General features: G+C 42.8%; 1 protein-coding gene across 4 annotated transcripts; it reads left to right on the top strand.

Annotated features, from left to right (window-relative positions):
* Positions 1–72,534: 72,534 nt before the first annotated feature.
* On the top strand, positions 72,535–120,019 carry Wdr11 (WD repeat domain 11). 4 transcript variants are annotated; one of them, XM_027404447.2, is made up of 29 exons: positions 72,535–72,686; positions 73,500–73,611; positions 76,538–76,691; positions 79,322–79,495; positions 82,923–83,109; positions 84,924–85,089; positions 85,698–85,812; positions 86,802–86,997; positions 87,283–87,386; positions 90,043–90,219; positions 91,265–91,349; positions 96,786–96,892; positions 99,225–99,300; positions 101,940–102,048; positions 103,324–103,448; positions 103,875–104,022; positions 107,907–108,013; positions 108,359–108,473; positions 108,841–109,012; positions 111,946–112,054; positions 113,104–113,166; positions 113,999–114,064; positions 114,671–114,848; positions 115,259–115,354; positions 115,847–116,012; positions 116,482–116,579; positions 116,932–117,077; positions 117,834–117,913; positions 119,084–120,019. In XM_027404447.2, exons 1-29 carry the CDS (start codon positions 72,601–72,603, stop codon positions 119,239–119,241), a joined length of 3,675 nt encoding a protein of 1,224 aa, XP_027260248.1. In that variant the 5' UTR covers positions 72,535–72,600; the 3' UTR covers positions 119,242–120,019. The 4 variants fall into 4 exon arrangements, 3 of the variants coding, with proteins under 3 accessions (XP_027260248.1, XP_027260247.1, XP_027260249.1); XM_027404446.2 differs by having other exon boundaries at positions 86,790–86,997; XM_027404448.2 differs by lacking the exon at positions 113,999–114,064 and having other exon boundaries at positions 86,790–86,997.
* The last annotated feature ends 24,160 nt before the right edge of the window (positions 120,020–144,179 follow it).

The raw sequence follows: 144,179 nt of genomic DNA, 5'->3' as shown, positions 1-144,179 counted from the left end.
GTTCTGGAAATCAAACTCAGATGCTCATGCTTGCTCGAAAACTGCGCCAATTCCCTAGTCCTGGTGCTGGGTTATTTCTTGCTTGTTAGTTCTCATAAGCCCCACACCAAGGCCTTCTAGAAACATCAGTACACACTAGTCATCGCAGTTCCTAGTCTATGGCCTTCAATTTCAATATAACCATTCATGCTAAGATGTAAGTCTTGGTCATGTAGATGGATATCTGTCATGCTACTTCCAAATGCCACCAAACACTGCAAATTAGTGTGTTTGGTCATGGGTTAAGGCTGGTAGGGACTTGGCATTGACTATAAGGGAGAAGAAGCTGCTCCCTCTTCATCAGCTTAGGACACTTCCACATTGCTACTGTGCCTTTTCTCAGTAGCTTCCTCAAAAGGACAAATCAAATTCTTTCCAGAGCATCTTGAGATAAACCACACTGTGTTGGCTTCCTTACATTTGCATAGAAATTAAAGAAAGACAGTATTTTTTGTTACAGAAATAACTTTGCAATAACAGCTTGATATGAACTAATTGCTTCCATGGCTTCGCAGGCACCCACGGGAGTTATTCCATTAGCACTGCACTTTGGCTGCAGGCTGGGTGAACTGGAGAGATGCACACTCCCCACAGTCTTTAGTTTTTCAGGTAGACAAACATGATGCCTCTAAGTAGCTACCCTATAATAAACATTCTTTATGGTCTTCCAGGGGCAGAGGGCAAAGGTTAGTTGAAAAAAAATCAATGTTGGGCTGGGGAGATGGCTCAGCAGGTGAAGCATAGGCTGTGAAAGTGTGAAGACCTGAGTTTGAGTCCCCCGACGTACATAAAACTAGGCATGGAAGCAGGTGTCTAATCCCAGGTTCCTTCAAAGATGGAGACATGGGAAATCCTAGAAGCTCCCGGGGCCATTAGGCTGGCATACAAAAGACATTTTGTCTCAAACAAGATGAAGGTGAGGACCAACCCTGAGACTGTCCTGTCACATCCATAGTGTGCCAAGGCATAACAACACCAGCTCTCGTATACACACTCTCACTCACTAATGGACACACACTCGCACACCGTACACACACATGAGTATCAGTGGCTACGCTGAATGTCCTTTGGTGATCTCTGTGCAGAAACTTCTCTGCTGGCAGGAAGTATTCATGTTTGCACACCTGGCCCACTCATTGTGTGATGTCTCTAGAGTGAACAATGATTGTCTTTAAAGAGAAATTGAGACAGTTTCTCTTTTGGGATGAGAATGATAAAGCCCTTGTGCTTCTGTTGAGCAAAGCAGGGCTTGGTCTGAAGATGCAGGTGAATTTACATGGAATCTTTCCACACACCAAGACAGTTGAAGGGAGGAAGACATGGTTGAACAGAACTTGAGGGAATGTGTGAAGCACACATCTGGACCTGCAAAGGAAGTCTACTGGTTCAAATGATTTGTTTTGTTTTGATTTTGAATGGTAATATCACATTTAGTAAAAAACAAAATGTGTTGTTACAAGTTTAAGAATTTATTGACTGCCCTAAAAGCCAGATTTGGGGTATATTAATTAGGATAGAGGCATGGGACAGGGGCAGAGAAGAACCCTGAAGTCATACCCATCTGCTCCACATCTAGGTGGGAGCAGAGCCTCAGGCTTCCAATTTGCTAGCCCAGAACTGGCTAGAAAAATGAACTGATCCTAGTCCATTAGCAGTCTTAGAGCTAGCTGATAATATGACTAGAGAAATCCATATCTAAGGGTCAAAGGTGGTAGGGTGGATTGGGTAGAATGGAAATGTACTTTAGGCTCAGAGGTTGACAATGTTCCCATAGATACCCCGGGATCCTTAACGTCCAGCTGCATTAGCAAATTTATCATCTGAGTAGCCATGGCTTTGATTAGTGTTTTCATTGTAGCAGTGGTGTGTGGACAGATTCTGGAGCCAGTGTAAAGAAACTGGTATAATGCATCCTTGGATTTAAGAGGCATATGTCTGGTAGAATCATGTGCACCATCTAGTGGACAGAGGAGACATTTTTGTCTCGCTGTGCTTGCTAGACTGTTAGGGGATGTTGTCAACCTGTGGTAGATCAGTTGAAAAGGCACTTGCTGCTTAAGCACAGCAGGAAGGCCTGAATTCAGTCCTCAGCACCCACATAAGAAGATGGGCTTAGTAGTGTGCACTGGTGAGCCTTTGGCCCCATTCTCATCTGTTCCTGTTTTCTTCCATACAGCATGTGCACACACACACACACACACACACACACACACACACACACACACACACACACACACACTCATACGAACACATGAGAGAGACAGAGACACACACACAGAGACACACAGAAATCTGTGGTGGTATATGGAGTGGAGTGATGGAAGCAGAACTCAACTGCAGAAAGAAAAAAAATGGTTTCATGCCAAGAGAAGACAGACACAGGATATCTATCTGTGTGTTGGGTACAATGGTGGCCCATCCTGGATTCATAAATATGGGCCTCCGTCATACACAGTGATGGTGCAGCAAGGAAGTTTTGAACTGTGATCTGTGTCCTAGACCACTGTTGAGAAGTGGATAAGTGACTGCTGAAGGCAATGCCCAAGGATGTCTTGTCACTCCAGGATTCCAGCACCTTCCATTGCAGTAGCCACTTGGATTTGAAGGCAGGTTGGTGGTAACCAGTTCCCTCCGTTACCTGGGTGAGAAGAATACTGACCTACAGGAGGAATAGGGGGAGGGAGGGAGTGCTGTGCAGTCAGAGGGCTTGAAGAGGGAATGGGGTGGATCTGAAAACAGGAGTCCTGCCTGGGCTGAAACCTCTGCATTGTGTGGACGCAGGACAGAGGGAAGAAAGCTTAAGTCTTCAAGAGGCCAGGGAAGGAAAGGCCCACCATGTTCACCACATCAGCCCTGCCCTTTGACACCCCATCACTGCCTGTAGCCTGCTCTTTGCTAGCTCTATGGGTCGGAGCTGGTCCACCTCAGCCAGCTGTGATGCCGTCCTGACTTTCCTAAGCCCCAGTGTCTACATCTGTGATGTGAGTGTTAGAAAAGAATTTTCTCCTACCTACAGGGCTGGGGAGCTAACTCAAGCATGAAAATGCTCACTGTGCCCACATGAGGGCCCAAGTCTGACCTCCAGAACCCAAGTACAAACAGACAGATGTGATGCTGCATGACTGTAATCCCAGTGTCGGGAGGTGAAGACAGGCAGATCTCTGGGGCTAACTGGGCCAGTGAGAGACTCTGCTTTAAAAACAAAAAGCAGGGATTTCTTGAGGAATGACACTCAGTATTGAACTTTGACCTCCAAACACCAAGCCCACATGTACCAAACACACACACACACACACACACACACACACACACACACACACACACACACAGAGAGAGAGAGAGAGAGAGAGAGAGGAGAGAGAGAGAGAGTGAGAGAGAGAGAGAGACTACCGCACATGCACTGTGAACTCCTTTTACACGGTGCTTACAGGCAGTGCTCAACAGAGGACCCAGCACACCCATCACTTGTGCTGACCTGAGAGCAGTCACAGGGATTTTTCAGAGTGGGCTCCTCTCCAAACAGCCCACCCATGGCTTACACAGAGCAAAGAACTTACTGCAGCTCCTCAGAATATAGCATCTCCTCTGATGCCCAGGTTTCTGCAGCTAGGATGAAGCTGAAGAGGAATGGTTCTAGAACTTCCCCCCATTTCTTTGGATCTGGACATTGCCTAGAATGTCCCCATCCTGAAAATTTAGGTGTACTTTGTTTCATCTTACCCACTTTTATTCAGTAGCCCCAATATGTTTGCCTTGGGTCATTCTAAAACCATCCAAAGTTAAACCCCACCGTGGCTAATTTTGCAGTTAATTAACAAACTTCCTTAGGCTCTCCATAAGGAAAAGAACAATTGCTTCTCCCTTCTTGCTTCAAGTACCTAAAGGAGTAAGAGGGAATTACTGTAATTAATGCTAGGTTTAAAAACACCAACCCTGGGGAACAGAGATGAGCTGGAGCCCGAGAAATGATAAAGTACTTAGATAAACGCGATTTATTACGTGAGCAGAGAGAAAACATTAGGAAAGGCAAGAAATAGGTCATTGGCACTGCTCACCAGCATGAAAATTGGAAGCCATACTTCTGAGTACTCTATTGGGTAGAGCAGGTTTGTAACTTTGAATGAAATATATTATAATCACTGTTATATCTATAAATATACATTTGTGTATACACACACACACACACACACACACACACACATCACTTCCAACAAAGGGCAGGGGTCTATGCCAGCCACAATATTTTGGATAATCAGTTTGGTTTCTACTGCTCTGCCCCTCAATGCTTTCCCTACAATCCTTACTTTGAAAAGCTCAGTGCTTTCCAGCAGCCACTGTTGGTTTGTGTGGCATCCTGGAACACTGAGCTGAAAAATCTAAACCTCACAGAGCTCTGGGGACCTCTCTCCCAAACAGAGGAATAAATCTTTGTTTCAGGTTGTTTTTATGGCCAGTTTTAAGAACAATCAAAACAAGGTTTGGGGGAGGAGGAAAGCTGGAGAACTAAAGAAGGTGAGTGGAGGGTCTGGGGGAGACCCAGAAAGCTGCAATCCATCAGGAGTAGAGGAAGTGCTTTTCTTACAGGCTCATGGGTCACTGGTTCATGCCATAAGAAGCAGAGAGACCTGAGACTCGGGGCCTGGCTCAGCAAACTCATAAACCTGTGAGTCCCCTGCAGGGTTGCCTGTGGGAACAATGGGAGACAGGCTTGAGCTCTGCATCACAGACTGAGAAATGGATCAACAGGGCCTGTCCACCAGGGACTTCTGGCCCAGGGTGACTCAGCTTTTTGCCAGCATTGCCTCCTAGCCAATCCTCCTTATAAACCAGAGGTACGGGATGCAGCATTTATGGACTACGGCCTTTGGAGGATCAAACCATTCTTATCTCTAAAGTTTTCCCTCAAGAGCCAGTTTGGGCCTCTTGGCACTTGCTGTGACCTTACTCAGTGCATCACCCCTAGGCACTTAGGGTATATATACCTTCCACTACTTTCATTCTTTTATGAGATCCCCTATTCCCACTCGCTGTGCAGTTTAGGAGGGACAGGTGGCCTCTTTTAGGACAGTGGGGAGTGATCTGATCCTGAGCTTCAGTACCAGCCTGTCTCTTTAATTTCTATACTCCCTCTTGGGTTATACCCCTGATTTGTGTCAAGCCATCACACTCTCGATCCTGCTCTCATTCTGAGATGTCAGACTAGTTAAGCTAGAGAAAGAAGACACACACACACACACACACACACACACACACACACACACACACACCATATCATACACATATATATTCAACACGCATGGGAGGAGAAAGAGTATGTGTCAAAGGTCCAATAGCACCATCATAATGACTAGTGTTTAAAGTTTAAAATATTTCACATTTTTCTCATAAGATTTAAGCTGATTTTTCACTATAGGAGAAAGTACATGTGGACTCTGGATCATGCTCATTAAAATCCCCAGGATGTCAGGGCTGAGCCATTAATATCACTTGCTGCCCTTGTACAGAGAACCTAGGTTCAATTCCTAGCACACCCACACTGGCTCACAACTGCCTGTCACTCCAGTTCCAGGGCATCTGATACCACATTCTGGCCTCTGCAGGCTCCTGCACACATATGGCAAATGTAAACTTATGCAGGCACATGCACATACATGTAAACTTAAAAAAAAAACCAAGAAGCATAGATCCAGATAGCATAGCTCTCTCTAACACAGTAGAATGAGGACAAGATTCAATTCAAAATGGCACCATGGTTTTCTGCTGTGAATAGGTAGATGGAATTCCTTTTCATTTTGAACTACAGGGATAACTGTTTACTGAACAGTCCTGGATTCCTCTGTGCTCGATCATAAAAACAATCAGAAGGCATGGGTCATGTCCCCATGTGACTGTCACCCCATCTTACCTGTGTTTCTTCATTTCCTGTGATTCTTTGTTCGGGACCCTTACACCAGCTGTAACATCTGTCTAGAACATGCTTCAGATATCCAGGGTTGTACTCAGCTACTATGTCCACAGTGACAGCCACATGACCACTCTAGTTAGCATTGCCCCCTGCCTGTGTTCTGACCCCTTCTTCATGTTCTGTAACTTTAAATCTTGCTAATCCCTTTATGTGTGTTTTGTGTCTCTCCCTCTAGAATGGAATCTATATAATCTTTTACCAAATATACTCTATACATAATTCTTAGCCTATCAAAGTCAATATTTTAATGTGGTGTGTCTCTCATCTACATTATGCATTGTTTTGCTCATAAGAGACCAATGCATGTCCCATAGGTGGTATCTGATCAATAGTTGGTGCCTCAATTAGCTCTGTTTCAGTGTTGCTTGATCCTATATTGCATGGTGTTTTTCAGCAAAGTCATTATTCAATCAGAGCTTGATTTTTTTTGTTTGAAAGGATGATAGTAATATCAACCAAATTTTGTTAAAGAGCATAACTGAGGTAGTATGTGGGAAAGTTATGCACACTACAGGTTAGAAAAATTGTGCTAAAATATTGAAATTTACAAAATCATAGAGGTTTACTTTGTAATTTGGGCACAGTAATAAATTAGCATCAATAACCAGTAAGAAGTCAGAACCATTCAAAGAATTATTATTACATTGTATCACTGTCTTTGTTCTTCAGGGTGTTGCTAAGTAATATGAAGGTTACTTGAACCCAAGCATTGCAACACTGGTGCAAGTGACCAACAGGCAGGTAAGGTATACAGAATGGATACACTGGACAATGGATTGATTCCTGTCATAGTTGAGATAGAACAGCATGGCTCACTACCCAGGATGGTATTGCCTCAGAACTTATGAAACCACCCAGAGATATCTGGAGTTTTCCATTTAATATTCACAGATTGACCATGGGTAGCTGAAACTGCAGAAGGCAAACCCATGGATGAGAGAGGCCTCCTGCAATGCATTTGAATAAGAGACCTTTTTGAGGGTAGCGGGAGTCATATAGTTGAAGTAGCATGAGTGAAGCTTTCCAGGTATTTCTAGAAGGAACAACCTCACATCAGATTTCCTGGTCCTCTGTATCATACAGTCTTTCTGCCCCACCCCTCCATGTAGCTCCCTGGGCCTCAGGTGCAGGGGTTGTACTGTCGATGTAGCTGGGCACCCACTGTCAGTTTTATCTGTGTTCCAACTGTGTCCAACTCATCAGAGTTGGAGTTTTCTGCAATGGCCTCTCTGTGTTGTAACAAGAAGCTTCTTTGATGAGGGGTGGGTGCTACACTTACCCGTGTGTTTAAGGATCACCATTTAGAACGCAGTTAGAAATTCTGCTGGTTTAGTTAAGTGGCAGTATGTATTTCTGAACCTTTTTACCTACAGGGGTAAGTATGGAGCACCAAAATTTAATCAGTTGTGCTTATTAAATGGTGAGTTCAACCCCACCAATATGCCCATTCTGACACATTCCTATTGCCTTGGAGTGTCTGGTGATGCATGGACCAGACAGCTGGAAATAATGTTTTGTCAGATAAAGGGCATCTTCATGCCACCAGCTTCCGCCCCAGCCTCTCTTTCCTCTCAATCATCTCTCGCCTCTCCCCATTCAGTCTCTCTGTGCTCCATTATTTTGAAATGGGGGACAAAGTTTCATGTTGTCACCATTTCCACCTCATGTCAGCACAGTCCTTGTCAACAGTACCAGGCATGTCAGCTGGCTTCACTCTTTGCTTACAGATGATCCAAAAGGGAGATCCTCACTGTGTGAGTACAGCTGGCAGGGGCTGGCCCTGGGAAAAGAGCACGCTCTATGGATGGCAGGGAGGGCATCAAGGGCTAATTGTTCTACCTTCTGAGACATGGATAAATCCTGTAGCAGATCTTGAATGCTATCGGAAAACCCACCAAATATCTGGGGGACAGAGATGTGTCAACCTGACAGGTTTAGGTCAAAAGCACTGAAAGATAGCTCTAAGAAAGGGACATTAGATTTTCTTTGACTGAAAGATAGCTCTAAGAAAGGGACATCAGATTTTCTTTGACATATAACAGACACATAGAAAAGTACATCAAAAAGCACAGCTTAACAGTCACAAGCAAAAGACCTATGTAACTACCACTTGGGCCAGGTTTGGTCGCCACTCCCTCAAATAGCATCATCGCCCCCTACCAAACACCTGTACCCTTTCCTAACTGGATGTCACACATTGATTTTCATAGTAATCACTTTCTTGGCCTCTATAGTTACTTTACCTCCCCATACATCTCTGAACAATATAGCTTATCATGCTTGTTGTGTTTGGTATGAATGAAGACCTATCATATATGCTCTTCATGTCATGCATCTTTCCTTCTACAACATATCTGTGGGACTTGTTCATGCAGTCGTGTGTAACTGTGTTTCCTCTTCTGACTGCTGCAGTGTTCCATTATGTAGCAAGGACACCTCAGTCACTCTACTGCCCCCTGCTTATTCACGAATTCTGCATGATGCTGGTGGGATCATTCTTGTCCCTCTATGCTGGTCTACTTTTGCAGAAGTTCCTCCCAGGGTAGTTTTCTGGTGACAGAGCATCTGGATTATTGGGTGTGAGTGTCTTTCAACTTTAAGGGAAATGCCAAACTTTTCAAGGGGAATATATCTAATCTCACCACTAGCAATACTTTTGAGGCAACCCCTCTCCCCAGTGCTCACTGCAGGACCCCAACATAATCCCTGTTGTCTGAAAACAGGGAGCTTCAGTTGGTATTTAGAGATTATTTTGCACACAAGAATGTGGCATTTTGTCATGATTTTAGAATTTAACTTTTTCCCTTTAAAGGATGAAAGTGCATCATACTGGGTTAGTCCAAATGTCACTCATCTCCTTTGGACAGGCAGAAGGGCAATTTGATTGCTATCACATAGATGTTTTTTCATCTTAAGTTGTGTATACAGAAGTAGAGTTGTCACAAAAGCATAAACAGAAGACAGATACCTGAAATAATAGTATGGTTTCTTTCTTGAACTTGGCCAATTTGCTCTGTGAGGAACAAAAGATTTAAGTAATGTATTCTTCAGATGATCTGAATACCTGTTACTATTTTCTGGTTGTAAGAGAATAAAACTATCAAGAAACACATTCTGAGAAATCCAGTGCTAAGCTTGTCTATAGAATTTTCCCAAGAGAGGGTATAGCCTCATTTTGACCCTTTTCACAGTCTGTGATCAGAACCAAAGATCTTTTTGTGGAGTTCCAATGTTGCCCTTTGTCCAGGTAAACAAACGGTGGCACTCACCTGCTAATTGTCTCTCCCCTACCCTCTCCCTCATTCCAAACGCTTCAACACACCTTGTATATCATTAAGTATCGAATGGAAGCCAAATGAATACACAAAAAGACATACTTTAAAATTCTGTGCTTTAAATTCCCAACCCCATCCAGTTACTGACCCTACAAAAATATGCTGTGGTTTCAAAACATTTGGCTGGCTCACATTTTTTTAAAACACTCTCCTTTCTTTTTTTTTAAAGATTTTATTTATTTATTATGTATACAACATTCCCTTCCATGTATATCTGCACACCAGAAGAGGGCACCAGTACTCATAACGGATGGTTGTGAGCCACCATGTGGTTGCTGGAAATTGAACTCAGGACCTCTGGAAGAGCAGTAAGTGCTCTTAACCTCTGAGCCATCTCTCCAGCCCCCACATTTTTTCAAAGAGTGATTTTTATTTTTACAGAATAATATTTCCAAACATCAGTTGCTAAGTTTGGTCAAACAAAAAACATGAAGGTGACTTGAAGCCTCTCTTGCCTTTCCCTGGCCTAGTTGTGGGATGCTTTCCCCAATGTGATTTCTGGCATCGGCATTTGGAGGCAGGTAATACACTGCACCCGCCAGGCAGAAAATACCTTTCCAAGAGAAGATCCTGGGTCTGTAGGAGATGCCCCAGCAGGTTTCCTCAGCTCCAAGGAGAATCTGATAACAAGGAAGGAACTATCTGCCAAGAGGGTAATAAATCTTCTCCTTAATACACCTCTGACAAGAAGGACCATAGGAGCTTCAGAGCCATGAGCATACAAATTAAATCAGAGGGCTGTCTTGTTGACTGATAGATACTGCAGGAAATCAGATAATTGACCAGGCATGGGCTGATAATGAGATACTCTTGGCTAATTAGAGGAGGAGCAATGAACTGAATCCAAATGTAAAGCAGCTATTCACAGAATTGTAGAAGGATGGGCAGGTACCCAGAGAGCTAGAAGGGTCTGGGAGTGGAGAATGCATGTTATAACATTCTTCATAATCTGCCTTTCAGTGAGCTCAGATCCCAAGTGTTCAGGAGTTTCTCCAGGTTGGTGTATAATATTAAAAAACGTATAACGTCCAAGAGAACAATTAAAAACCAAAAAACTGTGGGTACATTATTCAATGAACATCTTTACATTTTCGCCACAATATCCCACAAGTGTTACTTGAGACTAGAAGTACCAATTTCTTTGGAAGGCATTGTAAGTCAGACTTTATGTTGAACATGGATCTTAGAAGTTGGCTCCCAGAGAGCCTCATTTGACACCCAAGAACTCATTAGGATGTTGTATGTTCTATGCATGTTTGAGAATACAGTTTTGACAATTAATAAGGCAACACCTCTATCCTTCCTTGCTCTTCTATTCTTTCTCTCTCTTCCCTGAAAACATATTACCCCTCTGAATACTCTCTTCTTGTGCACTGACGGCACAAAGGGTTGAGGAGACCTATGAGAGAATTAGGAGATAGACAGTGAATACCCTTGGATATTAGCATTTCCCTCCCTTTCTCACTAGCCTTTGCTTCCCCTTTCTCCCTTGCCTCTTGCTTTCTTCTTTCTCCCTGTCTCTTTCAGCTGCAGGTCCACATAGAATCCTTAATCACTTGACAATAAGAACTCATTTCACCTTTGAAACAACCCAACATAGGTATTATCATGATTCCCAGTGTACACTCAGGGTATTGTGTGTCCTCATCTTGGCTAATCCTGTCTAGAAACATCCAGAGGTGTGCTTTACCATCTCTTAGCTGCTTCTTAATTCAATAAAGTTGAGCATGAAGATCAATTTTAATAACTCCATACCTTGTCAACTTGACACTAGAATAACTTATTCTTTAAACCCTTATCAGTCTATTCCTGCCTTCCCCACAAACTAATATCCATCTTGTAAAGCAGAATGCATTTGGTCTGTTACCAAGAGTCTGACCTTAGTGCTTCAGCATTGTTCAAAAGTCCAAGTTCAGGGCCTCCATTGAGACTTAAGATGCATTCTTATTTGTAAACTCTTAGAAAATCAAAAGTCAAGTCGCATATTTCTAACATACAGTAGTAAAGAATAAAACAGTCCTACTCCACAAGGGAAGAGTAGGAAAATAGAAAAGAAAGATATATTGAAAGCAAAACCAAGCTCCAGAATTCAAAGCATCAGCTCCTATGGTTCATTTGGCAATGAGGGCACATGGTGTCATGAGGTAAGTTCCTTATGACCTTGTGAGTTGAAGTCAACATGGCCTATCTTTTAGGCTGGGTCTGCTCACTGCCTGTAGCTTTTCTTAGCAGATATTCCTCATTCCTGTCATCTGTAACTTTCTGGTGCCTCCGCTGCATCTGAAGCTTCACTCTCATGCCTCAGTCACTGCTCCTTGAGGAACTACCTACAGGGACTTGAACCTTCCAGGCCTCCCATTAGAATCTGGATGGGATTCTCCATGACACCATAACTGTTGCACTGCGTACACCTGAAAAGCCAGCAGTGTGGGGTGACTTCAAGGTCTGTCTGAATAGCAGATTAGTCCCTTAGACTACAGCTATAGTAGACTCTGAATATCTGGATGGATGACTGAAAGTAAGAAACTACTTTCCTACTTTCCTTTCTAGTTGGCCCATTGCAAACAAGGAGCTCTGGAGCTCTCTTCTCAAAGCAAAGTCTTTCAAATGAATTAAAACCAGAGTTTACCTTTAATCCCAGCACTTGGGAGGAAGAGGCAAGTGGACCTCTGTGAGTTCAAGGCCAGCCTGATCTACAGATCTAGTTCGAGGACAACAAGACAAATAAAACAAACAAACAAGCAAACAAACAAAACCTTTACATGTTTGAGTCTGCATGGGTAGGAGTCTGGACAAATCCTGAAATTTCTGAGAACTCAGCAGAATGGCCCATTAAAGCTCCACTTACAGTATCCTAGAGTTGTTCTAGCCTGAAAGTCCAAACTTTTAAAAGATCCCCCCACAAGCCACTTCTAGTGAGTTATAAAAGCAATCGTCAGGCACTCATAACGACGAATCCATCTGAGTACCGATGTCCTATGTGGATTGACTTTTCACTGCTGTGAGGACTACTTAGGGAAACAACCCACAGGAGGAAAGATTCATTTGGCACACCCTCACAGTCTCAGAGTGTTAAGGTTGGCATAGTCGGGTGGGAAGCAGAATACCTCACATCACTGTAGCCAAGAATAAGAGGAGGAAGAGTCAGAGGAGGAGGAGGAGGACGAGGAGGAGGAGGAGGAAGAGGGGAAGGAGGAGAAGCAGCCACCCATGTTATTTATGTTATTATAAATTATACCATAAAACTCTGTTAAATTTTTCCTATTCCACCTGGACCCCCAGCCAATGGAAAGGTGTCATGCATATTTAGAGCGCAGTTAATCATCTGTGTAAACCACACACACACACACACACACACACACACACACACACAGACTTTATTAATTATGAATGTACTTCTCAGTCCAGCCCAGTTGACAATCAAGAGGACCTGTCATGTAGACCTCTCCAAGCAGAGAAGTCCATCCATGGCCACCTTCTTGCCAAACAAATGGCTTTTGTAATCCCTTTCCTCCACCACTACATAGATGTCCATACGTTTGATGGCCCCGCCTTTGGTTTTCAGAGGCTAGCCACTGGACTTATCACACAGTTCTGTGTGACCACTGAGATATGCTGTGAGATAATGTGGTCTTAGATAGTTGGGTAAACCATTAATGAATGGACCTCAATCACATGTCCATCAATGTCCATTTCCTTTGTTGGTCAAGGGACCTGAATAATGAATGGTTGTGGCGTAAGCTTGGTGACAGAGCACTGGCCTGGAATGCAAGAGGCACTGGGTTTCATGTTAAATACTGGAGATGAGGAGGAAAAGGGGGGGAGGAGGAGGAAGAAGAAAGAGAAAGAGGAGGGGAGAAGAGAGGACATAAAACAGGAGAGGAGAAGAGGGAAGAGGGGAGGACAGAAGAGGGAAGGAAAGGAGAAAGAAAACTGAGAAAGAAAGAGAGATTAGGAAAATGGGATGAAGGAAGGAAAAAATGTCTTTCATAGTAGAAACCATCTTTTATGGTATAAAGCTAATTTTGCATCAGAAAAAATAGTTTACCTCTTCTGAACGATGACATCATTTGTGAACACACTATCTCCTATTCATGTAACTTAAAATTTAAGGACCTGGCCAACTAGCTAATATTGATATTGACACAAAAAATAAAAGTAACCCTGGTGATACAGTAAATATTTTTGGGTCTTGAGGGACTGAAGTTGTTATGGGGAGTGGCTCTCATCTTTACCCAATAGTTCAGTAGAAAGATGAATCTCTTGGGGGATTCTGCATGTATGATTTGGTCTGTGAGATTCTCCTAATTATTCTCTGAGGAGTAGTATGAAGATCACAGGATATTTATTTCTGCTGAAGATTTCACAGCTTCTGAAAAGAAAGAAGTAGTTCAAACAAAATAATTTCAGACTTTGTTCTTCTGCAACCCAGCCTAGAGATCACAGAGCTGTGGGTGAGAAGAAACAGGGATGGTGAGACTCGGCATGCCAGGAGATATAGAATACACTGAACATTTATTTAGAACTTTACTCCATCTGAAGTACATCCCCACATATTAGACCTCTGCTTATCCCAAATTCCAGTCCCAGCTTGAAGAACAAGATAAAGAGTCTTGACCATTGTCATTTCTTACCCAAGATTTTAACCTTGATTTGGCAGTACAGCCAAATCAAGGTTAACCCGCAGACTGCATCCCAGCCAGGGGGTAAGTTCCTTGCCCCAGCAAGTGATTAGTTCATTGAGGGAAGTGGATGTAGCAAAGCTTTGTGATGAGGCATGGTGGGCACTCTATTCACAAACACCATGAAACTATACAGACTGAGGAAAAGTACTTTCCAAAGCTGTTAAGGTCACTTAGAGAGTGCATTACTCTATGATAATGACATATTCAGAAGAGGATTTGTTCTCTATCACCCATCCTTGACACTAAATGCTCTTTTGAGGCCAGCTCCCCAGTGCTGGGTGAAGTATTTTTGTGTGCTATTAAAGCTCAAGGGCACTTCGGTATCACTGAAGCATTTCTTGTTAGGACACTGGAATCCAGGGAGATGACGTGATTCGTAAGATATAAGAAAATTGGTTCCTTTGAATCCAGAGTGAGTGTGGAGCAGGCCTTTGGGGACGTTAGTCTAGTGACAGATCCATGATAATTAACCCTGTCCATCATTGCACCTGCTGCCACACACACACACACACACACACACACACACACACACACACACACACCATAATACAGAATCATGGGCCCCAGGAGCCACATGTCAACAATGTAACCTTGTTTGCCCAGCTGTAGATGACTAGACAGCTGTGACCTAAGCCATCCCACTGTCCCATCTCTCTAATAAGAGACAGACACAGGAAAATATTGTCAGTAATGAAGGAGTCCAGAATGTGGGCTGTAGAGGCTCTGACTTCATCCTTCCTTCCTCAATGCCTGGTATCCAGCTTCTTTAAGGTCTGTTGCCTTAGGGTCCTGTAGTAACTTCCAAGCCTGCGCCCCCCAGCTGTTTGCATGGACTTCTGACACATCCAAAGAGTGTCTGCTGTTTGAGAACCCAGACAAGTGACACATACCTCTCTGAACACACATGTGGGGCAGACTGATGAGCAATTAGTTAAGTGATTAGTCAATTTCTATAGATTATTATCATAGACCAAAGCACTCATTAAACAGTGAAACACTGCCTTGGTAGTTTGAGCTCTCTTAACAAGCAACTATTAGAAAATGTCTCTGCTCTCTGTTCTTGAAGTTATGGTAAATTTCACAGACAGGAACAGCCAGAAAAGTAGTAGGCATATTGACATTTGGGGAATAGGGTTTAAATTTAAAGTTTATTTTTTTATTGTGGTTGAGTATAAGGTATTATTTACTCATTACAGAAAATTTGACATTAGCTACTAATTATATGGCAGACATTATGCTGGAGGGCTTTCCTTTTAGTTTATCTGATACCAACCACAACTTGTGGGGTAATTAGGGAATGATTATTGCTGTTTAGAGATGAGAAAATGGGGTATGGGAGTGTATGTGGTGAGAGGGAGTGTTCATCTAAGTTGTTCTATTACAATAAAGACTCAGGAGTCAAATATCGGGTGAAAACCTGAGGGATCAGAGAAGTGGTGGAGGAGCAACCTTTTGACTTTCTCTCCACACTTCCCAAATGGAAGATACTGTGAAATCTCAAAGTCCCTCCCTGTTCCTTCCTGTGCATCTTCTCTATCTGTATTCCTGGCTTCTCTATGGCTAATTCCAGTCACCTAGTTGCTGACTCCACCCCGTGATTCAAGATTCACATTAGTAACACAATGCAATCAAATATCCCACAACATTTCCTCATTTTTGTCTAAACCAAAGGAAAATTTTTAACTCTAACACAATAAAATTATATACAATAAGAACAATTATCGGGTAAGAATTATAATCACAATGTCAGCCCATTATCTATCCCATCTTGATGAGTCCAAAGTTTTATACCTAAACCACTTTCTATCATAACTTGTTTTACCAACCTAAAAATATTGTTTTGACCTTAAAACATTTTTTAAACTACTTAAGCTTTTATGTCTCTCAACCTTTATAAACTTTACATCTCTTTTGTAAGTTTGTTTTCTGAATTTGGTAACAAAGTAGACAGTGTAACTATTTAGTCTTCAACCCCCATCAGAGAGAGCTGAGAAAGATAAAATATAACTTGAGTAAACAGGAAGTACAGAGCAAACAAATCCCAAAACTAGAGGAATGGTAGAGACAGCTAGCTTCCTGGACAGTCACCCAAGGTTCCTCTGCAATGTTGGGGCATCCATCTTTGGCCCATAGACATAGCATGTCTGACAGACTTTTCTGTGAAGCAGGATATTCTGAAGGGCTGTCCTGCCTTGTCTTGGAAAAGTTCAGCAGTTGCCTTATTTTGTGACCTGTTTGTTCAATTTGGACAGCATACTGCCAGCAGTCAAGGCAAGAGCAGTTTATTTGCTCAGTGCGAACTTTGCCACAATAAAAGTAAACTTAATATGGAGGTTCTTTGATACCCAACATCTTCTTTGAAGTGCATAGGCGCTGACAGAAACAGTCATGTCTCCCTGTCATATTAAAACATCTTAAATGGCATGTTCTTCAGATCTCTTAAGTGTTTGAAGACCACCTATCTATCTAAAAAATATCTGTTTGACCTTGAAAACATGCCTAGCATGACAACAAGTTTGATTGTTGTAGATGACTAACTATTAACCTGATTTTCTTAATTATCCTAGTTTGTAATAATAGCTTTGAAGGACTAGAACTTTACATTACATTTTTAAATGAGCTTCATGGGTACAATACCTAAACAAGAGTAGAAACATATGTATAGTATAACAAAAATAACCTTAAATTTGTATTAATATGCAAAAAATACCTTAAACAAGAGTAGAAACACAGACATATATAATGTTATAACAAAACTAACCTTAAATTTGTATCAATATACAAAAATCTATACCAATGTAAAATATTTGAGACTAGTAGTTGCTTTTTAGTTTAAAAGTAGATTCAATAATCTACCCTTTTATCCTGTCATTCCTATATCTTCCCTTTTTTTCTTTTCAGAAAGAGATCCCTGAATGTAGCCTCCTTTGCTTAGTTTCTTCCCTGTCCATGACCTATAACAATTTGCAGCCAACCCTCCAAAACGATGATGAACATCCACAGCCCATTGATTTACCAAAAACCACCCACCCACCTCTCAAGAACATGGGTATCATGTTCTTAAAATTACTTCCTGTTGTCTGAGGGCAATGGCATCTTTAGGGGTCAAGTCTGGGAGAGCTAGCTATAGTCTGGTCTCAGTGTGTGTGTGTGGAGGGGTGCTGGTGGTGGTGGTTTTCTGTGTGGTATGGTGTTTGTGTGTATGGCATACATGGATGTTACTGAGTATATGATGTGTGGTTCCTGTACATGAATGACATATTGATCTAAACCCTTAAACCAAAAAATACATAGTTAGAGAAACCATAAAACTATAGGAAAGAGTAGGGTACTACAAATAATTTATAATACTTTTAGTCATTTGGAGCAAGTGCATACAACAAAACAACACCTTCTTTGGAGAATCTGTTTAGATGGAAATTATTCTAATCCCTTGTGTTGTACTTGGTGAGAATAAGGAAGGTGAGGGGTACCCTGCACCACTTTTGCTGCTCCATGGTAAATAAAAGTTTGCAGGCAGTTTGGTGTTTGAGGACATGCCCTATTGTCACCAACATCAACATCAGCATCAGAGGCAGGTCTCCTGAAGAGTGGGAAGTGTGGCTTTGAGCTGAATTGTGTTATATGCCCATGTACAAGAAGCAAAGGAATTATAACGATTCTCTCAGTTGTTAAGTTGAAAATTAGGAGTTGTTCCCTTATTTAAAATTTTGATATTACTAGGAATATATATGTTAACTCAAAATTTTAAGCTAAAAACCAATAAAAGTTACCTTTTCTGTTACTATCTGGAGGAATGTTCTTCCATCCTTTTCAAAATAACTATATGAAAGCAATGCTTTATAAATATGAATTGATTCCATCCTGCCATCTTTTATTTACTAGTATATTACCCATGTCTAATCATTATGGGAATACAGTTCTCCAGAAGTCTCTCACATTCCCATGTATCTTGTAAGCAGAGGCATGACTGTCTCCATCGCAGCCTCTTTCCCTGTATATCTATCCAGTATCTCAGAAGACAGAGGTGGTATTTCCCTTGGAAATGAATAGAAGATTCATTTCCAGCTTTGGAGGTAAAGTCAAGAGCAGCTGTGGTTATTGTTATTTTAAAAATGTGTTTTTCCTAAGTTCTCCTATAATGCAATCCACCAGCAACAGTGGGGCATATGTTATCTCTTAATGTCACACTGTGGGATTCGGGCTTGGGAGGCTGGAGGAGGGGTCTTTATATTTTAACTGTTACTGTTTCTGTAGAGTCCTGTCTGTGGCCCCAGAGTCCATGTTTTCTGTGGTAATGTGTATGTGTCTTCTTCCAGCACCATGCTGAGATTGTAGGAATGGGGAGAGAACAGTAATTTACAGATAATCCTGTTGGGCCTCTGCCCAGGATTCCTTCCTACCCCTCCCCAGATACTATGGAGAGTGTCCTACCTGAGTATCTTCCTCATTAGAAGCAGCACTGTGTGGAAACAGCAGAGCACAGGGATTTGGACCACAGAGTTCTATAGTTGAGAAGACATGATGGCAAGTCTCAGCTCAGCCTTCTGTAGTAGCTTTTATAACCCTGGATAGACATGTGGATTTGTTTCTCAGAGCTCCACTCCCTCATAAGCTGATGGAGTAAAAGGGATAGGCCTCACAGGGTGAGAGTTAGATTCAATATTAACAGTTGTGGGAGGGAGCTTGCTAGCATGTGCTACACAGTTGGTTCCCTGTGGCTGAGTTGTACCTCTGCATTGTATGACTTTTCCTGGGAAGCTGATATCTAGTCAGCCCAGATAAAGAAAGTGATACAGACCAGAGAAATGGTTCCATCTAAGTCCAGCTTGCTGATCCAGTGTATTTACTATGGGTACTTACAGGGTCATAGGTGATTCTAGGAGCTATGTCCCTGAAAAGCCCATCCAGAATGGGTGAAATGTGGGAGAGCCTCAACTTGCAGGCAGCTACACCACTGAAGACTCTCTGCTTCCCCGAAAGAACCTTGTGAACTTTGTTAATTTCTTGTAAACCTTGTAAGCCTCCCTGCTTTATCCAGGTGAGAAAGTTTCAATTCTGAGGAAACAGTAACACTGGATAATAGTCATGGGGATGTGTGGGTGTATCTATAGTTATTGGGCATCTGCTCAGGGGCAAGCATAGCTTTGCATCATACTTGAGCTAAATGCTGTGCAGGGAGCAGAGAAACTGACAGTCATGTGTTTTCATGTCCAACATCATAGTTAAGGAAAGGCAAGAGTTCTTTACCTCTCTGACAATAAATTCTGGAGATAAATGAGCCAAAGCTATGGACTATGTAATGAGAACTCTCCATCTATAACTGTAGCCTGATAAGGCCAAAGTTGTGGTCCATAGGTTAAGCCATAAGCACAAATGAAGCAGGATTGAGATGAGTTGATGACCACAGAGGTCTGGAAAATCCCATAGACACCCTCAAGATGGTAATGCTCTTTGAAGTCATAACACTAGTATGCACAGTGGCTGTTTTCCTCTAATTTTTTGTTTTTACAGATTTATTTTTATTTATATGCATATGTATGTATGTATGTATTTATGTATGCATGCACATGAGCATGTTGAGTATTTGCCACATGTGATCATGTGTCTGTAGAGGCCAGAAGAGGTCATTGGATTTCCTGGAGCTGCAGTTACAGGTGGTTGTAAGTTGGGAATCGAATTCAAATTCTCTGGAAGAGCAGCAGTACTCTTGGTTGTTGAGCCATGTCTGTAGCTTCTTCCCTATGCTCTTAAGGACCCTTGCACTTCTTCACAGTCAGACGCTGTGCTCCAGGCATGGGATCAAACTTGCTCCCCTCCACCAACTCTAATGCTCTGCAACTGTAAGATTAATTGGACCACTAAGATGAATGTAGTTACATACAGAAGCTCATTTTCCCACGGTCAGTGTGCCCTTTTGTAAAAGTGTCTGATCAGCAAGCATTAGGAAGTTATGTATTTCCCAACACATCCCATGACATGCAAATCAGAACGCAAAAGTTTACAGCAGGTTTCTTTTATGCTGACACACCGAGCCTTGTAAAAAGATCATTTGCCCCAGAGTCAGAAAAAAATAAAACCAAAACCCCCAGCCAGTTATGAAGTCTGAGGATATCACAATTGACTTACAGCTGTACCCGTGTAATCCCATGTAACTGGTGACTCGACTTTCCTGAGAGACATTATTAATCCCGGTAGAGAATCTCCAAAGGAATTGGATTCACTGGGGGAATTAAACAGTTAGTCCTCAGAGTCTTTTCAACCATTACAGGCAGATGAAGGGCCCTGCCAAGTGGCCTTTGAAATGCATCAGAGAATGCAATAGGTAGAAATAAAAACATGCATAATTTTGTTCAGATTGAGTTCTTTTAATTATCATTAATTGGCTGTTTTCCAATAAAACATTCTTCACATGTATAATATATGCAAATCATCTTTATAATGTTCTTGCTACAGATCCTCTAAGATGAAGAAAATGACCCATTTTTTAAGAAATAAACCCGACAATATTTAGCTTAGAGTTACAGTAATTGCATTCATAGCTTCATTCTGACTCTTATTGACTCTGGATCTGGGGAATTCACTTACATTTTCTTTGATACTGTTTTTCTCATCTATATAATTGGGTCTTAAAATATTACTTTCCTTACAATGTGTTGGGAGGATCAAATTAGATAATACGTGTAAAGCCTTTAATTAATTCCTGGCATTGGTAAGTCTTCAATAAATAGTAGCTATTTATGTATCTTATATAGATGGTATACAATTAAAAGGGGTTTATCAATGCACTCTTTTGTATCTAAAATGCACTCTTTTGTTATTTCGTGACATATGTTAAAAAAGAATTCTGTGAAAAGAGATGCCTATTTCCTACTTGTTTCTAATTGCTATATACACCATCATATGAGTTTTTGACAAGTTTCCAAATAAGAAGCTAAATAAAACTATATTTCAAAGAAGGCAAATCCCCTGCCCTGGCCCAAGGCTCCCTGCTGGGTCAGAGCTGACTATCTTTACCTTTGTTGAAACCCTATGAGGCAGCTCTCAGCCTTCCAGGCTCCTCACAATGATGGAATGCCCACTTCAGGAGGCCCTGGGGATTCCCAGCTCTTTGTCTGTGGTTATGCTTTTTGGAGGCGTCCCAGAGAAGCAGCCTTTGGATGAACCAGCACCTTGGCCATTCATCAAAACCTTTGGAGAAAGGTCAGCTTCCTCCAAAGCAGCTGGGACTTACTTAAATAACCAACTTAAATTAATTCAAGCAACACCATAGTGTGAGAGCCAGGAGTGTTATGCTTGTTTCAGCCTTAACCCCAGCCAGCGGGACTGTAAAGAACTTACAGCAGCATGCATCTCTACCAGTGGGAGGCTGGCTGATCCTCCTTCACAAGAGAGAGGATGGAGACAAAGCAGGGAAACTCCAGATGCTTAGACTTACTGTACCGAATGCTTTCCACTCCCTTCTTTCCACTCCATCCTCATCAAAGAGAGAAAGTGGTAAAAAATTCAGTTCTTACACCATTGATCTCTTCTGTCCTCACTGTGTGATCTTGGGGTAATAAAGGTGGGAAGAGGGACCTGGGTAGGAACAGATGAAGAGCATCAATGAAAAGGGACTGGTGGGGAGAGGAAATTATGTGGCCAACTGTGGCTTCATTGCTCTAAAAAGTGCCTAACTCAGCCATAGCAACAGTTTTGTACCTTTACTGTGTGGAAGATTCTTTCTCAGCATTTGCTGTGTGGAGAGAGGAAGTTCAGCCCTTGGCAGGAGACAGGAAAACTAGCTTGTCAGAAATACAGTTGTCTCTGATCTAACAAGTTCCTCAAAGGCAGATGCACAAGGCTTCTTAAAGTGTCTTTTCAAAATGCAGATCTGATCTTGTCACTCTTTTCCTCAAGACCAGCCACAGTTCTCCCCATCTTCTGCAGAAGAGGGGGGTTCAGATGGTTATGGATTTTTGAATGCTGCATTTGCTGAGGGCTGGAGCCCCTGGGAACAGTGCCTAGTGGAACACAACCCAGGAGAAAGTAGCCTTGCCTTGCAGAGTATTCTGATTGCTGATAAAGAGACAGAGCAGCCCCTGATCTCCCCAGCCCCTCAGCCTCATGGATGTCAACAGCTCATTTAAGATTTCAGATGCCAAGAGTAGGACAGAGTGGCCTCAATTTCCTCTGAGGCCTGGAGGGTCCTCTGCTCATGCCAGCTAAAGAATACAGTCAGGTGAGATGCCTTTACTGTAAAAGTTAACCATTTGCTGAGAATCCATGGAAACGTCTGGAGGAAGGAATGAGGCCCTAACTGAGGTCATATACATTGGAATCTTAAGCCAGGGTCATTCCTATTTTATCATAAAATGTCTGTATACAAAAGGAATACTCCACATTGGCAGCAGGATGATAATTGTACTGAAAATCTTGCTTCTCAGCTCCTGAGTGACTACAACAACCTTCTGGGTGAGGGAATCTTGTCCTTTAACATGTTCCCATAATTCCCATGTCTTTCTATCCTGCCTCAAAATGAGCTTGCATTTTGGTGAGTCCAAAGCTACAATAAGCATAGTCAGACACAAAATAGTACAGAAAGATTTAATACGGGAAGCAGGTGAGGATACAAGAGTGATTTCCCAAAGCAATGCCTTCCCTCCCTATACCAAGGAGGCCTGGGGACTTCGTTTAGAAAGCAAACACATATCCAGATAGGAAAACATTGTGGGGACAGGTCCATTCCTAAGCACGCTCAATAGAAGATGTATATTACTGAATGTACTCATTTTATAGACAAATATGTTTTAATATAGACATATACATTCATTTTACCTTATTATGCATGACACATTTCTGGGAAGGTTTAATTCAAGGTCATGGATTGTATTTTCAAAAGGCCAGTGAAAGCATGTGGGAACACATCTGGTTGTGGTCAACTCCCCAATGCATAGCCACTTTGATGGTATGTTAATGCAGGAGTTTGCCCCTAAGATCACTTCATTCATTTGTTTGCTAGCACTAGTTCAAAAAGAAAGCCTAAATGCTTTTGGAGACTTTTACAGAATAATAACTTTAATAGCTAATTCTAATTAAGCAGTTGGGGTAGGAGGCAGAGCCTTGTGACTAAAGAACCATCAGAAGTGAGTAGACATAGAAGGACCTAGCAAGAAAGAAAGCTGACATGATCAGATAGTAGTAGAAGGAAGGAGACAACCTCCATAATGACCTGGACAGATAGCTTGGGACATGAGGTGTCTGCAGAAACGCTGTTAAACTTGGTGTCCAGTGTGTCACCAGTGACTTCAGAGAATAATGCCAGCAAACATCGTAAGTCAGAGAGCACAGGAGTGGAGACATGACAGATGACAGTAGCAGGTGCAAGCAGCATATACCATTTGCCAAGGTTTGGCCAGAATCCTTAGAATCCTGCAGTTTGTTTCTTCCCTTTTGGTGGGTACTTTTGGTTGTTCTGTGCACAGGCATCCACAGCCTGTTCTTTCCCACGGTTCAGAGTCATTACCAGAATGACCAGAGCAAGCAGCTCAGTGGGATCCTCTTCTTCCACGTCCATCAAGGACTGGAAAGCAAAGAAACTGCCGAGCTTATTCCATGTCTGGCTGTGCAGAACCCAAGCATAGAAAACAGTCGTCAGTGGGAGTGTAATGGTTAGCATTGACTGTCCACTTGACAGGAGCTAGAATGGCCTACTACACCAAGCTCTGGACAGGTCTGTGAGGGAGTTCTAGATAACTGAAGTGGAGAGAAGCATATTAAATGTGACCAGCACCATCCACTGGCTGGACTCCTGGACTGAATAGAAAGGAGAAAGCAAGCAGAGTACCAGCATGCATCTTGCTCTGCTTCCTGACTGTGAATACAATGTCAGCCGCCTCATTCCCCTACCACCACAATGGTCTGTACCCTCAAATTGTAAGCCAAATAAGTGCTATTCTCCCAGTGCCTCTTGAATTGCCAGCTTGTATTAGTGACTTTCCTCACTATGCGACCACATACCTGACAAAAAGCAATTTAAGGAAGGAAGCAATTCTTTTGGCTCACTGTATAGAGGGATTGTTTCACTGTGGTCAAGGAGACATGGCAATAGTGGGGAAAGCAGGGCAGCAGGAGCAGTAGCTGACTGGTCATATTGTATCACTATTGAGGAAGCAAAAAAAAAAAAAAAAAAAAAAAAAAAGAACAGGAAGTGGGGCCAGGCTATTAAATCTGAAGGCCTGTGTTGCACTTCCTTTAGCAACTTTCCATTTCCTCAAACAGCACCACCTGCTGGGGACCAAGTGTTAAAACATTCCACATTCAATTGTAGTACCATGGGAGTCAGTTCTGATCATTCATTATCTCCATAGTAGCAAAATAAGATGGAGGAACTTACTTTTATTCATGTAATTGTTAAAAGAGGAAAACTTTTGGCAGAAAACTAGTGGGTATGCAATTGAAACTTCTTAGCCTCACCCCTACCCTGCCACCGTGTGTGTGTGTGTGTGTGTGTGTGTGTGTGTGTGTGTGTGTGTGTGTCCTCTGCAGAGACTGCCGAAAGCATGATCTGGCCTATGCTGACCACATTCCTTCTTATATCATTGGCTGTTATCCAAGCGCCATGAGCATACACCTCTGCTTGCCTGATAGCTCTCTAAGCTCCTCTGGGCATAGATTTTCAACTGCTCTGTGTCAGGTTGTTCACAGTTGACTCTGGGAGTAAAGGTCCTCTGCTCTGTGGTGTCCATGGCACCTTCCTAAGACTGCATGAGCTAACGGTGAGTAACTTGTGGCTTTGTCAAGCTAGGACTTGTCAGGCAGAATGGTGTTCTTTAGCCTCTGTGTACACCCCATAGGTCGTCTCTGTCTCTGAAATCTTCAGCCTGGCGTTTCCCTACATACTCGTGTAACACCCCCACCCTCATCCTCCTAGTTCTCTGCTTTGGCCTCACCCAAGTTTGCACAATGGGCCAATTTCCACGTTAATCCTCAGCTTTAGAGCAGTTTCTGGCCAGACATGTTCTGCAACTATCATTGATTGCAACATTTTTATTGGTCATCACTAATAACCTTCCCCTTCCCCAAAATATTTTTAAGCATCCACCATGAACCCATCCCTGAGAGAAAGAGTTATGGAGGACTGAACAATGCTGGTACATCTGTCTATTCCTTCATGTAGCTGCCATCTGTTTCCAGGAAAGAACACTGGCATTCCGAAGAGAATGGTTGCAGTGCACTCACATAGGGAGCAATAGTCAGGTCCAGCAGAGAGCCATCCCTGGCAGGTTGAGGGAGGGTACAGGAAATGGAAGCAGTTTGCATAAGGCCCTGAATTAGTTTTCCAGGACTTATGACCACAGACAGGGTGGAGTAAACAACAGAAATGTATCCTCTCACAATCTAGGAGTAGGAAGTCTCAAAGATACAGTCAACAGGACCATAATCCCCATGAAGGTTCTGGGGAATCCTTCCCTGCCTCTTCCTCCTTTGGACAGCTGTGGCAACTCTTGCTTGTGTGACTTCTCTCTGCCTTTATCAGCTAATGGCCCTTTTCCCTACTCATGCAATGGCCCTATTCCATACTTGTATCTCCCCATCCACGCTAATCCAGATATTAAGATCTTTATTGAATATATCTGCAAAAACTCTATTCCCAAATAAGATCTTAGTCACATGTGTCTCTAATTAGGACATAAATACATCTTTTAGGGGATGTAGCTTACCCACAATGGTCCCTCAAAGGAGATGACAGAAAGACAGGCTGTTATCAAAAATCACAAGTTAGGAGTTGAGGATGTAACTAGGTCAGTAGAGTGCTTGCCTAGCATACAGAAAGCCCTAGCTTTGCATTGTCTAAATGGGCATAGTGGTGCCTGTCTGTAACCCTGAATTCTAGAGGTGGAAGCTGAAGGATCAGAAGTTCAAGGTCATCCTGAGGGACCTCATGACTTCAAGGCCAGCCTTGAACTCTGTCTCAAAATATATAAACAAAATTAAAAACTAAGAATATTCATGACTCAGTCAGTAAAAGAAAACTAAGCTATCACTATCAATATGACTTTTAAACTAGTAATCCAGTCCTTCCGCCCCACTGAACTTTCAGCTCAATATTTTGATGTAGTAAAAATTTATGCAACCAATCATTTGTATATTAGTCATATCCAAAGCACAGCATTATGTGTATGATCTTAATGGAAGCCATTTGTTGCCCACTCAGAGTCCAAAGAAGTATGCAAACTCATGATAGTTTCCCAAACTTCTACCAAGCTACAACCTGAGTCATCCCAACTCTTCCTTCTTTCTAGTCTCCAACACTACCATAACCCATGCCTCTTTCTGTACCCCAGAAGCATAGGCCTTATCCTCAGCTCTGAGCATCACTCAGGCTCTATCCAGAGAGTATGGCAGGCACTGAGATGAAGGAAACCACAGTCCCTGCGGAGTTTTTGGCCTTGAGCTTTCAGAGGACAAATAGATCCTCTTCCAATTAAACCAGCCAGCTTTAACTCTACAGTGCTTTTGTGCCATCCCCCCAAAGTTTCCTACCTTTTTTATTAATCTTGCCAAAAGCTCCCCAAGTGTTAAAGGAAGGGGAAAGGAGGACAAAGGTAAATAAATACATTTCCCACATATACAAAGTTCCAGGAATTGGGAGATAATGGACTAAAGTTCAAGCATTTATTTTAGAAGAGAGAGAGAGAGAGAGAGAGAGAGAGAGACAGAGACAGAGACAGAGACAGAGACAGAGACAGACTTAAAACCCCTATGAGCCTTCTCTGAGCTATGTTGAGTGGATGGGGAAAAGATGTTCTGATTTAATTCCTACGTAATAATGAAAGTAATTGTCCTATGTGTGCTATTATTTCTCCATTATCTTAATGCATCAGTTAATGAAGATTTTTTCCAAGCTCATTCACGCAGCTACAGTAGCTGAGCAATCAGATGGCAGCCAGCACCCTGTGGATACAGCCTGGCTTCACTGCAGATGTGGGTCATCACCAATCAGAGTGTCTTGATACTGTTATTATCTCGGCGGGCTGCACAGGCCACCCTAGAGTAAAGGGTGCCTCTACTCCATCCAGGTGGGCTTCTCCCCCATTGCCTCTTACTTGTGATAGCACTGGGAAAGGCAGCCTGTTCAGAAGGAGACCCACTGGGCTGATGATAGCAGATTGACAATTCTTAGGCACCATGAACACTGAGGGATGCTGTACAGTTCATTCATGGCATATGAGCACAGCCTTCCTCTGTAGAAAGGGACACACCATTTTTCAGTGTGTGAGCATCTCCAGGCTGTCTCCTCTGCCTATAGACAACAGTTTCATAGTGGCCAACTATACTGCTTCTCTCCTTCACCCTTGGATAGGAAGTCTTCCCCTAAAACAAGCTGTGGGTCAGGACCCCTTTGGGGCTTGCATCACCCTTTCATAGGGGTTGTGTATCAGATATCCTGAATATCAGATACTTACGTTATGATTCATAACAGTAGCAAAATTACAGTTATGAAGTAGCAATGAAAATAATTTTATGGCTGGAGGTCACCACAACATGAAGAACTGTATTAAAGGGTCGCAGCATCAGGAAGGTTGAGAACCACTGCCCTAAAGATTCATATGTTGGAGGGTTGGTCCTCAATTTGGGGTTCAATCATAGAGAGGTGGCTGTGTCATGAGAACCCTGACTATACCAATGGGTGAATCCACTGATGGATTTGCAATTCAGTGACATGGTCTGAAGGCTGTAGAAATATTTGGAGATGGGACTTGGCTCTGAGGGCACTCCTTTGAAAGGTGCCTTGTCCTTGTAGCTGTAGCTTTCTTTTCTTGTTAAGTGTCTGAGCCATCATGAAATGATCAGCCTTCTCTGCTGCGTGTTTCCCCTGCCAGGATGTTTTGCCTCACTTCGGACACAAATGGACCCAACTGATATCCATGGGAGACCTGCCCTTCCCTGAGCAAAAATGTAGGAGTGGATTAGGGGTAGGAACAGAGGGGAGTTGGGGGAAGGACTGAGAGGAGAGGAGGGAGGGTGGCCAGGGTGTAAAATAAATAAAGGAAGGAAGGAAGGAAGGAAGGAAGGAAGGAAGAAAGAAAGAAAGAAAGAAAGAAAGAAAGAAAGAAAGAAAGAAAGAAGAAAGAAAGAAAGACGATCAGCCAATTTCATGCTTCAGCAAAGCCTACCCACCCCCCACCCACCCCACCCCCCCCCCGTTCCCATGTCTTCCCTGTCATGATGGACTCTGTCACTCTAGAACTTTACACCAAAATAAAGCCCTTCTTCCTTAAGTTGCCTTTGGTTGTAGTATTTTATCACATAATAGAAAAGTGACAAATACAATGCCTTTATATCTTGAATTACCTTAAATAATCCAATTCCATGCCACATGTAAAAGAAATAAAGTAAGTTTAGGGTAATAGATGTTATTTGAGTCTAATTTAGAAGTACATAAAATACATACTAATTTACATAAAATAGAGCATCTTCTATATAGTGGAAATAAAATATATAAAGTGGATGTTTATCTTTAGAATATTGGATTTTTGTTGAGTAACATGGTGACAAATACAATATCTGGGGTCAGGCACAGCTGCTTGCTGGCAGAGCACATCCATGCATTTGTATTTCCTTCATTGTGAAATATACACATGGCAGGCTCTTTTGTCCTTCCTTGGATAACTTTAGTTGTCCTTAATTCTGTGGTATAATTCATAAAATCTTTTAAAAGATGTACCTTTTATTTCTTGCACTTGTATATACATTTGTGTGGTCTGCATGTGTGATTCATGTGTTTTTGGAGGCCAGAGTCCTTGGATCCTTTTGGAGCTCGACTTAGAGGCAGTTGTGAGCCAAACAGTGTGGGTACTAGAAACCAAACTCAGTTCCTTTGTGAGAGCAATGCATGCTCTTAATCACTGAGCTATCCCCTGAAGCTCATAGTTCATTAAATCTTGAAAATGTCTTACGAATGTGTGTATATTTCCTTTAATAACTTTCATGGCACCCAGAATAGTAGCAGTCTTCATCCTAGGCTTTTAAAAAATCTGTGGATGAAAAGAATGAGAAAGAGGAGCTTAAGTCTCTTCATGCTGTGATTAATAATTTGCTAAAGCAAATGATTAATAGAAGATCTGAGATCTTGATGGTCCAACTCCACCAAGGGGTAAAAGCAGTTATAGTCTATCACCAGCTCTTTATGCTGTTATCTTGTTCTTCCCTGAACACAAGCTCAGTTTTGTAGGCATAGATAACCTAGTTTTGACTGTTTCATCTGCACTTGTGGGAGGGACTATGCTATCTAATTTAATGCATATTTTAAGAATGAGAAGTAATGTGTGCATTTTCAAAACTTTCTGAAGGATGTGGAGGGGGGATTAAGATAGCATTGGGCACTTGGATGTGTGACTATGTTCATCTCTGACATGGCACATCACCCATTCAGTGGCACCCTCACCTCTACTTCTCCATTGGTGGAACATGACGGTCAGAAGCTTTGAGGCCAGAGACCCACTTTGCAGCTGTTCTTCATGGCAGGCACTTTGTCCAGAGGTGGTGATGGAGAGACAAATGGGGTCTCCTTGGGAAGGTTTTCCCCCTTGAGTGATATCAAATGAGGCCCAACCCCCACTTACATTGGGACTTTGAAACACTCAGAAAATAGCAGAGATGTCAACTCACTATCCAGACATGATCAAGTTGCCAAATAAACTGTAAAAATATGTTGCTTTTGCATTTTTTGTTAATTGAGAAAAATAACCTTGGTTGCTTAAACTTCTTTGAGTTTGCCTTTAGGGAGTCTACTCCTTGCAGTTAAAAACAAGCTCGTTCCAGGGTCTCTCTCCCTCCCAGCCTCCCAGCTTTGCTCTGAGTGTTCTTGTTTCTGCTGTTTGTTCCAGTGAGGCATCCACACATACAAACAGGTTGCCAAAACACGGTGAAAAATTGGCCTTTTCCTCTGTTCCTTAGACACTGCTCCTAGGAGCTCTACCAAGATCCATCAGGGCCCTAACATTGGATCCCTCAGGGAGCCCTCATGAGATTTAAGAGCCCTGGAAGAAAGAGTGGCCAGCACTGATAGGTTGTTGATACTGAGATGCTGTCCAGGATGCTCTACTGAGTTCCCTTGGCAAAGCACTGCCCCTTGTCCCTTGGGAGTTCTGACCAGTGAGTGGCAGCTCCTCAAATCCTAGAGATGACCTCTATGGAGCAAGGCTGAGTTATACAATTATGTATATTCTGAGAGCTAAGGGAGATGCTATGGTCATCTGCTGGTGATTCCTATACTCAGTGACTGCACAGTAATAGAAAAAGCCACAGGGAGCCTCACTGGCAGAAGTAAGCAGCAATTTGCTTTGTCTTGATGGATGGTACCCGACAGGGTCCCCTGAGACACTGGCATGGGCTTCATGAAGTGCTGAGCTATAAGGAACCGCAGAGTTGCCACGCAAAGGAACTTCATCTCCAGTGTGCCCCTTCCTCTCCACATTCCTGTGATCCAGCCCTTGACATTCATGCGGGATGAAAGGAATGTGTTTTGTTTAAATCATCATATGCTGTGGAAGAAAGATAGGAAGATGGCTTTGTGTCACCAGGAGACCCAAAAAGGGCCAGAATCTAAGCCAATCCATCTACAAAAAGACCCAAATTCGAACCCGGCCTCAGATGCTTCCCTGAAAGGCTTTACTCTTGGAAAAGTTGTCACCTCTAGGGAAGTCACTGACTGGCTGCTTCTGCCAGAGTGAAAGCTTTTCAAACCCAGGCTTCTGAGAAGGATGTTATGTTTGCAAGTGCTGTCTGTCATGGGTTCTTGAAAAGCTTGAAGTGACTTGCAGACCCTTCACATGGCAGCAGCTTCAGGTCTTTGTGCTTAAGAGTATCTTCACAGCACAGAATAGAGCAGACATTTGGCAAGAGAAAGTCAGGTTGATCCCTAATCAATGGAGTCCACTGATAATTGCCTAATGACATCATATCGCTAATCTTGAATCCTGGATGAGAGCTGTGCTGGTGGAAGAAAACAGCAGGGCAGTAACCATGGTGACTAGTACCTTTATGGAAAGGGCCAAACACCCTGTTCAAGCTTGGTACCATTTAATCCTCTCTATTATCTACCTGGGGGATTTGGACAAGCTCCTAATCCTTCCAAGAGGTAACAGAACCAGGACTCAAAGGGTCTCTTTGATTTCCAGCTCCTGAATCTCAGACATGGTTCTAATACTGTGAACTTGCAGCTGTCCTTGGTAAGCCTGACCTTTCCTCTCTCCATCTCCACCCCCACAGGTTACCTTCATGGAAATCTCTGATTTTCTTGGTGACTTGAAAGAGTAATTGCAGATCTATTAAGTCATCAGGTTCACAGAAGCCAGGCTCCCTCAAGGCTCTAGTGGCCACATTGCATCAGCGCATTGACTAGTAATGCATAAACAGGTTCCAAACCACTGCCACCTCTGCCTTCTTTGCTCCCGAAATACAAAAAACAATAAACCCTGAACTTTGCTTAAAGTGGGACATTTATTATTGAAGCCCCATACAACATTATAGATAGTGCCTGAGTCTGTATTTGGTGGTACTCAGCATAAAATGATCGGCATTACACAAATGAGGGGAAGGGACAGCCCTCTTCAGAACACAGAATTCTGTATGTCCGTCCCATCACTACAGTGAATTTTGTTAAAAGTCAACCAAGTCATATAAATTAAGTCTATATCTGATTCCAGTCCTCTCCATACAGCCAGCCACAAACAACAGGATGAGATGCCAGTTGTTGGGACACTTAAAATCCACCAGAGATTTTTTTCCCAGAAAGAAAAACTGGATTCAATAATCAATCACTGAACAAATAAACAAAAATCAATGGTGAAGACTTTTCATAAGTAAGGCAAGATACCCAAAACTGCTTTCTATGTTCTGTTTGAGCCTTTGTTGGAGCTGGCTTCCCAAACTAATCAAAGAACATGAGAGAATATCCAAAATCAACCTCTAATCAAGTTTGACTTCCTAGTGTATGTGCGCATGTGCCACGTGTAGCTCAAGGGTGGTGGGGGAGAATGACTCAAGGAGGTTAATTCTCTCCTCCACTGTGTGGGTTCCAGGGATCCTTGGAAAACTCCTTTGCTCACAGACCCATCTTGCCGGCTCATGAACTACTATCAAACACCCCTCCCTCTCTCCCTACATACCTCCCCCCACTGTGTGTGTGTGTGTGTGTGTGTGTGTGTGTGTGTGTGTGTGTAGCCCAGATGTCAGTGTTAAATATGTATTTTAATTATTCTTCCTTTTAATTTTTGAGGCAGGGTCTCTCATGAAACCTAACCCTGGAGTGTGCTGATTTAGAGTTTATTGAGGCTGGTTAGCTCAACCATGGGTCCAACAAACCCATGCATCCCATCTCTGCCTCCCCAGCATCGGGATCACAGGTGCACACCACCACACATAGCATTTTGTGGGAATCCAGGAGAGAGCTGTACTCAGGTCTTCATGCTTGCAATGCTTGCCCAGCAAGCACTTTACCAACTGAGCCGTCTTCCCAGACCCAAATATTTTAAATAAATTTTTCTTCAAAGCAAAGGGTCCTATAAATAAAATATTTTGAAGACCCAAGGTTTTACTGAAGAACAAAACAAAAACACCTTTAGAAGGCTGGTAAAACCAAACTTTAGTAATTCAACAATTTGCCTAGCAACTTCTATCCTTCTGCATCTAAGTTCCACTAGGCTGTAATTTAGTATGAATTTTCCTAGGCTGCCAGTGAACTAAAAGCTAAGAAACTGTGTTAATATAGACCCACTCACCAAAAACTCTAAAAGGGAAAATAACTGTCTTATTTTGCCTCTTCTGTTGGCTGAATCTCATCAACATTATTTCATTTTATTTAATTTGGGTCTAAAAATGTAAATACTTCATTTGCTAATGGGAGGAGGGTGACTGTCTCAAAATCGCTAGTAATTATGCAGAAACATTATCTTCTTTATGGGAGATTGGCTATTAATTCATTTTCTAGCATATACATTAGTGATGAATGTCTGCCATGCCTATCAAGAAATGATTGGTATTTAAAGACTTGCTTTAGCTTCTCAAGAGCACTTCCAAAGATAAAGCCTTGTTTATACTGACACACTTCTCCCACCCAAGGACCACGGAGTCTGGCCATGTTTGGGTTCTGAGATCAGCTTCGGATTCTGTACACTTGTTGATGCTTCTGAGGAGCTTCAGACAGGCTAGCCCCAGGAAGCCAGTGGTGCCTACACTTGATTCATTGACACCATGTTCCTTCGCTGTGCAGACAATGAAGTCATGAGAGTCTCCCTCTGTTCTGTAGCAGTGAACTGGAATTCTCAGCTCAGCTGTTATGGGTACCTTGCTCCCCTCTACTTCATATGTTACGGTCTTTACTCCTTGGTATCTCCAAGTGTAAGAGCATCTGGGTGGCTAATACTATGCTTTGAATCTGAAATGTGCCCCCAGGCACAAGTTTGGAAAACTTGGCCCCCAGCTTGTTATGTTAAAGCTGTAGAACCTCTAGAAGTTGGAGCCTGCCTGGCTACAGCCGATCAGGGAAAGGGCATTCTACTTTCTGGTTCTACCCATAGGCTCTGCCTCCCAGCAGTGTGAACCAGGCACCACCCCAAGGTCCCCCAGGCAGACTGAGTTGCTCCGAATGCTGTGCCTGTGCTACCATAATGAACTGAATCTCTCTGAAACCATGAGCTGAAACCAACCTCTCCGATGTTCAGTTGTTTCTGCTGGGCATTGTCTCAGTTAGGAGAAAGGTAGCTAAGACATACAAAGTCTGAAGGGATTGAGTTAAAATAAGGTTGGTAGGGTAGGTCTCATCTAGTCTGACAGATGTCTTTATGGAAAGAGGAAATTCAGGTATAAGGTGGCACCAAGTATATGCCCATCTAGAAAGAAAAGCTAGAATTATAGGTACCCACCAGCATGCCTGGCTTTGGAAGCTCTTTTGCAAAAGATGGGGCACATAGAACCTTCTTTATATTGAATAAGACACTTGGAGAATGAGGTGGTGGAACTGTTTTAAATCTGAAGAAGTGGTCCCAACACAGAGGAGACAAGCTGCAAAATAAAAAGCCCTTCCTCCATCCCAGGATGGTCATTTGGAGAGAAGCGTGAACCATCTGGGCTTTTGAAGCAGCGGCCTCTCAGTGGTGTCAGCCCCTGTTTCCTTCTTTTCTTCCCCAATGATTCTGGTGAACACACACCAGGGGCTCTGTAGGGACTACTGCTATGTGGTTGGCTTGTTAGCTCAGAGGGGACCATCAGAAGCTTGGGGAAACATGGAAAGCATTCATCCTAGTTTCAAAACTGAAAGTCAGGATATTTGCACACCCTGAGAGTGGGTGTGCACGTGCAGCAACTTTGTCCCCTGCTCTCATCACTCACAAAGCTGGGAGCCCTCGAATTTCTTCCCTCTGGTAGTCAGGCATGTCTACTTTGCTGGTTTACACTTTCCTAAGACCTGGAGCAATAGGAACAGTTAGATATGTCAACACCAACTGCAAACAGCAAGCCCAGTAGAAAACCTGCCATCTGGGCTTAAATATTAAATTTGCTTGGTCGTGACATCCAGCCTGCCCAAAACACCGCTCAGGCATTGATGTATCAGATATGGTAGTGAGGTTTGGATTTACTGTGCTTTAGTAATGAGCCTGCACTGTAATCACTAGCTTCTGACTCTCTGTCTGAGGACAAGGCCTCCAGTGTCACTTTTCATGCATGCTCAGCTACTTTCCTCCTAAGACAGAATTTCAATAGGCTATTTCCTGGATGGATCTGGAGAAACTGGAATATAGTTGTGCACTTAGAAGGCATCCACCCATAGTGTGAGTGTGAGCGTGGCAATGTAGTTATATTGGAACATGTCCCTATTTTTTAATGACACATACTGAAGTTTTAGCAATTGATGGATCATTGTTCATAATTTACATCAATAATTCAACAACATTTTGGGAAATGAGAGCAAATGTATTCAAAGTGATAGCAAATGAATATTCACAGTAAGAGAATATGCCTGGTCTCTGTGTGGTAAGATATGATGGATTTTTTTAGTTAAATTTTTATTGACATATTCATTGTGCATAGTGAAGGGTTTCATAAAGACAATCTCTTGCAAGTATATTAGTTAGGTATTTTGAGCAAATTCATCCCACATATCCCTCTCCATCCCCCTTCCTACCTCATGATGAACATTCTTTTTTAATATCTTTATTAATTCATTGAGGGTTTATAGAATGTATTTAAATATTTGCCTCTAATCCTTCCAGATCCACCTCCATTCCCCTGCCCTCCCATCTTCATCCAACAATTAACATTCTTACTGTGACCCTAAATGGTAAGGGGTTGTTCATATTTGCATTACCAGGGGAGAGTATATGGTTTTCAGTTTTCCAAGACTTTTAGTCAAGAAATGGCTTAAATGTTAAGATTTTGCAATCTTTTAAAGGTTAAAATGTTCTAAACTCTGGTCAACTGTACAGAGTATGTGCCAGTGAGGGGAACTGGGACCCCAGACCTGCCACTGACACCTTTGAGACTTTGAAGAGGAGATGGAAGCTCAAGGAGATTCAGGATCCCACTCTGTGATGTGTAATGAGTAAATTATACAAAACCACAAGCAAGACGGCAGGGGAGATAGCTTAGTTGGGAAAGTGGCTTTCGTGTGAGCATGAGGATCTGAGCTCAATCCCTGGAACCCACAAAAATAAGCAGGGCATAGTAGCATACACTTGTAATCCTAACAGTGGGGAAGAGGCAGGTAGACAGATATGCACGAGCACCCACACACACATATATGCACCCACCCCATGAACATGTATAAATGTGTTTACACAGCTTGCGGTGGGAGGGTTTACAAGAAATGCTATAGACACTGAGCCAGCCTGAATACAGGATGATCAAGTTAGTGGAATTTTGTCTCATGGGCAAGAAAGTTCATCTGATTTTTTAAAAGATTTTATTTATTTATTATGTATACAACATTCTGCTTCCGTGTATATCTGCACACCAGAAGAGGGCACCAGCCCTCATAACAGATGGTTGTGAGCCACCATGTGGTTGCTGGGAATGGAACTCAGGACCTCTGGAAGAGCAGCCTGTGCTCTTAACCTCTGAACCATCTCTCCATCCTGATTATTTTTTTCTTGTGTAACAGCAGTCCCTTACCACATCATGAATTAATACCAAGCTCAGTATTAACCTTCCATGTCTATGAAATGCACATATTGATACACTGGATTAATGGTTATTGGAACCCAAAGCTGCCCTGGGAATTATGTGTCACAGAAATTAGCCCTCTGATGTCCACCTTATAAAATTATTTTTAAAAGGAAAGTCACTATAGCATAATTTCTATTTTAATTAATCAAACCTGCTTTATACAAAGGAAATTAAATTTCATACAAATTGGACTCAAGTGTCTCTAATTTCCAACCTTAAGTCTAATTATAATGATGCAATTTATCAAACAGATACCATAGACCAAGCACCACTAGATGCTATTAATTTTTATCTTCATCACAGCCTAATGAAGTAGGTGTTTTTATTCAATGATGCCCCATTTAACAGACTTAATGAATATCCAAGAAGTGTCAGGATGAGGCCCAAGGCCACAGCTGCAAGTCAACAGAGACAGCCAGTGCAGTGACAAGAAACATCATGACCTTGCATGGGTTCTCCACAGCACTTCAGGCCTCAGTGTCTTTCTTATTTTGTGACAGTGGTGACAGTGCCAAATCTAGGGGTCCTGAGGATTTAATGTACTAACACTTCAATCCATGTAAGGAGTCTGCGAAGGATTTCTGCACATAGCCCATGTTCTATGGTGTCGAGTAAAGCTTGGATGGGGGTCTTGCTTGTATATGTACTTAACCATATAGAAGCTCATGATTCACGAGGTGTCATTAACAAATAAGGACTGGAGAAACCATCTCCCTCCATTTGATTCACACTGTTAAAGAAGGCTGAAGCTGACCTGTCCCTGGCCTTCTGGCCCTAAAGGTTGCCTTCAACCCCAGCAAATCCTCAAGCTGATGACACTACAGAGACAGCCAGTGCAGTGATAAGAAACACCATGACCTTGCCAGGGTTCTCCACAGCACTTCAGGCTGTGCTTTGCCCTTCTTATGCCTTAGAAATGTCCCTATGCACCAACTGTTAGGTTGTAACATACATAAGCCTATCAGGGCAGGAACTCAAAACTCTCACTCGGAGGCTAGTTGTGCTTCACACTCCAGAGAACAAGTCCCATCAACCAGAAGAGGCAGTTTCTGTGGCTGGTGGTATCTCCACAGGCAGTGTAATGGTTGATTATTTTTTATTAACTTGACGTGAGCTAGAGTTGTCTGGGTAGAGGGAACCACAATAGAGAAAATGCCTCCATCAGACTGACCTGTGGGCAGGATTGTGGGTTATTTTCTTGGTTGATGATTGACATGGGAGAGCCCAGCCCATTGTGGGTGGTGCCATCCCTGGGCAGATGGTCCTGAGTTATATAAGAAAGCAGGATAAGAAATCCATGAAGAACAAGCCAGTAAGCAGCATTTTTCATGCTCTCTGCTTCAGTTCCTGCCTTGAGTTCCCACCCCCACTCCTCTCAATGATGAAGTATGATATGGAAGTATTTTGGCCATGATGTGTCTATCACAGCCCTAGAAACCTAACTAGAATAGTCATAGTGTAACCAGAAACCTGAGAGTAAACAATTTTTGAAACATTACATTATAGACCTCTGTAGTGGTTTCAATGAGAATGGCCTTCATTGACTCACATGTTTGAATGCTTGGTCCCCAGTGGGTGGAACTGCTTAGGAAGGATTAGGAGGTGTGGCCTTGTTGGAGGAGGTGTGTCACTGGGTGTGGGCTTTGAGGTTTCAAAAGCCCACACCATTCCTTTCCAATTAGCTCTCTCTGCCTCCTACTTATAGGATAAGGATATAAACTCTCAGCTACTGCTCCAGCTCCATGCCTGCTTGCTGTCATCCACCCTGCCACAATGGTCATGGACTCACCCTCTGAAACTGTAGGCCCCAATAAACTCGTTCTTCTGTAAATTGCCTTGGCTGTGGTGTTTGGCATGTCATGGCAATAGAAAAGTAACTAAGATAATGTCTAAATACTAGTCGATAGCCCTATGAATTCCCTCTGTACCATGATGGATAGAGTTCTGTTGGCTTAGGGCCATTTCATTTTAAAATGTTTTTGTATTGTTTCACAGGATTTCAGTCTGTGTTGGAATTCAGTGTGTGGTGGGGTTCTACCTTGGATTGACACAAAGTTATCCAAATGAATAAAAAAAGATAAAATGAGGGCCAGGGTGATAACTCAGTGGGTGAGAGCATTTGCTGTGCAAACATGAAGACCTGAAGTCCAATCCACAGGATGCATGTAATGGACCTAGTATGGTTCCATGCTTGTCACCCCAGTGCTGATATGGAGTTGAGACAGGAGGATCACTTTGGCTTGCTAGTCACCAGCCTAGATTTAAACAAACAAATCAAACAAACAAACAAAAACAAAACAATGTCAAAAATGAAATCTTCTGTGAGCTACTGGTTCAGTTTATTTCCTATCTCAAGGTAATAAAGTAGAGAGCAACAGAAAAAGAAACATAATGTCTCTGGCTTTCACACAAACAGGTGTATGAACCTGCATGCTAGTACACACACACACACACACACACACACACACACACACACACACTAAAATGATGCCTAAAATAAAGTAAAAAGTAGGATGTTTTGCAAGCAAAAACAGAAATTTGAACAGTTCTTTTATTTCTTTGTTCATTCATTCGCACACTCACTATTCATTCAATAAAGTTTCATGGCCTTCTTGGGTTATCCCAGGCTTTGAGCAAGAGGTTAGAAACATCTCAGTTCCTACACTCAAGACTCTCCTCTAGGGAGTGGTGGCACCCACCAGTGATTGCTAATTGACCCTGAGCATCACATCTATGTCTCAATCCTGTGTCCAGCCCTTGGAGGATGGACCTGCATTTAACATTGTTGCATCCCACTGGAACTGATGAGATGAACTGAAGAAGCTCCAGAGAGCAGAGACAAGATGAGGTGTCACTCGAGTGCATGTGCATCCCCACTCCTGACACTTTGGAGTGCTCCCATCCAACCCCTCCATGTTTCAGAATCGTTCTTCAGAGCTGCAAGGCAGGCCACCCCCGGGAGTTTGCCTTACTTTTCATTTCTATTATTTCCTTTCTCTCCTCTCTTCTTACTTCCCGAGGAAATGAATTATGCATCTTGTAAGTGTTTATAATTAAAGAAAGAAAATTCAATCTAATACATCCCCAACTCATCACACTTGGGTTTATTTACTCTGCACTCAGTGCTGGCTATTAATATTCTTATTGATCTTAGCTCAGAGAAGATAGAAATATTAGATGCTGCTGTAATGGACCAAACAGCTTTGACTGAGCCTGAAATCAATCAATCAAATGATTAGCAGTCCCGTGCACCTGCTATGTACCTTCCTCTCAGCCCTACAAAAGACACAGTGCCAAGACAAGCCTGTGGGACCCAGATACCCAGCCACTGCCATCAGACCCAGAAGAAGCTAACGATCAATGGGAACAAGCCTGGCACTCAACAGGGCTGCCCTTTCTATCTGCACTGAGCTCCCCTTACAGGTGGTACACTTCTCTTTCTGAAGCTTCCCTCATCACGAAGCTGTGCTGGTGTGAGTGTTTCACTTTTGGAGATGTTTTATGATGCACCAGCATCAACAAACTGTCAAGATGTAAAATTACTGTGTCTCTTGGTGTGATCACACACAGCAAATATTTCTGTTCTTCCCCATTACTGTCCTGCCTTTTCCATCTTCTTTTTTCCAATTATCTAAACTTTTTCAACTATGATGTTTTATTTATTTATTTATTTGGTTTTTTGAGACAGGGTTTCTCTGTGTAGCTTTGGAGCCTATCCTGGCACTTGCTCTGGAGACCAGGCTGGCCTTGAACTCACAGAGATCCTCCTGCCTCGGCCTCCCAAGTGCTGGGATTAAAGGCGTGTGCCACCAATGCCCGGCCATGTTTTATTTTTAAAGTGGCATTTCCTAAAATAATGTATTATAATGGAATTAACTTCTGTGGGCATATTAGTCGCCCACAGTGGGTTAGTAATATTAGATGTGATGTATGTCTCCCAATGGGCACTGTGGGGACTGTTAGAAGTTTATCTGATGTTCCCTTGTGCATTTTGGAGAGGAGAGGAGGTGTCCAGTGTAAAACTGTAGGAGGAGAAATCCAGACAGGCAATGATGAAGACCAGATGCTCTGGTCTGTTCTGGAGGTAGAATCATATGGTTTTTAGTGGGACCTTTTGAATTTGTAGGAGAAGAAACTTCCAGTATAGACTGAGCTGTGTTTTTTAACCAGGTCCTCAACTTTTCAGAGCATCACCAGCTCATATCCAAACCACAGAATTCTGGACTTCAAGGGACTAGTCTCTGTATTCCACTTGGCAGTCATTGCTCCATCTCCTTTTGGTGGCCTCACTAACCACTTATCAGCTGGTAAGGGGAGCGGGCAGTCCCAAGCCAAGTAGTGACTGTGCATTTATCTCCCCTCCTGACAGCCAGCCGCAATCTTGGCCAATATTTTTATTCTATGAAATATTAGTGTGCCTACAAGAGATACACCTCCACCAACAGCAAGAGCTGTGACAGCCTCCTGGTGACACAGGTGAGGAGGGCCCTCTGCTGGAGCACGAACTGCCCTCAACTGGATACTTTAGCTTGATTCTTATTAGATTATTTGCTGCATTACAAGTCATATTTCATAAAACTCATTATACATTTTAGTTTAATTTATTTTAGTTTATTTTTAAATTTAGAGACAGGGTCTTATGTAGCTGCAGCTAGCCTCCCACTCACCATAAGTGAAAGATGACCTTGAACTTCGGGGCCCTGATGCCTCCACCTCCTTAATGCTGAGCCTACAGCCATGAACCATCACTTCCAGCTTATATGATGCTTGAGACTGATCCCAGGGCTTGGTAGTTGCTTGGTTAATAGCCTACCAAACGAACTACATCCAGCCCAATTATTTTTAAAACATATGATTCAGCAGGCTAAGTATGTTGATAATATGACTCAACTGCTACATTTCTTATTCTAGAACATTTTCATGACTTCTAGAAGACATCCCAAACACATTAGTAGTCACTTCCCATTTGCTGTGACTTCCAGACCTAGACAAACACTAATTTCTTTTCTCTCTAGGAATTTACCTATTTGTCAGCTAAATTAAAAAAAAATACATGCCCTTGTTTGTCTAACTTCTTAACAGGATGTTTCCAGGAGGCACACACGTTCTGGCATCTATCAGTACTTTACTCCTTGTTATAACTAGACAATATACTTTGTGTGGACAGATCATAGCTTATTTGCTCTTCATTTGGTGGATTGGCTGAGTTGGATACTTTTCGACCTTTAATTGAGAAGATACAAGTCTCTTCCAGGAGCTCACACCATCACATTATTGATTAACATTACACCAAGTGGGCAAGTAGAATGCAGTAGGCATGCCAGAGCAAAGCAGGCATTGTGGGACATGAAATCCATTCAAACACCAGAGTCGCAGCTTGTTACAGGACTACATGTGTCTAATGCCTAAAGAAGCTCTTTATATCCAGAATTTCATCATTCTTTATGATAGCTTTCTGATAGGATTTGTATCTGTGTCTCCAGGAAAGAAACATAAGTTAAGAAACGTCATTCATGCTGGGTGTTGGTGGCACATGCCTTTAATCCCAGCACTCGGGAGGCAGAGGCAGGGGGATCTCTGAGTTCGAGGCCAGCCTGGTCTCCAGAGTGAGTGCCAGGATAGGCTCCAAAGCTACACAGAGAAATTCTGTCTCAAAAAAAAAACAAAAAGAAAAGAAAGAAAGAAACGTCATTCATTCAAGTCTCAATTCAAATCAGTCAAAGGAAATTGAGGCTTGCTCAGTGTCTAATCTAGTGGGAATCGGTGAGAAAGTTTGATTATTATGGGGTTTGGGGAGACACTTTGATTTGGTATAATTCCAAATTGAAATTTCATAATAGCACATGGAACTCTAATATATTTTGCCCAGGTTCAACTATCTATGGAGTAAGGGAAAGATAAGAAAGAACTTTTCCCTAAATATTGAAAATAAGTTTTAGACGCCCTGTCTACTTGCCCTAAATACTGTTATGTTTGTGTCCTAAAACCAGATATTCTCTGACTTAACCACTCAATGCTAAAAATCATGAACTGTAAGTGCCATACTCTGTCCTCTGATCTCTTCTGTTGTCTCTACAACAGCCTATTAAACTACTTCCCTCCTTGTAGTCCAGTCTAGAATTACATAACATTTACTTGCCTGTGTCTCTTTAAGCTCACGTGACCTCAAAGGGTTCATCCTCAAAAGCTTCCTCCACTTCACATGCTGTCTCTCTCTGACCTCTGTAATGAACACAGTCCAATTCTGTAGGATGTTGTTCTGAAATCACCTCCTGGTCAGATGCCTGTGTTTTCAATGTGTTTGCCATGGAGGGTTCTTTGCTCAGCACAGTGTGTATCTGCTGCTTTTAAATGCTTCTCAAACAACTTTAGCAAAAATATTTATGTATTATATGAGAAGTCTTTCAAATCTATTTTTTTATTTATGTTTGACCTAAATGATCATTATCCTAACCAAGGGAACCTTGGTTGCAAAGTAGAAGCACAAATTCAAGTAAATGTAGATTATCACCAAGGTCACGGTCATCATCATCACCATTGTCATCATCATCATGACCATAATCAACAACAACAACATAGTGCTGTCATTCGATTTTCACATCTTTATGACTCTAAAATGTTTGAACAGTTTAGCAAAGTGCAAGCTAGGAATATACAATTCAGTGATGGATAGGTACATGAGGCCATTTAACTGCAAAGATTGTTTAACTTCAAGGTACCTTTTGTTGGTGGGGAGTAATTGCTTTGCTCTCCTTCCTCAGCCCATTTTATCTCACTTCATACAATAAATGCCTCAGTCAGAGGCATCAAGCAACAGGGGCAGATCCTCAGAGATGCTGCAGGGTGATGGTGTGAGTTCACCATTCCCAGTAAACACTTATAATCTCATTTCATTCAAATGATGTTATTAGTGTGAGATGAAACACCAGCATCCCCAACCGCTCTGATGTCTCATATTTCTCTCATTTAAGAACCAGCTGCTGGAGGATCTTTGTGAGCTGAACAACTAACACATTATGGGAAAATTATGTTTTTAATCAATCATCTGTCTAAAGTCATGAAACTAATATTTGACTTATGGTTACCCAGATGTGATACCATTTAGAAACTCTTTTTGTGTCACAAAGCACCTAATAATTTTTATGGGTTTTCTTTTAATGATTTTTTTAAGAAAAAAAAAAAAACAGAAAAAGAGGAGCTGTGTGGTGGTGGCACACACATGCCTGTAGTCCTAGCACTTGGGAGGCAGAGGCAGAGGCAGGCAGATCTCTATGAGTTCAAGGCCAGCCTGGTCTACAGAGCGAGTTCCAGGACAGACAGAGCTGTTAACACATAGAAACCCTGTCTAGCCCCACCCCCTGCCGCCCAAAAGAGGAGAGTATAAGCAGGTGTGCCTCACAGGCTGGGAAAATGGCTCCGTGGTTAAAGTATTTCTGGTGCAGGCATAAAGAGCTGAGTTTGAACTCTCAGGATCTATGTAAATCCAGACAAGTCACTGCAGTTATGAGACGAGAGGGGAAGACAGAGGAATCCCAGGAAGCCAGCCTGGCATAGACATCAGTGAAGAACGAGTGACACTCCATGAAACAAGGTAGGAGCCAAAGACTGATACACAAGGTTGCGTTGCACACCCACATTCACGTATGTGAGCGTACATGCATACATGTGCTTAATATAGATCATACACAGTGTGAGCATAATGAAGATGTGGTGAGGTTCTCATAATAAATCAAAATAAATAAATTAATGTCAAGGCAAGAATAACTAATAGGCACATACATTTTCTAGTGATTGAAGGGTCAGTTCCATCAGAACATGTTACAGTGCAAAGCATATGTGATCTTTAAAAGCAGCACAAAGGGAAGAATCAAACTAGGAAAATATGAGTGAATGAATTAATGAATGAATGAAACTGAAAATATAAAGATGGAAGAAAAAATTAAGTACAGAAACTGAAGAAACAGAAAATATGTAAATAATAGAAAATTTAGCAAGGGCAGTGAATAGCTCTTTGAATAAGATGAGAACACTAATAATCTCTCGGCAAGACAGATTTGATTTAAAGGTGTGTGTGTGTGTGTGTGTGTGTGTGTGTGTGTGTGTGTGTGCACATGTATGTGCCAGTAACCACAGTGGCCAGAAGAGTGATTTGGATTCCCTGGAGCTGGAGTTACAGGCAGTTGTGTGCTTCTTTACATGGGTACTGGGAACTGGATTCTGGTCCTCTTCAAGAGGAGCAAGCACACTTATCTGCTGAGCCGTGTCTATAGCTGTTTCTTGCTTGAAGTGTGATTAGAGAAACTGGAACAATATGAATCATATAGAATATGGGATTTATCATAGGACCTTGATCTTCTTCAGTGGAAGGACTTGATTGACCAACATGAATGAAGCTATTTGTCGTAATCAGGGTTACTTATTGATGTGACAAGTTACCATGACCACAGCAACATATAAAATAATTTATTTGGGGCTTGCTTACAGTTTCAGAGATTAATCCATGAATATCATGATGAAAAGCACTGCAGCAGACAGGCAGGCATGGTGCTGGAGCAGTAGCTGAGAGCTATCGTCTGATCTGCAAGTTGCAGAGAGACAGACAGTGAGACAGGGCCTGGCATGGGCTTTTGAAACCTCAAAGCCCACTCCCAGAGACACACCTCCTTCAACAAGACCACACCTCCTAATTCTTCCCAAACAGTTCCATCCACTGGGGACCAAGCATTTAAACATAGGAGCCTATGGGGGCCATTCTCACTCAAACCACCACACCATTGTTTCAGTATCTGAAGCCTAAGTGGTCGTCAGTCAGAAACAAACCTAAACCTGAAGCTGGAGAACCCAAGGGCACACTAGAACCCCAGAGGACAAAATGCAATCCAGGGCAGGATCACAAATAATAATATTGCATCTTTGACCACCTCTAAGCAACCAACATCAGTGCCCTATGTGAAGTTCTGGTGCATATACCTGGACTAGGTTGAGATCCATGAGACATGATGATAAAGTTTCCAAAACGAAAATCGATTTGCCCGCCATGCCTCCAATTGGAATTACACACAACCACAGGGGCCATTTATTGTTCTCCGTACATGTTTCAGCTCCATCATGCCCTTAAAATGCCATGTTTTCACTCTTGTCATTAGGAATTTGTGGCTCCAAATTCTTCACTGTGACAAGATTTTTTTCAGATAGTGATCATGAGAAAGGGCCCCACAATTGAGTTTCTTCCTTGTCTGTCTATGCAAAGAGAACAGAGCCTGCAGAATTATACTGTCATTATGACATCTCATGCAACTCAGCATGTATTGAAATCTGTCATGAGTTAGGCAAGCAAGGGGCCTGCTGATCAAAGACTTCTACCTAATCCTCCCATTTGCTTCTATCTCCTTTGCTGTTAAAAATCAAACACTTCACCATGGAATACAGAGGTGCCTTCTCAGAGTCTGCCGGAGATTTTAGTGTCAGGATTTCCGTTTCTGGCGAGTCTGGGTTGTGAGGACAGTTTGGAGATTTTGATGAATCCTTACACCCCCTGCCTCCTTTAATGTTTAGGTAGATTCTACAGAGGGTCAGTTATCTCACAAGTAGGTTGGTTAGCCTCTGTTCTTGCCTTATACTGGCTGTCATCAGTTCTCTGTTGGGAAATTTCTCTTTTCATCATACCTGACAGGGCTATTATTTCTGACTCCAGATAAACCTAGAACACTAGCCACCTGCTGATGGTGCCTCTGATCACATGTCTTTAGGCAGGATTAATGTGTGTGCCAGTGTTCAAACAGAAAGCTTAAGAAGGCTCTCAAGGGAATTGCTAACTGCTCCTCGGCCATGGAGTCCAAAGCCACCATCTGGAGAACAACTTGTCACAGATGGGAAGCACCCAGAGAGTTCCAGGAACAGGAGAAGCTCACACAAGGTGGGCTATTGTGCAAACACTCCCCAGGGAAAGCTACAAGAATTATTTGACGAGTCTCTCTTCCCCTAGAATTAATTACAACGTTAAAACCTGGCAGCTTGATTTTATATTACAGCTTTCTTCAATTAAATCTCCATTTATTTCCGTCTTCATGTTATCCCACTAATTGGTTTCAGCCTCTACTTTAGCCAATTGCCACCACTATACTGTTTTTTTTAATGCACTCTACTAAAAGAAAATTAAAAATGTAATTTGAATCCTATCTCATAATGCTTCATTGTTTTCTGGGTGCCAGAGAAGGTAGTGGGGAGAGAATTGATCAACAAAGCCCAAAGACAGCCACAATAGAATTAGAGTTTTGCAATGTGCTGGAGGGTGCTTGTTGACTATCCTAGGTTCTTCCTTATTTGGCCAATGCATTCTGGTTGCACTCATTATGCACCAAACCTTATTGCAGGTGCTTCAAGATCTGAGCAGGACCGCTATGTATACCAAGAGCATCAATGGCTCTCCCAATAAGGGCAAAACCACTGTTCACTGAAAGAAAGCAAAACACTATGCTTCTGGTGACCTTTCCCTCAGAGATCTCACCCCATGGCAATGTTACACAAGTAATCATTTCCTAAGTTCACTTCAATAAATCAGTAAGTGCTGGTAGCCTCTGCTACCTTCTATGTTGAAAATAGGGGTAAAAGTCTAGGAAGTAAGATTAAATAAAAAACCGTGTTCTGTTCTATTACATGTTAAAAGACTCTGGGTTCAATGCGGCTCATGAACTCCCACCCCAACTAAGGATCTGTTGTTGTTGGAAGCACAAATTTGACTGGATGTTTTATGTAAAAAGGGGAAGTGGGGCAGAGGAGTGGGGGTGGAGAGATGGCTCAGTGGTTAAGAACATTTGCACCTTTTATAGAGGACCAGAGTTCTGTTCCCAGCACACACACAGTCGCTCGAAAGATCTCCAAGAGACCTCTAAAACAGAATGGTGAAAAGTGTTTTTGTAAGAGTCAATAATTATTGCAACCAAGTGGTGGGTAAATGGTTCCAGTGCATCCATGTTTGCATATAGTCATTATTTTCCACTGTTTCAAATAGATGAGAGATTTAAATTTTTCAGGACTTAGTTGAGGTCAAATTCATGGAAGTCAACAAAAATTTGTTGAATGGACAGGTAGGAAGATGACTGCAGATCTGAGATATGAAGGGATTTGCATGGATCCCATAACCAGCTAGGATTAGGACATTTACTTTTTTATTAACTCATATTTTATAAAAGCCTTATGCCTTTTCTGACTTAGTCTTTATAATCAACTTATGCTGCAAAACCAAGGTACAGACATCATAGTCCTATGTGGTGAGACTCAGCTTCAAACTCAGGGCAGAGAAACCACACACACTCCTCTTCCCTGCCTACATCAGATGGGTCTAAGTGTAAAATTGTATGAACCTCATAATGACAATTAGCTCTTAATAAATATTGTATAGAGATCCTCCTCTGAGTGCATTGTCTGTAACTGCTTACCCAATTCTTGCAGCAACACTGACAGATGAAGAAACTGAGGCAGTCAGGAAAACTCACAGAGCTCTGGAAAAGACTGCTTGTGTGACATTGCCATGGGGTGAGATCTCTGAGGGAAAGGTCGCCAGAAGCATAGGGTTTTGCTTTCTTTCAGTGAACAGTGGTTCTGCCTTTATTGGGGAAGCCAGGGAAGCTCTTGGGATACCCAGTGGTCCTGCTCAGACCTTGAAGCATCTGATGAGTGTACACAGAATGCATAGGCCAAATAAGGAAAACCTGAAATGCTAATATTATCCTGCTCAGCATAGGTAGAACAGGGGTGTGAACTAGACAGCCAGCACCAGAGTGTGTACCTTTAACAACCACCTCCTTCTGACCCTGGTATATGAATGCAGAGTTTATAGATACATGTTCTCATTAATATCATTCTCCTTTTCCTCTACTTTAAGGTTTCTTTCCAATTATACAAAGAAAAATTAGTGGAATGGACATCACATTTGCCGAATAATCGGGTTGATGTGTGCCAAACACATTCACTATGCAGAAAAGGACAACGTCCCTGAATCACTTTCTCAGTTCCCAGGCAGAGCATTTTCAGGAGAAAATGTGCTTTGTGGTTCCAAGAATGAAACTGTAGTTTGTATGGACTTCGGTAAGACAGCCAGTTAAAAATGTCTTTAATTACCTGTTCCCAGGGGTTCTGTTAGACTGAGCTGGTCCTTTTCTTTACTGGATGCTTTCTCAATTTGTTTCTATTGATGGTGGGGTGATCAATAGGTAAATGTGTTCCTAAGTAATAAATAATGCTTGTTTAGAGGATTCAATAATTCGGGATAATAAAATACTTTCACTGCCTCTCTCATCAATAGCAGTCATTGTCAATGGAGAGTGACTTTGCTCTGTAGGGGTACTGGGCAATATCTAGACTGACAGTCTCAATTGGGATGAAGGAACCCAGAGCCCAGGGTTGCTCCTAAGCATCGGACAGTGCTCAAGACTATTTTTGTATTTCTCACTGTCCCCATTGCCATTATAAACTTAACAAAAGGTATTTTAAGGGAGAACAGGTTTATCTTGACTTAGAGGTTGAGGAAATCATCTCATCAAGGTGGGAAAGACATGCTGGCAGGTGGGGAAAGCATGTTGACAAGCGCTGATCATATGCTACAGTCATGAAGCAGAGAGTGATGAATGCTGGTGTTTAGCACCCTTTCCTTCCTATGCAGTCCAGGACCCCAGTCTATGGAATGGCGCTGCCCACCTTTAGAGTGGGTTTTTCAGCATCAATTAACATAATCTAGATTGGCCCAGGGGTTATTTTCATGGTTATCCTAAATATCAAGTCGATAATCCAGATTAGCTATCATATCATTCCTCACCAAGTAATGACTGGGTTCAAAATGCCAGTGGTGGGCTGGAGAGATGGCTCAGCACTTAAGAGCACATGTTGTTCTTATAGAGGTTCAGTTCTCAGCACCCACATGGTGGTTCATAATAATTGGCAGCTCCTGTCCTAGGGAATCCAACACCCTCTCCTGAACTCCAAGGGCACCAAGCACACACATTGTACACAGGCATACATACAGACAAAACACTCATACACATAAAATAAGATAAATAACTCTACAATCTCTTTTATGTATCAGTAGTACAAGCTGAGAAATTCCAATTTATAACACTATCAACACAAGACAAATAGTAATAAGAAAGTAAGCATTGTTTTCATAATGCAGAAAATACTTCACAATAATAGCTTGATCTTGGTGTCTGCATGCAGTAATATCAAAACTTTGAAATAATTATAATAGTTCATTACTTAGAGACAATGCTGAGGTTATCATTATCATTGATAGAAACTTTCCTAGCTCTGCTTATTTGGGCAGACATTCTTACATAACAAGAGTGTACTTCTGAGACTCTGGAAATTCTGGAATAAAGTGTGGTCTTGGCATTAGCATAACAACCTTGCTCTTCAACCCTAAGACAAGTGTATTCTCAAGCATCGGTGACATCCACAATTAACAAGATTATGGCTTTGGGCAGGTCATTTGAGTCTCGTGCTTTACAACGGAAATAATAGAAAAATACTTGGGACATTAAGGTAATGATATCTAGTAAAGCACATTAGCCACTTATTAAATATAACATGCTATCTGGAAGAAGCTTTTACTAGGGCATCTATTATTGTAAGAGAAAATAGACACCTCAAACGGTCATAGGAAATTGCCCAATAATGTTTAAACGCTTAATAACAAGACCTAAAATAGTTATGCCTGAGTCAATTCAATCCAGGACTTAGCTATTCTCCTCTAATCAAACACAATTACATGAATTACATGCTCTTGATAAAATCCAGGAATTGGATGATGGTACCGCATCTGGAGCTGTCTCGATTACCAATGCTGCACAGCTAAGAGATGAAAAAACAGCTCAATAAGTTCTAAATGAGATGAGAAGACACAGAAATAGACGTGAGGAGAAGGAAACTCATATGAAGCCATCTTTCAATTAAGGGAAACCAACCAGAAGAAAAGAAGTATTTACATCGGGAATCATGGGAGAGCATTCTTCTCTACAGGTTCTGTTGTATGAACTTGGTCATATTTGAAAAGGACATGAACACATTTTACTAAAACAAAGCCTGTATTGAATAACTAGAGGCACAAAATAGGACACACTGTATGTGTGTGTGTGCAGGTGCCAGTGTGTTGTGAGTGTGCATGTGCTAGAGCCTCTCTGTGTGTGCATATGTGATGTGTGTAAGCCGGATGCCAAGCTGGGGTGTCTTTCTCAGTTGCTCTCTGTCCTACTTTTGCCTGGAACTCATCAGTTCAGCTACGCTGACTGGACCACAAGGTCCAGGAGCCTGTCTCTTCCTTCTTAGAAGTAAGTTTCCAAGCATACATTTGACATTTTTAACATGAGTCTTGGGGAGTGAGCTTAGGTCCTAGTATTTGTACAGCAAGCACTATACTGGCTAGACTATCTTCCCAACTCAAAAGGATTATTTTTTGATATATGACATTTTTAAGGCAAGCAACATGCCCCAAAGAGTAGCTTTGATTACATAATTTGATTTGTCTAGCTGCACCCCTCTGTAGCATTGTGTTCATGTCTGCATGGTTCCTCTCCTGTGATACACTCAAACCCCAAACCAGCAGAATCCCACAGACAGCAAACGTCCAGACCTTCTATGTGCCATTGCCAGCCACCACTCCATTCCTTTGTTTTTCCACTTACTTCTCTACAAAAATCTCTTTTCTGCACTAGTTCTGGGCCCCAAGGTGTGATCTCTCTCTCTCTCTCTCTCTCTCTCTCTCTCTCTCTCTCTCTCTCTCTCTCTCTCTCTCTCTCTCTCTCTCTGTTTTTCCTTTTCTGTAGAAACCTTCTACCCACTTCCCCCATCAGGAGCCTAGGCAACTCAGTAGCTGCCCATCCCAGGAGCAGCCTGACTTCCCCAGCTAATGGGATGCTCAGGTTCCCACACTCTAACCAGGCACTTCTACAGTCACATTTTGATTGTATTCCAGATAAATCTGTCCACAGCACATCTTCCCACCCAGCATCACAACTCAGTAGGAAAGGGGAGGAGAAATGCAAGCGACCCTTGTTCTCATTATCCACGGAGCAGGTGCTGTGTACCAAGCTTCACCAATAGCCTTCATTCTTTCATTTACTGCAAAACTCTGAGAAACCAGAATACCCCTGATACAGTAAGGGAAACTGAGGTTCAAGGAGGTCTGTTATTCTTTCTCAACTCCATATGATCATGACCCCTGTAATCTGCCTGGGTATTGTGGATAGATATTCAGAGTGAACAAAAGGGCGTGTTGTGGACTGTGGCTTCCCTGGACACTTGCAGTGCTGATACCAAGAAAGTAAATTCCACAGAGTGACTTCAGCATCAGCAAGTGGAAGCCAAAGAGCCCAACTGCTTCCAGCGTTCCTGGAACATTGCCCCAAGCTGCTAGATGAGCCCCAGGCTGACCAACAACCTTACCCCAGCCTCAGCTTCCTGTGCCCATTCTCCGAAGCAGGTTCACTCAACAGGCCCATGTGCTGGGCCATCTTTATGGCATGCTCAGAATTACAGTGACAAGCTCTAGCAATCATGGCTAGTAGCCTTAGAGTCACACTATCCTTTTAGTATTGCATTTATACCAAATGCAGCCATGATCATGGGAAATCTCTTCGCCTCCTTCTTCCCTCTCCCCACTGTAACTCTCCACTCATGCCCCCATGCCAGCCCCACTGACTTCTTGGTCATCCTGCAAAGGCACTGAACATTCTTGAACCTAGGACTCTGCAGGGGCTATTGCCTCTGTCAGGGTGTTATTCCCTTGCACAGCCAGATGCCCGACTCTGCACCCTGTTCAGGCATTAGCTCACCTGATGAGTGTCTTCAAGGCATCCATTTGAAAACGACCTTCACTTTTCATACCTTCACATGCCCCACACACTCAATATGCTGCACCTGGTCCATTTAATTCTACACAACTTTCTAACTTTATCTTGTCTTTCTTTTTTTCCTCCCTGTATTCACTTACTCCCTATGAGAGCAAGAATTCTTCTCTCTCTCTCTCTCTCTCTCTCTCTCTCTCTCTCTCTCTCTCTCTCAAATCACTTTCCTAAATATGTATAATGTGTACTCTGTAAAGAACTGTTGATGACATAAACTCTCTTAGGGTAGCTCCTCAGCTTGAGACATTTTTCCCATGGTGGGTGTTGATAAAAATCGTGTCCTGAATCCACATTTGCCAAGAGGAGGTGCCTTTCAGAGACAAGGAGGGTGCTGGGGCTCCATGCCCAGGAATGGGGTTAGTCCTGTTTTGAAAGAGCCCCATGGTGAGACAGATGGAAGGAGGCTGTTCTCTACCTCATGATGTCCACACAGCGTTCACCCCTTCTGCTACACAAGGATGAGACAAGAAGACGCCCACTAGACACTGAAAGACAGCACTGTGATTTGGGGCCTTTAGCTTCGAGAACTGTTAAAGATAAATTTTTATTGTTATAAATCATCCAGCCTGTGGTATTTTACAGTAGCAGCTCAACCAGGACACCTGGCAGCTTCCCACCTTCTGATGTCAGAAGTTTTTGGTTGCTGCTATGGAAAATAGTGTGAGTCTTAAAACAGCGTGGTTTCACTCTTGCTATCTGGAAGTCAGAGTCTAGTAGGAGGTTATATGGGCTAAAGTCAAGGCCATACCAGGCTCTGCTTACTCTGCAGACCCCAAGGGAGACTTCACGTACTCAAGAGGCCAATGGGGCTGGCATGGGGACATCAGTGGAGAGAGTTACAGTGGAGAGAGGGAAGGAGTGGGGTGAAGAGATCTCCCATGATCACAACTGCATTTATCCTAAAAGGATAGTGGGAGTCTAAGGCTACTTTTCCACATGTCACAGGAGAATCAGGTTCAATTCCCAGCGCCCATGTAGGGTGGTCCACCACTGCTTATAATACATGCTCCAGTAGAACTGATGTGCTCTTCTGGTCTCCACAGGTACCTACATACATATCACACACACACACACACACACACACACACACACACACACACACACACACGGGCACGCACACATATGCGCACATGCACAAATAAAAAAACAAATAAATAAATAAATAAAAAGAAGGGAAATTTTACCTGCCATCCCAACAGTCTCCCTTTGGGAAGCGTATTTCGTGTCTGTCTTGGCATATTTCTACCGTTCTCTATTCCATGTGGCTTGGGAACAGCTTGTCAAATTCTGTGAATAGTAGTTAGTGCTTTCTGTTGTTAGACTAGCACTGAAGTGGTCTAAGTAAGGTGTCATCTCCATAATGTCTGTGGGCAGTACAAGTTTGGAGCTCTTTTGACACCTTTCAGTGATGCCTAAATGAAATTTAGTGTGGCTTTGTGTGTGTGTGTGTGTGTGTGTGTGTGTGTGTGTGTGTGTGTTGCATGTGTATATAAATGCATATCATGTGTTTGACACCTTTCAGTGACACCTATATGAAATTTAGTGTGGATTTTCAGTGTGTGTGTTACATGTATGTATATATGTATATCGTGTGTGTGTGTGTGTGTGTGTGTGTGTGTGTGTGTGTGTGGTAAATGTGTGTATGTGTAGTGCATTGGTGTGTGTGGTATATGTGTGGGGGTGAATTGTGTGGTACATACATGTATATACACAGTTGTTTGTGTACTCACCTATGCACACAAATGGATACCAAATGAGGACATTGGGTATCATGCTCTCTCATTCTCTGCCTTATTCCTCATTAAATCTGGAGGTCACTGGTTTATTGCTAGAATGTCTTGTCAGCATGCCCCACTAAGCCTTCTGGCTCTGAACTCCCCTTTCCTAGCTAAGGGGTTACAGGTACACACGGCCATGTTCAATTGTTTCTTGAACAATCTTGGTGTTGAAGATCTGAATTTGGGTCTTCAGGCTTACACAGCAAACACTGTTACTCATGGAGACATCCCCCCCAGCTCCAAAATCTAGCTTTTAATTACATTTTCCAATAGTTCCTAGAACATAATAATAGCATTAGTTTCTATATTCATCCTCTGTGCATCAATTACTCAGAATTGTTCTGTTTTTCTCCCCATCAACTTTTCTGATCCACTCCAAATTTTTGTGTCAACAGAAATTTGACCACAAATGATGTGGTTTTCATTTCTGTCTTTGTAATTCACTTAATTTCTTTTTTCTTATTTTACTGCACAGACTTGGCACTTTCAGTGCCATGTGGAACATAATGGATAATGGTCAGAAGCAATGCAAGTTTGATTACCAACTTGAAAGTGAGCCTATCCAATACCCCAGCTCTTTGGCTGACTTTTCTGTAGGTTTCAGTCAGGGATTTTGAGCTGATAGTTCTCTTTCCTATTCTTAGATTACTGCTTTACATAGACTAAATGAATGTTGGATTTTGAAAGAGAACATCATATCAGGAGGGTGTACCTAGAGAATGGACTCTGAAACCAATACCTGATCGCTAACATATGGTAGCATTCTTGTGGAAGGTGCACTAATCTCGCACTTGGTGTTAGCAGCACTCCTGCATTCCCTAGACTCTAGGCATAGAGCCTAAGAACTACAATGAACTTTGGTTTTGTGTGTGTGTGTGTGTGTGTGTGTGTGTGTGTGTGTGATGTTAAAATTAAAACATGTTTTAAAGTATTTATTGATTCATTTTCAAACAATTTAAAGCCCAACCCATGCCAAGGAAAACAGCAGCTATATTTTAAGAACAGGGGCTGGAGAGATTGCTCAGTGGTTAAGAACATGTGTTGTTCTTACAGAAGACCAGAATTCAATTCCCAGCACCTACATTGGGCACCTTACAACAACCTATAACACCAGCTCCAGGGGAACTCAACCACCTGGCACCTGCACACACACACACACATACACACACACACACACACACACACACACACACACACACACACTTAAAGCTATAAATATAAAAATCAGCATATTCTTCAAACAATCCAAGTAGACTGCATACATATAAGATAATTCTATTTTCATGTATTACATTACTTTAAATTTCTATTTTAGAATTTGTATTAGCATACCATAATTGCACATAACAATGGTTTCATGCAGACATTTTCACACTTGTGTATAATGTATTTTGATTATACCCCATCTCCTGTGCCTATCCTACTCCCACTGACCCCTTCATCTTCTGTAGTAGGCCCCTTTTACTTTCCTTTTTTTAGTTACCAATAAATTCAGTAAGAGTTCCATATTGGAGCATGGCTAGTAGGTTGTTTACAGTACCGTGATAATTTGCCCATGTCTAAACCACTATAAAAATGTCTCTCTCCCTCTTCCTGTAACAATTAACTCCTACCAATCCTCAAGAGCCCCTTCCCATTCTATGACAGAGTTCTGGCGGATGCAACCTTTTGCAAGTATTGTGAGCTAGCTAGAGTTATAGAGGTTTCAAAAATGTGATGGGCATGTCCTGCCTGAAAGATAGCACTCTGTAACGCCCCACCCCTTCTTCTGGCTCTTACATTCTTTCTGCTTCTATGCCATGTATGTCTTTGAGCTTTGGAGGGACAGTAATGCAGTTCCCTTTGGGATTGAGCTTCACTCACTTATCCTCAACACTTTAATCAATTATGTCTCTGCAATAGCAGCTACCCATTGCAACAAAATACTTCTTTGATCAAAGCTCATAGCACAAATCTATGAGCATCAACATATCTTAAGAAGGCCACTTGACAGACATATCATGTGTGTTTAGCAATACAATTTCTGTTGCTACCTCCCTAGGGCCTATGTCTTTCCTTTTGAATCCCCTCCTGTGGAGAGGTCTTCAAGTCTAGTCAGCAAGTGATTGGTTACCTCCAAAACAGCCATGTCATTATTCTATCAATGGGTACATCCTGCCTTCCCAGTCTATAATGCAGCTTGCAGGGTCCACATTTGAGTAAGATTATTGGTGACAGTTCTGTCCCAACAGTTTACATGGCACCTTGAACCATTGTTAAAGCTACCCAAATTTAATTCGAGCTTAGTTTCTCTATGTCTTATAACCAAGGTATGTGTGTCTTCAGCAATAGAGACTTAGCATCTAGTTCTAGTTGGTAGTCAACAGCAGTGGCAATAACCTGCAACAACACACAGGGAGGTAGCCCATCTCTGATGGTGAGATTCTCTTATGGCTTCTGGCAGCATTTGTTTGTTTTAGAAAGGCCTTAGTCCAGCATGTCCTCTCACTTGAGATAGTCCTGTACTATGCCAAGCTTCTATTACAACCTCTCTTCAAGGATAGCTAAATAGTCAAATAACTGACTGTCATTCTGTAAGCTTGTATCTACTAAGAGGACCCTGCGGCCATCTTTGTCTGTGTCAATGCTCTGTGATGCTTGTACAACACGGAAAGCACACAACGATGCGGGTCTCACACGTATCCCTGTTACTAGATGACACATGACCGCGTCATTACATCACTTCTCCATCCATTAAGAGTCTTGCATATAGCACTGCCCAGCTTTCTCTGCCATTCCCTGGGCTTTCATTTCTCCTTTTTCATGGCTGTTAATGGACAAGTGGCAACTGAACCTCTTATCAGAGTTTTAGAAAGGAAGTGCCCAAACACACAGAGACAGGAAGTGGATCAGCAATTTTCAGGGGCTGAGGGATGGAGAACTATAAATAAATGGGCAGTGATTGCTCATAAACAAGCATGTCTTTTGAGGGCCATGCACATGTTCTGGAATTCAGAAACAAAGATTGCTAACTCTGTAAATATAAAAATATATGGGATTCTACAATTAAAGGGGTGAATTTTATGTCACTTTTATCTCAACAGAAAAAAAGATATAATGATGGATAGCTGATGTATAGGTAATAGATAAATACTAGGAGATAGATAATTAAACAGAAAATCCCAGGCTGGAATGACTCACTCAGTAAAACCAAAGCAGCCAAGGGCCTCCAAGCTCCAAGTGATTTTTCTCTCCAGAAAGATCTTCACTCCTGGGCCTCCTCTGAGTTCTCTTTGTGACTTGCTGCATGGAAGAGATGCTGAGATGAAGAAGGGAAGGATGGGGTGTCACTGGGAGCCCTTTTAGTGGGAAGAGGGTATTTCTGCTTCGCAGAACATGGCGTGGAGACAGAGTACCAGCCAGATCCTCTGTGTTGACTCCGAAACAGCAGGTGATGTTTGCTAATTAGAGAGAAAAGCACACTGTTGTAATTTCAAAAGCAAAGAACACAAAGCCAAATGTTCACTGATAATCACTCATCAAAAAGGAAAGGATGGTCAGGCTGAACACCCCAGGGGCCCAGGCCATTAGCTGAGAGGTGAATCTGAGACCTGCAGATGTTAAAGGAGACATCCTTGCACATATCAGTGGACAGATGGGACTGGAGGGCTTGCAGCTCTGAGGCTGAGTTAGAGATGGCTCTGCTTCACTCTAGTAAAATCCCACTCCTGTAAGATGCTGAGCACCTCTGTTTCTCCATCTGTGAAACAGGAATCTTCATTGCCGAGGACCAGGTCTGGTGATGTTTTAAGGGGAACAGTACTTTAGGGCTGGCCTGATAGCAGTATGGAAAAGGACATACATTTCTGGTGATGGAGGGGAGACCTCTTCTAAAGTACTTGGACTTCCTGTGTTTCCTGCTCTACATGGAATCATTGCTGGAGTAATTATCACCTGACTGTGAGCAGGAAAATAAGCCTCTTTAACGAGCTTTTCTCAGCTGAGTAATGGCATGGTGCTGGCCTTATGAAACCAGATTGTTTATCCAATAAGAGAAGTTACTATATGTGGTGATATTTTGTTTATGATCCAATAAAGCTTGCCTGAATATCAGAATACAGAGCTAAGCTACTAGTTAGCGACACACACACACACGCACGCACGCACGCACGCACGCACGCACGCACTAAGCCACTATTTAGCCATAGAGGACAGTCAGTGGTGGCCACACGTTTAATCCCAGCACTCAGGAGACAGAGGTAAATGTATCTTTGTGAGTTCAAGGCCACCTGGGCTGCACTAGAGTCAATCAGTCTAAAAGAGAAACAGAACTCACACCTTTGATCCCAGCACTTGGGATCCCATACCTTTAATCTTCGTTAGGAGACAGGGGCCTTGGAGTCTGACGTTTGGTAGAGACAGACGCAGTTGGATTCAATCTGACAATTTGTGGAGACAGGATCTACCTCCCTTTCAGTCTGAGGTAGAGGTAAGAGCTAGTGGGTGGCTGCTTTGCTTATCTGATCTTCACTTTTAACCCCAATATCTGTCTCTGGGTTTTTTTATTATTTGCGCTACAGCTATAATTAATCAAACTCACTCCTTTTTTATAAAATCATTTTTCTGCACACTTTTTTTCTTTATATAGCCCAGCAATGGCTTCTGAGAGTTTATTTTGATTTCTTTATTAGCTGGGTAAGTAATTAAGTGGATTGATTTGAGAGGAATTATATCAAGATCACACAAATAACAGAGGGTTCCTCTAGGAATTTATGGGCAAAAGCTTTCTAAAACATGTTTTCTATGGCAGTAACAGCTGATCATGGTGGGGATGGGGACCTTCTCCTACCAGGAGTCCCCACTTCCAAGACTGGGCTCCAGCTCCAAATTCAGCTCCCCACTGTCTTCACCACCATCAGTCCTGCATGGAGACATGTGTCCAAATTATAAAGCCTGTGTTTTAAGCATAGTTTAAACTCCAATTTCTGGACATTTTATATTGGTTGTTTTTGGTTTATGGGAGAATGATTAGAAATAATGCTTCTCTCTCTCAGAATCAGAGCAAGTGGAGAATAAGGTAGAGAGACCAGAAGAGGGGCATGCCAGACCTCTGGGAATGCTGAGTCCTCTCCCAGGCCTGACTTCACGTGACAAGCAGATTCTGTGGAAAGAGACACTTCTTCCAAACTGCCCATAATGAAAGACCCGCTCGAAATGCCCCTGAGCCCCCTGCCCCGAAGCTGCCGGGGCCCCCCAAGCCTTCACCCCGGCAGGGCTCGCGCCCCCGGCCCGCCCCGCCTGGCACCGCGCCTCGGGGCTGGGGCCGAGCAACAAACACCAAGTGAGCCGGCCTGGAGCCCGGCCCCTGAGCCCCCGCCCGATGAGAAACACTCCGTCCCAAGGTCTCCGCCCCCAAGGTCAGCCATCTGGACGCGGAGGGAGGGGGAATTGAGTCTGCTGTACCAGACACCAGACACCAGACCTTGAGAATATGCTGATCTGGAATGGCTCTGTGTCTCATTTGAACCATCCAATAGAAATGATTCTGTATTTCGCCTCATTTGAAAGACTCTATGTTTCACCTCATTTGAATAACTCTGTACTTTGCCTCATTTGAATAACCCTGTATAGCGCCTCATATACATTGACCAATGGGAATAGCTCTGTACAATGCCTCATTAGAATTATCCAATAGAATCCCTGCTCCTAGCTTGCGCCTTTTTCCCTATATAAGGACCCCTTTCCCTTGGCTCGGGGCGCTTAGCCACACAGAAGCTAAGTCGCCCCGGGTACTCGCGTCTCCAATAAAGCCTCTTGCTTTTGCATCCAAGTTCGTGGCCTCGCTGATTCCTGGGTGTGGGTCTCCTTCTACGAAAGTACCTCTTGGGGGGGGGGTCTTTCAATACCAAAGTATGGAATTTGGGGAAAAGAGTAGGCTGGGATGGGAGGGAGAGTAGAATGCAAAAACAAGATGGGAAGTAAGAGAGGCTGCCTGAGGTCTATCTTACAAATATAGGCCCCCAGCAAGCCCCCCACCCTGCACCCACGTTCACTCCAAAAGCCTCTTTAATTCTGGTTTGTAACTCATACCCAGCAAGTTCTGGCTTTCTCCACTCCCAGTCCAGGATCCCTATCAGACTGGAGTATAGCCCATTGCACTGTGATATGGGATACCCCTCTGTATGCCATGAATAAAGTTTATTACCATTGGTTAATAAAGAATTTGATTTGGCCAATAGCCAGACAGAATACAGCCAGGCAGGAAATCCAAACAGAGATATGGAGAGGAGGAAGGCGGAGTCGGGAGACACCATGTAGCTGCTGGAGGAGTAAGATGCCACAGCATTACCGGTAAGCCATAGCCAAGTGGCAATACATAATTAGTAGAAATAGGTTAATTTAATTGTGAGAGCTAGTTAGTAATATGCCTGAGCTATTGGCCAAACAATTATAATTAATATCAAGCCTCAGAGTGGTTATTTGGGAACTGGTGGATGGGAGAGAAACATCCAGTTTCAACACTGTCAGTCAGATTTGCCATCTTTAAAGAGAAAGGAATGTATTTTCTGTCATCAAGATAGAGAATTTAGGACCTTGGCAAGGAAAAATGCAATTCAGGGGAGGAGAAAATCCCATTACAAGCTCTCAGAGGAGAGAGGATCATCCATTCTTCTCTATGGCTGTCAAAGGTTGCTGTTCCATGCCCACAGCTGCCACCATCTCTCTGAAGGGTAGAGGGAGCCATGGCACATTCATTCTCATTTTAATTGATGAATTAGAGGGATGGGATGGGTGATAATGCCCTAATGCAATACCACAACACAATAGTTTACTTTTTTAGAGTAATGACTTCTAAATCAAGAGGAAGCCAATTCCTTTCTAACGACATCCATCTCCCTGTAGCCTCTTTGATGTGCATGACTTTGCTCCACGAGTAGGCCACATATACCTAGACTTTTAGATCTCCTGCCATTACTGACCCAATTAGCTTCTGTTATCTTCCCAAAGCCCATGGTTAACTAGAAGATTTGGTCTGAGTTCCAAAGAGAAATTAAAAGGCAAAACATAAAACCAGATAGTGGTTTCATTTATTGCTTAATATTTGCTTTTTATTTCTCCAGAGACAGAACACTGTGAAGGGGAACCCCCTTTCCTGGCATGGGGTTCCATGCTTTAGTGGGTCATGGTGGATTGGAAGCTGGGTCATAGGCGATTACTGCTACTAAGTAAAATTTGTGAATAAATCTCTTTCTAATTGAAGGTAGGTGTATCCAATGATGTCTTTACAAAAAATCTTTCTACTCATTTACATTTGCATGTGAATGGAAGAAAAGGGGGGGTACATGAAGTAATCTATGTTTGTGGGGCTTCAGTCAGATTCAGCTGACTTGGCCAGTTCATACTTAAGAGGGTGAGTGTGGATTGAGGAATGTCAGGTAAAGATATTAAGGAAAAGACAGAGATACAGAATAGAGTCAGGAGGGCAATCCAGTGAATACTGAATGCACCAAGTTTAGTCTTCAACATCCTTATATACCCAAACAAAAAAGGGGATCATGGCAAAGACTTCTTTATCAAGATACAAGGAAGTAATAGACTTTCTTCCTTAATTCTCCAAACATTTGGTAACTATGCCTTAGACTAAATCTCTCATTATCTGGCCTTGAAGGTTAAAAGTAACCACACCTCAGATCAAGTCTCTTGTTATTTAGATAAGACATCCACACCTAAAACCAAACATCCTACAGTAGCCACGCCTTAGACATTTAGGTCTTATGACTTTAACCTTGGAAGAATAAGGATCCTTTTGAACTCTCTGACCTTCAGTCAAGATGAAGCAGAACCATTTCTGTGGGCCCTGACAGGTAAAATGCACCCATGCTGGTCATCTTGATGCAAAATTATGCTAGTTAAAAATAGTTGTAGTAAATGTTATGTTTTTGTTTAAATTAGATATAAAGAAAAAGAGGAATCGCAAGATGAGACATATTAACCAATTTATTATGGGCCTGGCAGAGTAGAGGGAGTAAGAGAGAAGAGAAACAGAGTTAATGGCTGACCACCATGGCTGGTCGCCACAGAGAGGCAGAGAAAGCGCGTAGGTGGGAGAAGAGAAGAGCAGAGCAGAGAGAGTAGAGAGAGAGAGCGAAGAAGAAGCAGAGAGACAGCGAAGCAGGGAAGTTGGAACTTTTAAAGGGAAGACTGCACATGCACCTAGGTTCCACGCATGCCCAGAGTCCTCACACAGGCTGTAAATGTGTGGTGGATGATGTGGTGATGGCACGTCCCTGTGCATGCCCTGACTGTTGTCAGGGGGGCGGGGTCTGTCTCTTAAAGAGGTAGAGCCGATCAGCATTAAAACCTGAACCTTTCAGTAAACATATCACTCATGTTCTTGAAATCTAGGTATATCTTGGGTGGAGTAGCCTGCCACCCCACTTACGACTGTGACTAAAAGAATCATTGTAATTGGCATACATAGAAAGCCAGGTGTCATACCTCCCCACCTTCTTTGCTACCCAGAAGTCCCAGTCTTCCTCACTTCCATCCCTGCTCTTTCTATCAAGGATGTTGGTGGACTCAGAGGAGCTGCTTTTATGAGACACAGACTTCCTCTGAGAATCATTTGGAAAGAATTCAAAGGAATTGAAAACATTACCTTCTTACAGAAATAAAATGTTGCTTGGTAAGGCATGTGTGACAATTAGAATAATCTCAACTAAATGTGCCGGGTTTTTTTAGAAAGACAATTTTACTTCATCTTTGCTGGACTAGGATTGTTATAATCTCAATTCTTCAGGTAACTAGTTTTTATGTTTAGTAGAAGATCCTGCTGATGAGGGAAAGAGCAGGAATTGGAATCAAGGCAGCCTGGGTCAAACCCAGGGTTGATATATCGCCTCACATAAAGAGTAGAGGGACAATGACAGTCCCTGGTGACGTTTGCTGGTCATTAGCCTGACTCAGAGTTCCAGAATCTCTCAGTTCAGATCCTTCAGTGGGTGTTTCTATCTCTGGATAAATACATGACATTACTCATTTACAAAAGAAGAAAACTTCTCTCAAGATAAATGATGCAAAAGTGAATTTTTTAACTCAAATAACATTTAAGCTAACATGTGCCATCATTTTATGTAACTAAAGTGCTACCAATTAAATTATATCATGCTATCAATCATGATATGTTCAATTTCAGGGATGTTTTAAATATACAAAAGGGGGTGTTAGTTAAAAACAAAATTTCCTCTTTTGTTTTTCTTTTTCTTGTGTTATTTTTTGAAGGGGGAAGAAGACAGGTGTGATCAAGAGGCATGCTGTGAAAGACACAAAGAATAAATAGAAGAATAAATGTAACAAAAAAGAATTAAAGGCAGGCTTCCTCAAATATTTCTGTTTTGAACAGGGGGTGGGTTTGAGACAGGGTTTCCCTGTGTAGCTTTGGAGCCTTTCCTGGAACTAGCTCTTATAGTCCAGGTTGGTCTCGAACTCACAGAAATACACCTGTCTCTGCCTCCTGAGTGCTGGAATTAAAGGTGTGCCACCACCACCACCACGGGGCTCCCTAGATGCTTCAAAAAAAATAGAAAATGTTGGAACTCAAATCACTTTCAGGGACCAGTATTTCCCTCCTATTAAAACTTGACATTATAATAAAAGGAAAGTACTAACCAATATATTTTATGCATTTGAATGTGAACTCTTTAACAACAGACACTTAGCAAATTGAATCCAGCACCATGTAATAGAACTATGTACCATGACTAAGTTCAATTTATCCTGAAAATTCAAAGTTGGTTTAGCATATGGGAAACCAAACAAAAACAGATGAGTTGAATTCCAACAAGACTAAGGAGTGTTATCAAGTAAGCGAAAAGATGTTACAGAGTGGGAGGAAATTGTGCAAACCAATTACAATGTAATATTATTTCATACACCCTAAAATGATTATAATGGAAAAGAGGATAACAAGAGTTGAGAATTTGGAAGAAAAACTGCTGTTCTCGAGCACTAGTAGGTAAAAGGTGTCATTGTACAATCAGTTTGGAAAAGAATCTGTTAAGTCTTCAAAACCTTCATCAAAAAATGAAGGGCCATCTAGATGGTTCTGTGGGTAAAAGCACCTGTTCTGTGGAATAATCCTTTGTACACTGTGAATATGTATTACTTTCACTGGTTTAATAAGGAGCCAACTGGCTAATAGCTAGGCAGGAGAACACTAGGAAGAAGAAAGGTGGCATAGCCAGCCAGACAGGCTGGAAGCAGAAGATGAACATGCCATGCTGAAAAAAGGTACTGCTGTGTGATAGAGCATAGGTAAGAAATACGGGTTAATTTAAGATGTAAGAGCTATTTAGTAACAAGCCTAAGCTATTGCCTGAGTCTTTATAATTAATAATAAGTCTCTGCATAGTTATTTGTGAGATAGTCAGCGGGACAGAAACTTCTGCCTACACAGCTGTCATGCAAGTCTGGACCCACACTGGAAGAAGAGAACAGGTTCCTAAAAGTTGTTCTCTGACTCCCATAGGCTCCATAGCACATGCACATGTTTACACACTGATAAATGAAGTAGACCTTTGAAAAGTAGACAGGAAAGCAAAATGTGGTGCTGTTATTCAGTGCATTGCACTTTGGACACAGAAAGATAAATGGAGTATTGACATGTCTATATGGATAAACCTTCACAAACATGCTAAATAAAAGAAACTAACTGAAGAAGGCACACACTGTGTGAGTCCATGTCAGGTACAGGGGAGATAAAAGCAGATTAGTGTTTGTCAAGAGCTAGTGAAAAAGGAAGTAGGGATGTTTGTGCATCCAAGGTTTCTTTCAGGGTGTTAGAACTTCAAAATTTAGCTAGCATAGACTATTGCACAGGCTTGCAAACATATACAAAAAAAAAGGTTGGCTGGAATTATTTTTTTAAGTGTGACAAGCCCAGGGTAGTGTTTAGAAATGACCCAGTGAAGGCTTCAATAATATTATCAGGCCAAGTTGGTCTGTCTGTAGCTCTCCTCTCCTCTGAAGTGACCACCTTCAGGCTGCCTTTTCTACCAGGCTTACACATTCATCCAGTGTTGACAAAAAATTCTTAAAAAATTCTTTTAAACCTTTTATGTTAAATTTTGGCTTGACTGGCTGTGGTCATGCCAACCAGCATTGGAGCCAGAGTCAGTGGGTGCAGCAGTTATGTTTCTTTTTGCTGTGACACAGTGCATGATAAAAGCCACTTCAGAAAGTCCGGGTTTGTTTGGCTTCCCAGTTTGAGGGTGTAGTCCATCACGACAGGAAGTTCAGGCGACGAGTGTGTGAAGCAGATGGCCATATTGGGTCCACAGTCAGGAAGCAGAGAGCAATGAATCCCAGCATTCAGTTCACAGTTCAGGCTGTGAATCCAGCCCATGGATTAGTGCCACTCATATTTGTGGTGGGTCTTCCCACTTCAGTTTACATAACATAGAGAATCCCTCACAGATACACCCTGAGAAGAGTCTCCAAAGTGATTCTAGATCCCATCTTGTTGACAATCTCCATAAACCATCTCTGATTAGCATAGGTCTAGTCACACATCCACTCCTTGAAATCTGTAGGTGGGAGGAAGGGGCTTTGGAGCCTCGAGAAAACAGGGACAATCAGATACCCAGGATAAGCAGCTCCCCGAGACACAAGGGGTGTTCTTACCAAAAGTGCGCAAGGACATTCACTAGACCAAAAGACAACCGAGGCTGCACAGCTAAGCCATGTGACCTTGAGTAACTTCCACGCCTTGGTTTCCTCACCTGTAAAGGGAGAACAGTAGGACCTCTTTTCAGGTTGTTAACCCTGAAGTGAGTTAGTGTATAAACCACTTGGGACACACCAAGGACTGCGTGGTGTTCACTACCACCTTGGGCAGAGTGTCTCTTCCTAGATTTCGATAATTAGCCTCAGTTATGACTTTAGTTGCTTACTTCCTCATCAGAATGAATCTTCCTTTGGTTCTAAATCAGTCATTTTTGAATGCCTGTTATGGAGCCAGCTCTTGTCTTTCTTTGTAAAGTGACTCTGAAGCCTTTTGCAAATTCTTACACAGGAATTTGAAGCAATAATGACAACAGCAGCAATACTTTCTCTAACGTTGCTACAATAAAGCTATTATCCCAGCCAGACTGGCTATTTTGTAAGCATAACCTCCAACTATCCATGGTTCCAAAACATAGAGTCCAGAACTGTAATGAAGGGGTTAACCCTATAAGAGCCTTATAAGGGTGTTCAGTCTGCACCTGTGCCTTTCCTAGGGACTCAGTGTCACCAGGACACAGAGGATGTCTTTAAGTCCTAGGATCCCAGAGCCCTTTTGCTTGCTTGTGTCCTGGGTGCTCCAGGTCACTTTAGGTCATGTGGCCATGCTACCTGTATCTGCACACAGAGGGCTGTGGTAAATCCAGGAAATACCTTTCTGCACATGGATGAAAGCTGAAAACACATTGATTGGATTTCACACTAGTAGCACAAATCCACCTTCACAATCCAGTCCTGGAAAGCACTGTGCTGCTTATCTTTTTGTCAACCTGTCCCAAGCCAGAGTCATGTAGGAAGAGGAAATGTTGATAAAGAAATTGCCTTCACCAGATTGCTTGTAGGAAGTCTGTGGGGGAACTTCCTTGATCAATGGTCGATGTAGGAGGAAGCAGCCCACTGTGGTGAGGTTTCCCAATCCCAATGGGCAGGTGATCCTGGGTGATATAAGAAAGCAGGCTGAGCAAACCCTGAGGAGCAAGCCAGGAAGCACACTTTTCTATGGCCTCTGCTTCAATGCTTGCCTCCAGGTTGCTGCAACCACTTGATTGAGTTCCTGTCTTGGCTTCCTTTAGTGATGGACTGTGAAATGGGCACATAAGCAAAATAAACCCTTTCCTCCCAAGTTGCTTTTGGTCACAGTCGTTATCACAGTAAGAAAAAACAAATATTCTGGGTGGTTTTTTTTTTTGTATTTCAGGTCAGGATTATAAAATATGGCTGCTTTGGGGAATGGAAAATTGGGAGATAGGCTATTTTATCAGGGCTGTCAGGGCTGTCAGCTTTGCTATAAGGTGACATGAGAGAAATTAGCAACTCTGTGAAGAGAACATTATTTTTCTTTCTGGGTTAGATTGGGTTAGACTGATGTAAGCAACGTGGAAATAAAAGAAGGCAGACAGGCATTAACCCTTTACTGTGGTCATGGATAATGTAAATCGCTGAGCCTTAATGACTGGCTCACAAAAGTTGTCCCCAAATCTTTACTCCTCTAAGATCATACACACGTGAGCGCTCTCTCTCTCTCTCTCTCTCTCTCTCTCTCTCTCTCTCTCTCTCTCACACACACACACACACACACACACACACACACACACACACACGAATAACACACAGGTAGGTATATATGTGAATAACGCCAAGAGGTTAGTGGCTGGCTTGATCTCTTCTCTTTTGTTTTGTAGCTTTTTAGTTGACTTTATTCCTGGTTACCTAGATTCACCATAACAACCCCGGGCTTTGATCATCTAGGAAGCAGTTCTCTGGGTGTATCTGTGAAGATGTTTCTGGGGGGATTGTCTGAGCTTAGAAGACCCCCTATGAATGTCAGCATTGCCATTCTAGGGGCTGGAGTCTCAAACAGTATAAAAAGGAGAAAGTGAGCTGAGTACCATGGTGTATCTCTCTCTGCTTCTGGATTATGGAAGCGTGTGACCAGCTGCCTTGGGTGCTCCTCAGCATGCCTTCCCCACCACCATACACTGCATCCCTCAAGCTATGAACCAAGACAAACCATTCCTTGAGTTACTTTTTCCTGGTCTTTTGCCACAGCAATGAGAAAATTAATAACCTAGGTCTACAGGCTAGTTCAACCTCTACCTCTATAATCCTGCTGACACATAGTTGGAATTCTCAACCCCAGCTCAACGTCCTTCAGGAAAATCCCAAGTCCAGCAGGCATTGAGGAAGGTCTCCCCAGGAGACCTCTTCCTTCAGACAAGTTCTGAGAGACTGGGAAGAACTTAGTAGACAGATAGGGGAGGAGGCTCAGTAACTGATGGTTAATAGAAGTTCTCATCTGGTTTCACCTGAGGCTCCCACTGGTCTGTTGATGGCCATTTCTTGCTAGCATGTGGAAGAAAATGGTTGAGAATGTTGATGAATCCACAGATAATGCCAGAGGAGGGTCAGGAGAAAAGCATGTGGGCACCTGTGTGTCTGGACTCAGACTCTGAATTATGAGACTTTTCTTCAAGAGATACCAAACTGTGATAAAGGCTCTCGATGATGGGGCTTGAGGACAACGTCAAATTCCTCACAGATGATTTCAGTTAACCTCCTATCTGAGCCATCCAGACCTTGTCTGTGAAGCAGAGGCTCTACATGAGCTGTGTGACATAGACTGTCCCACTTAAAGATGACCATGGCAATCTCATACCTGGTTATCAAATTTGATCACGTAGCAACCAAACCCAACTTTAGGGAGGGTCAGGACCCCTAAAGGCTCCAAGATGTTGGAAGTAGGTTCAGTAGAGAACCACAGTGGGTTATAGGATTCTGGCAATAGCTTATCAAGACTCTTCCCATCATAGTGGGCAGAGGTTTTCCCTCACAGAGATGGGCTCTTTTCTGGACTTGGCTTTGCTTTTCCTGCTCATTCTGAATTTGCCAGGGTCAAGCTCAGTGACTTCTGGATGTGTTACAGCAGCCCACACAATGGTATCTCTGCTCTAGGAACGTCTACCTTGTGGGATTAAAAGGAATGTCCATGTAGGACTAGTCTTAGGAACCCACCGTCCTTCTCACTGCTCTCAATTTAATAGACACGAGAAAATGGGTTAGGTCTACTGTTGGGTGGAATCGTGTGAGAATGAAGATGTTTGGGGGACAACTCTGAGCAGATCCTGCAGAGTCCCGTGATTTTCAGAGGTAAATGTCTACTCTCCTGGGTCTCTCTAATCTAGAAGAATGGGCACTGCTCAGGGATAGGCAATCCCTTCATGGACTAAAAATTGATGCTGCCTAATTATCACCATTACAAGACACCACGGTTTGTGCTAAGACACTTACATACCCCTGATGTGGATTAATGGGTCGGAATCAAATTCTGCAATCCCAATATCCTCTGATTCGAATAGGTTACCACACAAAGACTTCTCAGAAGGGCTCAATGGAGCAGAGCAACAATGGATTCCTCAGTCATAGACAACATGAATGTCTTCAATAATGTCTTCTCTTTTGGTCTGTTCTCCTGGGACTCTCTGCAGTGGCTCACATCCTGTACCCAAGAGCTGCCAGAGAGCAGTCAGCTAGGGGTGGCAGGGTTTGAAATAGGAAAATTTTAAAAATTACTAACATATTACCAGCATAACAAGTTATATCAGAACTAAAACACTTTATATGAATTTATGTGTAGACAGAGGTTTCTGTTCTGCCTGATCCTGCAGCCGTTTAGTCCCAAGTAAATACACAGAGGCTTATATTAATTATTAACTGTTTGGTCAATGGCTCAGGCTTCTTAATGGTTAGCTCTCCCCCGCCCCCCCCCTTTTTTTGTTTTTCAAGACAGGGTTTCTCTGTGGCTTTGGAGGCTGTCCTGGAACTAGCTCTTGTAGACCAGGCTGGTCTCAAACTCATAGAGATCCACCTGACTCTGCCTCCCAAGTGCTGGGATTAAAGGCGTGCACCACCAATGCCTGGCTAGCTCTCTCTTAATTATTATTCCATTTTTATTAAACTATCTATTGCCACAAGGCTGTGGCTCGCCCATAATTCTCCGGTATTTTACTCTTTCAGTGGCTACATTGTGTCTCCCTTGTGGCTGCTCTCTCTCTGTCTTCCTCTTCCTAGCATTCCAGTCTGGTAACCCTGCCTGTACTTCCTGCCTGGCTATTGGACAATCAACATTTATTCATCAGCCAATAAGAGAAACATATAGGGGCTGGAGAGATGGCTCAGAGGTTAAGAACACTAACTATTCATCCAGAGGTCCTGAGTTCAATTCCCAGCAACCACATGGTGGCTCACAAACATCTGTAATGAGATATGGTGTCCTGTTGTGCAGGTATACATGGAGGCAGAATGTGGTATACATAATAAATAAATCTTTTTTTAAAAAAGAGAAACATAAATCTCCTCTTTTGGCCTATTTTTCTGGAATCTCTGCAGTGTCTAATGTCCTCTACCTCAGAGCTGCCAGAGAGCAGTCAGCTAGGGATGGCAGGGTTTGGAATTGGAACATTTAAAAAATGACTGACATCTTATCAGCATGACAAGTTATATCAGAACTAAAACACTTTATATGAAGGTTTGTTTTTCTATTTGTGATTCACATTCATGATTTTTTTACTTCTATATTTTGTATTTGTGATTTATATTTAGGACCTTTTACTCACACACACACATAAAATATATAACATATATGTATACTGCATAAAATATGTGTTCTAGATAATATATATGTAAACATATGGTAACAAGTGAAAATTTCTATTTATCACACTGCTTCTCAATAAATAGTATTCTTACTCAAATCACCAGTTTTCATCCATGCCCTTTATCACCATGATGCAAGAATCTGAGTAGTTCCCCTCTGAAACACCATAAAGGAGATTTAAGCCTTGTTCCCATGGGGAATTAATTTTCATAACTACTACATTCTTCTACAAATGTGGAAAATCAATTACTATTTTAACTCTCTAATTTCTACTGAAAGCCTCTGAATTAATGAAACACACACTAGGAACACGAGAATCCATTGATTCATTTGTCTGGAAGCTCCTGGGCAATTCACTTCACCTCCAAATAGCATTTTTAAAGCAGCCAGAACCAAATCCTCAGTAACTGGTGTATTTGACAGTCACCTGCCTCTGTGTGGTGAGCCAGACTCGTGAGTTGGTGGCGAGTCAGGGGGTCACTCAGTAGCAGCAAGGGACTAGGGAAGACAGGGTGGGCCTGGAGTGTCAGGCCCCATAAAGGTTCCAAGATGATGGGGGTAGGTTCAGTGAGAGAACCACACTGTAGGGAGCCCCCATGTAAGAACAGAGTTAGAAAGAAGATGGATCACGCCTCCAGGGCCTAGTGCCCAGCTCTGCTCCAGGTTGAGAATTGCCCAGGCCTCCAGAAAGCACTTCTTTCCTTTATTCCCTGTAATTGGCACCTGCCCTATTGCTGGGTACATTATCACACAAAACACTGTGAATGGAGTTGTAGCCTGATCTTGTATCAGGGAAAGCCCTGTGGCTTCCCATTAAAAACATTGTGTCTCTGTAATCCAGAGATAGAGGGTGAATCATAAAGGAAGATTAATAATAATTACATCAACTTACTAAAGTGAAAGAGTAAAAAATGTTAAACATTACCTTGATTTCATAAAAGTACTGTATGTGTATTTCTAAAGACATTCATACACTTAAAAAACTTTGTCTTTATGCATTTCTAAGACTTCTGCATTTTTATAATAAACATTTGGTTATTTTAAATAAAAAAAAACTAACTGTAAGAAAAGTTAACTGTGGGCTGGAGAGCTATGTGTCAGTGGTTAAGAGGACTGGGTTCACTTCTCAGCACCACGTGGCAGCTCATAACTGTCTGTGACTCTAGTTCCAGGGAATCTGGTGCCCTCTAATGTTGAAAGAAAAAAATTAACAAGATATATACATACTATAAAACTATGTATATTATAACTTTATCTGTACAATAACTGAGAAAATATAAGTAATTGTTCTATAGTTATTTGGCAAATGAAAATTATGGACATATTGTCCCATTTTAAAATAACCTTTGGAGCTTAGCCTGGTAGTTATAATCATATATATCACTTGAAAGGCAGAGGCAGGAGGATAGTGAATTTCAGAGCAGTCTGGGCTACAGAATGAGTCCCTGATCCAAAAAGACAACAAAAATTTTCTGGGGATATGTGTTAGCTCAAGTATTTGACTCACATGTATGCAGTGCGCTGGGTTCATTCCCCACATGGGAACACACACACAACACACACACACACACACACACACACACACACACACACACACACACACACACACACACACACACACACACACACACACACACACACACACACACACACACACACACACACACACACACACACACACACACACACACACACACACACACACACACACACACACACACACACACACACACACACACACACACACACACACACAAAGGGTTGTCTGTATAGGTCAGGGCAGCCTAAGTCTCAACTCCAGTCCCACAGTGGCCAGGAAACCTCTCCCTCCAATCTGTTCACACTTTTATGAGAGCCAAGACTCTGTGTCTTCATGTGCACACCCTAATGTCTACAACAAACAGCACCTGGCAATGGCAGTTGTTCTAAATCAACAAATCAAAGGCAGAAAGGCAAACCGGGTCGTTTACTGTTTTGTTTTCACGATTTCCAGTAATCTGTCTCCCAAAGGGAAGAATCAGGTGCGAATGGTAGCAGAAGCCTCTTCCATGCGTAGATCCAACAGGCACAATGCATGGGACTCACTCAAGTCTCGGAACTCTGGGAAGGAGGAACTTAGAAGACCGAGATCTTAGAGCGACAAGGGACTCTTGGAAGGAGGAACCTTGGATCCCACGGAACCTGACAGCGGCGCTGACGCGACTACCCGGACTTTGGAACGGAAGGGCTGCGCGTGTCGCTTCCTGCCTGCCGGTGGGGAGGGCGGCAGTGCCGCCGCGATGTTACCCTACACCGTGAACTTCAAGGTGTCGGCGCGCACCCTCACCGGGGCGCTCAACGCGCACAACAAGGCGGCGGTAGACTGGTGAGGGCAGTGCTTCCGGCCGCCGGCCTCGGCCGCAGTTCGCGAGGGGACGGGGAAGAATTCGGGGCTTCCGGTCTCCCCTGCCTAGACCGCCGCCGGCCTCCCACAGCTCCCAGATTTTTCCTTTAGCTGAGACGTTTGGTTGTCATATGAGTCGCAAATGTCCCGACTGGGCAATTCCTCCGTGCAAACACAGTTTCATTCTTGTGTTCTTTTCTCTGCTTCTTACTCCTTTGCTGCTCCCATTTCCTCTTTGCCAACCTGGACCTGGGAGGGCTTCTCTCCCTCCACTCCCTGTTTCCTTATCTCTTCCTGGTCCGGAGTTTTTCTTACCCGCCCATACTCCTCTTTTTCACTTACATCCATTCAACATTGCCCCAGACTCGTCTGTCACGTGCACCTGTTCCACCTTTATCTTTCCTGGCTCCTGTGAAACACAGTCCTCTCCACAGTCGGTTCTCTTCCCACAGTAACATAACACCGAAGCTCCGAGAACTCATAATAATGTAGTGCAAAATTCCATAGCTGTGGTGTTGGGAATGTTGCTACGGAGGCTGAAATCTCTTGCGTTATTATTTATTTATTTTTTAAATTTGGTTGGAAGGACTAAGACTAGTCACTTATCGTAGGCACATTATGGATTCTATGTTATAAAAGTAAACATTGGATGCAGCGTGTGCATAAAAAAACAGCACAGATTGACTTACACGTCAAAGGTCTGCTTACATGTGAAGTAGATTGATTTATGACCGGCAAGAGGAAAGTTGAGTTGTTTTGTTTTTCATTTACATTTTAACACTGCTGTTTTGCCAGGGGCTGGCAAGGTTTAATTGCTTATGGATGTCATTCGCTTGTGGTAGTGATCGATTCCAGTACTGCCCAAACTCTACAAGTTCTAGAAAAACATAAAGCTGATATTGTTAAGGTAAGTTTAATCGCACATCAATCCCATAGGTCTGCCTCAAGTTTAATCCATCATCAGGTTCTCATTAAGTCATAGGTATAAATGTCAAATAGCCTTTAAAACCAGTTATTTAGGGTTGCCTATCATTTACATATACATGACTTAATGTTAATCCAGATTGCATTGTTAAGTGCTGGTTCTGGGTGAGTTTTGAAGAGGTGAGTGAAAATACCAGTTCTGTCATTTACCATCCCACTCACTCACCCATTAGTTTTGATCACTGACTACCATGTGCTGAGAATATAAACATGAACCAACTTTGTGAGTGTGAGGGAGTCTCACTGTGGTTTTGATTAGTGTCTTGCTGGTGGATAATCATGAACGCCTTTCCATAGACTTGTTGGTTATTTGTGTGTCTTTGTAAAAATAACTCAGATTCTTTGCCCATTTTGAGCTGTGTTGTCTTTTTATTATTAAATTGTGAGCTTTAGCAATGTATTTTAAGTGTGAACCCTTTATCAGACACATGATCTGCAGATATTTTCTCTCATCATTTGATCTTCTTTTCACTTGTTTTGATGGTGCCTTTTCAAGAACAAATGGTTTTATTTTTTTATATTTTATTTTATTCTTTCTTTCACTTGTGTATTTACTTGTGCTATATCCAGGGAACCATGGCTATCTCCAACATCAAGACAGTTTATACTTTTGTTTTTAGCTCTTTATTTAGGTCCTTGATACATTTTAAGTTAATATTTTGTATATGGTAGAAGATTGAGGAAAAAAATATCACTTGATTTTTGTATATTCACTTATGTCCGACGATCTTGCTAGATTCACCTCTTAGAACGTTGCCAAGAAAAAGCCAAAATATGGAAAACATAGCAATAAATAGCTGTTAAATGGAACTTATTTCCCTGTGAAGACAAAGTAAAGATGACGTGTTTTCCACAGCTGATCACATGCATGTGTTCATCAACTCTGTTTAGTCACCTGGCTGCCCTTCATGCAAATGCACTACAAATATTGGCTTTGTGTTATAAACACTCATTAGCAAGAAGGAGAGTTCATGTTTGCAAACTGCAAATAAGGAAGTCCCCTAGATGTGCCTGTGTATAGATGGTATGCGTAATACATGTGATGTTCAACTGTAAATGTGTACATATGTGCACAGACACACATTTATTAAGAAGATTTTTACTTGAGTATAAAGATTAGTAAAATTAATATTGAGAAAACTTTTTCCACCTTCTTCATAAATTCTATTGCAATTTATTACTCTTCTGCTTTGGCATTTATTATATATGACTGTTTATATGTGTACAAACATGTGCTTTCCTTTGTTTCTGTAAATTTGAAGATTTGTTATATTTTATCAATTAAGCACACTGATAAACAGATCTAGAATCTACACTGAGGTTAAGGAATAAAAGTGGAAGGCCTCCATGGTCTCCCCTGTGGAGATGACAATCCATGGGCTTGTAATAGCCAAAGAAGTAAAGTAATTACACATCATACAGTAACAGGGTGCTGAGAGAGAAGAAGGGATGGTCATGAGGACCAGGGAAGTAGCCAGGGAGAGAGAAGAAGGGATGGTCATGAGGACCAGGGAATGATTTGGCTTTTAGTGATGACTATAAGATGTACCTCTTACTCTGAATATTTAATGTCCAAGAATCAAATCAGATTTACTTTAGAGTTCGGTAGAATTTAATTTTTAATTTTAACTTGTGACTGTGTAATGCCTTGCACATGCACACCATGCACACTACCACTGAGCTGCATACCCAGCCCTTATTTTACCTGGTTAAAATTTTGAGACAGGATGCTGCTGCGTTGCCCAGGCTGGCCTTGAGCTTGTAGTCCTTCCTTAGCCTCTAGAATATCAGGGACTATTATGGCACCAACAGGCTAAGCTCTATTTTTATATTTTAATATACTTGGAATGTTTATGTATGTTGTGTGTGCATGTGTATATCCATGCTTGTATGTGTGGGCACACTTGTTTATGGGGGCTGTCTTAGTTAGAATTTCTGTTGCTGTGATAAAACACAACTAAAAGCAACTTGGGAAGGAAAGGGCTTGTTTCCTATTCTGGCTTGTAGTTCATCATGCAGGGAAGTCACGAAACCTGGAGACAAGAACTCATGCAGATGCCATGGAAGAACACTGCTTATTGGCTTGCTCCTCGTGGCTTGCCCAGCCTGCTTTCTTACAGCACCCAATCATCAATCAAGAAAATGTACCATAGGACTATCTGACAGGGGCATATGTCAGTTGAAGTTCCTTCTTCTAGCTTGTATCAAGTTGATATAAAACTAGCACAAATGCTGTGTGTGCCTGTATATATGACATCCAGAGGTTGACATTGGGTGTCTTACTTAGGTGCTGTCCATCTTATATATTGAGGTAGGGTCTCCTGCTGAACTCAAAAGTCATCGATTTGTAAAGTCTAGCTAGCCAGCTTGCCCCAGAGAGAGATCCCTGGCCTCTTCCTCCCTAGCTATGGAATTACAGGCCGGCCTCCAAAAGTTTTTGTGTCTCTAAGTTGTTTGTTTGGTTTTTTTCTAATTAGAACAATAGAATATAGAAAAATGTTCTTCATTTTTTAGATATTTTTACAAAAAATAGATTTTAGGAAAACTATGCTCTAAGATGGCCTGGAATTTTACCAAGGCATTTGAGAAATTTTGTTTTGTTTTCATACCTGATGTTAACAAAATATTTAGGCTATGCATCATTTTTCACATTTCAAAGGCATTGTAATTTAAAATTAAATACACCATTTAAAAATAAGAAATAAAAATGCCTTCATTTCAAAATTAATACTAGTTTCCTACTTAGTTGTACCAAACTGTTTATCATCTGAATGGTTAATGTGTTGGGAGAATGATGTCTGATGTCATTTGGTGCAAGTGTGCTTGATCCATTTTCTCCTCAAAACTAGGTTAAGTGGGCCAGGGAGAACTACCACCATAACATTGGCTCACCGTATTGCCTGCGCTTGGCTTCTGCTGATGTCAATGGCAAGATCATTGTGTGGGATGTAGCAGCAGGAGTGGCTCAGTGTGAGATCCAAGAGCATGTCAAGCCCATCCAAGGTGAGGAGCCCAGCTCTGCTGAGCTTGTTAACACGCTCACTCACTCTCAGAACGCTTTTGTCATTAGTTCTCTCCCTATATGTTTGATGTTGTTACTTCCAGGCTAACTCTTAGGGGTGTTTAGCTTGTCTACTGATAGGAATTTAACATTCTTTCCCCTGTCAATCCACTGTTGGGCACTGTCTCCTTAAATTTTAACTGATTCATACTGTAGTAAAATGTATTAGTTTCAGTATCAGCCTCAGCTGTGTTGATGAGACTCTTGAGCTACCAAAGTACAAACTATCAAGTCCACTTGTCTGACTGCAGTGAAATAGCTAGCAGTACTGATGATAAAGTGATAGAGATTAACAAACTTTTAGTCTCATGTTCATAACAGGATTGCTTGGTTTTTTCTTTTAGTGTTATTCTTCTAAAACTGTTACAGTGTTCTTCAGACAAGTCTTTGACAGTGTCTCCTGCTTGGCTGAAACACACACACACACACACACACACACACACACACACACGGATATGAGGGGATGTGAATAGGTGGATTTGCGTGTATGTTTGTAATGTGGAGAACAGAGGACAGTCTCAGGTGTCAGTCCTCAGGTGCCTTCTCCCTTTTGTTTGAGACAGTCTCTGGTTGGCCTGGAACTTTATCACACAAGCCAGGCTAGCTGACCAGTGAGCTTCCAGGAATCATCCCGTCTCTGCCCCATCTAGCCATAGCAATGCTGCAATTACAGGTGTGTGCAGCTGTGCCCAGCTCTTTACACGGACTCTGGTGATCTGAACTCAGGTCTCCAAGCATGCAGGGCAAGCACCTCAACTACTGAGCCATCTCCCCAGACATGCATAATTTTTTTCCTTTCTTTTTCTTTATTCTTCTCTCATACAGTGCATCCTGACTACAGCCTCCCTGCCCCCCCAGGATATCAACCATATGCAGCTTAACAAGTTACAATAAAGACTAGACACAAAACCCTCGTATCAAGGCTAGATGAAACAACCTGGTAGGAGGAAAAGGGTCCCACAAGAAGGCAAAAGAGTCAGAGATACTCCCACTTCCTTTTAGGACCCCTCAAAAACCCCAAGCTAAACAACCACAGCCTGTATGCAGAGGGCCTAGGTCAGACTCATACAGGCTCCCTGATTGCCGCTTCCGTCTCAGTGAGCCCCTGTGAGCTCTGCTCAGTTCATTCTGTAGACCATGTTCTGGTGTCCTGATTCCTCAGGCTCCTATAATCCTTCCTCCCCCGCTTCTTCAGGGTTCTGCCTAGTGTTTGTCTGTGGGTCTGTGTATCTGCTCCCATCAGCTGCTGGAGGAATCCTCTCTGATGACTCTGACAATTGGGCTAGGCACCTATCTATGAGTATAGCAGAAAATCATTGAATCATTTCATTCACTGGTGTTTTTGTTTTGTTTTTTGTTAGTTGTGTTTAGTTCTACCCTAGGTCTCTGAACCATCAAGATTCCAGGTTTTGACCATCCAGGCAGTGTCAGTCATGGGCTCCCCCTCTTGTCTTGGGCCTCAGATTAGACCATTCACTCCCACATACTCTGGGCCATTGTTGCCCCAGCACATCTTGCAGGCAGGACAGGTTGTGGGTCATAGGTTTTGTGACTGGGTTCATGTCCCAGTCCCAGCCTAGCCTGATTACAGAAGACAGCCACTTCAGGCTGTGTGTCCTCCGTTACTAGGAGGCCTCACTCAGATCACCCTCATAGGTTCCAGGGAGTTTCCACTGCACTAGATTTCCACATCACCCATTAAATGCCCCCTATTCCAGTTGCCTCTCCCTGTACTCTCTCCCACACCTGATCCCTCCTCCCGTTTCCATCCCCATCCTTTCCTAGTCCACCCACAAAATCTATTTCCCTTCCTCAGGAAGATCCATGTATCCCCCTAGACCTCTCCATTTTTATTAACTTCTCCAGGTCTGTGGATTGTAGTGTGATTTTCCTTTACTAATAGCCACTCACAAGTGAGTACAGGTCATGTTTGTCTTTCTGGGTCTGGGTTGCCTCTCTCAGAATGATTTTTTTCTAGTTTCATCCATTTGCCTGCAGATTTCATGATGTCCTTTTTTTCTAACAACTGAGTAATATTTGATTGTATAAATATACCACATTTTCTTTATCTATTCTTTGGTTGAGGGACATCTGGGTTGTTTCCAATTTCTGGCTATTATGAATAAAGCTGTTATGAGCATAGTTGAGCAAGCATCCTTGCATTAGGATAGTGTATCTTTTGGGTATGTAATAATTTTTAAATGATGATTTTTAAAATATTTATTTAGTGCTTACTGTGTACAAATACTAGGCAACATTCTTGTTCTAAGATATTTATTGTTTTTGAAAAATCATGAAAAGCTTCAGGGTTGTCAGGTAATTCTACAAAAGCATTTGTGAATTGTGGCATCCTGTCCATGACTATGAAAGTCTCAGATCCTGAGTTTATAGTTTCAGGTAATGATTATTGCTCAATAATAATTCACTTTTATATAAAATTCATCTGACAATGCATATATATTACATTTACGGGGTGGGTATTGGATTTTAAGGGTTATACACTTGGAAAAGTATCAAAGACAAGGTGCCCAGACATTTTGTGGTTTTGTCCTCATCTTTCTGGTTTTTACAGATGTGCAGTGGCTGTGGAATCAAGATGCCTCCCGAGACTTACTGCTTGCTATCCACCCACCAAATTACATCGTGCTCTGGAATGCAGACACTGGCACCAAACTATGGAAGAAGAGCTATGCAGATAACATCCTTTCTTTTTCTTTTGACCCTTTTGATCCCTCACATTTAACTTGTAAGTAGTAATTATCTGTAGAAAATTAGTTATAGGAAGTACGAAAAGTCTAATTGTGTTACATACACAAAATACACACTTTATATGTCCTCAATAACTTTAAAGTGAACGCTGGAGAAGTACATCTTCGTGTATCTGCAGTTCCTAATGTGCATACTGAGTTGTAACCCCATGCTGCAGGTACTTTTATTGTTAGGTATTTATGCTGGCAAGTCATACATGAAGGGGAACTCCAGCACAGTAGGTGCTTCCTCCTGGACCCTGGATTAGGCACAAACCACACCCAAACACCTGTTTTAAGTGGGGAAGAAAAGTTAAAGTGGCTGCTTTCTGACTCAGGCAGAAAACAGCAGCAACTAATTTTGCAGGTGTAATTTTTAAGAGGAGAAGAAGGGGAGATCTGTTATAGAATGGGCTAGAATGCAGTGGTAAAGGAGATAGGGTACAAGGGAGAAAGGAACAAAGGAAAGGGGGAAGGGGTATTTGTCCCAGAGGGACAAAGAGCTGCCTCTGGATAGAGGGAGGCAGACATGGCCCATAGGCAAATGGTGGTTTATAAAGGTAAAGGGGAAAACCCTAGTTAGGATGAGGTGTTTAATTGAGCATGTTAATTAGGTTAAACAAAGGGGGCTTCTGATTGCTGGAATTTGGTAGTCAGCCTCAAGAGGAAGAAGTAGCCAATGTAATGTAATGCAAGAGTGTTTAGTAAGGCAGGGGGAATCGGGTGGAAGAGCCAGGCCTGCAGAGCCACATGCTCGAGGGGGCTAGTGACCCTTCAATACACATGTTGAGTTCATGGCTGAATAGTATTGGACTACCTTGGCGCAGAGAGCTACTGTGATATTCTAGAACAGAATTAAGTAGACTTTGTTTAAAGAACTTGAATCAGGAATTTCATTTAATCTGTAGCCAAAGAGCTTCCTTTAAAAACATGATTCCAATTAATGCTATTTTGTGTAAAAGACAAGCTCAACAGAATTTTTCCTATAGAAGTATTTTTTTGCCAATATTTTGTGTTTTGTGGATGAAATTATCTAAAAATAAGACTAGTTTTAGATATTTGTGTAGTTTTATTATTTAAAAAATACTTTTTAATCAGTGACTCAACACGTACAGCTTTAGCTAGTATTACTATTTTGGAAACCAAGATGGAGTTTCCTAACTCCATGGAGTTAGTGTTCTAGTAATGTTAGACCCCCGAAAACTCAAGTATCCGGGGTCCCAGGCCACGTTCGCGGTCACCCCAATCACCAGGAGGATTCGAGAGCTTGCTGCAAACTGCACGAGGCTTTATTGTAATTTAACGAGTTAACCCCATGTTAGCTCGGGTCTTTTACCCACCCACCATGGTGGACGGCTAGAAAAAACGCCTTGAAGCTGCTGCGCATAGATCTTTATAGGGCAGCGTAAGGGGAGTGTCTAGGGGTACGCACAGGCTCACGATTGGTGTGTCTCCAGGCTTGGAGGGCTTGCCCTGTGTTGATTGGTCAACTGGTTGTTATGGCTCATAGGCCCTCCCAGGGTGGTTGCTATGCTCTCTACGTCATTGCTGTGCGCTTGTCCGTAAAGCACACCCAGGGTCGTAAAGCATAGCGCCACCAGCTAACCTCTGATTGGCTCCCTGTCACGAGGCAGGCATCTGACTTTCTAGTGTCTAGGTCAAGGTCATAGAAACACGTGTTCGGCCGTTATGGCTGCCAAAAGGAAAGCCGGTTCCTTCAGTAAGAGAGAGTTAGATTATAAACTATGAATGTAGTGAGGTCATAAGTTCTAGTTTCTTAAGAGATGTGAAGGGGGGGCTGGACAAATGCCTCAGCAGTTAAGAGGACCCTAGCTTGGTTCCTGACACCCATGTTGGATATCTTACAACCTCCTATAAATCCAGCTTCATAGAATTCAACAACTGCCTGCATGTGGCATACACACACACACACACACACACACAATAATAATAATAATAATAATAATAATAATAATAATATTAATGTCTTTAAAAGGTGATAAATGGTATAAAGAAGATAAAATCAATTGAAGGAGATGGGAGAGGAATGGGCTGTCCAGTTACTTTCGATTAATGGCCAGAACAAGCTTTATTTTAGTAATGATCAGACACTTGAAGGAGACAAAGGAATTGGCTGTGGTCTATAGTGTTTTCCCTGGATTTGAGTGATTCGAAATTCTTATCTATCAGAATTTTTTGAGAGAGGTAGTGTGTATGAGCATGTCTATGTTGAAAGAAAAAGAAAAGTTAAGAGGAAAATGTGACTAAGAAAATAATGTCAGTACCTTGTGTTCAGGCCTGTCTGTGTATGTACTTGTGCACACACACGCTTATTGGTTTGCTGACAAATTCAGTGCTAAGGGAACACAGTCAGAGGCTGGTTTGTTATAGTCAGTGGAGGACAATGGCATGAAAGAAGGAAGCCAGTGAGGCCTTGGAGGATGAATTCCAGAACCTGAATGGTGACAAGGATTAGGCTGAGTTCATTGTGTTAACACCGTCTCTGGTTTGGCTTGCAGAGGCACTGTGTGAGTGCACATGTATGTGTGTATTAATTACTTAGAGAAAAGGTCTCCAGATTGGCCTTAGACCGATGATCCCCGTGCCTGCGTCTCTTGACTGCTGGATGTCAGGTGTTGGTCATGTGCACCCTGCTGGACTTGTCATATATAGCATTGCCTGGATACCTGTGCTTACACAGCTTCACTAAAGTCAGGACCTAGCACAGGTGTGGTTCCCTGCTGTATACCCAGTATTAGCCAGGGAGTGAGGTACATGATCTTTCTAAGTAATAAGAAGGCTTAAGTTATATCACTCAATGTGGTGCTGAGATACTTTTTTTGTTTCATGGATAGGAAGCTTCTGTTGGCATTCTGCTTTGTGTGTGTGTGTGTTTTATATATATACAATACAGATATGAAAAAATATCTTAAAGTTCAGGCTGATGTTTGAGAAGGAAAAAAGATACTTATTAGACTTAGTAGCTCAGAGTAGTCATAAAAATTTAGTGTCATCAAATCAAATATTTGAACCTAGCTAAAGGTAACACAAGGTTTCCTACATATGGTAGTCTTCCTATGTGGCTTGTATATTCTAAAAAATGCTTAGATTTCAAAATTATAGCATATAATGGGAATAAAAGTCTATGCATAGTTTTTTTTTTTCTGTAAGAACCAATATTTGTTCTCTATGCCAATAATCTGGTAAATCTTTTTAATATAAAATGTAATTGAGAACTCAGATTGGAGGTTTCTGGTGAACTGCAGTGGACCACCTGTTTATGTGGGATAGCATCCCACGAGTTTGGAGTATAGCTTTGCCAGCTCCTACTGTTAAAGTATTGTTATCTTGCTTTCATGGGTTAGAGTAGAGCTGTGTGCTAACCTAGATTAACCCTTAATCAGAGTTCTGCTTCTCTCGATACAGTACTCACCAGTGAAGGCATTGTTTTCATCTCGGACTTCTCTCCTTCCAAGCCTCCCTCAGGCCCTGGGAAGAAAGTGTACATCTCCAGTCCGCATTCCAGCCCAGCTCATAACAAGCTGGCCGCAGCCACGGGAGCCAAGAAGGCTCTTCATAAAGTAAAGATTTTAATCACTCAGGAGAAACCTAGGTGAGTGCAAGGGAAGGGCTGAATGAAGCATGCAGCTCCCCCACCACTTCTGAAAGGGCTGACTTTGGAGCTACATTAAGATAAACTTTCTCTTTCATCTCTCCTGAGAGACTCAGCATTCATTGTCCTCTCCTCAGGCCACTGGTTGTGCTAGACCTCCTCACTGATTTTACAAATTAAAACTTAACACTTCCTAATTTTACTTGTGAAAATTGGAGATAATTTTAAAGTCGTGGTCACTGAACACATCAAGACTAGGGGAAGCTGGATTTTCACATTGATGCACTTCCTCATTTACATTCTGGGCCCTCTCCCCTGTCAAGAACAGGTGGATATTTGTATGTAAGTGAAGGAAGGCGTTGCCCAGCTGAGAGCTGGGTGCCAGGGAGGCTCTGACTGAGCACATCTTTACCTTGTTCTGATTTCACTCTCCCAGTCTGAGCATGGGGTCTTTAGAGTGCTTCGAGGCTTGTGACACAGTGTGTCTGTCCAGCACTTAGTGTAGTGTCAGGTATGCCCCATGCATTCAGAAAGCGTGAGCTGGCACTGTGTAAGAAATTGCACCTGAGTGAAATCATAAGGAACTATTTACATGCCTTACACATAGATTACTGGGTTTTTTTTAGAACTACAATTAATTTTATAGCTTTTGATGCTTTCTTGGTATTTGTTTCAAAATCATTTCTAATATGCTAAGATTATTCTGCTAAGACTGTGGATAATTAATTATATCTGCTAAAAGATTGTGCTATAAATACATTTGGAATTTGTGGATAACTGCTTTTTTTTTTCTATTAAGCCATAGTCTGGTTTAATTTACTGGTTAATTTATCTCACATCCTATGCTGAGATGGTTTAAGATTGCTTTTTAAGTGCCTTAATAGAACTTTACATTTTTGTGGATTCCATGTCACAAGTAAACCATTTAGCAGACTAAATAGTTTTGTTGTGCTTGCTTTGTTTTCTACCTTGTGATCTCAAGCATTGGAAAGTGCTGCATTGTCCCTTAGGTGAACCGGGCTGCATGCTTTCACATCCACCGATCCATGCAGTCCACTCCAGCCCTGGGCATTTGGGCCTCTCTTATTGTACAGCAGAAGAAACTGGAACCCAGTGTCACCCAGGCTCACACAGCTGGGGTTGGCAGCCAGAGGTTAATGCAATCCAGATTCCTGTCTTTCTAGTCACCCAGATTAACTCTGTTGTAAACTTCCAGAGCTTTCAATGTAATTATGTCAGAATATTGAACGCTTAATAAAAGATACTAAAATGAGTCTGAGTCTTGAGACTCTTTAGTAGCTTTTATTTTTTTAAAACAAGTTTCATATTCTACCTGCATAGAAGAAAATGGGAGATAATAAACTGAGCTTGTTTAGGGTAGCATTAAATATGGGGACAGAGGAGAGAAGGTGCCTGCCCCAGACCACAAGGATGGCACAGTACTCCTGCTTCAATGGTACTTGTCACCCTGAATGTTTTATGTTTTAATCCCAAGTCTGTATTTCAGCAGTCTAGTACTTCTAATTACAAAGGAAAAATTAAACTGTCTTATTAGTGCCAATTTCACCGCCATCTTATCGTAATCAGAATTCTGTACTGTTTATATGCTTCGAAGATTTAGAAACACTGGTGTCTACCTGGCCCACACAATCTTTTTGGCATAATTTGAATTCTGGCAGTTAGCAGAGGTCTGAGGTTCAGCTGCTAGTCCATTTTGGTCATTTCAGGAAGTGGTTGTTCATTCTCGACAGTTTTTATGTGCTGGGGTCCTGATGCTGACGTTGATGGCAGTTCCTCTTTCATGCTTTTCTCAGTGCTGAATTTGTAGCTCTCAATGACTGCCTCCAGTTGGCCTATCTGCCTTCCAAAAGGAACCACATGCTGCTGCTCTACCCTCGGGAGATTTTAATCCTTGACCTTGAAGTGAATCAAACGGTGGGCGTAATTGCCATAGAAAGGACTGGAGTTCCCTTTCTGCAGGTATCTATATGTGTCAGTTGCAGGCCCCACAATTACTATGAATGTTACTTAACAAGCCCAGGACCCTGCAAACACTGTGCATCCCCTTTTCTCTTCTGTTGAGGTAGCAGTGATATTACTCGCTTATTCTTATTTCCTGCACTTCTAGTTGGTTGCACTTAACTAAAAATTGTTCTAATTCGTTCTGGAATTTTTATTAAACTAGATAAGAGCCAAGCATGGTGGTGTGTACTTGTAATCTCATGTCTCAGGAGGCTGAGGCAGGCGGATTACCTTGAATTCAAGGCCAGTCTGTGCTCCATAATGAGCCAGCCAAAGTGACCTCTCACTACTGTGTCAAAAATACACACACACACACACACACACATAGAGTAATTCAACTTATATAGATGTAAAGGACAAGTTAATTTTAGGTTTGCAAATGGATTTTTAAGATGTTTATTTCATTAAATCTTGGCGAATGTGTGTGTGTGTGTGTGTGTGTGTGTGTGTGTGTGTGTGTGTGTGTGTGTCCTATTTTGTCCATATTCTTTAAATATGAGTTGAATTTCCTAAAATATATCTAATGCTCTGTTGGGGTTTAAAAACCAATTGGTGTCTGTTTAAAGGTAATACCCTGCTCTCAGCGTGATGGCCTGTTTTGCCTACATGAAAATGGTTGCATAACCTTACGTGTCCGGAGGTCTTATAATAGTGTCTTTACTGCTTCAAATGATGAACCAGGTGGGTGCACATCTCAGTGATGTTAATGGTATCTTTCTTCAAAATGGTCTTAGAAAGCATCACATGCAATAGTGTTGATGACATCCTTGTCCTGAGAAAGTGTTAAGATGTAATTACATGTGTGACACAGAATTGTGCATACGCCCTTCTGATCTCTTAACATCACGGCAGTGCCTCCTTTGTCCTTCCTTCTTGATATACGTATGGACCAAATAGATGTAACCTTCTGTGAGTATGGCCTCTGCTGTGCTCCCCTTATCCTGCACCCCTTGACTTTACGATAGCTTTCACTGTAACATTACAAAGGTTAGTTAGTCTCCAGGGCACCCACTGTCGGATCTTTTGGGGAATATAGGTAATGTATTTGTGAAATGATGAACTACACATAGATGGAAGAAATTTTATGGCGCAGGGATATTTGAGATGTTAGAGATTACTGCAAAGTAGTCTCGGTGCACTATTCACTGTCGCTTTTCAAAGCATCCCTTAAACACAGAGTGTTGTGATGGTAGTTGTTATTTCAGAGATTACACTTGTGTAGTTCTAAAGTGGGAAATTACCAATACGGAGCCAAGTAGAAATATAAGGGTATTTAATAGGGAAAAGCCTTACTTACAGAGCGACCTAGCCAGCTGGCGTGGCAGCAGTCTGTACAGCAAGCTGAAAAATGAAACCAAAAGTACCCAGCCACCTGACCGCCTCTCACTCTATGTTACCCTGACCACGCCCTCGAAGACGTGGTCAGACACACCTGTAGCCAGCCCCTAAGTAGGCATGGCTACAGCTTCCCCTACATAGTTCTCATGTCTTTGTTCTCAGTTATCTTTATAATCTGAAGAAATTAGTAATAGTTAAACATGATGCTGGTTTGGGCAGCTTGCACTAGTGACAGAATGCTATCATTTTAGTTGAGGTATTTACACTGGAACAGGTGGTATTTTTGGCTGTGTTTCCTCGCTGGCATATGAAAGAGACAGTTTTCCCTTTAGATCCAGATCCCGTTCAGGAGCTGACCTATGACTTGAGAAGCCAGTGTGATGCAATCAGGGTGACGAAAACTGTCCGTCCCTTCAGTATGGTGTGCTGTCCTGTTAATGAGAATGCAGCTGCCCTCATAGTGAGTGATGGACGGGTCATGATATGGGAACTCAAGTCTGCCATGTGCAGCCGAAATGCACGTAACAGGTGAGTGAATAATAGGTTTGTGATTTGCATAGGCTTTGATTGTTGTTTTCTGTTTCTGTTTTTAAATTAACAGAATTATATAAAGAGTTTTTTATAAAGCCATTTTAAAGGACATATGCCCTAGATCATTAGGTATTGTGTTCTGACAGTTGCTTTACCTGTGGCCAAGATTAGTAACTGCCACTGTACAAGAGAAATGCCATGGTCTGGGATTGATAGTTGAGTACCTGATGTGTAATGCTGACTTGAAATATGTGTAACTGTCTGCTCTCTGTGTCTTTGCAGTAGTTCTGGTGTGTCACCGTTATACTCACCAGTATCTTTCTGTGGGATTCCTGTAGGAGTGCTGCAGAATAAACTCCCAGACCTTTCCCTGGATAATATGATTGGTAAGCTTGTTTTCTTTCTCCAACTTGCATATAAGATATTCTCTTGAATTGCAAAATTTATAGAGTAAGTGACTTGGCAGTTATTATAAAGTCAGTTAGTATTTAAGAAAACTCTAATGTGGATTTTTTTTCCCTCTAAGTAAACCAGTGGAGTCTAAGCTATTTAAGCATGAAGGTATCTGAAGTTGGTTAGGCTTTGCAGTTGTTGGAATTAGAAAATTTCAACCTTGAGAGGTTATGATCTAAATGAAAGAGACTGAAAGAGAGGATCACAGATGCCTAGATTCTGGGTGGAGAGCCCCTGCTTTGCAGTCCCTCCCTCCTCAGGACCTACATGCTCCCTGACCCACAGCTTGGCAGTAATTACTTGCTACTTGTAATTGAAAATCCAACCCAAGTGCTGTTTCTTGATGTAAGCTCATTTATGCTTTCTTTCTTTATAGTCCCTAATATGACCCAGATGTTGTTATTTGTGGGGTTATCTCCCTTTCTTCTAGTAGGTCTTAATTCTACAGGAATAGTTCAGTGATTCAGTTCTGCATCCCCAGGACTGTGCTTTGAGATATGCAATGAAGATTCACTGAAGGAATAAATTAGCTGAGCAATATTAGAAAAAAGAAAACTTTTTGATGGGCATTTTTTTTTTCTTTTTGAGATTCTTACTTTGAACAGATACTTATAAATAAAATATCCAGCCATTGCATGATCTTGGGGCTAGGATATGAAAGGAAGAATGGGGACTTGACCAGTGTCAAATGTTATGAAACTTGGAATTGTTTGACTTTATAATGTGCCAAGCAGTTCTTTCTAAATTATCAATATGGTTTATAAAGGATTTTCTGCATCAAATTTTTCCATAATGTAAATGAGAATGGGTATTATCTAGTGAGTTGTTTTGTTTTAAATGCCAGTAACATACTACAAAGAGCAATACCTTATTGATCATAGTAATCAACTGATACTTTCTGTGTGCTTAGTGCTACGATTAGTTCTATGCCAAATGCACAGCGCATCACACAGCCCTGCAGCATAGTTCATATGCCTCCATTTGTGTAGAGAATGAGTCCCAGAGAGGTTTCCAAACATGCCCTTAACCACACAGCAGTGGACGGAAAACACCACATCCCTATTTTCCCAGCTCCGGAGAAGGCACTTAAAAGTGGTCTCCAGTCCTACCTGCTCACTTAACCGTGTATTCCAGTTGTATGTGTTCTATGGTTGTCTGGGGCAAGACCCTGATCTTGAAGACCTTAATTATGTCACAATTCGTTCAGTTGTAGAGTCCTTTGTTCAATTATACCATCTTTTAGTTCTACCTATTCTTCCAGACAAGTCCTTGTGAGGAAGTTTGTATACACTGACAAGTTTTACAAAATTATTTGATCATTAACAATTTTCTGAGTTAATTTAATTTGTCTATTTTAGCATAAAATATTAAAGTAAAAAGAATTATGAATGCAAATGAACAAATGCAAATGGTTTGTTTAAACCAGTAAATGAAGCCCATACTCAGGTGAATTTTTATGTTGTTTAGGTGTCTAAGTGATACAAATTACAATATTTAAAACCAAAGATAGACTGTCAAGCAGTTCTTGACAGTGGAGTTTAAGTGTTAAATAAATAAAGCTTTGTCATTTGCAAGCATTTTAATTAAAACTTTTAATTAAACTTATAATTTGAAGCTCACTGTGTACTTGGCCATAATGGAAAGCAATTCACTGAGATATGGAAAGTGGCTTATGTTTACTGTCAAGCCTGTAATTCCAGAACTGTCAAGCTTGTAATGTCCCAGAGGTGGGGGCAAAAGGATCAGTTCAAGGTCCTCCTGGGCTACATAGCAAGTTCAAGGTCAGTCAGGCTACAGTCTCAACAAAAGGATAGCTACAATGGTGCTTTGTATGTTGCATATATTCTTGATTAATATGTTTATTTATTTTACATATTTAAAGTATTTCATGATAAACTGTTCATTTTTGTAGCTATGATGATACATTAAGGCTTCTTATTAACAATCGTGAGTTCTTTGTGCTTATTAGTTTAATGTGTCTTACAAAGTCCCTCTAACTGAAAAATAGCCCTGCGGAAAAGAAAGGTAGTCAGGTGGCAATGTGTTGCAGCATCTCACTCTCTAGACGGGGTCCTAAGCCACGTTTCCCACTCTCTTCCTGAGATCTCTTCTCAGTGCTTCTCCTAGGGGCTCTGTCTGAAGCAATTTTCTCAGAAGACTAGTAATCTAGTTTGAGTAATCTAGTTTGAATCTATTAAAGTAAATCCTTGAGCTGTTAGTGATGTGACTTAAGATCCATGGGCAGCTCTAGAGCTGTTGTGAGCTTGCTAGCTACAGTCCCTAGAGTAGTGGTTCTCAGCCTTCTTAATGCTGTGACCCTTTAATACAGTTCATTCCTCATGCTGTGGTGACTCCCAACCATAAAATAACTTTTGTTGCTGCTTCGTAACTGTAATTTTGCTACTGTTATAATGTAAATATCTGTGTTTTCCAATGGTCTTAGAGGACCCCTGTGAAAGGATCATTCAACCCCCCAAAGGGGTTGCAACCCAGAGGTTGAGAACTGCTGCCTTAAAGAGATACCTCACAGCTTTCTTTCTAGACCTATGTTAAGGTCAGCATATCTTTATGCTTTTCCCTGCCTATCAGGGCAAAGTGCAATTGCTGGGGAAGAGCACCCAAAAGGCACCATTCTGCAGGAAGTGCACCTCAAATTCCTGCTGACAGGACTGCTCTCAGGACTCCCGTCTCCTCAGTTTGCCATCCGGATGTGCCCACCACTGACCACGAAAAACATAAAGATGTATCAGCCACTTCTTGCTGTTGGTGAGTACTTGGCCTGTTCTTTTGTTAAACTCATGTTATAAGACACTTAGGCTTCCTAGTTTCTAGAAAGTCTTTATTCTCTTGGGGGATTTTTTTTTTTTTTTTTTTAAACGGGGTTTCTAAGTGTAGCCTTGGCTGTACTGGAACTCACTGTAGACCAGGCTGACCTCAAACTCACAGAGATCCTCCTGCCTTTGCCTCCTGAGTGCTGGGATTAAAGGTGTGTGCCACCACTGCCTCACTGGGGATGTTTTAAAAGGAGAAACAGCTTGGCGGAAACTGTATAAATAATTCCCTTAATATTTTTCTTAATTTTTTTCTATTCTGTTTCCTTTCTTAATTGCATTGAGCACATGTGTTTAAGATTATTTCTATGAACACATTTCTGAAATATCAGGGACAATCTGGGGCAGACAAAAAGCTTTAGGAATAGCAATGGCTATGAGCTGTTGTTCAGTGCAGTGGTAGCAGAAATGCCGATTAACCAAGAACACCAGTGACCAAGTCCTATGTTCCATGCTTTGTGCACATTTTCTCATCTAATCTCTAACAATTAGATTTTTCTGTTTCTCCTAGCTTAAAGAGGTAAAAATGTAGGTTTGGTGTTGGGTAAACAGATCACCCAAGGCCTGAGCCAGAGTTTCTTTAGCTTCAGAAATCACGTTAAACCATCATATACTGTCTTGACGTGACTTGTTTAAAAGGAAACAAAACATATTAGAACACTGGTTAATGAGCTCAGGTTAGCAGGTTTTATAACAAATATTGAGTCTCAAAACTATCAACTTTCATGTGTAGAAAAGTTTAAATTAAGTTATTATGTATATTGATTTTTATTTTAAAATCTCTCAGAGGAAGTATGTCCCTGAAGTTAGGTTAAGATTTCAGAGTATGTGAGATTAGACCCCATTTTGATAAGGAAGGAAACATCTTTGTTTTTGAAGTATATTATTTGGATCCTTCTGTAGAAGATAAATTTAACAAAAGACTGGTGGAATTGGCTCTTCTACTAAATTAGCACACATCTCTTCTGTCATTTTGATAGGTACAAGTAACGGCTCTGTCCTGGTGTACCACCTCACCAGTGGTCTGCTGCACAAGGAGTTGAGTGTCCACTCTTGTGAAGTCAAGTGAGTATGGCTTTGCGACATTGAGATTACAAATTTAGATGACCTCAGAAAAATTCTCTTCGCTAGGCTTTTCTGCATTGAGTGTTCTGCTCTGGGATATGAAGTGGTTTGAGTGACAAATGTGTAACCAGCTAATGGTTCATCAGAAATGGTCACTCATTGTCTGCTTTGTTCTGGTGGGACATTGTATTTATCAATTTCTCCTATTTCAGGGTTCTTTTCTCACTGGAAATCACTGTGTTGCCAGGTTTATATAGTTTATTTCTCAGTTTGATTCAGATCTGTCAAGACCGCTCATTGTGTATTTGAGTAAAGTCATCTTGAGTTGTTAGTTTGAATATCACCAGAAAAGATACAAACTGAGAAGCATTTGTTTGGTTTTGAGATGCAGTCTATATGTGAGGTACAGTGTGAGCAGAGGCTTCTGAGAGAAGGCTAAACTGGGAACAGAGAACCTCCTGCTTCAGACATATTCCTGAATCTGCTTTTGACAAACCCCACAGCTTTATTTTGCTGAATGCTGACCTGCTTTCTTTTTTGCCCATGAGAGATACACTATGAAATTACATGTATGTGTAAAATGCCCAGTGCTTTAATGATCTTCTAATGAAAATATGAGAAAGGTTCTGTATTTTGTAATTTAGTTTTGTAATTTAGTCTTGTGTGAACATTGAAAGCCTTAGTGAATCTAATGAACATATTTCAGTGTAAATCTGATGGAGCAAGGTTAGCCTTTTGAATATCCAACTTATGATTATAATAGAAATCCCTTTCAAGAGCATTGCCTGTGGTGGCTGTTTTTTACCATCTTAGGTTGTGCCCCTCCAGTATCTCTGCAAATATCTTCCAGACACTGACCTTGGGGCACAGCAGCACTGTCCCTCTTTGGCCTCAGGGTCTGCAGCTGGCCATTCTGACACTTCTTGCAGTGGCCTCCACTGCCACTGTTCTTCGTGTCTTCTCTTTTCCCTTCTTTTCCTGTCTGTTTCCTTTTACCCTCATCTTTCATGCATAGTAGTTCCTTTTATGCCTGACACCAACCAATCAGAACTCTGCAGTGCTAACTAACCATCACTAGTTCTAAGAAGATTATGTTTTGTGTCAGTATGTTGTGTCCATCATTTCGCTGACCCCACCACAACCCTAAAGAGTAGGGGCTGTCACCTTTCCAACTGATGGACAAAGAAAGTGGGGAAACAGTGGGTGGGATTCGCTCCTGGCCGTTCAGGCATCAGAGCCTGAGCCCTTTCTTGTAGCCATGTATCATCCTTGTGCTAGGTCTCCTCCGAAGAATGTCAGTGGATTGGGACTCAGCAATGATAATAAGTGTTGACTGAGCCAAGAATCGTGCTGAGAATTTGACATGCGTTTCCAGAAAGTCAAGCATGTTGTCATTAGTTTCTGAATTCTGAACCTCAGTAGCTGGTTCCTGGATCAGTCAGGGTATGCATATCGCCACGCACTTGCACATACTGTGGTATTATCTAGGGCTGAGTCATCCTGAAACCGTTGTCTGGATAGTGAATACTCTGGGAGATGTGTTGTTCACACAGAGGAGTGCTGGGAATGATCATAGGCAGATGCCCCACTTTTCACATGAATTTCCCTTTTTGTTGACATTTTGATGGGAATTCACTTTATATTCAGAGATGTTACCCAAGAGGATGCTAAAATCCTGCTGTCTTTGTGTTTCAGTTAATTCAGTTTAGTATTATAATTAAAACCATTATGAAAATTTCACAGATGTGCTAGAAAAAAAGTCTGAATGGTTGGCAATAACCCAATGTATTCTTGATTTTTCACATGCAAATTAAGGCTAACTTTTAGCTAGTTGTTTTACTGGTACTTGAATCCTATGTAGACATGTGGCCAGGGGCTGTATAATGACAGAGAGCCATGGGAGGTGCAAGGGGTGAGTAGGGAACATGATGCTTCAGTGCTTTACAAGGGATGGTTCACAGATATCTATGGAACATTTGCTGTACGACTAAAATTGGAGAGTTTGGTGCTTATAACCCAGTGGCAGATACAGAAGTTACAAAGTGAAATGATTGACTCTGTTAGATCATTAGTTTGTATCTTTGTCCAGTGGGCTGAGTTTAAAACAGTGGTCTGCTACTCTGAAGAACTTGTGAATAGTCTTTTATACAGCCATGGATGAACTCTGTATTGCTGTGATTACAGCATTGCTTTGAATTCTTTGTGGAAAGTGAATGGTCTCTTGTTTATCTAGAAATTTACCGGGGAATTTTAGGATTAAGGCCTTCAAAGTCGTGTGCTGCCATCCTTGTTGAGAAGTAGCTTCTGTGTTACCCCTTCTATAGATCCCAGCATGCTCGGGTTGTGAACCCATGGCAATCTGATGTAATCCTAAGATTACAGTTGTTCAATAGCTAGGGATCCTACCAAAAAAGATTAGAGAACTCCTGGGTCAGGCATAAGCTGCTGCTCTTAGTCCTTCAGCTATTCAGTATAGAGTTAAGCCTGGACAACAGTGTTCTAATCCTGATGGCAGTGTGAAGCTCAGCTGAGTCTGACAGGAGTTTTTTATTCTTTTCTTCTGACAGATAACACTGTCCTTATCTAATGCACTTGGAAATCCAGCTTGATTTTATTTTACTTATGAAGGTATAAGCTGCTGTTGTATTCTGTTCAAAAGCAGCATGGTCACACTGCCAGATTACAAATAAGCAGCCCCTGCAGGTTCTGTTGCAGCTCCTGGGCTGGGACCACTCATGAACAGGGGAAGCACTTCCATGGAACTGTGTCACACTGATTAACAGAGGCGTGCTAGGTGAGATGCATGGTACATCCCTTTAAAGACAGTCCAGGGTGCTGGGAATGTAGGTCAGTGGTAAAGTGCTTACATGTGAGGCCCTGGGTTCAACCCCCAGCAACACACGTTATGATAAATCTTTCCGATAAATCTTTCTGCCAAAAGCCGCCCGAGCCCTAACGCCACATGGGTGGTCTCCACCAGCCGCCGAGTTCTGCCCACCATGTGGATGGACAAAATAATACAGAGACATATTAGGTACAAAGCTGCTTGGCCAGTGACTAGGATTTCTCATCTGTTAGCTCAGTCTTAATTATCATAAGTCTATATATTTTATAAGACTTATAGAGGATGCCTTTTGCTGGCACCCTCTCTTGCCGGTGGCTCACATGGCGCCGCTGAAGGAGGAAGGGGAAAAGGGGAACCCTTCCTGTTTCCTTTGCTTAAATATTAGTCTCCTTGCTATGTTACTTCCTGCCTGGATCACCACTTCTCTACTACATTTCCCAGAATCCTCTTTGACTCCTAGTCCCATCTAACTTGCTGTCTCATTGGCCAAACAGTATTTTATTTAACAATCAATAAGATGAATATACACAGAAGTACTTCCCCCATCCCACACACAACTAGTTTATTACACTGTTGCCTTGGTTGGTCAGGCTTAGATCAAATGGCACAGTTTCACAGTCCTCCTGGGAGATTTGCCTGGTCCCTGAGGTCAGAGTGTGTGTGGCTCACACAGCTCCTGTTGAACTCTATATTATCTGAAGTACACTTGCATGCTGTCCCTTTTCTGCTAGGATATAAGCTTCAGATGGACAGCAGGTATGTCTGTCTCATTCACAGTGCTTCACATAGCCCCTGGCGTGAATTGGATACTTAATGGATTCATTTAAAAACCAATGCATGAGAAGTAGGAGGGCAGGTTGCCAGTGCTCAGAGCTACTGACACTGCTATTCCAAGTGTAATAACGAATTAGTGAGTTGATATTGCTAGCAGCAGGACTTGGGAAATGCTCTGAGCTAGTTTGTAGGTGAACATCTGCTTGAACACTACCAGGCTTATTGACAGATCAAATGCAGTGATTTCTTCCCTTCCTTCTCTCTAGAAAAAAATTGAAGACTTGCCTGCTAGGGGGAAGAAAAGAGAAAGAAGAGACAAAAGAACTTTCTTAGTGATTAGCCCAGCTATAGGATAACCACTATGGGTATATTTATTTAAATCAGGCCTGATGAATTCCTGAATAACTGTGCTAACCATGAGTGTGATCATGGCCAGTCCTTTTGTGCATACTCAGTAGTGTGTCTGTGTAACTAATGAGGCTGAGATGCAGAAATCCAAGTGAGAAAGTACTAGAGTCAGTTTATCCCAGCTGTATCTGAAGAAGGAAGGAGAAAGATGTGCCCGGTGTGGAAGTTCCAAACTGTACTCATTTCAAGCAACCTTTAGTCTGAGTGTGTCAGCACAGCATTATTTTGAAATGGCTGTCTGTAATCCTAGCTATCACAGCTATTGCTACTGCTTCAACAATTCTAGCTCTTTGTGGATTATGCTGTCCTTCTACCAAAAGACAAGTACATGGGTACACAGGAACCAATGAGGGAAATGCTGGTAGTTAACATAGCAGATAACAACAGGGTAGACTGGAGTGTCATATCCCGCTAATCCCACAGTTGGAATGCCGAGGCAGGAGTATCACCGTGGACTATACAGTGTGCTTGAGGTCAGCCTGGGGTACAGAGCAAGACTGTCTCAAAAGAAAATAAATGACAGCAGGTCAGGTTCTGAGGATAGAGCAGTAAGCTTGGATGATGCAATGCCTAGTGGTCTTAAAAGCTGCAAACGGGGGCTTACATTGACACATGAGATAATTGTACTGCTTGGGGAAAAAAGCACAACAGGAAAAAAAAACTATCTCATGCAAATCTAGTAATTGCATTCAGGTTGCTGTAGATCAGAGGTCAATAAACATTTTTTTTGTAAAGGATCAGTAATAACATTTTGTGGCTTAAGAGTTTAGATCCTGAAGCCTCTCACAGCTGTTCAAGTTTGCCATTGTATTTTGAGAACAGCCATAGGCACCTCGTTCACACTGCAAATGGATGTCCCTGAATACTGATGAACAACTGTAAATTGGACCCAGTGTTAGTCTTTTGTCCTAGCCAGCCTTTCTACAGGGAAGAAAATGTGTCATCATTGCCTGTCAGCCCCACTGCTGTCCTGTTTGGGTGGCCCTTTCTGAAGCTGTGCTTTCTCTGTGTGATGGAACACTTGGGGCTTCTGTCTCCTTCAAATCTTGAAGCTGAAGGCAGATTCTTTGCTCCATCAAGTTTTGCTCGTGTTTTGCAGCTGGGAGTTTTGATAACATCTCTAGTAGTCACTTTAAGGATTCTTTTCTGAGTGTTGCTGTGCTACTTGTTTTAAACACTTAGGTTCTTGAAAAACTGCTCTGAAGTGTTTCTCCCCAGCTGAATTTTAGTATTCATTTAATTTGAACAAATTTCACCTATGTCAGAGTATGCAGTAATGTAGCCTAAAGGGGTAAGAATAACATTTTAATTACATCATTAATAAAATGAAGTCTTAGGAAAACCGTATTTTTCAAATAAACATTTCAAATGACAAAAGGGTACAAGACTAAAATTTGTTTGCTTTTTAGGGGTATTGAATGGACAAGCTTGACCAGTTTCCTTTCTTTTGCTGCTTCGACTCCAAACAACATGGGGTTAGTGAGAAATGAACTTCAGCTGGTTGATCTCCCAACAGGTCTGTGTGTTGGCTTCCTGAAAGACAGGGGTGGTATGTCATGCTGATGGAGACACTGTTGTTTGCATAGAATGTGCATGTAGAGGTCAGAAGACAACTTTTCGGGAGTCAGTTCTTTTTAATCATCTTGGCTCCTGGGATTGACCTCAGTGGCAAGTGATTTTACCCACTGAGCCATCTCATTGGCCCTATAAAAGATCATTTTTTAAGCCATCTCTGTAGGTTCTCTTCTTAGAGTTTGGAAACCACTGTGGGAAACCTTCAAATTTTTTATAGGTTAGTGATGATTTTTAAATGCTCAAATTTAAAACTTTGATAGCTACAGGCTGATTGGATTAGGGAAACTTGAATATTGGAAGTCTTTGCAATAGAAAACATTCTAGGGCTAGGGATGTAGCCCCATTCATGCAGTGCTTGCCTAGCATGTGGGAACTCTAGGTTCTAGCTCCAGCACCATATAACCAGGAGTGACCCCAGCACTCAGGAGGAGGAAGGCACATTATCCTCAGCTACATGAGTCCAGTCTCATAATTTTAAAGAGGTGTCTCTTAATCTGGGAGATGGCTCAGCAGGTAACCCACACAGTAGAAGGAGATAACTGACCCCACAAGTGTTTTTCTGACATTTGCCTGTGCACACCTCACAAATCCACACACTCAGTAAATAACTAAATATGATAGAAAGAAAGTATTCCAGTAAAGTAACTTGTTCAGGGTTTTTTTAAATGTGTAACCCAATGAATTTAAGGAATGAAGAATTTTAAACTATAATACCACATGAGTTTTAAATACAATGATTTCAAATAAATGAATTTCTTCAAAATAATGCAATATCTGGGTGTGGTGGCCAGATCTCATTGAGTTCCAAGCTAGCCAGAGCTACATGATAAGACCCTGTCCCCCCCAAAAAAAAATCAAACAAGCAAACAAGGAAACAATAGTAAAATCAAAATATGCAGATGATTTTAAATAATAATGATGTGTAGTTGTAACAGTTGTTTGGTTGTCTTTCTATACACAGTTGGTGTTAACTTAATCATCCATGTCCATATTCCATTGCTGCTGTAGTATCAGGAAGTGACCTGCCTGGGCACTTAAGGTCCTAGGTTCCTGCTTTGCTAGCATACTGGCTCTGACTTTCTCTCAAGCAATATCATATCTCACAGTTTGAACAAGACTGTTATTAGTCATTCACTTTTTTTTTTTTTAAATCCCTGTGTTCTTCAGCAGTGTTCTTCAGCAGAACTCTTGGCTGCTTTAGACTCTGTCACTACAGATTTCTCTTGTCTGTGATATGGTCACTGTGATACGGTCCCTGAAGAGGCACTTGTGAGTGCTCAGGTTGTAGGTTTTTGTAGCTGGAAGCTCTCGAGCAGAGGTTCTCCGCCTTCCCAATGCTGCGGCCTTTTAATATGTTTCCTCATGTTGTGGTGACCCCCAATGATAAAATTATTCCACTGCTACTTCATAACTGTAATTTCACTACTGTTATGAGTTACAGTGTAAACATCTGCCTTCCAGTGGTCCTTGGTGGCCCCTGTGAAAGGGTCATTTGATGCCTTTTGGGGGCCATGACCCACGGGTTGAGAAGTGCTGCCCCAGAGGTTAGTAGACTGCAGTTTCTACACAGGTCCATTTGGGGAGTGTAGATTGATGGCACTTGCTTCCTGCAGGAGCAGGGGCGCGTAGGTATGTTCAGTTGTTTTCTGCCTGTTATGTTCTTTCTGTAATTCAATGTAAGTAAAATTCTCAGAAGAAGATATTAAAGTATATTTGTTCAGGTAAAGGTAGAATTTGTTTTTATTTATGAAAACTGTTGTCCTTTTTGGCACTTAACTAATGCAGTGTATAGTTATAACTCTCAGTTTCACTTAGATATTTTGGTAGGAATGTGCTCAGACGTTTCATTTAATACTTTGCACATAAGATATCTTAAATACTCATTTCAAGAGGTTTTTTTTCTCCCAACTAATTGGCATGTGAGCACACAGGTGTGTCTTCTATGACTTTAAGTGCACAGTGATTGCTGGCAGTCCGCAGATGCCATAAACTTTTAGACAGCAGTATCTCTAAGTTTCTAAAATTGAATTACTGAATTTAAGAAACTATATTAACACTAAAATATCTTTTTATAAAATAAGCATTTTAATGTAAGTAATATATTTTGTTTCCCTTTTCACATTTTAAGAATATTTTTAAATTTAGCTACTAGAGCTGGCTTTGAAGCAAATGAATGGACAGGAGGCAGTGACTGTGTGGCCAACCACATCAGACGGTACAACTTATTGTTTTCATTTGGTATGTGTGTTCACTTTTTCATTTTTCCATTAAAGGGAGGAGCACTGCTTTTCGTGGTGATCGAGGCAATGATGAATCACCCATTGAAATGATCAAAGTATCTCATTTGAAGTAAGTGTCAACCTACACCATCTATGGTTTTATCTCAGTGGTATATCACAATTGTTTTTTAACGTTTAAGAAAGTAGGGACATGTTAATGTTCCTAGAGTTTGTTGGTAATAGCAAATAGTTATGTGTGGCCATATGAAAAGGGTGGATGTGGAGACAGCCTTGAGATGCTCTTCCCTTCTGCTTCCCTCCCCGCCACCTTTGTTTTCACCAATCCTACTGTATGTGTATTTTTCCTTGGACCAAAAATTCAAAAGACTATTGGAAATAAAATAAGCATAAATTGTACACAAAGAAAATGAGATCTTTCACAATAATCATATGCTCAAAAGGGCACAAGACAGAGAAGACAATGATCTTTTTCAGGGAAAATACATTTTGTCAATTCATAAAACTGACTGTGCTGCCTAGTCTTATGTCAGCTTGACCCAAGCTAGAATCATCTGAAAAGAGGAATGAATCTCAATTGAGAAAATGCTTCCATAAGATCCAGCTGTAAGGCATTTTCTTAATTAGTGATTGATGCAGGAGGACCCAACCCATTGTGTCATCCCTGGGCTGGTGGTCCTGAGTTCTATAAGAAAGCAGACTGAGCAAGCCAGAAAGTTCCTGCCCTGACTTCCTTCAGTGATGAACAGTGATTTGAAAATGTAAGCCAAATAAATCCTTTCCTCCCCAACTTGTTTTTTGGTCATGGTGTTCTGTTGTAACAATAGAAACTCTAATTAAGATAGCTGACTTTGTTAATCCCATGACAGGAAAATTCACCCAAGAGTCATATCATTTTAGAAAACAGAGAGAAGTGATAGCAGTGGATTTTGGGATTTCTGTGCGAACTTTAGAACCAGTTTGTCATGTATACTCAAAACACCTTCCGGGAGTTTTGCTCTGTGTATCAGAAGGGGGAAGAATGGACATCTTAAACAAATTTTTAAATTCATGAATGTGGCATGTATCACCACCCATTTAGCTCTTCTTTGTCCAGAAACATTATATACTTTTCAATATGGTATTACATGCAGTATTGTACATGATTAAATATGTCTTATGTTACATTCAGTATTTTATATCTTTTATGATGCTGTTATAAACAGATTTTTAAATCTCTATTTCCAATTATTATTATATACTAAACTATAATTAAGTTTTGAATGGTTCCCTTGAACCTTGTGACCATGCTAAACTGAGTTATTAATTTTAGTAATATTTTTGTTGATTCCTTAGAAGACTTTGTGTAGACAGTCTTGGTTGTTAATAAAGGCACCTCTGATCTTTCATCTCTAGGCCTTTTGTTTTTGGGGGTTTTGTTTTGTTGTTGTTGTTGCACTGAGTAGTGCTGCTAGTAAATATTGAATACAAGTGGTGAGAGCACACAATTGCCATGTGCCAGGATCTTAAGCCCTGGCCCTTCAACATGAGCATTTCCTACTACGTGACACCATTTTAACATGGCCTATACTTTTTGATATGATATATTTTCATTTTATTTCATGTCATACTATCTTAACATTTCCATGACATATTTATATATTTGAGTTTTTTCCCCAGATACATCTTTCTGTTATTTTCTAGTTCTCTTGTAGTCAGAGAGCACATTTTATGTTATTTCAGACTTCTTAGATTTAATGTGATTTGTCACGTGACTTAGTGTCTGGCCTGTCTTAATGAATGTCCCTGTGACTTGAAAAGCTGATGTTATTACAGTATTCTGTGAGTTGGGTCCTCTATATGGTTACCCAAGGCTGCTGTGTTCATGCTGGTTTTCTGTTGTAGTTATTCTGTGTAGTACTTACTGAGTGCATAGTGCCTAGTTCCCTACATTAGTTATGGGTTGATTGACTTTTCTCTTGAAGACCTCAGGTTCTTATGTGTGTTCTGTGCTCCATAATCAGACACACATTTAAGATTATGTTGTTCTGCTTAATTATTTTTTATCACTAGGAAGGATCCTTTCTCTTGGGTATTCTGCATTTGGAAGTAAGTTTGGATAGTCTGATATTGGAACAGCCAGTGCAGTTTTGTTTTGATTAGTATTTATATTTGTTTACCCTTATGTATACACTCTGATAAGTCTTTGTGCTCTTGAGTGGTTTTCTTCTAGACAGTGAGTGCTAGGAGCTTACTCCTGTACTTGTCTGCTTATGGTGTGTACTGAGACCCAGCTCAGAATATACTCAGCTCTCCTATCTTCATCCTCTCTGCAGAGTCTTTGAATATGCCTCTCTTGGTAATTTCTCCTTCCCCAAAAGTTATTTTACTGTTTCAGTAGAATTGGCAGTTTCCTGTATTGTATTGCATTTCTGATCATTTTCACTAAAACTGCATCCAGGTCTGTACCTCAGTTTATGTTTCCTCTTATGTGGACCAGTCAGTGCTAATCTTCCCTCTGCTTACTATGCCTTCGTCTGTGCCTCTTGACTTGTGGAGTTCTGTTTGCACTGACAATCTCAGCTTCTCAGTGATTCATATTTAATATAACTTTGAACATGACTGCTTGTGGGGTCTCAATGTTAGTTTAATTGCTTGTACATGGGACATGCCATCTGATTTTTTTTCTTGGCTTATTAACTAATTCATGAAGTTTTGTTGTTGTAAAATGGAATCTTTTTGATAAATTTTATTTTTTGTTGTTTATTTTAGGCAGTATTTGGCAGTTGTTTTCAAAGATAAGCCCCTGGAATTGTGGGATATTAGAACTTGCACACTTCTTAGAGAAATGTCTAAAAGCTTTCCTGCTATAACTGCATTGGTAAGTCACAGCCTGACAGCTGATTTTCCTGGCTACAGACCTATGTGGTAGCTACTTTTCTAGCTTGAATTAACATCATTCCTGCCATTTGTTTTCTTGTTAAAATGTGTTAACATTTGGGTATCTTGAGGAACATAATAAACATAGTTATGAAAGAAGATGGGCCTTAAATGGTTGTCATTCTTAAAATAAAAAGATATAAAATTGGCCATGATATCTGATATTAGCACTCTTTAAAAGCCATAGAAATAAAACCATTGCCCTACTGACATAAGAAGAGGAAATGGGTCAACAACAGCAAGAGTTCAGAAATAAACCCATGGGTATTTTGGGTCCAAATACATATTATAGCCATATGCAAATCAAAGAGAATAGTCAGACTGTTTAGTAGTGATGTAAGAAAACAGTTTCATCTTTTATTTTTTAAGTTGTCGTGCAAGTATACATTGTATATTAAGCATCCCCCTCCCAATTCTCCCTTTTCTCTACTCACCAGTACCCTATGTCTCTCTAGACAAAATCTATTCCACTTTAATGGAGGAAAGTAAAAAAGAGTAAGAAACAGGATAGTATTAACACAGCACTGATTTATATAAATTAGATTTTCATGCATGTGAGAATTGGCTATTGGAGCACACCCTGAAGTCCCAGCACTGGAGAGGCAGAAGTAGGAGGGCAGCTCATTTCATACAGCCTGAGCCAGACAGCAGAAGACCATGTTAGAAATACACACATGTTCAATAACTACATGTGAAGAACTTTTATATGACAGGGCTGGAGATATAACTCAGTGGTTAAGAGCACTCTCTCCTTTTCCAGAGGACTGGGGTTCAATTTCCAGCACCATGTGGTGGCTCAAAACTGTCCATACTCATGTGGCTCACAGACATATATACAAGCAAACCATGCACACCTGTAAAATAACTTTAAAAAGGAACTTTTACGTGGGATGATACTGGGTTAAGCTCATTAGAATTGGTGGAGGTGTAAGAATAAACATGTAAGTGAGCAACTGTGTGAGCACCTATACCTGAGAACGGCCCCATGGGAGACCACAATTCTCTAGTCCTAGATGGGTGAGAATGCACAGGACTGTGGCAGAATTCATTTCATCCTGTTTAAAAGGAAGATGAAAACCTACTTGTAGAACTTTGCCACTAAACGATGTCCTCCCTTGAAAACCAGTTGTGTGCTGATAGAAAGTAGCCCTTCCCAGCTGCTCTAAGCAGGCTTTGATAGAGGAGGCTTATCATATTTGTCACCTCTGCTACACAGGAGTGGTCGCCATCTCACAACCTGAAGAGCCTGAGAAAGAAACAGCTTGCCACCCGGGAGGCCATGGCCCGTCAGACTGTCGTCTCGGATGCAGAGCTGGGTGCTGTGGAGTCGTCTGTGATCAGGTACTGTGTTCTGTTCCCTGTGGGTGTTCTGACAGCGACCCTGGCAGACACCATGCAGGGGCATCTGTGGTAGCGAATTAGACTCACTTGTGAGCGTTTGTTCACTTAAGACCCAGAGGACTGAAGTTGAGCTTTGTTGTCCTTGTGTTCAGTGTTGTCAGTAACATACACTGCTGTTAACCTGTCAGCAGCCATGAGTGTGATCAAGCCAGCACCTTCCTATCCCATGAATGTCAAAAATGCAAATTAACACTGATATGGCTAGAGATAGAATCACCATCACAGAAAATGTACTGGGAGCCCTGGATTGTTATACTAAACTTCAGAGGTTTTCAAATGGTCTTGGAACTCCTGTCAATGCATCTATATGGTGGGTATTAGTGGGTGTCACTAGGGAAAAAAATGATCTTTTTCTCTATCTTAAAGCTTATTACAGGAGGCAGAAAGTAAGTCTGAACTCAGTCAGAACATCTCAGCTCGGGAGCATTTTGTGTTTACTGACAACGATGGCCAAGTTTATCATCTCACTGTTGAAGGGAACTCTGTAAAGGACAGTGCTCGGATTCCACCAGATGTGAGTGTCATCCATGAGAACATTCCTCTGTGAGGAATGTGATCAGGGATCTTGTTTATCCATATCCAGTGAATACATATTTAAGGAAAACATCTTGAGAAAAGCCTAATTTTAAAAAATGTTACTATTTGAAGAAAAGTTATCTCTGAACTTGATCTATATCTCTGCAAAGTAACATAGCCATGTGATACTAGATCACAAGAGCTGTTCCTTCTTACCACGATGGTGGTCCACAGGAATTATCTCTGTTTGCTTATGAAGCTGAGGATGGGAAGGGACTTTTCAAGGTTCATGGCTGAGTTTGGAACTCAGCCATCCTGTTTACATTCCATAGATTTTCATGAAATACTTGGCTAGTTTGGAATAATTATAATCAGATTGTAAGTGTAGTAGCATTAATATTTACTCATTTCTAGGTATCTTTTTTGGCCTGTGGAATCAACTATAGTTAATAATTGGCGTCAGTATACATCTTACAGATTGCTTTTAATAGATGAATTAATAGGCTGTTAACCAATACAGATTATAATTAAATAGAAGCATGAGGAGAAATTTCACACAATGTATATTTAATTAAAATTCCCATCTAAAAATGGATGACTCCCATATTTAAAATGGCCTAGTAAAGATCTTAACTAGCTGCAGTTATTAAAGTTAAATGGGGCAGAGAGACAGTATCAGTTAGAGTCTCAGCTACTGTGATGGACACTGTAGCTATGGAAATGGGAAGAAAGGGCTTATTTGTCCTCCATCTCTCAGGTCACATGCTATCACTGAGGAAAGTGAAGGCAGGAACTGAAGCAGAGGCCATGGAGGAATATTGCTTATTGGCTTGCTTGCCATGACTTGCTCTACCTGCTTTCTTACACAACGTAGGACCACCTGCCCAGGGATGCCACTGCCCACATTGACAATCATCAATCAAGAAAATGCCCCAGAGGCCAATCTACTGGAGCCATGTTCTCAGTTGAGGTTCCCTCTTCCCAGATGACCCTACCTGTGTAAAGTTGACATAAAAACCAGCCATCATGGGTATCCACTCCAAGATGGTGCCATCACATGGCTTTTTGTAGTTAATGTTGCTGGTGGTGAGAGACAAGTGCTTCTTCAAGGGGCCCTCTATAGAACTTGTGTCACATCCCATCTTGGCAGCTGGCTTCTCCTCAGGTGAGTGAGTCAAAAGAGCCAGGATATATGATCTACATTCAGAAGTCACACCCTGTCACTTATGAAGTCTACTGTTGATCCTTGGATCAGACCTACTTATTGTGGAAAGTAACTACTGAGGCCCTTGAATGGGTGGTGTTCTTTAGAGGCTAGCTACCGAGTCTCCCCTATTAACAAGCAAAGAATTGAGGGCATGCCCCTAAAACCATTATTATGAAATTGAAGTTAGCGTGAGAATCTTTTCATATTGTAGCATAAATCTGACCCTTCCATAGAAGAATTAAGTCATATATAAGCTTAGTAATATCAACTTTTAAGTATATCTGATATTGTCTTATATTTTAAAGATTTTGAAAGAATGGATGTAGTAATATGAATGTGGGAAGTTGATGTTTGGTGATTATAATAGGAAAGTTAACTTTAAATGTATGCAAGGAAAAGCAGTTATAGCTAATGCTGCTGAAAATTTGGAGAGCCCACTGTGCACTGTTAGCCTCCACATAGCTCCGCTTTTAGAAGCCCAAGGACAATGTCATCTTGGCTCTTATCATGTTATGTACAAGTAATTTAATCTCTTCACTTTCCAGTTGCTTCACACTAGGGTTAGAATGTAACAGGGCCAAAAACTCAAAGTACCAGTCTTTCTGACTAAACCAAAGAAAAAGCTTTGGACTTTGGACATGAGTATTTGTTTTTTAATTTATTACATTAATATTTATGGCATACAGTCACAGGACAACTTGTAGCAGTCAATCCTTTCTTTCTACCATATAGATCCCAAGTCTCAAACTCTGGTTATCAGGCTTGGAGACTACCATCTAAGCACTGGCCAGCTTTGGTCCTATAAATGCCTTTTCAAGGCAGTTATGCCACATGGCTTAGACAATGTCACCTCTATTTTGTGGGGCCTTGAAATCTGGGTATAACAACTTTCTTTGTTCTGCTGAACTCTTCCAAATGAATGTGAGTCTTTGAAGGGATGACTATATTAGTAAGCATTTGGCCTCCAGTGAAACTGGTATGCATTTCAGAGCACATTATGTTTAGGGAAGGAATTGATATCTATATACTATGTGAGAATTGGTTTTGGTTTATTATTTTTTCTGAAGCTGATCTTTTTTTTCCAGGGGCTATAATGTAGTGTGTAGGAAAAGGATTTGTTTGTTTCAATCCAATATTTTCCTTATTGTTCTTTCAAATGTAAAGTTCTAAACATTGATTTTGATTTGAAATTTTCACTCTGGATTTTGGCTCCCAAACCGTAAAGCACATAAAATAGTAAAAGGAAAGAGAAAGCGTGGCATATTTTAAATTGCAGGTATGTGCAGTCCTCAGTGGCTTCCTTTATCCTGAAAACGGGAAGAATGAGACAGTAAATGTCTGCTGTTTGTGCGCCTGCCTGGCATGTGGGCAGCACAGCAGCAGGGCAGTGAGCTCTGCAGAGGGTATTCAGGCCATGGGCAGCACAGCAGGCCCTCCAGAAGCATCTCTCCTGCCCCCCTCAGCACCTCAGGAGGGGTCCTCTTGTCTGCACAGTTGACTAGTTTAACACAGCTACACTAGTTTGTGCACTAATTTAACCTATAATATTCTCATTTTTAAATCTGAAAAGGAAAGTAAGATTTAAAATGTGAAAGTATTCAAGACAAAGCAAACTTAGAGGCAAATGCTTCTTAAACATTCCATTTGGGTTTCAGAGAAATGGAAATAAGGTCTGAGAACACTACTTCATATTACACAAAGTCTCATGCTCTTAATGTAAGTTACTTTTGTTATTAAGCTCATTGCAATATTGATTTGTAATTATGTTTTTCTTTAGTTTCTGGGTTATCACCAGGACTTATAAAGTATTTAGGGAGGCAGTTGGTCATTTTGTCAAACATTGGCACATTCCTGACCTAACCATAGAGGCCCCTCTGAATGTTTTTATTGTTCTATAAATGCAAAGCTAGTTTTCTTTTTATGAGTGGAGTGAGTACAGTGAGTAACAACATTGTTTAATACCAACTCGAACGTGTGTTTACAGTGTGGCAGACATTGCTCTCAGGGCTTTAGCTTTATAGATAATACTACCAGTACCAGACTCCACCAACAATAGGGCCAAAGTACAGAAAGGTTAAAAAAACATGCCCCAACCCCATGCTGCCAGGGCAATCTGATGCCAGAACACTAGTGCTTGGGGCCTCTGTTCCTCCCTGTGCCTCTACTGGATCTCCCCAGCTATGCTCACCTCTTACAATAGTGTGTCAGCAAAGTACCGAGTCTTCTTTTCTAGTGGACAAACCACTACACTACACAGAGGGTGATTGACTTTCCCTTGGAATGGATTTATATAACCTTTTGTAATGAGATAAATTAGAGTTGGCTCTCTAGACTGCAATTTATTTTTTTCTTCCTGGAATTTTCTTTTTCCTAAAGTATTTCTTCCTAAAAGACACACCTTCTCTATAGATGTACTTTGAATAACTACAACCAATGTCCATTGGAATGGACAATTTGAATATCCATCAAATTGAAATATCCTGTTTTAGTACAGTCGAAGCTGACATGCAGTGGCTTTTTCGGTGTTAAAGTTTTAAGATTTGATGGCATTCATACTAAAGTAAATCCTTGTAAGTAGTGTATTATTTCATTGTGGTCATTACAGGGGAATATTTCTGTTCTAATGGCAACTCAGTTGAGAAGTTCATGTATGGTTTTGTTGTTTTTGCTTCTAGGGTAGCATGGGCAGCATTACCTGCATTGCTTGGAAAGGGGATACCTTAGTGCTTGGAGATATGGATGGAAATTTAAACTTCTGGGATTTGAAAGGCAGAGTATCCAGGTAGGAGCCAAGAGAAATCTTTGTTCAACTGGAAACTTACAGTTGTTTCATACTGATAAACTTGAGTGTAAATTGGAGCTTTTGAGTTCCTTACTGTCTAAACTTTGGAGGAAGACTGGTTGTGGGCCAGGTTCTGGTCAGCACAGTAGACCCTGATCTGCAGGCAGCCATTCTGAAGCACTGGGACCTCGCTCCAATAGATCTTAGTGAACAGACCTCCCTGTCCAGTGTGGCTCCCAAGAATGTAAAGTGGTTCTCCCATCCTCACACCTGATCAGAAATAGCGGACACACTGGCAGGGTTACGTTCCATATCATGTTTGTGTTTTTATGTCTTTGTCCTCAGAGGAATCCCCACACATAGAAGTTGGGTGAGGAAGATTCGCTTTGCCCCTGGCAAAGGAAACCAGAAGCTAATAGCAATGTATAATGATGGCGCTGAAGTATGGGACACTAAAGAGGTAGGCCCAGCCCTGCAGCCTGACGGTGAAGCAAAGGAAGCTGTTAGCATGGGACCTGATTCTGTTGTCCACTTTTTCTGAAAATGGAGTCTTCAATAATAATCTTCAGTCTTCTTATGAGAAATTATTTGGTAGAGATTTTGCTCTCACAGTATTTTCTGTTGTAAGCGAGACATCGTGACGGATTGATTGATTGATGTTTTAGTGTCATCACTGTAACTGAGACCTGTGGAATGCAGACTGCATGTGGCAGATGGGCTGCCAGAGGCTCTCCATTTGCAGAGATATTCTGGGCCTCGGCCATACAGTCTCTGACCATTTAATCCTGAAAGGTAAACAACTTCATTTTCTGTCAATCATGTTACAGGTTCAGATGGTGAGCAGTTTAAGAAGTGGAAGAAATGTGACCTTTCGGATTTTGGATGTGGACTGGTGCACATCAGATAAAGTAATCTTGGCATCTGATGACGGGTGCATCAGAGTCCTGGAGATGTCAATGAAGTCGACGTGTTTTAGAATGGATGAGCAGGAGTTAACGGGTAAGGCACACTCCTGAAAGGGTGCTTGCTGCCACAGGCTATGGTCATCTAGACAGAGGGCAACTGCTGCTTCATTTCAGAGAACACTTGGAAGAACATGAATCTAATGGCTTTTCAGTAATAAGCCTTATGTGTCCTTCACTGTGTTGATATCAGTGCAGATCCACTCTGGTGCATGGTTTTGTGTACCATGATGTTTGAGTCCTGGCTGTGACTCCTTATGTGACCAACCAAAGCTAAGCTGGGTGATTTCACTATCTTGCTCCTTTCTTATCTGGTTGTTCTGAGTTTGTTCTTTTACACAAATTAAAAATGTAGTAAAAACTAAACAAAACAAAAACTGCTTGCATGACTTGCTTTTCCTAAAGAAAAATGAGAAGGTTGCAAGCATACCCATCCAGCTGTTTAAAAGGCAGCCTTTGTCTTTTTCGGAGTGGAATCATCTTTAGAATGTACTTTCAGAGGGCAACAGTGCTTCTGATCCTCACTGAGGTAGACCATGGACTTCCAGCTCCAAGTATCCTGTTGGCACATCCTCCATGCACACACTCCTGGCCATCTGCTTTGTAAAAAAATTTCTTGGAGCCTTGGTTATTCGTTTCCTGACTTAGCTCAGAATTACCTGTGCTTTGTAGAGTTCATTACTGTTTGGCACTTGAGAGACTAAGGCTGAATAAATCTGCCCTCATGTTCTTGGTGTTAGCTGGGGTGCTTGTAACTTACATGTGCCGGGCATTGTTTCTTGTCGATCTTTGACCCCTGCCCACTATATTGGGGCACTAGCTCTTCTTTCTTTGTAGCTGTGACTGCCACAGGTAAAGCATAAGCCACTTGTTGCATTCCCATACTTGATCATGAGTCATTTGTCAGCTCTGCAGAGGGGTCAGGACCTCCTCACCAAGAGAGACAAGCAGAAGCAAACGCTTTAACCCTGAATTACCAAGGAAACTGAGGGAATAACAAGGATGATGTTATTTTGTTATAAAAACAAAACAGTTGCTAGTTCTAGGCTAAAACATAGGTAAATAAAATTTATTTAGAAACTTTTTATTTTTGATTTAAAAATTTGAATCTAAAAAGCTCCATATTACTTTAATGTGTTGTCAACTAAGCTGACTACAGAACTGGAGTCTATCATACTAACCATGTATACTGTACTTAAAACATCTGGCTGGGAACCAGGGTTTGTATCATTATACTTAAAATTTTACTAATATTAAGAGGAAAAATATTACTCTTGTTCAGTCTCTAGTAGCCTCAACCAGAAAAGTACTTAGTTATGGGAAGGGTCACTGCTGGGCACCAGCTTTCCAGGGAGGGAACAAAAGAAGGAGCATTTTTTTGGGGGGGAGGGGGCTCCAAACTTGTTTGTTTTTTTCTTTTGTCCCCTGGTTCTAAGGGTTGACTCCAGAGCCTGGGGCTTGCTAAGCATGCACACTACTGTATCCCTAGCTCCCAGACTCTAGGTTTTTACAAAGAATATAATTATCAAGCTATCTAGGGAGTAGTTAGCAACTTTGAATATGGATAGTACTTTAGGTGCTTTTATAGTATCAGCAGTAAAACTCTCAGGTGTGAAAACATAGTAGTAGAAACATTTCTCACCTCATCTAACTCTCAAGTTGAAAAGCCTGTTATTCTTCGCCAGTTTAATTTTTATTTGACACATAGAATCATGTTTGCTAAAGCTGTATTGCTTCATTGAAGTATGAGTCATATGAATTACTTTAAATTTTCTAGAAGTAACACCTTAAGAACTAAAAAGAAAGAGGTATGCCAATAAGGACTTTATTTAACTTAAATATAAAAAATTATTATTTCAAGTATAATCTTTATTAACAATTACTAATGACATTTTTGCCTTTTTTTAAGCAGTGTGTCTTCAAGATCTTGTTGATATTTTAATCTGTATTGCTAAGTAAGTTGGGATAGGTATAACTCCAAGGACAAATTCTCAGTAGAAATATTTGAGCCCTGTTTAGATTTTATATCATTTCATGTGAGCAGTAGCTATGTATTTGAGTTACTCCAGATCTACGTAAAAGTTACATGATCACTGAGGCAAGTTTTGGGATTCATTAAATTATTCATTCTCTTCATGCTAGCCATCTTTCGGGTGCTCAGTAGCTATGTATGTGAGAAGTATGTGTCTTTCGGATTAGGTGGCACTGTCTGTCATACATTTGGGCCATTTTAACCCATTGTGTCTGTTCAAGAGACCAGGAAAGGAAGGTTCCATAGGAGCTGGAGGAGACTGGGTAATAAAAGCCAGTGGGCCCCTGAGCAGTGGGTCAAAGGTGGGGAGCCCAGTTGAGGGAGCTGTTGTGTGTAGCTGCTAGGTAGTAGAGCCATTGGCCCTGTTTCTTTCCACTGGAATGTGTTGAAAACAGCCAGTTCTTACTTGTTTTGTAGTGTCCCAATAAGCAACTGCTTCATTTTGGGGGCTAGGGATGTGGGCCATGCCTGTAGGAAGTTATCCCTGTGTGCAAAAGACTTCACAAAGAACTCGTGGGAATCCCAGAGATCAGAGGTCACCCAGTCCCTTCAGCAACCGATTCCTGATGGATAGGTAGACCATGTTAGTTTATTAGTCTCAACAAAAGAGATCTGGTGGTACAAATAATGCAGATAAATGTAGTTGTTTTTAATGTTTTTTTTTTAATGAGCTTTATCAGTATTTGTTGAGTCATTACATTGAGTTTTTTATTGAGTAGTATAGAGCTTTGTACCATTCCAGATGCTTAAACTTTAAAAAGGAGGAAGACAATGTACTAATCAAACTTGAGTTCGAGAATCTCTGCTCTGGAATAGAGTCCCAGTTGCAGCAGGTGTAGGCATTGGTCTCTTCTGACTGCCCTGTAAATGGTCTGTAGCTGAGGCTTTGCTGAGGTATAAAAGTTCATTTTATTGAGAAGCACTCCTTTGCTGTCTAGAGCCTGTGTGGTGCCCATACCTCCTTGTTCCAAGGGCCTCCCTTGCCTTGAAAGCCTTCTTACTACACCAACCTTGGAATGGGCGATATTCTTTGGACATTTCTCACATGTAAGTTATTTCATTTTTGTTTTCTGTGCATGATTTACATGGGGTTGCGGGACACCCATGAAAATTATCCATGGCTTACGTCCAGAGCTTAGAAGGAATGAAACCTTAACACCAATCCAGGCAAAGGTAGAGACACTGCAGGGATTCCTCTTCTACCTGCTTCCACCACTGTGGGGCCTTTGCAGAAGAGTGGGTCAGTGAGGAGAGAAGCTGCAGGTGCATAGGATGCTCGCACTTAGGACTGCGTGATCAGCACACAGGTGCATCAGGATGGAGGGAAAGATGGATATGAAGAGGGCCAAAATGCTGCAGGTTTGGGGCCAGGCCTAATTCTTTACATCCCAGTCAGAAGTGTGTTTATAAACCAGTGTCTCACTCAGTGCAAAAAAAAGTCATCATAGAAGCAATTATTTACTATTATTTACTGTGGATGGCACAGGTTGTTGTTTTTAAGGCAATATCTATCTGTTGCCTACAACTAGCTACTTAGAGAAACAAATGTCCCTACAGGGCAGAGGGAACTAATCACTTTAGTCATTGTTCATTGTAGGTTCTTTATTTAAATGAATCTAGGCCTGACAGTTCTTAGAGCCAGCTAACCAATCTTCTACTCTTTTGGAAACTTGAGATTTCTTTATTAATTTCCTTGTTTCTATTCAGTAAGACAAAAGAAAGACAAGCCATAAAAATGGTCGGGTGAGTCCCAGGTACATTGTTACTACTTTGACCTGTAGCCAAGTTTTTAACCAGAGGTTATAAAAACATTATTTCTATATTAATACAATATGTTTTCAGTAAAGAAATACACAGTAGCTGGGCGGTGGTGGTGCCCGCCTTTAATCCCAGCACTGGGGAGGCAGAGGCAGGCAGATCTCTGAGTTCGATACCAGCCTGGTCTATAAGAGCTAGTTCCAGGACAGCCTCCAAAGCCACAGAGAAACCATGTCTCAGAAAAAAAGAAAGAAAGGGAAAGAAGAGAGAAGAAAAGAAAGAAATACATAGTAGTAAATGCTGAGACAATGAATGATTCAAACTTTTTTTCTATACAGTGACTATCCAGAAAATGAAGAAATAAAGACTCTCCTTCAAGAACAGTTGAATGCATTGTCTAAGTAAGCACTCTGTATTTCATAGAAGATAAGAACACAGGAAAGTGACACACATTAATTTGATTTTAAAAACCAAAACAATTGTTTTCCTAAGTGTTAATGGTCCACAGAGAGACAATTTGTTGACATAGGTTTGTTCTTCTTTGTAGTTTTGTTTGCTAGAAGGACTAACTTAGTAATTACAGGGACAGAGTATCGTCTCCACCCAGTTCCCAACTCTCCAACTGCTGTGTTCTATCAGGACCAGGAGTTCTGTGTCATGAGGTTCCATCATGAGGGCCTCATGGAGCTGTGTTATCGAACAGGTGTCTCTGAGACAGTGTGTGCAGGTGCTGTGAGTGCTAAGAAATTGATGTTTCTTAGAGCCATGAGCATTTAAAAATAAATACTGAGAATTATTTTGCAAAGGAGGGAGAAAAATAGGGTCCACCTGAATTTCTTGGTAAAATAGAGCATGTTTCTGCAATCTAGAATCTGCCATATATAATAATCTTTAACAAGTTATTAACAAGTTAACAATGGCAATTTCAAAATAATTACTTGTCTTCAGTTTCCTAAGATTAACATTTGTGTTTAATTGGGAAACTGTAGACTTTAAGAATCCTGTCGGCAGTGACATCCTTGTCCTTGCAGTCAAGTAAACTATTGCAAGACTGAAAAGCAGAGTCCTGGTCCTAGTGCTCGGGGTGGTTGACAGCATCCTTCCACTTGTGTAAGTTGGGAGCCAAGACAAAGTAACTGCTCTTAGAAATCCTGAATGTCTGTTGATACATCTCTTTGCTTTTTGTTTGGTTGGAAATGTTTGTTCTACCTCTGTCTGGGTTCTTATCTGCAGCAACATAAAGAAACTCCTGCTTGATCCTGAATTCACTCTCTTGCAGAGGTGCCTGCTTGTTTCCAGGTAATGTTCTCTGATATGTTGTGTAAGAGATAATTCGAGGTAACTTACTTATTTTATTATAAGGCCTTGTAAAAGTTACACCAAGCTCTGACATGTTTTAAAAATCTAAGTTCCTCCTTTAGATTTGACTTACAAATAAGAGTGTTGATACAAACAGGAAATCAATTTACATCTTAAATGAGATCTGGGCTTGCTATACTGCAAGGACTTTTGCCTATTGTCAGCTTTTAATATGTCAGCTACAAACTATGCATTTAAATGTGTTTATAAACATACTGATGAATTACCTCTAAAAGCAATTACCAGTACTTTCCTAGTATTTAGCAGAGTTACTTATTCCCCTCCCTGTTCCTGACACTTTATGCAGAAGCTCATACTGGGAAACTGATGCCCAAACATAGAGATACTGGGAGACCAGGTCTGTAGAGCTGTTGGATGTGAAGGGCTCTGTGTGGTCAGGCCATGTGCTATTGGGAACCCACTGCTCTATGCTTTTCCTGATGGACTCCGAAGTGGAACACTGTTCCTGGTACCAGAGGCTACTCAAGGCAGCCTGATGAGGCCTGGAGTGTGAACTCATGGAGGCCTCTCTTTCCTCCTTCCCAGGCTCTATGGTGATGAGTCAGAGCTGCACTTCTGGACAGTGGCGGCCCACTACCTGCACAGCTTGTCCCAAGCCAACTCTGGGGACACAGTGGTAACCCAGGAAGGTGCTCCACAGGACAAGCTGAACAACCCACTGGATATCTGCTATGATGTGCTCTGTGAAAACGCCTACTTCCAGGTGCTGCTACTTTCTAGAGCAAAGCCTTATTCACAGATCTCATCTTTATTATTGAACTTTCTTATTGGGAAACTTTCGAGCCAAATTAAAGTCCACAGCCTAGAAATAAGTGTGGCATGTATGAAAAGCCTGGTTCTCAGAAAGCTTATAAACACTAAGTTTTTAATGCACACAAAAGTCTTGATTTTTATATTAAATTTTTTAACTTGGCTCATTTTAATTTGTTCACTTCAATTTTCCGTAAATCTCTGTATTTTTACTTGACTTAAAAGTTTAACTAAATTTTCTCTTCCTTCTTTCCTTCTTCCTCCGCTCCTCTCACTCTCTTCCTCCCTCCTTCTCTCCCTCCCTCCCTCTCTTCTTTCTCCTCCTATCTTGCTCCTCCTCCTCCTTTTTCTTTCCTTCTTTAGAAATTTCAACTAGAAAGAGTTAATCTACAGGAAGTAAAAAGGTCAACTTATGATCATACAAGGAAATGCACAGACCAGCTACTACTCTTGGGTCAGGTATGTCGGTTTTGATGCTCCATGGACTTGCTAGTTGATGACATTTCAGAGCATCGCTGTGCACGCATACTCTCACTCTTGTCCATATGTATATAGCCACATAAATGCATGTCCTTCTCTCTACACACTCAGGCTTTCTTTAACAATGTCACCATCAAACACTGTAAGCATCACAGCCATGAGGTTAACCTGTTGTCGCTTTAGTGTCTGTAACAGACAGCAGCTGTTGGTTTTGTTTTCCTGCACTAGTGGTGCACAGCTGAAGTGTCATTCCTCCTAGCAGCTCCCCACCCCACCCCTGGCTGGGTTTTATGCTTGCCTTAGAGCTATAGTGCAGGGCTTTCATCAGTTTGTATATGTTAATAAAACATCACACGTTTGAAAGTGAACATTGCCTTTAGGTTGGAGACTTTGGCATTCCCCTTATGAATCTTAAAAGGCTCTGTTGGAAGAGAATGTTCCCATAACTAGAGGAGGTGTTTCTCTTCCTAGACAGACAGAGCCGTGCAGCTGCTGTTGGAAACAAGTGCAGATAACCAGCACTATTATTGTGACTCGCTGAAAGCTTGTTTGGTCACCACTGTCACCTCCTCAGGCCCTTCTCAGAGCACCATTAAGCTGGTGGCAACCAATATGATCGCCAATGGCAAGTTGGCAGGTAAGGCACGCTGTTACTGCATCTGTCAGTGCTGGGTTGGGCTGTTGAAGACATGTCTCTTTGTGTATGCTACAGAAAACTAGTGCTGATTATAGGGTGACCACAGACACATAAGCAGAGCCTATTTTAAGTGAAAAAACAAGGTGTATGAATGCTTGCCATGACAGCAAGCATAGGTCCCACGATCCTGAGCCAGGTGCTCCACCCCAGTTCCTGCTCTAGGTTGTGTTCATGCTTACTACTCTGGTTGCTTGAGAGGTGACATTGTAGAGCTCTGTCCTAATAGTTTATTTTAAAATTCAGTCCAACAACTTCCCATTAGGTTGAATACCCCTTAGCTAAAATGATTAAGTGTGCTCACCCTGTATAAAATGTACAAGGCTAAAGTTAAATGTGGTTTTACTTTTTAATGATTTGTTAAAAAGAGCACTGCAGGGTCAGATGAAGGGGCTATTCTTCTGTCTTCCAGAGGGCGTTCAGTTACTCTGCCTGATAGACAAGGCTGCAGATGCCTGCCGCTACCTGCAGACATATGGCGAGTGGAATCGGGCAGCATGGCTTGCAAAGGTAGGCATTTCCAGTGGGTGTCCTGAGCGGTTAGATGGAGAGCTCGGTTTTGAGCTTCTGCTCTTTTCCTGCAAAGCTGGTCTACATGCGGTTACTTGCTGTTCCACCTCTGATTAAGTAGTAGCTGCTGCCTTCACTGAAAACAGCTTGTGTTGGTAGCATTCAGATGAAAACAGCTGACTCCTGCCTGCCGGGGTCTGATGCAGCCAGGCCCCAGCAGCGATCACTGTAGTTTGTGTGTGATAAACGGCAGCTTCTGGGTGGTGTAACAGGTTAGCTGTTTGTTTCAGAGAAGCACACTTCATTTCTCTGTAGCTTGTAGGATGTTCTGTTCTATCCATCTTTTTCTCAGGTTCGGTTAAATTCCGAAGAATGTGCAGATGTTCTGAAGCGGTGGGTTGATCACCTTTGTTCTCCACAAGTCAATCAGAAGTCCAAGGCCCTCCTGGTCCTCCTCTCTCTGGGTTGCTTTGTCAGTGTGGCAGAGACGCTTCACAGGTCAGACATGTGAGCCCTGGCCACTCAGACTGAGCTGGGTGAGCCACTTGACGGTGTTGTCAGGTTCTAATGGTGGAGGTAGATGTGTGTGATGTGTTAGGAGAAAGGTACAGTGACGGTTGTGAAGAAGAACCTAAAGGGGGTGGGGCATTGCTGTTCGTTAGTTATTTGTTCTAGAGCCTTTAATATTTTTCCAACAATATGTGTGCCAAACCCAAAGGACACATTTTAAGAATACAGAAATCTTTAGACAGTTGGGGAGGATTCAGGCTTGAGAGTAGTTGAGAAGAAGCCCCAAGATCCGTGAGAGGTGGGAGAGTATGGCAAGTTGGATTGTCCCCTTGAACGTCTCTCTCTGATAGGAGATTGACTTATAGACAACTAGAGGCAGTAAATTGAGACAGATTTGACAGATTACTTACTAACTCTGGGCAGCGAGTGCATAATTTAGAAAAGCTTGTGGTCCTGGATTACAGTGGTTTACTGCTTAGCGAAGTGTTCTCAGTGTCTACCATGAAATTTGTACTTGGAGAAGTGTGCTCCCTCCTTTATAAACAAGGCCTTTAGAAAGGCATTGGCATAACTTACAGAATACTCCATTCCCATGGGAAATGTGTACAAAGCTTCAGACAGAAATGCATGCTTGGGTGGCTCCACCCACCTATGGCAGCTCTTCAGACAGAAATGCATGCTTGGGTGGCTCCATCCACCTATGGCAGATCTTGAGAACTAACTTGTTCTTGTTCCATTGACCAGCATGAGGTACTTCGATAGAGCTGCCTTGTTTGTGGAAGCCTGTCTCAAGTATGGTGCATTTGAAGTCAGTGAGGACACAGATATCCTTTGCAAGGACATTTATGAGAAGAGGGGAAAGGTAACATGAATGAGGTTTAGAACTATATTACATTGAGACAGATCCATGCTGCAAGTCACCAAACCCAGAAGAGAAGGAGAAAGGAAAAAGAAAGGAGGAGGAAAGAATCAGAACAGCTTGCTGTACTGCAGGCTGGTTACAGAGTGAGTGCCAAAGAGGACTGCACAGTGAAGGGCCTGAGTTCTCCAATATGTGTTTGACCTTAACAAAGGGAAAGTAAATAATTTAGAACAGCATGTGGTCCTTGTACTTTAAATAGTATTTGAAATGGCACATTTTGTGGAATATATTTTATATGTTTACCTAGAAAATATAGATTGAAAAATTGAAAAACTCCCACTGTACCCAAGTGAGCCTCTGGTATGGAATAGAACAGAACACTTGAGATGTACCATACAGGTGGGCTGCTGTGAGCTGCCCTCACCCAGGGACACCGTATTCCAGTAACCATCACTTGGGTACCTTCTTTTGAAAGGAATGGGCTTGTGGATATGGCTCCCAGGTCCTCAGGTTTGCATAACTCTACCATTTCTCATTACACTTTTTCTCGAGTTTCTACATTTGGCCTCATTTCTATATATTGGTCATTTGGCTCTGTACATACTCATTTTTTTAAAAGCTAACATAAATCAAAATATTTGAAAAAGTAACTGAAGCCTAAGGTTAGGCAAAGCCTAACCTCGTCACTGGTAAACTTGGTCTGGTATCAAATCTTTCAGGACACCACAGAACAGGGCTATCTCAAAACCTGGTGCCCAGCTGTCTAGAGCCTCTTCCCTAACAAACTGTTCTTCTCTGACTGCTGGTCTCTGAGAAACTTCCACCTGGAATGAGGGTGTGTAGGTTGTCTCCTGTCCTCTGCCTTTCTCCAGTCCTCAGTGGGGTACAGCAATGGCAGCATCTGAGGACACTGGCTGGAGTCTTGTAGAACAAACATTGGATTCAGCCAGTACAAAGTGCAGCATGGTTAGATTGAGGCGCTTCCCCCCTGATAAAGAGGTGCCTATCCTCCTGACATGCTGCTCGCTGTGGCCACCAGGTCTCCCTGGAGCACCTGGGCAGAGCTGCCCTTCTGCTTTAGAGTCTGTGAGGAGCCGGCCCTTCACTCTTGGCTTCCTTAACTGAGGTTTACAGAAGCTCATCACTGCCATCTATGCAGACTATGCCCGAAGCCTGAAGAGCCTTGGTTTCAAACAGGGAGCGGTACATTTTGCTTCAAAAGCTGGAGCGGCTGGCAAAGATTTATTGAATGAGCTTGGATCCCCCAAGGAAGAACTAACAGAAGGGTGACATGTTCTGTGCAGGAACTACCATGTTGGAAGCGAGGTGTAAGAGGGACTGACCTGACCATGCTCACAGTCGCTGTCGTGGTCTGGTCAGACTGATGTGAAGACCTGGCCCTTGTTAGTTGTGTTACCACCTTCTTAAGGCCACAGGTTGCAGCATGGACACATTTACACTAGGAGCCAGTTCTGTGTCTCATGTGAGCTCAGATCAGTGGGGACACACAGTGGGAAAGTGTGGAGTGTTTATGCATTTGGAAAGTGCTTTTAGGATCCCTGTGACTACTCTTCAATATTTGTAACCTAAAACTCAAGAGACTGGATTGCTTTTCTTTCTCACTTGTTAATTTAAAGATGTTTAAGAAATCCATAACAAGAGATTGTACATCTGCTGGCTTCTCAGATACATGCCATGTGTGCCTGTGTTGATAGGCAGTTGTTTAGAACACAACAGGGCAGAACATTTGAAGACGGCCCGCCACAGCGCTTTCCTTTTCCTTACCTTGAGAACACAGTGGATTCCCTGCTTTAGGCATTGCTGCATTTTGTAATTGGGCCTCATAGTCTTCATGGGACACGTCTAAGCTTTATGTTAGTGTTAGTGGGCTTGGATGGTCTGAATTTTAACTCCTAGGACACATTCCAGTAACATCATTTCTGAAATCTCTTTTGTACATTTTCTGCCTTTGTTTTCTTCCACTAGATGTAATTATTATAAATTATTGCTCAGAATTTAAACAACTGTGACTATACCAATGATAAATAAAGGAAAATCTCAGCCAAGACGTTGTTGTTTTGAGGTTTTTTTTTTTTTTTTTTTGGCCCCAAATAGCCAAATGAACAACACCTTCACCCCTCCTTTATTTTTTTTCAGGGACATTGAGAAATACAACTTCAGGTCAAAGTTACAGTCACTGGTTCCCAGCAACCTGGGGTTGTTTCCAGCCCTGTCTTTCATTTTTGAAGTTAGAGACGTCAGGGGCACTTAAGAAAGATGGCTTATTCCAGACTCCATGTGAAAAGACTGGGTTTAAATAATGGCTGTAAATCTGAGCTGAAGTAAAAAAAGACACATTAGTTATCTCTCTATACGTGTAGCTGGAGGTGCCAGCTTTCTTCCTGCTGCTCCAGCATTGGAAGAAATGAATCCCTGACTGGCAGGGATGGAGGCTGGAGAGGGGGGGCTGTAGGAGGAGGGGCTGCTGCTGGGGCAGTGTCTGTAGTAGGTGAAATGCTGTCACAGTTCCACTCCGCATCTGCTGGCTGCTTCCCATTTGCTGGTGGATAGTCAGGCCCCATACTCACTGCCTTCAGTTGTTCTGTGTGGGAGACTGAGGGGGGTACTTGTGGCCGGAGGCAGGTGGCTTGAAAGGCCTAAAATTTTACTGCCCTACTTGATGGAACAGTTTTACGATTCCCATTCAGGGACCACACTGCTCCCTTGTGAAGTCTCACTGTGACAGATGGGCGTGAGGTCCCCCGTTACCCTCACGGTGAGTGCAGTTGATGCTTCCCCTACTCCCTGTGCTCAGAATGCCATAAAGTTCATCCCATCCGGCCCGGTACCTTCTTGGGTGCTCATGAGAGAAGCTCCAGGAGATGTCTGTGCATGGCCCAGACTGACTTTTACGTCATTTGTGACAATTCTGAGGTAAAAGAAATGTGACATTTCTGATGATGAAAAACAAAAGGCTCAATTTCAAGGGCTGCATTAAAAGCATTTGAAGCGGATCTGTTTTTTTCCAGACATAGACCCTGCCTTTATTCCAGTCTTTTGTCACTCTCCCATCATTTTTAAGCCAAAATAGTTAAGGCCAGAAGACAAAAATTGGTTGTGTTTGAAACCAGTGGTGTGTATGCCTGTTGCAGGAAATAATTACTAGTAAGAAGCAGAAGCGTGTGTCCTGATTGTGGAGAAGTCCTAGACCGAGGAGTCCTCAGGCACTTGGTGACTGGAGTCTCATACAGTCCCACTGAGCGGAACCAGCAAGCAGAACAAAGAATTAACAAGTCTGCAGTGAAATGGACGGGACAAGGTCCAGGGGAAACTGGCCCCGCCCTGCACAGGCATTGTGGAGAAAAGAGGCAGACTTCTGAAGGCTGATGGGGAAGGCACCCATACAGTTTTCTCAAGAAGTGTTGGGTTAATGTTTAAGTGCTATTCATTAACCTTAGTGTACAATTACCGCCCTTTTCATCTATCTCTAATTTACCCAAGATTGAAGAGGAGAAGGCATCTGGCCTTCAGTGTTTAGGAACTAATCATGATGATTCATGATACCATGCGACAGGATTCAAGCAGGGGAATTTTTTTTATCAGGGAAGGGAATCATAATTAGGGAAAGAGGAAAAGAGAGACCAACCTCTAGAGATAGGAGCAGCAGGAGAGAAGAAAGAGGGGAGGGAGAGAGAGAGGAGGATGGGGGGTGGGCAGGGCCCTTTTAAAAGGGAACATAGTGAATGTGCACAGGTGAATGTGCATAGTGGCTGCAGCTGAGGGCATATCCTGTCAGAACACCAAGGACAGGCCAGTACAGATGCCTGATAACTAACACAATCCACCAGGGTCCTTCTCACAGCTCTGATGGCCTCTGTGCCCCACCAAACACTAAGGCAAAGTCTTCTTGCTTCTTTCTGAAAATGACTGGTAACTCGTGAGCTAGGCTGTGATGACTTTATAAGCAGCGTGGCCTACCTGTCATCTGCCAGTAGCAAGGAACTTTGGTGAGCCACCACCTCAGAACTTGACTCTTAACACATTTGGTTGGTATAACTCTGGAGTGGGCATCTAGTTTTTCCAAACCTTGCTGAGCCCAGGAAGTCCAAGTCCACATAGTCATTTTCTGTGTTATTAGTGCTATATCTTAGTTAGGGTTTCTGTTTCTGTGATGAAATAGCATGGCCAAAAAGCAAGTTGGGGAGAGGAGGGTCTATTTGACTTTTCCACATCAGTGTTCATCACTGAAGTTAAGTCAACACAAGAACTCAAAATAGGGCAGGAACTGGGAGGTAGAAGCTGATGCAGAGGCCATGGAGGGAAGCTGCTTACTGACTTGCTCCCCATGGCTTGCTCAGCTTGCTTTCTTGTAGAACCCAGGACCACCAGCCCAGGGGTGGCTCCACCCACAATGTGCTGGGTCTTCCCATATCAAGAACTAATTAAGAAAATGTCTTACAGCCAAATCTTATTGAGGCATTTTCTCAATTAATGTTCCCTCCTTCCAGATAACTCTAGTGTATGTGTCAAGTTGACATAAGATTAACCAGCACATGCTACTTAATGCACGTAACTAGAAGAAGTATATTTAACTACCCCTCAGCACACACAGAAAAGGAACTTGACTGTTCAACAGAATTTGAGACCTGTTGACTTCTCCTTCCCAGTGCCCTTTAGGAATGTTCCTCAACCAGTGCAATTGAATGGCAGTCCTTGGCTTGTCTGAAGTTGCTGATCTTTGCCGGGGGTCTAGGGACTAGGTATCTTATCACACTGGGCAGCTTGGATAGCATCCTAGAAACACTCCCATCTAGGTTTGTTGAGATGATGGTGAGAAGCCCAGCCTGTCTGGCATGTGCTTTGTGAAGGAGAGGCCAGTGCACATTGTGGAGTGCCTCCGTGTCTCATGGTCACTGCAGCCTACGCCTTGGGTGTTGATTTTTATTTATTTATTTATTTATTTATTTATTTATTTATTTATTTATTATTGTCACTGGCAGACCTGCTCAGGAATGGTTCTAAATACCAGTGCCACAGAAGGGACAGTGAAAAAAGGAGTAGAGCTTGAACGGCCTGACCAGTTGTCATCGGGGTGTCTTTTGTAAGTGGCAATAACATTCTCTCCATGGGTGGCTGAAAGAGCAGACAGCTTCGAATCATGGCTGCTTAATGTAGAGGATGCTCTAGTCACTACAGTTAGTTTTTAAGGATGTGTGCCATCTGTAGGGTTGGCTGATGGGGTATATGGAAGAACTACCCCTTGTTGCGGAGCCTTCCTGGAGCGGCATGGACAAGCAGGAGTTCCTCAGGATTGGGTGTAACTGGGGGTGGAGGGGAGATGCAACCACTGTGGTTGCAGAAAGCTTGCTTAGGGCAGAACTTCATCTGGGGCCTGGTAGGTAATCATCTCCCCCAGAGACAGGCTCCTGTGCTTCTAGCCTTTACCTGACACGCCCCCCATGCCCAGCAGGCTGTTTCTGCCTGAGATTCAGACCCATGCCAAGGCTTTGGCTACCTCGGTCCTGATCACCCCCGACCTCTGTCCCCCACCAGTTCTTGGGAACTAGTAAGCTTCGTGTGTTTACTGAGCCCAACACACTGTCCAGTACTCCACACCATGGAGGGTGCAAAGGCAGCAAATGAATTGCATGGGAGGTGGAAGACGGGAGTAGGGAGAGGTCCAGAGAGAGAAACCAGAGCCTTTCCAGCAAGATGGACGGCCTGTGGAGCCAGCCCGCCTGACAAAGGCTCTGAGCCAGTGTGAACTCAGTGAGCCTGGCCCCAAGACTAGGGGCAACACTGGTGAAGAGGCTTAGGGAGGGGCTTCCTCGGGAACATGGAAACCATTCCTGAAGCCTGTTCCAGGACAGCACAGGTGCACATGTCTGCTGGTGATGAGGGTGCCCTTCCAGGCTTGCTGTTACTTCCCTCCCTAGCACCTCCCACTGCACTTGAAATAACACCCAAAGCCACTATCAGCATGGCCCATCTACAGGAAGACTGCAGGGTCTCTCCTGGTTCCCGGTCTCCATCCATGTGGATAGTTTTCTCCTGTGTGACCCTGGAACATAATGTATCCTAGTCCTACCTCACAGCCTTTTTGTGTGTGTGCCCCTGCCCCTCCCTCAGCCATTCGTGTGGCTCTACTCTCCCTTACTTCTCCAAAGCCACCCGTCTCTTACCTGCACCTCCAGTCCAGGCCTTTCCTTTACCTGGAGAACCCCTGACCTCACTCAGCCCATGTTCTTGTTGCCTGGTTTGCTGACTAGAACCTAAGTTCCACAAAGGTGAAGTTCCCTTGCCTTGCCCTTTCCTGGGGCCTCAGCTCCCAGACAAAGGTCTAGCACAGGCAAGGCATTGGTCAGTGTATGAGAGAATGGTTACAATAAAGGAGGGCATAGCTTAAGAACGGGACAGGAAGGAGTACCAGCTGGAGTTGCCCCCACCCCTGCCCAGAGTGGAGGGCAGTGTAGTGTCCCCTCACTTCAAGTCTGGATAGCCCTGCTATCTCAGTTCTGTGTTAGTGAGTTACTAGATGAAGTAGCTGGTCTCTGTATAGCAGATTAGTCTCTAGAACATTTTAGAAGGCTGGCTACATGGACCCTGCCATCTGCCCTGGCCTTCTGGAGCTGATGTTGTCCTATCCTGTGTGTTCTCCCTTTTGAGGACTCTCAGATCCTCATAAAAGAATGGACTCCATCACATACTTGGTGTGATTGGGTTTGTGGGGAGCAGAGTAGAATAGGGCCAGACTTTGAATCAGGATTGGGACACCCTCAGCTGACAGGTGATAGGACTGTGTACTTTCTTCAAGCTGTATATACTGCTGAAAGTGGGGCATCAGGAGAGTTGGGGGCACATCTGAAGCCAGCCAGCATCAGAATGAGTTTTTACACAGGCAATAGAGCTTTCCTATTTTACTGGGCTTTGGTAGGTGTTCTTTGCCTCTGCAGAATGTTCTAGAAAGTTTACTTACAGATGTATAATCTTATTCCAGAAGCTCCCATTTTCTCCTGGCTGGTAACCATCCCTTTCTCATTATATTTCATTTCTTTTAGTAGATGTGCATAGTATTTTATGCACATCTCAGAAGTTCTCAGTTCAGTTCTCAGAAAATGTAGTGCCTGGCCCATTAAGTTTCAGCAGCATGCCATTGATGAATGTAGAAATAGATGCACCCTTTCAATACAAGGAAGTGATCTGCCATTTGTTTCATGCTTGCTGTTGTGGAATATTATTTTAAGATGTGTTACATTTGTGAATATTTGTTTAATGATGCAAAGATGTGTTGTATTCTTTTTATGTTGCATTTGTTTAACTCTGTGAAGCTGTGTTACTTTGTCTAAAACACCTGATTGGTTTAATAAAGAGCTGAATGACCAATAAAAAGGCAGAGAGAAAGTAGGTGGGGCTGGCAGGCAGAGAGAATAAATAAGAGAGAAGAGGGAGAACAAGAAAAGGAGGAAAAGAGGATGCCAGGAGCCAGCCAGCCAGCCACCTATCCACACAGTCAGACACTGAATAAGAAGGAAAGAAAAGATCTACAGGCATAGAGAAAGATAAAAGCCCATAGGCAAAAAGTAGATGGGATAATTTAACTTAAGAAAAGCTGGCTAGAAACAAGTCAAGCTAAGGCCAGGTGTTCATAAGAAAGAATAAATCTCCATGTATTTATTTGGGAGCTGGGTGGTGGGCCCCCAAAGAGCAAAGAGTGAAAAATAACCAACTACAGTTTGCTTTCCTGAAATCTGTAGACAAGCATTGTATATGTTCTCGTCTCAGTTCTGTGACAAAAACCTGATAAAAACAACTTATGGGAGAGAGGGTTTGTTTGCGCTCACCATTTGAGGGGTACAAAGGCATGAGGCAGAAGTCACACTGCAGTCATAGGAAGCCCAGTGTAGATAGAAAATAGGGTCCAGTTCTAAAACTCCACGGACTTCCCCCAGTGACACTCTACATCCTAAAAGTTCCACAGCCTTCCTGCTTCCTGTGCCACAGCTAGGAACCACATCTCCCAATGCACAAGCCAGTGAGGAGCACTTCATATTCAAACCAAAACATCAACTACATTTTGTTTTTCCCGAGAGTCTAGCCAGTCCTGAATCTGCCCAGGAAGCCCCATAGAACATTCTCGCTACCTCTTGTTTGAGACTTCCCTGCAGGCATCAGAGTAGCATCTACCCTGTCCAGTCCTGATCTGCAGGCCCAGTTTCCTCGGAAGGACTGCATCTTCCTCCTGCCAGCGATGTGCCCAGGATCCAGGATCCCCTCTCAAAGCAGCTAGAGAATAGATGAGGTACAAGGCATGGCAGGATATCAGGACAGGCAAAGAAGGGTGAGCATAAGTGAGTACATGCTGCCTGACCCCTAATCTCAGCCTCTGAATGGCAAAGCCTGTCCTACTGTGCCACTTGACCCATATAGCACTGTAGAGTGGCGAAGAGAGGCAGGTGACACACTGTCCCAAAATCCTCATGTTGAGTTTCTTGGGACACCAGGCTTCCAATCCTAAAATTCAGATATTTTCTGGCAAACAGGAGTGGCCAGTTGCTCTACTGGTAAGGGACAAAAGAAAATGCAAGACCTGGTACACTCACCACGCAGCCCCAGCCATCTCCACTCTCTCCAATTCTCTAAAGGAGGTGGGAAGTTTAAGGGACCTGAATCAGTGCCCTCCTTTGGGGAGTCAGGTGAGGAAGAGGCAAGAGGAGGCAGTCTGATGCTAGCTGGGCCAGGATGGAGGATCGCTGGTCAGGCATGTGGTGCTGGTGGGAAAGAAGGGCTTGCAAAGCATTTCTCAAACCTTTGTGTGACAGTTTGGACATTCCAAGACCTATTTGCAAAGCAGAACAACCGAGGCCACTGTGGTTTGGGTGTTCTCCCTCTGTACAGAAACCACTCATCTTCATCCTTATTTTTCTTTTATATGAGTACCAGATGTTTAGGGAGAGCTGGAAACAGTACCTGTTGGTTTAAAAACCACAGTATTGTTCCTCAGCGTCAGCTCCGTTCCTTGGTCAAGGGTTTTGGAACCTTAGTTCTTTCTCTGCTACTGCAGAGTGCCTCTGTTTTCAATTACGAAGTCAGTGAAGGATGCTAAAGGGCCATTTTCCTCTTGAGTGTGGCCACATTGGCTGCCAGTCATTCAAATCCTGGTCTCAGAGATGCTCGGGTCCAGGGTCAGCTTCCATGGGTTGATCTGCTTGGGAATCATGGTAGGCATATGCTCTGTAGACAACCTTAGCCTCACAAGCCAGAGCTTAATCAGCAAGGATGGACAGGAGATGGGGCCTATGATCTATGTGGAGCATATCCCTTTGGGTGGTGCTCTTATGAGGAGAGGAGAGAAAATGGAGATGTGGAGAAGAGGCCTTGCTGTGACAGAGAGCAAGACTCATAGTGACCTGTCAGGAGCCAAGCAGCACCAAGAATACCCTAAGAGTCTAGGGAGAAACAAGGAAGTCCCCTCCCCAGATGCCTCTGCAGGGAGCGGGGGTTGTATTCACCCCAGCTCCAGACTTCTGCCTGCAGAATGGTGAGGCTAAGTTCAGTGCCTTGAAGCCATCAAGGTTGTGGTCCTTTGTGATCACACTCTTGAAAAACAGTCTAGCTCCATTGACCCACAGTGGGCTGATGGGGGAGGTCCCTCTGTGTATATGTTTGTCTTATTGGTTGATAAATAAAGCACTGTTGGCCAACAGGGAAGCAAGTTAGGCAGGACTAGAAGAGAAGGAGGATTCTGGGAAATGTAGAAAAGGGAGCGAGTCGCCATGTGATCCCAGGAAGAGAGGACACATAAGGCCAGCGTCCTTGGTAAAATAAGTCCTTATAAAAATATATAGAGGGCTGGAGAGATGGCTCAGAGGTTAAGAGCACTGGCTGCTCTTCCAGAGGTCCTGAGTTCAATTCCCAGCACCACATGGTGGCTCACAACCATCTGTAACGAAATCTGGTGCCCTCTTCTGGCCTGCAGGCCTATAGACAGACAGAACACTGTATATGTAATGAATAAATAAATCTTTAATATATATATATAATTATATATATGTATATAAGTAGTTATGGTTGATAATAAGACAGAGCTAGGATAAGAAATCCTAGTCATTGGCCAGCAGCATTGTAACTAACAGAAGACTCTGTATGTTATTTGGGGGCCCTAAAGTGGCGGCAGAACCCAGGCAGCTGGCAGAGTTATTGTTACAGTGGGCACCTGGAATTCCTCAGAGCCTTCAGATGCTCTCATCCCTGTTAGAAGAATGACAGTTCTGACACTGTCATCCTCTCCTGCCTGAGGGTGAGAGGAGGCCTCTACTTGCCCTTGTTGTGGTCAGTAGGATTTCTCCAGTAAGGACCCACTTTTTTATGGGGGAGGGTGCCTGGATAGAGTTGAGAGCCTTGTGCATGTCAGATAAGGCCTCTACTACTGAATTTATGTCCCAAGTACACTGATTAAAGTAAATTGTGTTTGTGTTTGTGTGTGTGTGTGTGTGTGTGTGTGTGTGTGTGTGTGTGCGCGCGCGCGCGCACGCGCGTATGCAGATATGTGTGCAGGCGGCCAGAAGAGGATGTTGGAATCCTTGGACCAGCTGGGGTTACAGGTGGTTTTGAGTCACCTGATGCAGGTGCTGTGAATTGAACTCTGGTCCACTGCAATAGCAGTGTATATTCTTGACTGCCAAACCATCTTTCCATCTCATGTTTGACTTTTTTGAGACAGTTTTGCTGCATGTCCCTGGCTGGCTCCAAACTCAGGGCACCATCTGCTTCAACATCCTCAGAGCTGAGATTACAGGCATGTGCCTCTGGGACCATTTAGGAGGAAACATTTTTAGCAATGAGGTAAGTGACCTGAGAAGCTGAAATTCAGAGCTCAGCATCCTAGAGATGTCAAGAGGAGTGAACTGACTGTCACCAGAGAGGCTGCAGGACAGGAGCCATGCTGAGTGAACACCTGTGGTGGATGGTCTACCTATGTGCTCCCACAAATATGGCAACCCCTGTGTGGTTTTCACCCCATGATGAACATCTGGTGATGGCCTCAGCTTGTAGCAAAGCTTGGAGAGAGTCCTAGATGCTGCTCACTTCAGACCCTCTCTAGACATTCACCCTCCTTATTCCTCCTCTGGGCCTGCTCTTTGGCAGTCTGTGTTTGTCTGATAGACAGAAGGGAGACCAGAAGAGCCACAGAAGCCACTGAGTGGCCATCTTTGTTGTTTCTGAGCTGCTGGAGTTTGAATTTGGAGATTCTTACATGGGATACAAACCGTTTACTACTGAGCTAGAGCTGTAGCCCATGCTCACCAGTTTTTGGTTGTTTGTTTGGTGGGGGTGGGGGTGGGCTTTCCTGGCTGACTGGCCTGGAACTCTATATATACCAAGCTCCAACCTACACTTTTTAAGAAGAAAAGAATGGCTTCCTGATGGGCCTTTGGATGAGCCAGGTTTCGCCCCCAGGCTCTCCACCTGCCATTTGCAGCAGCCCCATTGGGCCCTGCCAGCATTTCTCCTGTTGCCTTCTGCTGACCAAAGAATCACAGAAACCAACTGTTCCAGACTCATACCCCAGGGTCCAGTTCATCAAAAACCCTGGAGCCTTAACAGTGGTTGGGAAGAATCCAGTCTCTCATTTTAAGCTTTCCAAACATCTGGATCCAAGAATGCCTTTTGCCAGAGTGTGTATCCCAATCTGTGTTCCCCGGGATCAGGGCATCCTGTGAGGTATTAGCAAACATTCTAAAGTATCATGGCCTAATAAATTTAGGAAATGTCAAAGTAGAATTCAGCAAGTTTCTTTGCAGTAGACCCTCTCAGTGCCTTTATTATGCAAAGTCAGATTCACACACACACACACAGAAAAGAAAGCACAAGACATTAGATATTCTGGGACTCTTGGTCCATTGAACAGGTTTTTGCCCTCCTCCCCATTCTGCCTGCTTCTGTCTGATTGTCTGATGTCTCTTTCTTCCCTTTCTCCTAAGTGTTAGGAAAATCATATGCTCCTCCCATCTGCCTTCTACTCAGTGGGATACAATGTAGCTTCCTCAGCCACCATCAGCCCCAACAAGCTCAGTGTTTTTGTTTTGTTTGAGGCAGGGTCTCATGTATCCCAGGTTAGGTTCAAACTCACCATCATGTTTATGCTGGGAATCCAACTGAGGTCCTCTGGGAGAACAGCAAGTGCCCCTAACCACTGAACCATCTTCCCAACCACACAAGTTCACTCTTTAGGAGCATAAGGGCTTCTATAATCCAGAGCCAGGCCACATGAATACTGTCACATGTCCCCGCCCCTCTGTGATGGGGTCAGCTAGAAACACCTGTGTTTCTGAGTGTGCAGTAGTCATGTGTTGCTCTTGCTTTCTGGTACACCTTTCCCTCTATGTGTTCTGAAAGCTGACACCTGTGCCCCAACACCTCACACCCCCAACCTCTCCCTGCTTCTAGACCAGGAGTAGACTGCTGACCTGACACCACAGAAATGGACCAGGTGATGGGCTCCAAGCCCTGCAGCCTCCCTGGTGCTTTCCCACCAGGCTCCTCATCTTGACTCCATGAACTAGATAGAGTGTAGGACATGCCCAGACTGTGTGATGAGCTGGAGCCTGAGGCTGATCCAGACACAAGTCTCCAGGGCCTAGGGACAACTGACTTCCATACTTGCTGGTTCTGTTCTGCTTAATTAGCATGAGAATATTTCTTCCCCCTGTGCTTATATTGTTTATGCTTCCACTTCCTTTTGTTCATGGAGGTTGGTTATGTGTCTTCTATTTACCACCTAATTAGGTCCCTTCGTTTCCCTCTTCAGGCCATTTATAAACTTTGGGGCCATATGTGGTTCAGTTTGAATCTGTAACTTATTCTTTGCCTTTTCTCTTTCTCTCTCCTTTCCAATCCCTTTTGATTTGCATTTTTATTTTACAAATTCCCTCCTTACTATCCTTTACAGTATCCTTTTCTACCTATGTCCCTATTATCTGTAAGTTTACACCGTTTGTCCTTGACTTAGAGTTTGCCATACTCTAAGATAAATTAGTGCTTTGCCATTTTCTAGAGAGCAAAAAGGCCCTTACAGTATCCTACCCTATTTATCCCTCTTGGTTTATGCATTGTTTCCATGTGTGTTCCTTCTCAGCCCCCATCAGGACATCTGCTATGCTGCCAGAATCCATTTCAATTCACCCGTGTCAGTCAGTACTTGAGTCCATCCCCTGACTTTGAGATTCGAGAGACTTGTGCCATTTGTAGTTCATTTCATGCTCCTGCTTGAAGATATGAACTTCCAATTTCCTGCTCCTGTTGCCATGCCTGCCATGCCCTCCTGCCATGGTGGACTCTTCTCCCTCTGTTACTGTCAGTCCAAATAAACCCCTTACACAGATCTCCTCAGTCATGGTGTCTTACTGCAACAGAAAGTAATGATTCATACTATTTCCAAAGCAGCTAGCTCTCTGATGCCCTTTGAAGAGTCCACGTCATTGTTCAGCCTCTAAGTTATCACTTCAAAACCAATAAAAAAAATAAAAATAAAACACCTGATCACTTCCTGCTGCAGAAGTCAAGATAACAGAGGCCCTGAGCTCAGCTGTTGGCCTGCAGCTGTGCTGTGCTCTTGGAACCTGCCAAATAAGCATCATCCAGCAAAGATAGCAAGGCTTCTACAGACACGCCAGAGGTTTTCACACTTCTCTAGTGAACAGGGCCCTTGGAGACAGACAATGATGTTGAGGTCAACAGTTAATTTTTTTTCTAGATCCCTCTAAATGTTAGAGTGATTGTGAAAATGAAAGCCAACAGTATCACTGTATTTTTAGCTGGGTGGTTGGTGTGGCTTGGCTGGCTCCTGGGATAGAATGAATGCATTGTCAGCTCTCATATCTGCTGATTTTGAATCTAGTGATACTGACCACAGATAGGAAATACTTGAAAGCAACAGCAAGCTTTTGCTTGGCATGTCCTGCTTAGCCAGGCCCCTGACAGTTAAGCCTGCACTTAACATGGACAGACTTTCTTGTCCAGGGTACTGTTCTTTAAAGGATGTAGACTTTGGATGTTTGCACAGCAATCAGTGTATTGCATTGGGTATTGTGAGGACTGTAGGGATAATTTCAAAGTCTACAGGAGTGGGATCCAGAAATGGCTCAGGGTAAAGTGCTTGTGGGACAAGTATGAGGACCTGAGTTTAGGGCACTAGAATCTACACTTTTAAAAACACAAGTGCAGCAGTGTGCACCTGCAATCCCAGCACTGGGGAGGTGGCGACAGGAGGAGCATCTCCAGGATGCTGGCCAGTCAGTCCAGCTGAATGGGTAAGCTTCAAGTTCAATGAGAATGCTGCTATTACGAGAGACGATCCGTAGTCCATAAGGTTAAGATATCTTTATTCGGATAAATATCAGCCAAATGCAAGCCAGAGCGTGCCAGGGGCAGCAAGGCAGACAGGCCAGACAGAAGGGGCTCCCATGTGCCTTGCAGCCCCTTAAAAACATATCATGCATCATCCTGACCTCACCTTGACCACGTCCTGACAGGCATGGTCAGGCACACCTGTAGCCAGCCCTTAGGAGATGTGGTTACGGTGTCTCCCTATATGCTTCCCAAAAGAAAAACATGGTGAGGATCATTTGAAGAAGATACATAAAATTCACCTCAGGTATGTGTATGTATGTGCACATGTACCCATCCCATACCTCTGGCCTCTACACACACAGACACACACACACACACACACACACACACACACACACACACACACACACGAAAAATCTGTGGGAGGAAGTGGAGGAGCTGTATGCAAGTGCCCTTCTATGTCCTGACTGTGACATCCATGACTTCTGTGTCTTGGAATCCATTTCTTTGAAGCCTGGGATTCAGAACTCTGGTATCACACATAATCATGAACTCAATTTCTGTTGCCTGATTAAGGTGCACACAAGGTTTCAATGGATCCAAACTCTTCCTTTTATGGAAAACTATGATTCAAAGGCACCACAGCCAATGAGAACATCAAAGACTTGCAGAGGAGAGCAGCCCTAGTGTGCGGGACATGGCAAAGGTGTAGCACCTCTTCCCTTCTTGAGTGAGGGATAATTCCTGGGCTCTGGAAGGAAGGTCAGCAACAGTCACTCTGCTCCAGCTGACAGCACAGAAAATTTGGAGACCCCTGGTGTCAGATCTTTTGATCCTTCAAAGGGGGCTAGAAGTTCAAAGGACAATGCGCTATATCAGATTTTTAAATACTGGCTTGAGTAAAAAGAGTCCAGTGCAAGCCAAACAAAATACATCTCCGAGCCAAGATCAGCCTTGCATGGACAATTTGTGCCTTCTGTGATCATAAAAGTCAGAAAGCATAGACACCAGGCTTCATCTTGCATCCCTTTGCTGCTATAATTGGAGACGCAAAGGATGCTAACACTCAACAAACTTGCTGTTGCTGTACATTCTGGTCACACGTGGGCTTCTACTCCTGACCACCTGTTCTGTACCTGGTTTTATTTGCTCAGCTAAAGTCATGAGGGATACACCTTAGACTTCTGGGGTTTATGTAGTTCCCTCATCAAATTATCTTCACATGCAGCTGTGTTGAAGTTTTTGTTTCTTTTCTTGTTACTTCCCTTTATTCCCATCAGCACGATGATGACCAAGGGCTGGTGTAGCCCTGGTGGCTGTGTCGGTAGTCAAAGGCCATCGTGACTTGGAGAAGAACATCTCTCTTACAAAAGGTCTGTAGACATCCTGGCTCACACTTTGGGCCCATGTCAGAAATAAGAAATGGGACAGCTATCTGTCATCAAGGCCTCCTCCTTTCCCTTGCTGACTTGATTAGATACTTCTTAGCTTGAGCTGTACCTCTGCATCCTCTCATAGAATGAAAACAAAATTCTACAAGCAGTTTGTCTTCATTTTGTTGTAGGATACCTGACCAAAGCAACTTAAGGAAGGACATTTGTCCTGGCAAGCATTTTGAGGGCACTGTCCATCATGGTGGGGGAGTTTTAGTAGCAGGAGCTTGAGTCAGCCAAATTGCATCTGCAGTCAGGAAGCAGGGGTGAATGCTGGTGCTAAGCTAATTTTTTTTAATTCAGCTCAGAACCCCAAACCCACTGAATGGCATTGCTTAGTGTGAGTTTTTCCATCTGAATTAGCCCTGTCTGAAACTTCCTCACACTCATGTCCAGAATTTTTTTCTCCTAGTGATCCTGGATCCTGTCTAGCTGCCAATCAATGCTAGCCATCACATGACTAGGAAAGCACTGTTTTCTGGTTGTTCTTGGTGTCCACATCTCTGTGGGTGCTTAAAGGTATGCCTTGCTCCTCTAAAAAATACTAGCCCCATCTGATTCAAGTAACCCTGGCCCTGGACTCTTCAACCTTAGGGCAGGCTCTCCCTACTCTGTGTCACCAGAGCTTATAGGAGGCACAATTAACCTCAGTGTTGAGGCCTGGGGCCAGGATTATTGTAGAACATGGAGCTAGCACATGACCCTGGGTCCTTACTACCACAGAATGTAGAAAGGAATCTTTGAAGCCCAGTATGGTGCTTATACCTACATCTCCTGCATTAGGGAGGCTGAGGCTGGAGGATTATTGTGAATTTGAGTTCCAGACCAACCTGGGCCATTGAGTGCGACCTTGTCTCATTAAAAATAAAAGACATTAGTCCTTGCTGTTGTTGTCAACCCCTTACACATCTAGTCCAATAGGCAGCAAGAGCCATAGCCCAAGGACCAGGATGGCGTCACCTTGGGACTTGGACACTCAGGATAGGAGGAAGGAAGACAAGGCTTTATGTGGATAGAGCCTGACCCAAGAATAGCAAGGAGATGGTGTGAGTGTGAACACTGGGGGGGGGGGGTAGCTAGCCGTGGCCCTGAAAGGGAGCAATGGTCCTTGGGACTTCACAAGTGCACAGACAATTTCTGGTGGCTAATCTTCATGTCAATTTGACTGGATTGAGGCACTTGGGGATCAGTAAAATACATTTCTGGATGTGCCTATTGGTGTTTCTAGAGGATTGACTAAGGGTAGAAGGTGAACCCTAATGTAGGTAGCACCATGGTGCAGACAGGGGACCAGAAGAAATGAAAGGGAAAGAAAGAGGACAGCTCTAGGACAGTGTCCTTTCTCTGTTTCCTGAGCACCCTGAGGTGAGCAGCCCCTGCTCAGTCTCCTGCTGCCCTACCATTCTGCCTCCACCCCCTGCCTAAGCAATGGATCTAGCTAACCATGGACTGAAATCACAGAACCTGTGAGCCAAGAGAAACTCTTCCTTAACCTGTTTATGTCAGGACTTTTTATTTTTCCAGTGACAAAAAATACCAAAATAAAGTTCAAGGATGGTGCTACTATCTTCTTAAAGTATCCATATTATTACTAAGAAAAGTCCCTCCCAGGGATCTTCTGGAATACAGAGTACACGTATGGGGATGAGAAAAGAAATAGATACTAGCATGTAGTCCCTGCCCTTCCTTCTGTGTCTTGCTTATCCCTTTTTACAGTCTGTCAATCACCTGCCCAGCCCAAGCATCAGAAGCATCTTCCACTTCTAGAACAAGCAGGTAAGTGTCCCTCAGTCATCGTTCTCCTGCTTCCAGCCTCCAAGGCTGTCTGTTCTCTTTGACTGGGGCTCAGCTTCGAGGTGTGCTGCTCCCGCCCCTAACCACCACCACTACTGTTACACTGCTAATATAACTACTACCACCAATACTACTATCCCTACTGCCTCTTCCTCCCTCATCTTATGTGTTCTGAATATGGGACTCAGTCTTCATGGTTGCTCAGAAAACACTTTTTACTGGCTGAGCTATCTCTTAAAACCTATAGAAAGTCTATCAATAAAATCATCCCGTAATGAAATGATATAACTCTAGTTGTATCGGCCTCCAGCCCCTGGCCCCTGTCTGTCTCTGTAAGTGCCTCACAGGGCTGCAGCTCATCTGGAAAGGGTGAGCATCGGGGTGTCCTCATGCTGTCTGGAATTCACTCTGTTCACACCTTCCTGTGTGTCAGAGCACCCAGAAAATGTCTCCACATGTTACAATCACAACTCGTTTGATTAAGTCAATTCATTTAAAGTGAGATTCCATCTTCCCCTAGATTAGAGTTCCAGTAAGGGACATATTGCTGTCTGTACAAAAGTAGCTAACTCCTGGCTGAGGAGGAAGCTGCAGGTCTGATTCTGTGCAGCAAAGGAAGCCTGCCCATTGTGAGCAGCAGGCTCCCCCATCACAGTGCTGCTATGTCTGAGATGCGTGGAGCGTGTGTCCCAGCCAGCTGTGGGCAGCAGAGGGCAGCAGAGATCAGGACATGGAGTTTAATCAGCGCCTCACTTCCCAGAAAGAATTCAAGTCGCCTAAACTCTCTTGTTGGAACCCCTGCTGGGCAGCACAACCCTCTGAACCTTTAGTCAAAGCAGCATATTCTCTAACCTGCCCTTGCTTTCTTTTGTGACTGGGGTAGCCTTCCATGGAGTCTTGCATCTCCCGGTCAGTTTTAAATCAACTGCATAGCCTCTCTGCCTAATGAAGGCCTGGAGAGGGAAGATGTGGGCCCGGGGTCACATGCTGGTGGCAGGCTCAGGACAGGCCATAGGAGTCCTCACGCTACACCTTTCTAAGTTCACTTCTTGTCAGAGCGAAGTGGGCCAGTGCCTAGGGGTGAGATTCCCCAGAATTTGGGGGCATAGGAGGACTGCAGAGTATATGGAGGACAATAGTGAGCTCCCATGCGGGTCTCGGGAATTCAGATTTCTCTACATAGGCAGCCAGAGAAAGAGCCTTTTACAGAACTAAACAGTGGGTGATTCCCGGGCAGCACCTTGACAGCTCATCCTGTCTTCCCACCCTGAGGTCCTCTGCATCTCTCCTGGAGGAATCATGGTCTCCACACCTCTGAGTTCTGGAGTCACACAGGCAAAACATGCAGCTTCCCTGGTGCCACCTGCAGCCCCCCCCCCACACACACACCCTGCAGCTGGTCTCAGCGGTGCTGGAAGGGAATCTATATATTTTACAGTGCACTGAGATACAAGGATGGTGTCCTCCTGTGTGTGCCCTAATGCCCAAGTTTTGTGCACCCCTGTGACGATTAATCTTCACTGTTAACTGCATTTGAAATCACTTGGGAGACACAGTCCTTGGGTGTGTCTGTGAGGGTACATCCTGGGAGGTTTAGCTGAGGTGGAACAATCCGTTTTGAAAGTGTGTGGCAAGACTGCATGGGCTGACACCTCAGACAGAGTCAAGACGAGAAGACAAGCTGAGCACCAGTGTTCATCTCTCTGTGTCCTGAGTGTGGCAATGTGGCACCGTCCTTACTCTGCTGCAGGCCTTCCCCACCTGGAAGGACTGTATCCCCTCAGACTGTGAGTCATAGAAACGTTAAGTTTCCTCCCCATGACCTTACCACAGCAATGTGCAGCCTCCCGCCTGCCATCACCGTCACACTCACACTAGGCTGACCATCACCTGCCAAGGCCCCGGGGTGACAGCCCCTGCATACTCTCTGTGCCCTTGGGGACTCAGCCTGCAGGATGACAGCTGGATATTGAAGGGAGGCAGAAAGAGGCACCTAAGGTTATGGGGGTGACCCCCATGAGCTCCAAATAGAAGGGCACATCTGGTCTGGGGTTCCCCACAGACAGGCAAGGCCCCAAGAACCGGCACAGTCCCCACCACTCTTGGCAGCTCTGCTGCCCCCCCCTGTCTGAAGATCTGGTGTCTCTTCATTGATAGCTGTGACCCCTGCAGGATCCTACAGACCCCAAGGACTCATGTTCATGTGTGCTGTCGTCCAGCTGGACTCACACCTGTGACAGACCTGGAACATGGGAGTGCGGGACCACAGCTGACTACAGTGGGCTGAGTCCCCAAGGGCACAGAAAGTGTGCAGGGGCTGTCACCCCGGGACCTTGGCAGATACCTAGAAGGGGTACACCTTGGGCAGGGTTGCTTCTCAGCCACCCAGCTGCTCTGACTTTGGCCTCCCTCCAGTCAGACAGCAGCAGTTTGGGGCCCGGTGGCCGGCTTGGAGATGGGGCACGAGAGGGAACTCATTATGAAAGGGGGTGCTTATGGGACAGGAAATCTGCTTAAATGGCATTTTCTGGGCCCTGTGCCACCCTTTAGAGTCAGTAGAGGCAGGAATCTACATTTTAGCAACCCCCACCCCACGTGGAACTTCCAGTGTTATGCTATGTGTGAGAAACACAGTTTAGAAATAATCTTTTATTCTTGCAAAGGATAGATGTTTACAAAGTGCTTCCTTCCTTGGCACTGTCTCATCCCTGTCCCTGCCACTGTGGCTCTGAGGCAGCTCTCCCAGGCAGCTTCCCGGAATTCCTCAAGTCTCAACTCTGCTTTCATTTCCTTCTTTGGAGTCATCTTTTCCAAAATGGCTGTCACCTTCGGGTTGCCTCTACCACAATACCTACTTGGATCCTTTTCCAAAAACATGCATGTGAAGGAACCAGCTTCCCTTTCGGCAGCCATAACAGCCGAACATGTGCTTCTATGACCTTGCCCTAGTCACTAGAAAGTCAGATGCCTGCCTCGTGACAAGGAACCAATCAGAAGTTAGCTGGTGGCGCTATGCTTTACGACCCTGGGTGTGCTTTACGGACAAGCGCACAGCAATGACGCAGAGAGCATAGCAACCACCCTGGGAGGGCCTATGGGCCATAACAACCAGTTGACCAATCAACACAGGGCAAGCCCTCCAAGCCTGGAGGCACACCAATCATGAGCCTGTGCATACCCCTAGACACTCCCCTTACGTTGCCCTATAAAGATCTGTACGCAGCGGCTTCAAACCGTCTTTTCTAGCCGTCTGCCATGGTGGGTGGGTGAAAGACCCGAGCTAACATGGGGTTAGCTCGTTAAATTACAATAAAGCCTCGTGCAGTTTGCAGCAAGCTCTCGAATCCGCCTGGTGATTGGGGTGACCGCGAACGTGGCCTGGGACCCCGGATACTTGAGTTTTCGGGGGTCTAACACATGAACTTCACTGCACGATTTTAGTTTACTCCTCTTAGTGTCCCCTCCTCCTGCATAGAAGCCCTTCTAAGGCGACAGTCTGTGGTGCTGAGATCACCCGCTTATCCTTGGAGCTGCTAGGATGTAAAATACTCAAGAAATGATTGTTGGATAATAAGAGAGGCCACTCTCACACTCAATGGTTGATTTTCTCTTCCCTGTCATGGAACAATGGGGGTCAGCACCTTCTGGAGAAAGAGGATATCTGAGAGAAAGGGGTCACTGAGAGGAGGAAGCTCCCAAACTTCAAGACCACCTTGTCTATGAGAAGAGGAGCCCCTAGGAAAGGCAGCGAGAAGGCCAGAGATATCCCACCATGAGAGACCTCTCTGATGAGGAAGGAGCCACGAGGAGGCGAGCATTCTTCCCAGAGCTGCATCTGTCTGGACAGGTAGAAGAGAGGCCCCGGTGGGTTCCCGGAACCTCCTCAGAGCATGCTTGTATGTACTCGCTCTGCTGGCACGCAATGAATTGTTTTGGGGCTGTCTTGTTAGGAGATTAAGTTTTCTTTTAAAAAGATGAAAAAAGAATCTCTAGCAGGGGCCTGAGTGGAGCTGACCTCTGAGGAGGAGATGGCGGTAGAGGCTGACTGGCATTGCGTTTGTCTAATTAATCTTCTTGTCAACAGAGTTGTTCTTTGCTGGTGCCAGCCCTGACATCATCCTGCAAGCTTGTCACACCGGTTTCTATGCAACTACAAAGGCTGCCTCTCATTGCTCTCTGCTCTCACCAACCACCTCGGCATGGCCAGTGGTATGGCGGTGTGGCGTTGTGGCACTGTGGCTGGGCTGGATCGCCTCTGGGGAGGAGACAAGAGGGACCTTTCCCAGCCTCTGACTTAGAGGGGCCACAGCTGATAGGAAACCTGGCCAGAGACCAGGAAAGTAAGGGCACTTCATACTAGAAAGAGCCTGGCCCCCATGAGGAGCTAGGCAGTGGCCTGTAGGCAGGGTTAAACTTGGGGGGGGGCAAAACTTAGAGGTACAAGGCACATTGCCCTGGACTTCACTGGGTTGCCCCAGCAGTAGCCCTGGAAAATCTGGGTGGCAAAACTGCATCGTGGTGCCTTTAAGGGTCCAAGTTGCGATGTCAATGAGGCTGACTGACTGGGGGGACACAGATCACTGTGTGAGCTTAGGGCCTTTAACTCTGGCTTGCACGTTCTTTTCCCTCACCTCTAGCTGAAGTTTAACATTTGATTCAATTATAAATCTAGGCAGAGTGCCCTGGAGTATTAGCAGTGCCTGAGATGTTTTCTTTCCTCCAACAGAAATCACAGCTACTCTCCTGTCATATTACAGTTGAGGCACTTATCTCAAAACATCATCTGGACTCAGGACTATTTTGAGATGACTGCAGTTAGCAGACGCATCTTCAGATCTCGTTAACTCACATTCTAAAAAAGAACATACATGACTATTTCACAATTTAGAAACATTTGAAAACTCTACTGAGTATCGTGGGTGTGCTTTGCATACCTCCTGTCTTTAAAATGCTTTTTTTTTTTGGCAAACATTCTGATTAACTCAGAGCTTACCAGATTGGCAAGGGGAATCATCTAATGCCAAGTTATCTCTTGCTCTCTTTCTTGTCATCAGCTCACACCTCCCGACCTAACGATACACAGTAGGTGCCCAGTACAGTTTGTTGACTGAATAAATGAATGGAGGAGGTTATTGCCTTAGCCTGTCTTTGTTCGGGGTCAGGGGATTCTCAGGTCCCTCTACTACCTGTTGGGTTCTGGGTGACAACCCAGGTGCACAGTAGAGAAGCATCATCCAGCCCAAGAGCCCAGGCTTGATCGAAGCTGTCTGCTAAGCAACACCTAATTGGCCCATTTCCTTGACTGATGTAGCCACCCATGCTTCCAACTCTCCTAGCTACAGACTGGGGGCATTTTCTATGGGATGCTCCAGTGATCCCAGGCTCGGCTGGTCCCCTGGGAAGATTGGAAGCTCGGCCCTACTGCGCTTCCCGTTCTGGCCACGCGATGGCGCCGTGCACCCAGCCGAAGATCCTCGCAGTGCCCAGCCAAGAGAGCTGTATCTCTGGGAACCTGGCTTAGGACTTCAAGCTCCAGTAAGATGGTGTTCAGTTTCCATCTCCGTGGCCACTGGGTTCATGGCCTCGGGCCTCGCTGTAGCCCCACTGTGGTTAATCAGCAGCTGGGCAGTTATCCATCAGTTACACATCAGTTACCTATCATCTCGCCATCATCTACAGGGTGGAGGTTAGAGAACGCTAGGGTGAAGTCCCAGGATTCCCCCCCACCCCCTTGAGACGAGAATTCAACATCCACACACTTCTCATTTCCTCAGACTGAGGCTTAGTGTGCCAGTTATCCACCACCAGATAGACTCAAGTTCTAATTCAGCCATGTCCTACTGACGTCATTTTGTCCTTTTCAAAAAGTGGGTAAAAGCGCCCCGAGTAGCCCACAGGTTTGAAGGAGCCAGTGTTTCTGCGGACCAAGAACGCTTTCTTAGCACGGTGCTGCATGCTTGCTTAATGCTCGGGCAAGTCATTGTCTGCGGTATTGATTTCCACAAAGCCAGCCTCACTATCTGTCACCCAGAAAGGACAATGTTTATCCCCTCACCCCTTCGTTCGGAGGATTGTTGTGGAATAAACGTCCACATTTCAGTCCCCAAGCCTGGAACTCTGCAAATGGCCAAATGCAGATCAACCCTTGTACTGCTACTCCGATAGAGGGACCAGAGTGGGCAGTTTAACACCTAGCGCCTCCCCCCACCCTTCTCCTGCTGCTCCAACTGTGGCCAGGTCCCAGGTCTCAGAAGATTATGGCGGGGGAGGGGCCCATGCTGGGCCAGAGTCTTCTTGTTTTAGATGAAACTTGAGCAGGGGGAGAGAGTCATCCTTTGAGGGTGGTTGAACATTTGCCATAATTCCCTTAAAAATGACAGATTGACCCTTGGAAAAGCAAATCCTGGATTCTCAAGATGAGACAGCTCAGCTGTCCATGGTTCCTGCTTGCAGAGTGCACAGAGGTGATCTCACTCCCACCCACCGACCCCCATACTCCTCCAGCCTGCGTCTAAGTCTGGGTCCCCTATCATGTCTCTGGTGCACCTGCCTCACTTGTGCCAGGGTCCTTGGTCACTGGGGTGTGGAGGCCTCAGGCAGGCCTCTGTGAGACAGCTAGAGACCAGGGTGCCTCTAGTTAAGAGACACTCAACATAAAGGTAGATTTTTGTGGTTCTCAACCCAGGCAGAATTTCCTGGGTGTCTGGAGACAATTGCAGGCTGGGGGTATGTGAAAGAGCCAGTGTTACTGTTTAAAGTGTTATCAGTTTAATGAACTGCTTACGAAGTGTTAAATGCATGCTAGTGAAAGCACAGCATCTGGGCCTGTTTTTATTTGTAGACTTCAAGCTGGGCTCTTAGTGTTTGAAAATGCCAATTAATGCTGTAAAATTGGAATTTCTAATGAGGACCAAGGATCTTTCCTGGGCTCTCCCAAAATGCACCAGAGACACGACAAGCACAAGGCAACCACAGAGACCTCAGAGGTTATTGTTACTATTTGTATAAAAGAGGAGGATATTTAGGGGTTGTACTGTTCTCTGTGGCACGATGTGGTTGGTTTCTGTCTTTTTGTCTTCCTTCCTCTTTCTCTCTCTCTCCTTTCTTTCTTCTTTTCTTTCTTTCTCTCTTTCTTCCCTCCTTCCCCTTCCTTCCTTCCTTCTTTTCTTCCTTCCTTTCTTTCTTTTTTTTCTTCCTTTCTTTTTTCTGCTAGAGGAAAGAACTAAGAGTTGCCATCACCAGAAGTTTCCAGAGTTGATCTAGGAAATTTATTGTTGCTACCCATTTGTTCTAGATCAGAAAATAACTGTGTGGAGGAATATTTTCTGTGCTTCCATGAGGAAACTTTGTGACCCACCCTTGAATCTAACAAACCAAAGCAAGCTGGATTTAGAGCCACTGGAAACATTCTGGAACTTCTCATTCTCTCCCAAAGTTTGTAATTCTTCTTACTTATGTGAAGTCAGCCCTGCTCATCAGCAACCATGTTTTTGTCTCATAGACTCAGCAGAATTTTTACCCGGCAACAGCGTTCCAAATCAAACTCTTCAGTTTCCAGGGAAAGTGTAGCAAATGTTTAAATCAGTTGAAGTTAAACTAATGAGAGGAAGGGAGAAAAGAAATCCCCAACTTTCTTCTTGTCTTGTACAGACATCACTTTTAATCTGTTTCATGCTTTGGGGGTCCTTTTATCCCTGTCTTGAAAGGACTGTTCACAAACCAAGAAAGCTCAGCAAATTCAGAAGTGTCTGGATATGAAGCTATTGAAGAGCTCTGTCAAACACGCTTGGAAGGGAAACAAAGGCAAGCTTGGAGGATTTTTTGCTTCGAGATTCAGATAGAACTGCCTGCAAGCTGTGTTAGAGCTAGACGATGCCCAGGATAGGAGCTTCATTTTGCAGATGGTGTGCCAGGAGTACACTCAAGAAAACTCACTAAGAAAGCAATGAGTAGACCCCGTTCCTAGTCTCATAGATGGGCATTCCCCTGCCTGGCCACAGTGAAGTTATCTACATGAAAGTCAGTCCTTTCAGGCCAGTACCAAAGGGTCTGTTTTCTAAAAGGAGGGTGACTGCAAAAATTGATTTTGGACCAACTTCTTCCGGCACTCTGCTCTTGCTGCCCTCTCCATCTTAAAGCACCCAGTCAGGATGAGCAGGGGCAGAAATCAAAGGAACAGTTTCTGGAAGGCAGGCTGTAACCCTATTATCATGGTAAGATGATCCCTCTGCTTCTGGCCAAGAGGAATTCTACACAGAGCAGATCTGCAGTAGCCTGGAATGTTCCTTTTAAGAAAATTCTGGTAGTTTGATCCAGCCCAGAAGATTTGGAAAGAGTATGTTTAAAGTAGTCTACTATCACTGGGGGAGAAGAGAAAGATGAGATGTCATAAAGCTTTGATGGCAACAGAAACCACGGAGACATGGGGCAACAGAACCGAATGTCTCAAGCACAGGCCCTCGAGCAGATGACGGAGATAAGCTAGTCATGGGAAAGATCCATGGAGAAAGGAAGATTAGGCAGTAAGTGATGTGAGGACCAGCCATGTGGGAAAAATTAAAGGTAATCCCCGGCTTCCCCATATATCAGAATAAATTCCACATACATCTCACAATCAGGTAAGCCTTGGCTCTTGAGACAAGGACTTTTCAG

Source organism: Cricetulus griseus, chromosome 3 (genome assembly GCF_003668045.3).
Source record: "Cricetulus griseus strain 17A/GY chromosome 3, alternate assembly CriGri-PICRH-1.0, whole genome shotgun sequence".
Classification (NCBI taxonomy): domain Eukaryota; kingdom Metazoa; phylum Chordata; class Mammalia; order Rodentia; family Cricetidae; genus Cricetulus; species Cricetulus griseus.
The sequence above is the reverse complement of the archived record's forward strand: the minus strand, read 5'-3'. Positions and strand labels throughout refer to the sequence as shown.

Coding starts and splice junctions, on each gene's coding strand:
- Wdr11 (XM_027404446.2), top strand. CDS start 72,601: ATGTTACCCTACACCGTGAACTTCAAGGTGTCGGCGCGCACCCTCACC. Junction 91,350..96,785: donor GTCCACTCTTGTGAAGTCAA/GTGAGTATGGCT, acceptor TTTGCTTTTTAG/GGGTATTGAATGGACAAGCT. Junction 115,355..115,846: donor AGCTACTACTCTTGGGTCAG/GTATGTCGGTTT, acceptor TTCTCTTCCTAG/ACAGACAGAGCCGTGCAGCT.